This window comes from Pinus tabuliformis, chromosome 7, assembly GCF_031772625.1.
Source record: "Pinus tabuliformis cultivar Carrire ecotype Pingquan chromosome 7, CPIR1, whole genome shotgun sequence".
In the NCBI taxonomy this organism is placed as follows: Eukaryota; Viridiplantae; Streptophyta; class Pinopsida; order Pinales; family Pinaceae; genus Pinus; species Pinus tabuliformis.
Genome location: NC_142293.1, coordinates 1,671,759,226 through 1,671,903,404, shown reverse-complemented (window position 1 = coordinate 1,671,903,404; position 144,179 = coordinate 1,671,759,226).

Genomic DNA, 144,179 nt, shown 5'->3' with positions numbered 1-144,179 from the left:
CACCTGACTATCCATAGGAGGACTAGTCCTAGTGCTCCATGAAGTTGAAAGAGGGCACGAGACTATAAACCAGGTTGTTGTGAAGCTGCACGAGATGACCTCAACATACATACAAAAACTGCATTTGCGATCCTGGGGTTTCGTAGCCATGAAGGAAAGATGGAAAGCGACCATTGCAGGTATTGTTCATGACATGATGACCCATTTAAAGCACCATGGAGTGGGCGACGGGAAATTAAGGCCAAAGAATAACCATCAAAATCGAATTGATGAGCTGCCGCAAGGGAAAGTAGCCAATATTAAATTTCGAGTCATATAAAATCATAGTAAGGATCACACCACCATGTATTACCATCTCGCAAGAAAGCTACCATGGGTTAGGAGCAAGTGCAAGATGAGTGACGAGCAATTTGAAGAAAGTCTGTGGTTTAAGGCATTGCCGAAGCACTACCAGGAAGCAATCATCAAAGCACACAACCCTACCACCGATAACCCGCAACAAGCTTTGCCGCAAGCAGTCGAGCTCCCTAGATCACCACGGACCCCAAGGACTAGGAAGGAACCTCAGGTTCCAGAATCAGAAAGGAGGTTGCTGCGACACCTGTAGTTTGGCAAATTCATAATGGAGGAAAAGGGTAAAACTGTTACAATTGACAGCGACGAAGAAGCAGAAGAGTCTCCCACATATATCGAAGAAGTAAACCCTGAGGAAGATCCCATATAGCCAGTGTGACGACCCAAGTATGTGCCGCCAAGCAAGGGGAAGGCGAAGGTACCTGCAAACCTAGATGAAGTCGACACTGTAATCGTTACGCCGTCTCTACCAAAAGCTGTCCTAGTGGAAAAATCGATGGTTGGCCATGTTGCGACAATGAAGTTCAATGATTGGGACCTTGCAGATATAGTAAAATTTCCCCACTTTGCGACATAGGCACTAATGGAGCGGAATGTAGAAGGAATGGTGACAATGCTACAAACAAAGGAGTGGCTGCGAAAGGTGGACAAAGCCGGGTTCTCTGTCTCTTGTTGATTCCTCACTTTCTCCAGCCTCCTATCACCATGTCGATCATAAAGTAGTTGCTCTGTTTATAACATGAAGTGATATTATGGGTCGGAAAACCTGTCAGTATCACAACTGAACTTATTCATTGGGTCTTGCACCTTCCCTGCAACGGACGACACCCCCAGTAAATTACTGATAGAAGTAAAGATGTCGTGATGATAGAGTGATTGAAAAGGAAGTATCAACTCGCTAAGGGAAAACGAGGGTACATCATTGACAGTATCTCAAACAATGCAGTTCGTGTTGCCACTCAGTTGCTGGCAAGGAAAGTAATAAGGAAATGCTGTGGTATTGAGGTTCCCACCGTAGTTATCACACTTTCTGAGGAATGCATAGCCGACATACAGTTTAATTGGTCGCAATTCCTTTGTGAAGAGTTTTTGACCAATTGTTGCGAAGTGCAGGAGGAAGGCAAGACTTTCCATTATGCGTGGCTGCTCTACCATGTGAAAGTTTACAACAACTACACGATAGTGCCACAATAGAACTCCATGCTAGGGCTGGCCACGTCGACCAAGTACTCCAAGAGTAGAAAATTAATATTGAATAGCTACGGCTCCAACGCGATGGAGCAATCACACAAAAGTAGCAGATGGAGAAGGTAGTAGCGGAAGCCTGTTCGAGTGCCCAGGTGTTAGAAATTGCGGGGGACTTGCCCATTGAGAAACAGATCTGTAAACGGGCTACTAGGTTGCAAAAGACAAAGGAGGAGGCCGTGCGGATCCAACTATAGCTTAGCGCACAGATCATGGACTTAAGACTGCAGGTTCCACCATCGACGCTACTAGAGATCCTAGAGCAACGCATGAACATTATTACTATGGGGTGCATGATGCTCACACAGTCAATGGTGGAATGTATTGAGCTGCTAACTCAGTGGATTTTTACGCTCACCGCCGTTCAGGAGGATCCAACACTTCGTCGATTGGTATCCGAGGCCTAGGAGCTCCAGCAAGCTTATGATCAACTAAGAGGGACCGTGCAGACCGTTGCTATCACGCAGCACTTGGCTAAGATCTGGGAGGTGTAGGACATAAAAATCCAAGCCGATGTCACTAGAAAAAAGGAAGTAGTGGTTAAAGCCCGTCTCCAGCCATGGCTCGATGAGGCATTTACGGTTTGAACCACCATAGAGCACAAGGTAACTCATATGCAAGCTGAGTATGCCACTATGGAGATAGCTGAGACAGGGATTGAGGTGTCGACGACACATGTGGAACAGATGCAACACATGACAGAAGATTTTACTGCTAGCACAAGTGATGCACAGAAGCTACTGACCGATATCCATGCAAAGTTGGATGCACCAGCTGAGTGACTTGAGATAAGTCACGATGATTGTGTTGGGGGATTGTTGGGTAGCGGAAGCCCCACGCAACGGGTATGGGGTGTGAAGCCCATAATTTTGGGGTAGGAGCAGGGCAAAGACTCCGCGAGATGCACAAAACATGATTTGTAATAAGTCAAAGTCAAAAGGGTAGTCCACCCAAAAATAATGTAAAGAAATGTAAGTTGAGTCGGCCCGCCCATGGATCGCGGTCCATGGAAAGGTATAAATAGAGTGAGGCTCTATGGGTAGAGTAGCTAAGTTTGGGATGATTTTGGAGATCTGATAAGTCTGAGTCGAGGGTTGGAGTAGAGGATAGAGGCTTTGCAGCTGTGTTTGTAGAGGCCTCAAAGAGTCTGCAGCTGTGTGTGCTTACCCCTGTAGCTGAGCGCGCAGGGCAGATCTGGATGTAAAGGTGATAAGTGCAAATAAAGATAAGTTCCTTCTAAATTCTATGTTAAATCTGAATTATCGCAACTCTGCTCTTTCATGATTAATGAGACTATTTTTATCTGCATATGCTTATTGAATACTTGTGAATCGGGTTTAATATTAATACGTGAACTGAATGAAAACAATAAATGTTTGCATAAAGACCGCGCGGGGTAGTTAGGATTTGCATGAATTAACGCAGCGCGAAGCTGTAGAAAAGAGTACGAACCCTCCAAACTGCATCCACACACCCCAAGGGTGCAAAAACCTAGTTCCCACAACCTCCCCTACTACCTCGGGTGAGTCTCGCGGGCTGTTGCCGAAAGGGCCGGTAGCTGCGGGATTTGCTTGGCCAAGTAATTCTTCCAAACTTGGGTTAGGCCCATATAAGCCAACAAATGGTTCCGTTGTTGGGACCGGGATCTGCCTAAGGGGTGTCTGATGTGGGAAAAATGGAACCCTACAAAGAAGGAGATTGAAGAGTGGTAGGATCTGAAACTCCACAAGTTCGTAGTTCAAGAAAACAGAAACCCGCGAGTATCAGAAGAAGATTGGCTGGACCGATATATATTCACAGATATTCACGAGATCTTCTTCGTGTCATTCCTGATAGAACTATACGAGTGGATCACAAGACTAGCTTACAGCGTGGGAAGGTACAGATTGGAATAGCCTATTGTGTGGACCCCAGAATTGGTGCGCAGGCTAGAAGCCATCGAGGATAAAATCGTGTGCACAGTAGATCATTGGCTGGATCAAGTAATAGGAGGGTTTAACACTGAGTTCGCGATAGATACTACCATGACCTACAACGAAGTAGAAAGGTTGTTTCTTCAAGGAACTCATGATAGATATATCAAATCATTAAATACCTGCATTAAAAAGCTGTTTTGTGAAAAACAGATTATGCGTGTGTATTGATGTTTGGGGTAATGCGACGTGGAAGAGGTTATCACAGACCGGGAGGGGTAGAGAACAGTCCTTTGGCTACCATTTCTTGGGAAAGCGAAGAGGAGCTCACGAGGCTCTCACCAGGGAGTGCTTCCTGCTGATGCCACCTCCGTCCACACCACCACTCGCATCACCTACGTCAAACCCATCCACACCAACACCGACCCCACCATCAACCCCGCCACCACCAAAAGTTGGGATGGCGAGTGCAATCAAACTGCTAGTGTTTAAGGGTGTGGGGAATGAAGACCTAGGACGATTCTAGTTTGTGATACGATCTGTATGGGACACTCAAGGCATAATAGATGAGAACATCAAGAAGGCCACCTTAGTTAGTGCATTACAAGACCATGTGCTGACATGGTACATAAAATACTCGACCGATCATCCGAATGAGGGAATAATGGCAATCCAGGATGCGCTAAATAAAGAGTTTGGTCGACCAAAATCAGAAACCCAGTCGGTTATTGGGTTCAAGGAGATCACCATGTTGCCTGGCAAAACTCTGTGGGACCTGGACCAAAGGTTAAAGAGCACCATTCGTGAGGCAAACATGACACTAATAGATGAGAAGCACCATGCTTGGTTTATCGCATCATTAATGTCATATCTGAGATTGGCTTTTTCGTAGCAAAAGATCTCAACCCAAGCCGAAGCACTAGAAGTAGCGATGCGACTGCACGAAACCCGAATACAAGACCCAGGGTTGGGAGTACAACAAATCCAAGTGCAAATACAAAACTTATGTCTGGAGATGCGAAGCTTAAAACAGGGATAGGCGCCTAGGACCGAGATACCAGAAGAAGTATGGTGTATCAAATGCAAGGAACTGGGCCATGACAAAGACCACTGTCCAATCTTTGCAAATCCTATGGTAGGAGGAGGGCCCATAACATTGCGACCAAGAGGTATAGGTTGGGCCACACATAGCACCCACACTCTGGTGCACAATATGTGAAGTTGGAGGAAAGCATGCCACGGACAATTGTCACATATTGCCAAGTCTACGACAACCCCCTCCTCAATGCTTATTTTGTAACTTCTTCCGAATGGTGGGCCACAAGGAAAGAAATTGCCGCAGTTACCAAATGTTGATGGATCGAGCACTAGGGTATAGGATACAAACAGAGGCGCGTGCACAGGACTCCACTGCACCATTCATATGGGGAGGGTACCAAGGGTGCGAACGGGGCCGCGGAGGCATGGCACCTGGACGGGGGCGAGGGAAATTAATTTGTTACAACTGTGAAGGGTCGGGGCACTATGTGCGGGATCGCATGAACCCGACCAAAGCCTGTTGTCGTTACTGCTACCAATTTGACCATGAAGTAATTGATTGCCCCACGTTGATCGCTCAGATGCGCGAAAAGGTGGTTCTCTCGGCCAGCCCCACTTAGAACATCCAGATGATGAAGGTTGAACCTGTGCAGAGGAATCGACCATAAATATGATGCTCTGGAGTGGCGCGACCATTGGAGAAGATAAGGGGAACCATCCAGAGATGGATGCATGGGTCCGTAAGGTCCCCCCAAAATAGCTAGACTTTGATTTAGAACGTGCGAAGGAAACCTTTATGGAAGCCAAGAAGAGCTTAGCAGAGGCTTCTACATCGGGGAGTAAGGATCAATTTGGATTAGAGAAGGATACATCTGTGTTAACTACCTTCTTGGAAACATGCATGCACTTACTAAGGGATGCCAAAGTGGTAAGGGGGTTGCAGGAATTGATAAATCGGTGTGTGGGAGCGAATGAACCACGAATGATCCAAAAATTAGGAAAACATGCTTTTCACACTAGGCGGGAAATGCGACTAACAGTCCAGATTGGGGACTATGAGATGAATCAGGTCGTTTTAGATTTGGGGTCCAATGCAAGTGTCTTACCGAAGCAGACTTGGGAACACATGGGTAGGCCTCCACTGCAATGGTCGCTGATTCAACTAAGGATGGCTAACCAGCAAAATATTCTGCCTATGGGACGCCTGCACGGAGTTATAGTAGACATCGATGGAGCCAGCACCCAAACCGATTTTGAGGTTATCGAAATTGTGGATGATAGTAACCCATATCCTGCACTCTTAGGGATAGATTGGGCGACAGATATGAATGGAGTCATCAATCTCAAAAAACGCAAGATGATCTTCGAAAAGAAATCTCTCCACATGGTGGTCCCGTTGGACCCAGCAGAAGGGGTGTGATATACCGAGCCCGTGTGTGATGCAGAAAGCGACAACGAGCTGGACTATATATACCAAATTACTATGCAGGATCAGGACAGGGTCAATCTGATAGCGGATGGTCGACTCTCATGGGACGATAGTTCTTGCACATCAGACTCAGATGAAGAGGTTGAACGATGGCAGAACTAACTACATGAAGTAACCACGCTCAATTGTAATCGAATGGTGACAGTGGGGGTAGAGGAACTGCCGAAGAGATTTGCGAAAATGCTGCGGGCAACTTCTACTCCCGGCTAGAGGGTCACTCCAAAGATGCGAATGACAGGGCGTAGATGTCGAAGGAAGGCGTGCGCAAGGTCAGAAGCATGAAATAAAGTATGCATTCCTTGCCAACTGAGGCTACTAGTATCTGACCTGTGGACATCTACCCAGCTTGGAAGTAATAGCCTGAAACCCCCTCAATAGACCAACGCCAAGGTTAGTAGAGGTTCAAGGAAGTTGTGGCTACCACAGGTATGCTAGGCCTGTAATAGACGACAGAAGGAATCTCAGAAAAGACTGAGTGGCCGTGGAACCTTCAAAACCACCAAACAGGAGTTACGACTGAAGAAGCGAGGTACATCGCGAAATAGAGGGGCCCTGGAATGTACTGTAACATTGCTACTGTGGCTACGCCCGCACTCAAGAAAGAGAATAAACCCCAGACTGATTACCTAGATGCTTCAGAAGTGCTCATAGCCCGAGCTAGCAGGGATGAGCCGACCTCGCACCAAAGGTGCGAACACCTGACTAGCAGTAGAAACTACAGTCTCAGTACCTTAGGCAGTTGAAAGAAGGTGTGGGACTATAAACCAGCCTACGGAAAACCTGCGTGGAAAAAGGAATCGTCACCAAGCTAAGCAGTTCCCAAGTCCGCAGCTGCACCTCAAGGATAGTGCTACCATGGGGAAAAATCAAAAGATAACCGTTAGCCACATGGGCCTTGACAGGCTAGTCAAATCACATCAGACAGGAGCGGGCGACAGGACATTAAGGTGAATGTTCCGGATGAGATACGTAGAGATTTGATGACTTGAATTGCAAACGGATTGAAGAGATTTTTTCAAATTTCATAGCATGTGGTCGCTACTGAATTTTTGGTGCTTTGAACTAACAAAAATAGCAAGTACATGGCTACCAGGCACTCCATGAGCACTATGGAAAGAACCCGAGTGCGAGTTGTCGAAGAGATGCAGTTGAATCGGGAGGAGGCCTCTCAAGTTCCTAAAGTTCCTAAATCCCCATGCACCCCATGACCTAGGAAGAATAAGCAAAAGATGGGTCCAGTTCGGGCCTCCCCAAGATTCAACAAACATTCAGCAGGTGGCAAAGGAAAAATAGGGATCGATGAAATCACTGAGGAGGAGGACGACTTGCAAGACCTGATCGATCAAATTGACGCACAGGTGGAGGAAGAATAACTTGTGTTCTAGTTCCCATCGTTACCCCCGTATCTTTCTCCATGGACCGGGACGACCAAGCTAGCGAAGGACGTAGATGCTGCAAAAACTACGCTCCAGAGCCCGCTCCTTCCAGACGATATAAGGTTCGAAGGGTTACCCATGGGGCACGTTCCAAGCACCAAGTTCGAAGATTGGGACCTGACAGACAATGAAAAGTTCCTCAAACTAGTCAAAGGCACCCTATTGCCACAAAAATCGTTACTAGGCATTGAGAGGGTCAGAATGCTGAACCTCGGATGGATCCCCCACTATCACCGCACAACCATCACCATACTTGTCATTTGACAATTGCTAGGTCTCATTCATGATGGATATCTCTGGTTGGAAGAACCAATCCTGATCACAACTGACCTAATCCACCGGATTATGCACCTGCCATATAAAGGGAATAACCCCGCAGACATAGCTAGAACCAGTAGCGAGGGAGGCATTACCAAAACTGTCAAGGAAAGTTACCATCTGGAAAAAGAGAAGTGAGGGTATATCATCGCAAGCTTCAGCGACCGCATAGTACGAGTCACCACTTAGATCCTAGCTGGTAAACTTATGAGAAAATGTCGCGCCGATGAAGTGCTCGCCACTGTCATCGCATTGGTAGGACAGTATGTCGAACGTGTTCAGTTCAATTGGGCACAATTCTTATGTGACGAATTTCTGACCAATTGTAAAGAAGCATAAGACAAAGGTAAGACCTTTCATTATGCATGGTTGGTCTTATCAATCCTTCTGGTTATAGGTGACTTGTTACCGGAGAGCTAGTTTCCCAACATTAAGGATAGTCTACCTGAGGTAGTACGGTATATTTCACTTTGGGCTACAAAGGATGCAACAAGGGTTTCCGCGATCCGAGCATTTTGGACCTCCATGGAAGGAAAGATACGGATGGGGATTGCTCGAAGACCACACATGTCCCCCATAATCTACAACAACTTTCAAAGCACGGACGAGTTCAAGGTAGACATGCATCATGTGTATATCCGCACGCGAAAGGACCCAGAGCGATCTTGGGTTACATTACCATTCCTTGCAATGGATGATACCATTTACATAGTATTAACAGCATGGCCTTTGGAATGGTGCGCCCTTGATAAGACCATTCTCGACCGAGTGGTCGCACAACAACAGAAGAAGGAACGCCAGTAGAGACTCATCCAAATGGTAGAAAAATCATGACAAGACCACCAGGTCGCTTTGCAGTAGGGAGCTACCAAAAGCGCAAGAGCAATAGAGAACCAAATGGATCAAGGAACGGATTTGGAATAGGATCTACAACACGAAACAGAGACACAAGACCACCCAAGCGATCACGCACCAAGGAAACATTGGCTGCATGAAAAAAGTCCAAAACAGTGAAGGCGCTAGAAAAATACTTCATGGAGAGCAACCAACCCGTTAACAATGTTACTGCCAGTGCGTTGCCCGAGCTGATCATTGCACAGAAAACTGTGTTGGGGGAGATCAAAGTGTAGTTATAGGCCTTAAAAGCGCGACCCACAGGATGGGTCCCTCGTAAGCATGCAGACGATACAGATGCCGCTGCATAGGAGGTCAGCACGCACACACCACACATCATCTCATTGCCAGTGGAGGTTATCTGAGCCACAACCACAGGCAACAAAGGTAGTTGGGAATTAAATCTAGCCACTATGTCCAGAGACGTACTATACCTGCTGCAAGATGGAGTAACTCAGGAATTTCGTGCCAGGGAAGGCCGCGCGTTCCACATCTTGACAAAACAAAAGGCAAAGATAGAACAAATCACTCTCCAGCATGATGAATTGGCTGCACAACACCGGGAGGTAGAACAAGCTATGACAGAGGTGTGTGGTACGGTCCTTGAGCTAGCCATCCCCAAGGACCTCCCCCTAGCTACTAGGATTCAGCACATGGCAGCCGGATTTTGCACGGCCCAAGCAGAGGCCGCAAGACACTAGGAGGAGCTGACGTTACAAGTTGCATAGCTCTGTCTTATGGCTCGACTGTCAACACCTTCGACTGAATGGGAACGCCGATGCAACACAATTGTAGATGGGACTAGAAATAATGAGTATTGCTATTTGCGACTTCTCAGGACTACTCGGCTAGTTGCTCGGGACACTCGTCGCCCTCCAGGAAGATCCAACCATACAGTGAGTAGAAACTAAGGCACACAAGTTGCAACAGGCTTATGACACCGCCTGGGGCACTGCACAGACGGTCGCTATCACACAACGGTTGGCCAAAATGAAGGAGGTCCAGGCGTTCAAAGCCCAAGTTGACATGGTGCGACAATAGGAGGTTTCCCTTAAAGAGTGTATCTAGCCATGGCTTGATGAAGCGTTTAGCATATCTACAGCCATTGAAGGCAAGCTCACACAAATGAAGGCAGTCTGTGCGACGGAGCAAGTAGTTGCAAATGAGATGGATACCTCAGTGGCTCATGTGGAAAGGGTACAGAGATTCAGAACTGAGTTTGCTACAGACACAAGCGAGATGTAGAAGTTGGTGACTGACCTACGCGCAAAGATTCCTGGCGCAAACATGTGACTCGGGACGAGTGATGATGATTGTGTTGGGGGACTGTTGGGTAGCGCAAGCCCCGCGCAATAGGTATGGGGCGCAAAGCCCGCTATTTTGGGTAAGAGCAGGGTAAAGACTCCGCGAGATGCGTGGAGCATGATTTGTAATAAATCAAAGTCAAAAGGGTAGTTCGCCCAAAAATAATGTAAAGAAATGTAAGTTGAGTTGGCCCTCCCATGGATTGCGGTCCATGGAAAGGTATAACTAGAGCGAGGCTCTATGGGTAGAGTAGCTAAGTTTTGGGATAATTTTGGAGATCTGATATGTAATGGGTATCTGAGAAGAGCACTGCGAAAGCATCTATAAGTCCGAGTTGAGGGTTGGGGTAGAGGATAGAGGCTCTGTAACTATGTGCACAGAGGTATGGAAGAGTCCACAGCAGTGTGCGCAGACCCCTGCAGTTGAGTGCACATGGAAAATCTGGATGTAAAGGTGATAAGTGGAAATAAAGATAAGTTCCTTCTGAATTCTGTGTTAAATCTGAATTATCACAACTCTACTATTTCATGATTAATGAGACTGTTTTGATCTGAATATGCTTATTGAATACTTATGAATCAGTTTTAATCTTAATACCCGAACTGAATGAAAATAATAAATTTTTGCTTAAAGACCACATTACAAATAGATTTGCATCTAGTAGATTAGATCTGTAGACTGCGCGCGATAGTCAGGATTCGCGTGAATATAGCGCAACGCGAAGCTATAGAAAAGAGCGCGAACCCTCCAAACTACATCTAGACATCCTAAGGGTGCGGAAACCTGGTTCCAGCACCCTCCCCTGCTACCTCGGGTGAGACCTCATTTCGCGCTCATGTGTTGTTGCCAAAAGGGCCTGTAGCTGCGTGATTTTCTTGGCTAAATAATTCATCCGAACCTGGGTCAGGCCCATATAAGGCAACACCAGGTGTTGAGATGAAGCCAGCCAAGGAGGGAAGAACGAAAGGAGGTGGATGAGACAAATCCCTTGAAGGCGATGGCTCAAAAGGAGGGGAGGATGATGAGCAAGCAGTTAACAGGTGTATAGTTCTCGGTGAGAGTGGAGGACAGTCGAGATCCGGGGAATCAATTTAGAGGGCGACAAAGGGAGGATTGGAAGAAGATGGTTCAGGGAGAGTTACAATGGGGGGGAAATGGAAAGGAGCGGAGCAGATAGTTCCTGATGATCAGCATTCGAGAAAGTTGACATAGGGTTAGGGCTTCGCCATATAGAGACATAGAGGTTAGGGTCAGCCGAGTAATCCACTTCCTCTAGCTCCATGTCTGACATTCTGTAGTAGCCTCGGTGGAAAAATGAAAAGAAATGATGACAAATGGTGATCACAAAGAGCATCTAGCGATTGACAGAAAGTGACAACGCGAGTCTACGGAGGTCATGAGGTTACTGCATAATGAAGAAGCCCTATTTGTATTCTATGCTCGGAGTGACCCTAACTCTTTATTGTTATTTATTTATTTATTCAATGTCTATATATTTTAATATTTTTTCCTTCACTAAATTTATTTATATAAGTATATATAACTAAATAAATATTTAATATTAAATGCAACAGTAATAATTTAATTTTAATCTCATGTCTTAATTAGATATAAAATCCTAAAAGTTAAAAGTATTTTATCAAGTGCCTTAGTAAGTGGAAAATCTCAACTTTTCCACTTAATCTTTTAAAGATAAGTCAATTTTCTATCTTAATTAACTAATGTATTTATTTATTTATTTGAAGTTTTTATTTTTTACTTTTCCTTTAAATAAGGCAAAACCTTTGAGGAAAGGTTTGGATGGTCATAGTTTTAATAAATTAGATGTCCATATATTAACTTTAGGGCCTTATAAAATGTATATTAAATAAATGTTGTTTTTTTAAATTTCTTAAAAAACATCTATGCATGTTTATTTTGGAAGGATGTTTCATAATTTTAATTTAATTATTAATAACTAGTATGTGAATGATAGAGATTGAAACATTAAGAAATATTCATGAAATTGTTTAAAAGGTAGTTGCACACAAGGTTGAGATTTATTTAAAAGTAGTTATGTTTTCTTTATATATATATATATATATATATATATTCATATTCTTGGGCATGTGTTATTGATAAACCATAATATTGGACCACTATATTGTAATAAATCATATTCTTTTTCCCTTAAGGAAAAATCGTAATTTTATTCATGTTGATAAAATTCCATTTTGTAGATGCTTGAAGCATATGCATATGGCTGTTCCTGTAATAACAGGCAGCATAACAAAATTAAGAACACAGAGTAATAAAAGACTGTTCCCGTAATGATAGGAATATAACAGAATTAAAAAATTGTGTCTACAAGCCTATATTTTTCTTCCTTTTTTCTTCTCCACTTTACGCCAGACTCTAGTGTTGGCAGTGGGGTCAATAATGGCAAGTTGATTTTCCTCTATGTGCCCAAGTTGTTCCTTATCCGAGTCCGATCCTTCGGGGCTGTGTGATCGTTTGGCACCGCTGATTTCCAGCTGTAATTCTTGATGCCGTACCATGCTATTTGGCTCTATTTTGGGCTCTTCAGTGTCTTCTTCTTGCATTTTTTCCTATGTCCTGTATATGTCTGTGGGCTCCGTGTTTAGTGCCTCCTCCTCCAGTGGTTCGGTGTGCTGCCAACCTTTTGGTTTTTTCTGTTGTTTCTTATTACCTTTAGGCTCCTTAGAGGTCAGTGGGCATGCATATTGTAGGTGCCCTGTCTGTAAACAACTGCGACATCTGAATGCCGTGTTCTCATAGTCTGGTTGTTGCACCCACAGTGAATTATTGAAGTTCAAAGTGATGTGATCTGGAAGTCCTTGACTTAGATCCACCTCTACACATATTCTGGCATATGTGAAAATTCCCTGATTGGCTCTGTCTTCGTCTATTTTGAGATGTTTTCCTAAGGAATTCCCAATGGCTGTTAAAGCTTTCCGATGCCAAAAATGCAGTGGTAGGTTGTGCAGCCTAACCCAAACTGGCATTGTCGATACTACCATGGTATTGGCGTCGAAATCCGGGAACCAGGGTGTGAGGAAGAGACTAGCATTGCCCCAAAACCAAGGCCCCTGATTAATGATATTGTCTCTTTCTAGCTCTGTGTTAAATCTGACTATAAAAAAACCTTTAGGGTATAGATATATTTCACAATTGGATGTCCATGATGAATAAATCCATTGATGTAGTGCATCAGCTTTGGGCCAATAACCGTTAAATCTGCATATAACAGCGTTATGAGTTAAATCTGAGTATAGATCTGTTACCTCCGGCATTGATACCGTAAGCATGGGTGCTTCTGGCTTTTGTTCCACGATATAGGGTCCTGGAAGCTCTGGTGTGGAGGCTGGTTTGTGTTGCATTGGTTCCTTTCCTTTGACTGCATCGCAGAAGGAACCTGTATTTTTTGAGCTGGTTCCCTTGCATCTACCGCGGAGTCTCAGATTGAGGATGATGGTTGAATCTTTTTCAACTCCATATTGCTGGAGGGTATGTTGGTCCTGCATACAGAATCCTGAGAATAAGAGACTTTGGTATGCTGCCGGAATCCCCAGTTTGATCTGGATCTGCTTTTTTAAGTCCAGAACCTCCATCCCTTCCTTGATTTGTACACAACAGTGTCTTCCTTCTATCGATCTGATAAATATTTGTTTCAGATCTGATGATTCAGCCTTATTCAAGCCCTGGTTTTCATGATTGTTCTCCAGGTCTGGCGCGTCGGAGAAGGGCTTTCTTTCTCTTGTTTGCAGTATTCCAGATGCAGCTGATGCGGCTCCAGTGACCATGTCCATGCCCCTCTTTATTGTTTTGTTTTCCAGATCTGGCGTTTGGAAAGCAGCTTTGGGGGTTTTTTGTTGTTCCTCTGCAATGTGTGGCTTTCCATCTCCTATCGTCCATTTTTTTGATTCAAAAGCGTTTGATTCTGAGCGTGCCTTGTTTGATTCGTGACCAGAGGTTCGTGGTCGCTTCTTCCAAGGGCTCTCTGATGTCAGATTTGTGCTGCCCCTCCTTCTTCCATCTGGAAATGGGGGGGCAGTGTTCTCTCCTGTTCGCGCGGCCAACTCCAGCCCGTCCACTCCATGCTCACCCTTAAAAGCATTTAGATGTTATGGATCAGGGTAGATTTGCGCTTTCGATAGCGGATCTGGTCGTTGGCGGAATATGTTACCCTGGCTGTAACCTGTTACCGAAAGAGCGAAAGATTTATCTTGATAAAAACCCTTAAACAGATAGTAAGGAGTCATCCATGACCTGTATGCATACCAATCTTCATCCGGGGACCAATTTGTTGCAGAGAGATTGTGGTTTTGTCCGCTGCAGTACCAGATCCGTGACGGCGCATGCGGTTTGGCTGGTTCGGTGATCCTCCCGGGGTTCTCAGTAGTCTCTGCCTCTTCGCAACGCAGTATATCGGCGGCACAGAAGGTAACCCTAGCCATTCTCGCTTCAGAAGCTCCAGTGATTAATTCAGTTTTTCTGAGAAGGGTATAGATACTATCTAACTAAAGTTCAAAAATCATTGTAATAAATCATATTCATAAGTTAATAGTCTTAGAATAATACAACTAAATATCTTGTGACATATTTTTTAAATGTATATATGTTTAATGGATATTAATTATTTTAGTAATTATTATTAATAATAATTTAAAAGTTTAGTTGGTTTTTATGTATTGTTTTCTTTTTTTCTTTTTATTTTAATATAGGAAATATAAGATTTCTAACGATGTAGTATTTTAAATCCTAATATTGGTTGATATGTATCAATATTTACCTACGATTTAATTGATATGCTATATTAATATTGTTTCTTATTATATTGTTATTTTTATTAAAATAATTTTATTAGAAAATGTGATAAAACCTGTCCTTATACATATTTATCAATATAAAATAGAGTGGCCTTCCATAAATTTTATTTCATTAGATAAATGAAATATTTATGAAAAATATTTAGTTTATCTTCCTAATTATTGTGATATTTCATACAAATAAAGAGAGTGAATATTAATTTGAAAGGAGATTATTCTAGCAACAAGCACATGAGGAAATATAAGCTCTTAACCATCAGACTGGTTTGGGAGCAATTTTTAATGAAAAGTTACTAGTGTTTCATTAAATCAATAAAATATTTACATCATAAATTATTTTCTCATTATTTGTTTTATTTGGTGAATAGTGAAGTGATGTGAAGTGAACTTTGATCTGATAATGCAGATGTAATTATGTTTTATGTGATAATTATGTTTTATTTTGTAATATATATTTACTTTTTCATATTTATAAAAATATATTATGAAAATTTTTCTATTATATGCAAAATAATTTATTTATAGATAATGCTACCCAAACACTATCTTTTAAGTAGTATAGTATCTATAACAATTATTCTCCAAAACTAGATGCAAAAACAAATCTCTTATCAAAATATGTTAACATGATCTTGCACATCTTATGGTTTACTAGATGAATAGTGTAGGTCAAATCAATCCATTATTTTGTTGTTATTGTTAGTATTTTTTAAGAAAAAAGGTGACCCTTGTATTTACAATGTAAAATGATTGAAGGTAATATAATAATAAGGAGTTCTACAAGAATACTAGATTTAGTCAAATTTCTTTAATCCATGTGGCAAAATTATGTTATAAAATTTACACAACACTTTCACTCACTCTCTCTCTCTCTCTCTCAAACACACATAGACACACAGGTATATAGTGCTACAAATAATGCACACACACACGCGCACACGCGCGCACACACGCACACACACAAATAGATGTGTGTGTGGGGGTAGGGGGCAATAAAGGTTGTGGGGTGCAGAAAAAATCCATGAGGTGTACTCTAGTTGGTTTGTGTGGGGTTTAGTCACAATCATGTTAGTGGTTCAAATATCATGGTGTTAGATGATCCAAAGATAAATATTATCATAGGTTATTAAGTTAGAATAAAATAACTATTAGTTTAAGATATTAAATTAATAATTATTAATCTAAAATATTTAATTATTTAATGGAGACATTTAGAATTAGTATATTGTTGTAAAAGATATGACTCTACAAATGTGTTGTATCTTAGGCTCTATTTTAGGAGAATAGTTAGTAAGATTGTTTGAATAACTTTTATTGTAAGTGGACACTTGTTATTGCATAAGTGATCCATAATTAGAGGTAGTTAGGACATTGAGCTTATAAATAGCTCATTGCAAGAGCATTTGGTTGTTTGGGTGTAAACTCTTGCAAAATAAATATGTAATTATTATTATTATTATTATTATTATTTTTTTTTTTTTTTTTTTTTTTTTTTTCTGATTAATAAAATTACGTGTCTGAGGACACTTCTGCCATTATTGTGGTATCAAAGCTCGAGTAATGTTGCAGCTGATGTGAGGAGGAGATTCCAGCTTTGCAAGTTTTTGGAAAACTCCATTGAATTGATCAGCAAATTATGGGTATGAAAATTGTCCAGTTTATATTTTAGTTTAATTTCAGATTTTTATAAATGAATAATTAGATCATTTGAGGATTTCATCAAAATGAAGCATTTTCCACACCAATCTATCCTGTATTGATTTGGATAAATGGAATGTAGTATTGCTGACAATTCGCAAAATCACAACCGTTGAAATAACACATCATAAGGAGGAGTTTCCACAAGCCTTGCTGCAATAATAACAGGAAAGACAAATCAAACGAAGTCTGTTAAAGTTGCACTTGCCACTATTTGTTTTTGTTATTGTTTTGTGTGGTGTGTTGATTGGTTTCAGCAGTGAACACGAGACTCTGCTACTTTTCAGTGGGTTTCAGCCTGTAGATGTTCCTTGCTCACAACGCAATGGCTACAATCGCAGAAATTCCATCTGATGTCCCTCGGGGCTGAATACACTAAATTCACTTACGCTGGGAAGCCCCTGGACATAATCGGGAATCGAACACAGGACGGTTATTTCCCAAGAATCTGTATAACTCTGTCCACGGCTGAAACGTTGTGTTTTGTTACGCCAATAGCTCCTGCTTCGTAACTTTGTGTTGAATCTGCAATAGCATTACCAATCAAAGGACAATGATATATATAATCAAAAATAGTGTATACACTCTGCGTAGTTGTCTTATTGCCTTCAGGCTCTACGATTGAGCTTGTATTCAACCATTGAAATTTCTATGAGTAAGGTTCATGGTTCCCTTGCCCGAGCAGGGAAAGATAGAGGGTAGACACCCAAGGTGGCTAAACAAGACAAGAAGAACCAATCGAGAGGTTGCACTCACAAGCGAATCACAGTGGTTACTTTTGGAAAGAAATGAGGGCGCAAACCTGTTTGCAACATATTTTATTTTTGATTTTGAAGTCGTGAGTGAAAACAATAAAGGAGGGTTTAATATTAATTAAAAATTTGTATTTTGGCAATAGTATTTTTTTTTTTTTTGGTATTTGGGAGAAATAAGGTGTGAGGGGTTATTTGTGAATATTTCGGATAGTAAATTTTGTAAATTTTTGGAGTAATAAGGTTATTTTATTTGTAATTATTATTAATATTATTATTATTTTAATTTTTAATTAATTAATTAATTTAATTATTATTTATTTATTTTTTATTATTTTTTTTTAATTTTTATTTTATTTTATTTTTTAATTTTTATTTTTTATGGAGAGATAAGTGTGACATTGTAACTCAAATTAATTTTACTTTGAGGGGGGCAATATTTTTTTTTGCCAGGTTTTGCAAGAGCATCATTGTAAAAGTCAAATTTTGAAAGTTACCTTGTAAATATTTGAGAAATTGACTAGAGCCAAGTGCAAAGCTCAGTCATTTTTCTCCTGTTTCAATGACTATACGAGGGTCAAGGCCAAGCCCCGATAGATCGTTTTTTGCGTAGTGTGTTGCGTGTTGTGTTGCCCATCTTGATATTTTTTTCTGAGCCTGATTCTTGGTGCGAAGCTTCAACACTACAATGTCAAAGTTGATTAATTTGTTTTCTGATTCCGACAAACTTGAAGGTACAAAATCTTATAAAACATGGCAACGCCTCATTGAAAGCACTCTCATTTATAATGAATTGTGGCAGGGTATATGTGATGGTGATATTAAGCCAAATAAACCCACAAATGTAGCTGCACTAGAAAAATGGGAAGTTAAGAATGCCAAAGCATTAGCTCTCATTAAATCTTTTGTCAATGATGAAATGTATGTCCATATAGAAAATGCTACAGATGCATGGTCTGCTTTGAGAACTTTTAAAGAATTCTTCGATACTCAGCCTGAATCAAAGAAAGTTGATCTACAATTAAAATTATTGCAACAAAAATTGACTGAAGGAGGTGATGTTCTTGAATATATCTCAAGACTTAAGAATATTAGGCAGGAAATCATTAATGCTAATTTTCCAGCTGTAGATGATAGCTTTATGGTCATAATTTTAATTTCTGGACTTCCTTCTTCCTACACACATTTTTTGGAGACTCTACAATTAACTGGTAAGTTATAGAAACTAAAGTTTGATGAGCTCTGTGAAATGTTGACCCAACATGATAAAACCTTTGGGAAGAAAATAAAGTTGGTGAAGATGTCTTTTTCATAGAGGCCAACACTGGTAAGTCATCAACTGACAGTTCACGAAGCAGAGGCAGAGGGAATTTCAATCAAAATCACGCAGCACATAATGTACAAAGTTGACGTCGAAGCCAAAGCAGAGGAAACAACTTTAACAGTGGAAACAGTTCACGCAGGAGTAATTTTCAAGATTGTCGAACTTCTCTTAATAAAATTCCCAAGTTTCATCAGCACTCAGCACAATTTGCAAATGATCAAGATGATGATAACTCAGAATATGTTTTTACTTCTTCACCAACATTACAACTTTCATCCCATCTTAGAAGTGATTATGAAGATGCCTGAATCTTGGATTCAGGGGCAACTCAGACATGACTTGTCAACGTGATTTTTTTTGGAATTTTCAAGATTGGCAACTTAATTCCATTTTTCTTGCAGATAATACAAAACATACTCCTTATGGAAAAGGAAGAGTAAAGTTTTTCTCCCTGGCATTGGAGAAAACATGATTTAAAATGTATGGTATGCAACAACCTTTAAGTAAAATTTGCTATCTTTAGTCACGATTTGACAAGCAGGACATCAGGTAATTATGGAAGATGGCCTAGTTAAGATTAATTCAGTCAAACAGAGCTTGAAAATTGTGATGACAGGTTATGAAGATGGAAAATTGTTAAGGATGAAAGGGACAATTATTCCAAGGCATTCTGGTTTTGCAGGGGCAATGACTACAAGAATTTCACCTATAAGATTATGGCATGTAAGATATGGACATTTAAGTTTTGATAGTCTTTCTTAATTGTAGAAACAAGGGATAGTTAAATGAATTCCCACTTTCAAAAAGGAAAATTAAAAATGCGAAGCTTTCATTTATGGAAAACGAAGTCGAGAAAGCTTTCCAACAAGTTCATGGTACGCAAACAGGCTGCTGCAACTAGCTCACAGAGATGTGATGGTTGCAAATATTTCTTACTATTCATTGATGATTTCAGTAGAATGAATTGGTTTTATTTCTCAAAGCAAAAGTCATAAGCATTTGACAAGTTTAAAATTTTTCGCCAACTTGTTGAAAATGAAGTCAAAGAAAAGATAGGTATTGTCAAGACAAATAATGGGGGAGAATTCACTTCAAATGAATTCAAAACTTATTGCAGTGATAATGGCATAAAATGACATCTTACCAATGTTTACACTCCACAACAAAATGGAGTAGTATAAAGAATGAATCACACCTTGTTAGGAATGGCGAGATCTATGTTAACTTTCAAAAGGTTAAGTCCAACATATTAGGCAGAAACAATTCATACAGCTGTCTATTTAAGAAACAGATCTCCAATTGCTTCTTTAGATGGAATTACACCTTTTGAAGCTTGTTTTGGTTTCAAACCTCGAGTTAAACGTCTTAGCGTTTTTGGATCAGTATGTTATGCCTTAGTTCCAAAAGAAAAACAAACTAAGCTTGACTCAAGAAGTTTGAAATGCACAATGATTGGCTATTCTGATGAGATGAAAGGGTACCGTCTTTTGACCAATGGATAATTTATTATGAGCAGGGATGTAATTTTTGATGAAACACAAAGTAAGAGTGCTGAAGAAATCGAAAGTCTTCTTCAAAAGTTAGAAACTAAAGGCAGTCGAAGAAAAGGAAATACACAAAGTCAACCAAATTCCCAAAATTGGTATGAACTTGATTTTCCTTCATATGAAGATGATTCATCTAGCCCATCTACTTCAATAACACCATCTGGATCTTCTAACAGTTCATCCACATCTCCAAGCAGCAATAGTTCTTCAGATAGTGATTCTCCACCTCTAAAACCTCCAACTGATTGATGAACATCAGTTTATATTAACCCTCTTTACAATGATGGTGACATTTCAAAATCTCAAACAAGTGAGCATCAACTAAAAAAATGGGCAGTTCAACTTTTGAAAGTGTTGGATACCTATATCAATAGGTTTCATATTTCATGATTGGCAAATGCAAGTGCCAAATATGCTCTGCTTTGATGATGCAAAGATCCCATATTTCCAAGAGAAGACAATGTGTGTATATAGCTTGATGTGGACTCAATTTTGATGGATGGTCCAACAACCTAATCTGGATCATGCCATGTTTCAATTTTCTGTTGTAGAATAGAAAAAGAAGTCTGTCCAAACTGTTTAATCTTGGCAGACCAGTAGCTTAGGTAGAGAATTAAGGTTCCCAACTGCTTAATCTGGGACCTTGGAAGCAATAAGGGTAATTCTAGATAAAAAATCAAAAGAAAAAGCCAAGAGAAAAGAAAAGGCAAATAAGGGTCTACAAGTCTAAGTGCACCCTCCAAGAAGAAACAAAAAATGCTAGGCAAGTAGATGGGTAGGCAGATGGGGTTGCAAAAATGTCATTCCTTACAATTGAATGTGTGCTAACCTATTCACAAAGGAATATCAATGGATTGAGAAAGTCTTCTTCTCCATCATGTTGCAGCAAAGCAAAGGAGCATGTCTAACTTCACATTTTCCCCTTTCACATTCATTACTAACATCCCTTCATCAGTTGAGGTTCATAAAAGAATTTGAGGTTTTCTGCCGGTTCTTATTCCTTTAAAAGCCACATTTATTGTCTAAAAATCTTTTCATTTTGATCTACTCCCTAAGCTAAGTTAACTTCACATAAACTTAGTAATTGCACTCCTCATTCACCTCTTCCATCCATATTAACCCCTAACTTCTATTATCTAAATCCCCTATGTTACCCTTTCCCTACTATTATAACACTATGGTGTATAAACCCCCAAGCATTGTATAAATATCCCTCCCCTTGGCATTATAGCCCTCTGTTCACTATCAGGGATTAAATTGACACCTGGTCAGTTTAAGAGCCCTAAGCCTTACCCCTCTTCCCCCTCCAGAAGTCGTTTAACCCACTAAACCCTTTATTTGCTAAGAAACCTTGTGAAAAAACCCCCTTTTTACCCATAACCCGCTTCATTTGCAAAAAACATACAAAAACCCACTTTTTCCCGTTTACCCAAAGTCTTAGCGCTATGCGCATTTTTGTAAAAACATTGAAAAAACCATATGAATCGCCAAATTCCCAAAGGTCCCGCCGGGCGCAAATTTCAAAAGAAATATTATTTTAATCCCGCCCGCATCCGTATCGTCCGGCCAACTCAACGATCCGTCGACCGTCGGATTGGGCCCTTTTCATCCGACGGCCCTCGTGCATATCAAACTGGCCTCGACGTCCGAAGGATACCTTTCGATATCTGTCAGAGGGTGACGTCAGGCCTCTGCCACGCGTCACCCCCACATCGTATCGGAGGTACCTCTGACAATTCCGCTTCCGTAGGGAAGGCGGTGCGATATGAAACCGCTAACCACTTCTGATTTCGGTTAATCCGCCCTGCCTTCGTCACCGCCAGCATCACTGCTACGTCAGCGCCGCGTCGGTACGCCCCGTCCGCCATTGCTCCACCTGTCTGCCACCTCACCATCCCCGTGGACCTCTCTTATGCCACCACGTCACCCGATGATGTCATGCTGACGTCATCCGACCTTGACCCCACCTGATGACGTCATGCTGATGTCATCCAAAAAGGGCGCCAATGTTCCAAAAAATCCATATTTTGGCCAAAATTTCGCGTTTTTTGCACTTTTTGCCAAAAACGCTATTGTTTTCTATGCATGGTTTTTACGTCCAACCGCGCACCAACCTGCTGAACTCGACCTAGAGACCACTGGCACGCCATTTCCACCTGCATTCGTGTCCATTGTTCTCTGTATACCAGGTATTTATCCTTGTGAATCCCTCCTGCACCTGGTTTCGTCTGTAAATTGCCAAGAAAGCTTAAAACACTGAGAAACTTATAATTCACCGGCAAATCCCCTGTGCCTAGTCCCCATTTACACTCTAAGGTCGAAATTCACCGGTTGAGCCTTGTTTGCCCGAGTTTTTTACCAATAACTGCATTCTGTTCGCGCAATCGCGAAATGGTAGCCCAAACTGTACCAATTTGCTGAGAAAAAGAGTTTAAGGCCAGGCATTTATCTTATCCATACCTTAAGCAGTATTTCAATTGATGCAATTGACCATTTATCCTCTGTTCCTCAGTAATTTACCTTTCTGTTCAAAGGAAAACTCTTTGGTGTTGCTCTGCACAGTAACACCAGTTTATAAACAACAGAAATCCTTAAAGTAACCATGGATCCACCAGTAGCTCCTGTAGCATTGAACATTGCTCCTTTAAATGCCCCTCAGAGACAATTGGATTGACAGCCTCTAGTAGACCTGGATTATCAGATAGCAGAAGAAATGCTAATGCACAGCAAGTACCACATTCATTTGCTGAATGAGTTGAGGATTAAACATGAGGCTGGAACAGATGTATTGGGCATTTGGGATTCTTTCCTCCCTCTATTCAAACTCCCTCAGGTCAACCAGTTTCCTGACCTAATCCACCTATGTGCTGAATCCTACGACGCCACTCAGAGGGCTGTGATTGACCCTTCAGGCTCAGTTGTTTTCTATGTCACCCCTGAAGCCATCAGAGAGATGCTCCATTTCAAAACTGAGAAGAAATTAGTCCCTTTATCACTGGCTGATCTGATAAAGCAAGGAGCTAAATTGACAGAGGCCCAGATCACCAAACTAAATTAGTTGTACATAGGGTCTGACACCGTGAAGTACCCTCCCATCTCTCATGTTTACCTCAACCAATTGGGCAGGGACCTTGTAGATATGATCAGTCCCATTCTGGGCTATAATTCTATTGAGTTTGTTGATGAGACTGTGCTGGTGATGATGCTTATGTTTGCCCCTGGCAAGTCTCCAATCTGCTATGACTATGCCACTTACATATCTGACAAAATACATGAGCAATTGATGAACTTACCAAGAGAAAGGGTGTTCAGATACACCTCCTACATCTACCACTTGATTTTGTATTATCAACATGAGAAGTTCCACTTTTCTATCAAGAGAGTGGATGCACAAGGAAATCCAAGGTCAGTGGTGTATTGGTCCTCTGCTTTCCACTGCAGATCTGTTTCTCCGTACACTTATTGTGAATTTATAGACCTCTTCATCCACCCAGCCATGTCTCTGCTCATGAGCTCACCTCCTCCTAGGCTAACTGATGAGATGCAGAGGATTCTTCAGCTGTCCAAGGTATACAGCATCGGGGATTGGTATTATTACCAACACCACACAGTCATCAGAATATATGGGTGTGAGCTGCCCCCATACAGATTTCCCAGATATGTGCCCATGAGATTGTTTGCCCTGGAATACTTCAGGAAATTTGGGAATGCTGATGTGCTGCACTTTTCAGGCAGAGGCAAGAAAGCACAACTCAAGGTCAGAAACCAATTAGGCCACTTCATCTACAACAAAAGGGAGGAAGGTTGGCAAGAAGCCGACAGCATGTTAGGATCCCTTGGCCTACAGACCAGTTTCCTTTGGAAACCTTATGACCCCAATCACTTCATAACTTTAAGAAGGGTCAAGTATAGGCTGTCTGGTTATGACCATGTAAGGTTGCCTCACATAGAAAAATATGCAAACCAAGTAAAATGGAGGAGGGGAACCTTAGAGGAGGCTGCTACACAAGAAGAATTAAATCAAAGAGCAGTTAGAAATATCCAAAAGATGGCTGACTTGGAGCTTTGAGCACAGGTGTTTACTCTTCCAAGCACTCAAGTGGGAGCAGCTGCATCTTCCTCCACAGAAAATCAGCAAGCGGTTAAAGCTATTGAGCAAACCTCAAACAAAGGCAAAGAAAAGGAGATGGAACCAGAACAGCCACCTCATGAGGAGGTACAACAACAAAAACAACAGGTACAACAGCAACAAGAGGGGCAGCAAGAGAAAGAGCAGCCATTACAGCAAGAAAAGGTAGCTGAAGCCCCAATTTCCACTGAGCAGCAGGCTCAGGACATGGTGCCTCCTAGGCCAGAAACGACAGTGGAGGCCTCAGTCCTCCAAACCCCACAAAAAGAAGACATAAGCAGAAAGAGGGAGAGAGAGAATCCCCTCACAACAACAACGACTCAAGGGGAGAAAATACACAGAATGAATCCCCTTTCAGAAGAGGAAATACCTATGGGGCAATCTTTGGGCATGGGCCCACCAAGTCTGGAGGCCTCAGCAAGTTCCTTCCAGTAGGAACAAGAGAGGACAATGGGAGGAGAATTCAGCTCCTCAAGCCAGCAGAGAGAAGGTGAACTGAGCATCAAACAGCAGTTCATTGACATAAAGAGGAGGAATGAGCCAATAAAGATACAACTATATAATCATTTGTTGAAAATGGCTCCCACTAACCAGCAAAGACTGATGTCTGCATATGATGTTAGTGAAGGCAAAATGATCATGAGTCACTTCATGCCAACTGCATTACAACCACAGTCCCCTTCAGACTACTTGAGGACCAATCTTGAGGTCCTTGCCAAGGACATCCACCCAATGGACAAAATCGAATTGCATAAGCAAACGGGTGAGATGGTGTATGCCTCCTTGGCAGACAAGACATTGGATAATTATAGGCTAGAAAATAGCCTAAATAATACAGCTGCCCAACTTGAGTTGGAGAGAGCATCCTCTCAAGCAAAGGACAATAGGATCAGGTCCTTAGAAGATATAATCATAGAGATTGGGCATGATCCCAAGGACATCAAGGGCATACAAGAAATATTGAAATTGAGGGATGCAGACATGGCAGCTTTGAGGAGAAAGATCAAAATCCCAGCAACAATTCACCCTCAAACAGATGAAGTTGCCCAGCTGAGACATGATCAAGATGCCACAGCATTGCTGGTGTCTTTATATAAACAGCTAATCTAGACTCAAGAAAAGCTGGGAGAATCAGAGGCTGCACAGGCAGCATTCCAAGCATCATTACAGCAAAAGGAAGGAGGTCAAACATCTCAGCCTCCTCCTGAAATAATTAACCTTGAGGAAGCTCCTCCAACTACTGCTCCCCTCACTCAACAAACAGAACAGGTAGCACCTTCTACCTCAGCACCACCACCAACAACAGAGCAGGCCCCAAGCCTGGACATGCAAAAGCTGAGAAATGAGATTCAGGCCCTGGAAGCTCAAATGACAGAATTAAATGAGGCCAGGGAGAATTTAGCCAAAGTGAATGAAAGATATGACAAATCCAAGCAGACTGTGGCAGAAAAGGGCAGGGAAATAAAAGCCCTCAAAGACAGGATAAAGGAGCTGGAGAAGGAGCTCAAACTGGATAAAGTAGTGGCTAAGCTCAAGATAGTGCTATGGGCCAATATTGTCCAATCCATCACTGATCAATGGTAGTATATTGAGACAATTCATGAGCAGTTGGAGCTCATTGCAAAATCACAGAAGGAAATTCAGAGATCAAGTGCCTCTCTAGGCAATATGCCTGAAGTTGCCAACAGGATGATCAATGTGCTTAATAATAGAACAAGTGCTCAGTTAGCAGCTATGGGAATTTCCAACAGGACTGAGACTATTTTGTTAGTAAAGAGGGTCCTGACACTAAGAAACCTGGTGCAGACGTTAGAAAGAAGGACCCAGGACATGCAGACAGAGGTCAACAGATTCATGGACAAATTTGTGGCATTGCAAAACAGAGGTCTCCCTGGCTTACTGAACAGCGCAGGAAGACTACTTACACATGAGCAGTATGCCAAGAGGGTCAACACATTCGCCACAAATCAGATCACTGAAAGGCCCAGCACCTCAGAGGAAACAGGGCCAGCTACAGGACAAAGTCTCTACAACAGGGTAGAGAATTTATTCTTTATAATGAATGAAATTAAACACATGTTTGAAGTGCCTCCCAATTTCTATAAATACACAGAGGCAGATGAGACTTTGGATGCGATTCTTAGACATCAACTGCCCACACAGGAATGGTGGACTAAGGCAATACAGATGATCTTATAGACCAGGAAGCCATTCACTAAGCTTTTTCATCAAAAAATACAAGTTGGCATGCACAGGAAGACTTAGTAAAATCAGCATGCATGAAAAGGGAAGGGCTGAGCCAACTCAGCAGATCATATTCGGCCAGCAAAAGCAAGATTGACAGCTAACAGGTAACAGGGCCGAAAAGCTACAGCACAACAGCCATAAAGGCACAGTTCCAGCATTAAAGCAGAACGTTCAGACCGACTAAGTGGCCTCCAAAGGTCAAAGTATCTCCTGACAGATATAAAGAGCATTTATTGTGTGTTCAATAATGTAATAACTTCTTATCTGCTTTCTGTACAAGTTGGTGAATGTATTCATTTCTCAGATGACTCAACGCCTCAGATATTTTTGTATCACCGTTTGTATATATTCCCCCCTCGCATAAGCTTGCAGGGGGTTGTTGTTGATTTCTCTTCAAGAGTTCTTTTGCTGTAAATTTTCAGAGTTTAATACAAAGGCCGATGGAATTTCCAAAGTCTGTGTTGTCTGAGGGGTTGTAATGCGATTGCTGAGTGCTACAGGATTCCTACGTGTTTTCATGGCTCAATAAGTTTCCTTAAACTTTCGTTATGTTGTTTCTGTTATTTTCTCATAACTCATCCATGTTCTAGATTTCACAATTAATGGCAGAGAAAAAGACTAATTCTAGGATTTCTTCATAGAATACCCTGAATTCAATCCATGCTATTATAAATGTTTTTCTCAGTTATGGTTATAAAGGTGTAATTCTTAATTGCTGCACCTCTACACTGTATCTTTCACAGTGATTATTGTTTTAGGAATTCAAATCTGCTCCTTTACAATACATCTCTTTCTCACAACCAAGCTTAGTGGAAAATTCTTAATTGCTTTTCACTGGTTAAACACACTTCATCATTATAATATCAAATTTGTTTCATGAGATATTCAAAAGGCCCTGCAGTTTCAGCAATCCCAATCTACCTCTCAAACAACCAGTAACCAAAGACTCCATTGCCCAATGGACTAGAACTATCTGAAGGTCTCCACCTTAGGTACAGAAGACATCCCTCAACCAAAACATAAAACCAAAACCTGAACATCACAGCTAGCCTAAAATACTATCAGAACAGAGACAAATCATAAAGAGAGAGCCCTCTCTGATTACAGTTTGGCTAGGAGCTGTAATCCAAAGATTGGTTAGTGGTTACCCCGGCCGTATTCCCTTGGGAGTCAAAGGGAACAACCTGGGTGTTAACATAATTGGCGACTCCACTGGGGACCAACTTATTTCTCAACTATTGTCTGTCTATAGACAGTGGTTCTAAAAATTTGAGCAGTCCCTTGAAAACAATTCTAAAAATATCCTAAAATATCAAAAAACAAGTTCAGAAGCTGGCTCCTAAAAGGGAAACTAGACATACTAGGTCAAACTTGGACCCCAATCCACCAGCTATTTTTGAAAATCCTAATACAATCCCCAAGATCATTAGGAAGCAGCAGGAACAGGAGACCCTTGCTGACTCAAGTCCTGAGACAGCTCATCCAAACCCTATTCCAACTCCAATCAAGGTTCTATTTCGGTCTACCCTTGGTTCCCCCAGTTCACCATCCACATCTCAAAGCCCTCCTTTCACACCCCCATCCACTGCACATATTCCCTTGACCAACACTCTAGTTTCCACCTTTCCCACTACCCCTGTTATACCAGTCATTCATGCTATCCCTGTTAACCCTCTAAATCCTGCAAATATGGCTAATAGATATGCACCCCTGCAGTTACCTGCCAATGCTCCAGCTCTACCTCAGGACTATCAATCCAAGATCTCATATTTTGACTCCACTGGCCCTTTCATAGCAATTCAGCATGCCAGAAGGATGCAAGACCACTTTGAGAACTATGAAATAGATGATGACAGTGTGAGAATGAGAATCTTTGTTCAGAGCCTCACAGGGGATGTAAGAACTTGGTTTAGATCACTAGCTGCAAATACCATCACAACTCCTGATGACCTTTATCAAGCCTTTACTAATAGGTGGGAGAAGAAGAAAGATCCCCTGCACATACTTGGTGAATATGACACAATCAAACGAGGTCCTCAAGAGACCGTTTTGGAGTATTGTGCAAGATTCAATAATGTATATAACGAAATACCACAAAATTTAAGACCTCCCCCTGATTTAGCCTTGTACAAATTTCCTGATGGTTTTGACCCTGATATGGCATATCAATTGAAAGAAAGGGCACCTGAAACCCTTGAAGAAGCCCAAAAGGTTGCTGTCACAGTAGAGGCTAACCTGATTGCCAAAAGAAACAGGGCAAGATTAGAAAAGAGAACCACCTTCAAAGAAGAACCCTCAGCCTTTGATCAAAAACTGGATGCAATACTCACTGGCATGAAGAGATTGGGGGACAGAGTGGAATCAGTTGAGAGAAAGTCATCATGGGATGCACCACAAAATAACCCTAACAGGAATCCAAACTTTAGGAGAAATCAAAACCCAAACGTTGGCAAGACCGGTTCTGACCCAGACATAAGACCTCCTTTCCAGGAAAACTATACTGAGGCATCCACTTCGGATGAACAAACAGATGACACCCACAGTAACCTGATGGGCCTGAATGATGAGCAACAAGTTTTTCTAAGTCAAGAGGATCATAAAGATGATGACATTCAGTAATTCCAAACCAGGTCAGGTGAGTCATTTGACTTTAAACAAGGATATGACACAGCTGTTTATGAAGTTCATAAACAATATAAGCTAAGAAGCAGAACTATAAATGTGACACAGCCTGACAGGACAAAGGACACTCCGCAGCCTAAGAAAGCCACTGTCATAGAACCAAGTGACAAAACTGGCCCAATCACAGATGAGGTAATAGTTGAGGAAGTAACTGAAAAACAGCCTATGGCTACATCACCCTTGTAGCCCAACCCAAGTAACACTTCTCAAGAGGTCAGTAACAAGGACAAGCTTCAAGATCAAGATAAGAATCAAGAAGAAAACCTAGTGAACAAGGAAAAGGCTGCCACCCACAACACCAAGATCCAATCTGAAAGGCCCTTTGACCTAGAAGCTGAAGTTGGCAAATTGAAGGTAGTTGTTCCTCTTTCAGAACTAGCCAAGCATGACATTTATAGACAACAAATCAAGAAGTCCCTTCAGCTAACTCGTAATAAAGATAATGTAAATGTGTTAGATGACACCCCAGAATTGCTTTTCGGTCCAGAATTTGATGGAAAAACAGCCGTTGCAGGTATCTTACCTTTTTATGTCAGTTTACATGTTCATGATAAGATACTACACAATGCAATGTTTGATTCAGGTGCCTCTCACAACTTGATGCCCAAATCAATCATGGAAAGATTGAATCTAGATATTACAAGACCATATAAGGACCTATTCTCATTTGACTCCAGCCAAGTAAAGTGTCTAGGCTTGATAAAAGACTTATGTGTGTCCCTTGTTCAGTACCCAAATAAAACAATTCTCATGGATGTTGTGGTTGCTGATATCCCACCTAAATATGGGATGCTGTTATCAAGATCATGGGGGGCTAAACTCCAAGGTTCCCTACAACTAGACATGTCATATGCAACCATATATGTCTTTGGGCAACCAAAAAGACTATACCGAGAAACACTTATGAAATACATGGTCAGCAGTGAAAAAAAACCTCAAAATTTTCCCATATATGATGTTCATTCTGATATAGCCTCATATATTCTTTTCAATGACAATACAGGTCTTACAAATAATGATGTTGAAACCAAAACACTTGAGCAAGACCAGGATATTAATGAACAAGCTGCTGCTCTAGAAATCAAGCTAATTCAATCAAGTGATCAGACTATCCTAGAAGACAAACCAGGTGAAAAAACAGAACTTCAACTTATGATTCCCGATCACAGACAAGTTATTAAATCTCCCCTAGAAAAAGAGAACCTATGGTTCCTTGAATTTGATGGGTCAGTCAACAAGTTAGGGGCAGGAGCAGGGGTTTGGATACATAATAAACAAAAAAGTCATATAGAGGGCCGAGCCTATAGGTTAAACTTCAGATGCACCAACAATATGGCAGAATATGAAGCTCTCTTGTTAGGCCTTAAGCTAGTAAAATCCTTACAAGCCATAAAAGTTTCAATTATGGGAGATTCAGACTTAATTATCCAACAGGTAAAGGGAAATTTTGTTACTAATGATAAAAGACTGAGATCTTATAGATCTGCTGCTGCTGAACTACTGTAGTCCTTCACTGAATTTCAAATTACCAAGATTCCCAGGACCCATAACCTGCATGCTCATAGCTTGGCCACATTTGCAAGCACCTGCAAGTTACCTTTTGAGCCCTATCATTGTTTTACAGCTGAGGTAAAACACAGACCTTCTGTCCCAAACAATGTCAAAGACTGGCAAGTATTTGAAGATGATGCACAAATAAATAATTTCTTGACCTTGCAACAAGAATTTGCAGGACTAAATATCGACACTGAAAGAGCAAGTCAATCACAAATACTTGAAAGAGCAAGTCAATCACAAATACAGAGTAAACTGAAAAACAAGCCAGTATCACCTAAGACAGCTCACCAAATCCTACATCCAACAATTTTTAACAAAGACAATATACAAAAAATTCAACAAATCAATAGTGAAGAAGTGGCGGATGCTGAGGCTGAAGCAATACAATTGAAAGACAATTTTCTTCCAACAGGCCTAACTCCACTAGAGGATATCTTTGATTCAAATGATGTCCCAAGAAAACCAAAAATGCAGCCCCTTAACTCTGCCATTGAAGAATGCAACATTGGAACCATTGAAAAGCCCAAGATAATAAAATTATCTGCTTCCCTACCCCCTGATCAAAAGCCCAAATACATTGACCTTTTCAAAGAGTTTCAAGATGTCTTTGCATGGAGTTATGAGGACTTAAAATCCTATGACACCTCTGTTATCCAACACACAATCCCTCTCAAGCCAAATCAAAAGCCATTCAAGAAAAAATTGAGAAGGATAAACCCCATGCTTCTCCCTGCAATTGAGAAAGAGGTAATTTTTTTTTTAAAGCTGGTATCATAGCACCAATCAGGTTTTCTGATTGGATTTCTAATTTAGTACCTACAAGAAAGAAAACTGGTGAAATAAGACTTTGTGTTGATCTTAGAAACTTAAACCAAGTATCCCTCAAAGACAACTATCCCCTACCTAAGATGGATCACATTCTCCAAAGAGTGGTAGGAGCATCAAGGATCTCATTACTGGATGGATTCTCAGGTTTTAATCAAATCCTAGTGCACCCTGATGATCAAGACAAAATTGCATTCACAACCCCATGGGGAACTTTCAAATATGTAAAAATGCCTTTTGGATTGAAAAATGCAGGGGCAACATTTCAAAGAGAAATGGACATTGCTTTTGCCAAGGAGATTCATGACTTTCTTGTCATTTACTTAGATGACCTTACACCTTTCTCAAAATCAGACCAAGAACACTTGAAGCACTTAAGGCAGATTTTCTTAACATGTAGGAAATATGGAATTTCCTTGAATCCCAAGAAATCTCTATTTGGTTTGGAAGAAGGTAAGCTGTTAGGGCATATTATTTCAAAGGATGGCATAAGAATTGACCCGGACAGAATACAAGCTATCTTACAAATGCCCCACCCAAGAAACATCAAAGAATTGCAAGCCTTCTTGGGTAAGATCAACTTCTTGAGAAGGTTTATCCCAAACCTAGCAGAATTGATCAGATTACTAAATAACATGCTAAAGAAGGACTCAAAAGTGAAATGGACAGTTGAAGCAAATCAAGCCTTTGAAGGCATAAAATTGGCCCTTACCCAAACTCCAGTCTTAACAAATCCTCAATTTGACAGGGAATTTATCATTTTCTCTTTTGCCTCCCAGCATACTATTGCTGCAGTTTTATTACAGAAAGATAACCAAGGAAATGAGAAACCCATTGCTTTCTTTAGCAGAGCTCTTAGAGATGCACCTCTGAAATATCAAATCATGGAGAAACAAGCTTATGCTTTGGTCAAGGCCATTAAAGACTTTAGGATTTACATCCTTTATTCCCATGTTATAGCTTATGTGCCAAGTCCCATCGTAAAAGACATTCTCACTCAAGAAAACTTAGAGGGTAGAAGAGGAAAGTGGATTGCCAACATTTTGGAATTTGATATTGAGATAAAACCTACAAAGCTAATAAAAGGGCAAGGTTTGGCCAAATTAATGACCGAAGCAAACTTCCAAGCCTTAGACATAAACCAGCTGGACAATGAACCTGAGCTGGCGACTCCAAAGATCAATGTAGCCTTTGAACAATCCCCTTGGTATTATGATATATGTTATGTACTACAAAACCTGTGTGCTCCCCCAGGATTGTCCAGAACTAAATGTAGGTTCCTAAATATGAAAGCTTCAAAATTTTGTGTAATAGATGGAAATTTGCTTTGGAAAAACCATGAGGGTATACTGTTAAGCTGCTTGATTGAGAATGAGACTAACAATGTCACCAAAGAATTTCATGCAGGTGACTGTGGTGGACACTTGTATTGGAAGTCCACTGTGGATAAAATACTAAGGGCTGGTTACTATTGGCCCACTGTTTTCTCTGATGTCAAGAAATTCACCACCTCATGTCATAAATGTCAAGTGTTTGAGGGAAAGAGAAAGTTACTACCACTTCCTTTGAGGCCTATTGCAACAGAGAGACCTTTTCAACAATGGGGCTTGGATTTCATTGGGGAAATTCACCCTTCATCTTCAGGCCAACATAGATGGATTCTAACAGCTACAAACTACTTTACTAAATGGATTGAAGCTATTCCATGCAGACAAGCAAATGATTCCACTATCGTTCAGTTCCTTGAGACCAATAATCTTTCTAGATTTGGTTGTCCTGATAAAATAATAACAGACAATGCTGCTGCTTTCAGATCTAAGAAGATGGTGAATTTCTGTCACAAATTTCACATTACCTTGGGCCATTCTACTGCATATTATCCCCAAGGAAATGGCCTAGCTGAATCATCAAATAAAAGCCTTGTAAACATCATAAAGAAGGTATTGGAAGAAAATAAGAAGAATTGGCATAAGAAGCTTGTGAATGCCTTATGGGCAGATAGACTAACAACCAAGAGATCAATTGGGGTCAGCCCATATGAGCTAGTCTATGGATTAGAGGCCAAATTCCCTTCATCACTAGGGATCCCTGTTATGAAACTACTTCAAGAGACTCAAGCTGAGCCCAATGATATGCAAAGGAGGGTAAATCAAATTATATGTTTACAACAAACTAGAGACCAAGTTTATAACAGAGTTCAAATCCTACAAGAGAAGCTGAAGAAAGCCTTTGACAGGAGGACTAAGGCTGAAGATTTCAACATGGGTGACAAAGTCCTCAAGTGGGATTCAAGAAGGGAAGATAAAGGAAAACATGGAAAATTTGATTCCCTTTGGAGAGGACCATTTGTCATCCAAGTAGTACAAGGAAACAACACTTCCTCAAGAATCTTGATGAAACTGATTTGGATGAAGGTCCTGTGAATGGCAGGATGTTGAAGCACTATTTTGACTGCCCCCCATGTATATAGCATGGTTGTTCCCTTGTACATAATTTGTTGTGTTTAGTGTTTTCTTTCAGCATGTCAATAGCTTAGTTTGAAGGATCTTGCAGAAGCAGGAAAAGGCTGTAATTCAGCAAGTTCTATAAATATGACAGTTTACAATTTTGAGGTTTCAACGAAGAAAAACTCCAAGTTTTGGTAAAGAGTAGTCAAAGGGCCAAGGCATTCTGACCTACTATTCTTGGTCTTTCAAGAAGAAAAACCATCCCCATGTGGAGCCACTGTTGGATACCTATATCAATAGGTTTCATATTTCATGATTGGCAAATGCAAGTGCCAAATATGCTCTGCTTTGATGATGCAAAGATCCCATATTTCCAAGAGAAGACAATGTGTGTATATAGCTTGATGTGGACTCAATTTTGATGGATGGTCCAACAGCCTAATTTGGATCATGCCATGTTTCAATTTTCTGTTGTAGAATATAGAAAGAAGTTTGTCCAAACTGTTTAATCTTGGCAGACCAGTAGCTTAGGTAGAGAATTAAGGTTCCCAACTGCTTAATCTGGGACCTTGGAAGCAATAAGGGTAATTCTAGATAAAAAATCAAAAGAAAAAGCCAAGAGAAAAGAAAAGGCAAATAAGGGTCTGCAAGTCTAAGTGCACCCTCCAAGAAGAAACAAAAAATGCTAGGCAAGTAGATGGGTAGGCAGATGGGGTTGCAGAAATGTCATTCCTTACAATTGAATGTGTGCTAACCTATTCACAAAGGAATATCAATGGATTGAGAAAGTCTTCTTCTCCATCATGTTGCAGCAAAGAAAAGGAGCATGTCTAACTTCACATTTTCCCCTTTCACATTCATTACTAACATCCCTTCATCAGTTGAGGTTGATAAAAGAATTTGAGGTTTTCTGCTGGTTCTTATTCCTTTAAAAGCCACATTTCTTGTCTAAAAATCTTTTCATTTTGATCTACTCCCTAAGCTAAGTTAACTTCACATAAACTTAGTAATTGCACTCCTCATTCACCTCTTCCATCCATATTAACCCCTAACTTCTATTATCTAAATCCCCTATGTTACCCTTTCCCTACTATTATAACACTATGGTGTATAACCCCCAAGCATTGTATAAATATCCCTCCCCTTGGCATTATAGCCCTATGTTCACTATCAGGGATTAAATTGACACCTGGTCAGTTTAAGAGCCCTAAGCCTTACCCCTCTTCCCCCTCCAGAAGTCGTTTAACCCACTAAACCATTTATTTGCTAAGAAACCTTGTGAAAAAACCCCTTTTTACCCATAACCCGCTTCATTTGCAAAAAACATACAAAAACCCACTTTTTCCCGTTTACCCAAAGTCTTAGCGCTATGCGCATTTTTGTAAAAACATTGAAAAAACCATATGAATCGCCAAATTCCCAAAGGTCCCGCCGGGCGCAAATTTCAAAAGAAATATTATTTTAATCCCGCCCGCATCCGTATCGTCCGGCCAGCTCAATGATTCGTCGATCGTCGGATCGGGCCCTTTTCATCCGACGGCCCTCGTGCATATCGGACCGACCCCGACGTCCGAAGGATACCTTCCGATATCTGTCAGAGGGTGACGTCAGGCCTCTGCCACGCGTCACCCCCACATCGTATCAGAGGTACCTCTGACAATTCCGCTTCCGTAGGGAAGGCGGTGCGATATGAAACCGCTAACCACTTCCGGTTTCGGTTAATCCGCCCTGCCTTCGTCACCGCCAGCATCACTGCTACGTCAGCGCCGCGTCGGTACGCCCCGCCCACCATTGCTCCACCTGTCTGCCACCTCACCATCCCCGTGGACCTCTCTTATGCCGCCACGTCACCCGATGATGTCATGCTGACGTCATCCGACCTTGACCCCACCTGATGACGTCATGCTGACGTCATCCAAAAAAGGCGCCAATGTTCCAAAAAATCCATATTTTGGCCAAAATTTCGCGTTTTTTGCACTTTTTGCCAAAAACGCTATTGTTTTCTCTGCATGGTTTTTACGTCCAACCGCGCACCAACCTGCTGAACTCAACCTGGAGACCACTGGCGCGCCATTTCCACCTGCATTCGTGTCCATTGTTCTCTGTATACCAGGTATTTATCCTTGTGAATCCCTCCTGCACCTGGTTTCGTCTGTAAATTGCCAAGAAAGCTTAAAACACTGAGAAACTTATAATTCACCGGCAAATCCCCTGTGCCTAGTCCCCATTTACACTCTAAGGTCGAAATTCACCGGTTGAGCCTTGTTTGCCCGAGTTTTTTACCAATAACTGGATTCTGTTCGTGCAATCGCGAAATGGTAGCCCAAACTGTACCAATTTGCTGAGAAAAAGAGTTTAAGGCCAGGCATTTATCTTATCCATACCTTAAGCAGTATTTCAATTGCTGCAATTGACCATTTATCCTCTGTTCCTTAGTAATTTACCTTTCTGTTCAAAGGAAAACTCTTTGGTGTTCCTCTGCACAGTAACACCAGTTTATAAACAACAGAAATCCTAAAAGTAACCATGGATCCACCAGTAGCTCCTGTAGCATTGAACATTGCTCCTTTAAATGCCCCTCAGAGACAATTGGATTGGCAGCCTCTAGCAGACCTGGATTATCAGATAGCAGAAGAAATGCTAATGCACAGCAAGTACCACATTCATTTGCTGAATGAGTTGAGGATTAAACATGAGGCTGGAACAAATGTATTGGGCATTTGGGATTCTTTCCTCCCTCTATTCAAACTCCCTCAGGTCAACCAGTTTCCTGACCTAATCCACCTATGTGCTGAATCCTATGACGCCACTCAGAGGGCTGTGATTGACCCTTCAGGCTCAGTTGTTTTCTATGTCACCCCTGAAGCCATCAGAGAGATGCTCCATTTCAAAACTGAGAAGAAATTAGTCCCTTTATCACTGGCTGATCTGATAAAGCAAGGAGCTAAATTGACAGAGGCCCAGATCACCAAACTAAATCAGTTGTACATAGGGTCTGACATCGTGAAGTACTCTCCCATCTCTCATGTTTACCTCAACCAATTGGGCAGGGACCTTGTAGATATGATCAGTCCCATTCTGGGCTATAATTCTATTGAGTTTGTTGATGAGACTGTGCTGGTGATGATGCTCATGTTTGCCCCTGGCAAGTCTCCAATCTGATATGACTATGCCACTTACATATCTGACAAAATACATGAGCAATTGATGAACTTACCAAGAGAAAGGGTGTTCAGATACACCTCCTACATCTACCACTTGATTTTGTATTATCAACATGAGAAGTTCCACTTTTCTATCAAGAGAGTGGATGCACAAGGAAATCCAAGGTCAGTGGTGTATTGGTCCTCTGCTTTCCACTGCAGATCTGTTTCTCCATACACTTATTGTGAATTTATAGACCTCTTCATCCACCCAGCCATGTCTCTGCTCATGAGCTCACCTCCTCCTAGGCTAACTGATGAGATGCAGAGGATTCTTCAGCTGTCCAAGGCATACATCATCGGGGATTGGTATTATTACCAACACCACACAGTCATCAGAATATATGGGTGTGAGCTGCCCCCATACAGATTGCCCAGATATGTGCCCATGAGATTGTTTGCCCTGGAATACTTCAGGCAATTTGGGAATGCTGATGTGTTGTACTTTTCAGGCAGAGGCAAGAAAGCACAACTCAAGGTCAGAAACCAATTAGGCCACTTCATCTACAACAAAAGGGAGGAAGGTTGGCAAGAAGACGACAACATGTTAGGATCCCTTGGCCTACAGACTAGTTTCCTTTGGAAACCTTATGACCCCAATCACTTCATAACTTTAAGAAGGGTCAAGTATAGGCTGTCTGGTTATGACCATGTAAGGTTGCCTCACATAGAAAAATATGCAAACCAAGTAAAATGGAGGAGGGGAACCTTAGAGGAGGCTACTACACAAGAAGAATTAAATCAAAGAGCAGTTAGAAATATCCAAAAGATGGCTGACTTGGAGCTTTGTGCACAGGTGTTTACTCTTCCAAGCACTCAAGTGGGAGCAGCTGCATCTTCCTCCATAGCAAATCAGCAAGCAGTTAAATCTACTGAGAAAACCTCAAACAAAGGAAAAGAAAAGGAGATGGAACCAGAAAAGCCACCTCATGAGGAGGTACAACAACAACAACAACAGGTACAACAGCAACAAGAAGGGCAGCAAGAGAAAGAGCAGCCATTACAACAAGAAAAGGCAGCTGAAGCCCCAATTTCCACTGAGCAGCAGGCTCAGGACACGGTGCCTCCTAGGCCAGAAACGACAGTGGAGGCCTCAGTCCTCCAAACCCCACAAAAAGAAGACATAAGCAGAAAGACGGACAGAGAGACTCCCCTCACAACAACAACGACTCAAGGGGAGAAAAGACACATAATGAATCCCCTTTCAGAAGAGGAAATGCCTATGGGGCAATCTTTGGGCATGGGCCCACCATGTCTGGAGGCCTCAGCAAGTTCCTTCCAGCAGGAACAAGAGAGGATAATTGGAGGAGAAGTCAGCTCCTCAAGCCAGCAGGGAGAAGGTGAACTGAGCATCAAATAACAGTTCATTGACATAAAGAGAAGGAATGAGCCAATAAAGATACAACTATATAATCATTTGTTGAAAATGGCTCCCACTAACCAGCAAAGACTGATGTTTGCATATGATGTTAGTGAAGGCAAAATGATCATGAGTCACTTCATGCCAACTGCATTACAACCACAGTCCCCTTCAGACTACTTGAGGACCAATCTTGAGGTCCTTGCCAAGGACATCCACCCAATGGACAAAATCGAATTGCATAAGCAAACGGGTGAGATGGTGTATGCCTTCTTGGCAGACAAGACATTGGATAATTATAGGCTAGAAAATAGCCTAAATAATACAGCTACCCAACTTGAGTTGGAGAGGGCATCCTCTCAAGCACAGGACAATAGGATCAGGTCCTTAGAAGATATAATCATAGAGATTGGGCATGATCCCAAGGACATCAAGGGCATACAAGAAATATTGAAATTGAGGGATGCAGACATGGCAGCTTTGAGGAGAAAGATCAAAATCCCAGCAACAATCCACCCTCAAACAGATGAAGTTGCCCAGCTGAGACATGATCAAGATGCCACAGCTTTGCTGGTGTCTTTATATAAACAACTAATCCAGACTCAAGAAAATCTGGGAGAATCAGAGGCTGCACAGGCAGCATTGCAAACATCATTACAGCAAAAGGAAGGAGGTCAAACATCTTAGCCTCCTCCTGAAATAATTAACCTTGAGGAAGCTCCTCCAACTACTGCTCCCCTCACTCAACAAACAGAACAGGCAGCACCTTCTACATCAGCACCACCGCCAACAACAGAGCAGTCCCCAAGCCTGGACATGCAAAAGCTGAGAAATGAGATTCAGGCCCTAGAAGCTCAAATGACAGAATTAAATGAGGCCAGGGAGAATTTAGCCAAAGTCAATGAAAGATATGACAAATCCAAGCAGACTGTGGCAGAAAAGGGCAGGGAAATAAAAGCCCTCAAAGACAGGATAAAGGAGCTGGAGAAGGAGCTCAAACTGGATAAAGTAGTGGCTGAGCTCAAGACAGTGCTATGGGCCAATATTGGGCAATCCATCACTGATCAATGGCAGTATATTGAGACAATTCATGAGCAGTTGGAGCTCATTGCAAAAGCACAGAAGGAAATTCAGAGATCAAGGGCCTCTCTAGGCAATATTCCTGAAGTTGCCAACAGGATGATCAATGTGCTTAATAATAGAACAAGTGCCCAGTTAGAAACTATGGGAATTTCCAACAGGACTGAGACTATTTTGTTAGTAAAGAGGGTCCTGACACTAAGAAACCTGGTGCAGACATTAGAAAGAAGGACCCAGGACATGCAGACAGAGGTCAACAGATTCATGGACAAATTTGTGGCATTGCAAAACAGAGGTCTCCCTGGCTTACTGAACAGCGCAGGAAGACTACTTACACATGAGCAGTATGCCCAGAGGGTCAACACATTCGCCACAAATCAGATCACTGAAAGGCCCAACACCTCAGAGGAAACAGGGCCAGCTACAGGACAAAGTCTCTACAACAGGGTAGAGAATTTATTCTTTATAATGAATGAAATTAAACACCTGTTTGAAGTGCCTCCCAATTTCTATAAATATATAGAGGAAGATGAGACTTTGGATGCAATTCTTAGACATCAACTACCCACACAGGAATGGTGGACTAAGGCAATACAAATGATCTTATAGACCAGGAAGCCATTCACTAAGCTTTTTCATCAAAAAATACAAGTTGGCATGCACAGGAAGACTTAGTAAAATCAGCATGCATGAAAAGGGAAGGGCTGAGCCAACTCAACAGATCATATTCGGCCAGCAAAAGCAAGATTGACAGCTAACTGGTAACAGGGCCGAAAAGCTACAGCACAACAGCCATAAAGGCACAGTTCCAACATTAAAGCAGAACGTTCAGACCGACTAAGTGGCCTCCAAAGGTCAAAGTATCTCCTGACAGATATAAAGAGCATTTATTGTGTGTTCAATAATGTAATAACTTCTTATCTGCTTTCTGTACAAGTTGGTGAATGTATTCATTTCTCAGATGACTCAACGCCTCAGATATTTTTGTATCACCATTTGTATATATTCCCCCCTCGCATAAGCTTGCAGGGGGTTGTTGTTGATTTCTCTTCAAGAGTTCTTTTGCTGTAAATTTTCAGAGTTTAATACAAAGGCCGATGGAATTTCCAAAGTCTGTGTTGTCTGAGGGGTTGTAATGCGATTGCTGAGTGCTACAGGATTCCTACGTGTTTTCATGGCTCAATAAGTTTGCTTAAACTTTCGTTATGTTGTTTCTGTTATTTTCTCATAACTCATCCATGTTCTAGATTTCACAATTAATGGCAGAGAAAAAGACTAATTCCAGGATTTATTCATAGAATACCCTGAATTCAATCTATGCTATTATAAATGTTTTTCTCAGTTATGGTTATAAAGGTGTAATTCTTAATTGCTGCACCTCTACACTGTATCTTTCACAGTGATTATTGTTTTAGGAATTCAAATCTGCTCCTTTACAATACATCTCTTTCTCACAACCAAGCTTAGTGGAAAATTCTTAATTGCTTTTCACTGGTTAAACACACTTCATCATTATAATATCAAATTTGTTTCATGAGATATTCAAAAGGCCCTGCAGTTTCAGCAATCCCAATCTACCTCTCAAACAACCAGTAACCAAAGACTCCATTTCCCAATGGACTAGAACTATCTGAAGGTCTCCACCTTAGGTACAGAAGACATCCCTCAACCAAAACATAAAACCAAAACCTGAACATCACAGCTAGCCTAAAATACTATCAGAACAGAGACAAATCATAAAGAGAGAGCCCTCTCTGATTACAGTTTGGCTAGGAGCTGTAATCCAAAGATTGGTTAGTGGTTACCCCGGCCGTATTCCCTTGGGAGTCAAAGGGAACAACCTGGGTGTTAACAGAAAGATGTAAAGTTTGATGAGCAGAATAAAACAGGCACAAGAATGTCACGTAGAAGTGAAGGAAATTTTTCCTTGATAGAAAATGATTTTACTGAACCTTCCACATACAAAGAAGTAGTAAAACATAAAGAATGAAAACAGGCTATGATTGAAGAATATCGAGCAGTAATTGATAACAACACTTGGAAACTTGTTGATTGTCCTCAAAATGTTAAATCCATAGGATGAAAATGGGTTTACAGAATTAAGTACAACCAAAAGGACGGACTTGAAAAGTAGAAAGCGAGACTTGTCACTAAAGGTTTTGTGCAGCAAGAAGGCATTGATTATGAGGAAACTTTTTCTCCTACAACTAAATGGAACACCATCCGATTAAGACTTGCATTGGCCGCTCAGAAAGGATGGAAAGTTCGTCAAATGGATGTGAAAAGTGCTTTTCTCAACGGGGATTTACAGGAAGAAGTGTATATGACACAACCACTAGGTTTTGAAATTGAAGGGCAAGAACATAAAGTCTGAAAATTGATCAAGGATTTACATGGGTTAAAACAAGCTCCTCGAGCTTGGTATGAAAAAATGGATGAATACCTTAGGAAAGTTGGTTTTCACCGAAGTGAATCTGATGATGCTTTGTATGTGCAACAACAGGGCAAATATTTGGTGATTCTTATTATGTATGTAGATGATTTGATTATTACTGGAAACAATGATGATCATATTTCCCAGGTGAAAAATGAATTACATGTAGGTTTTAAGATGACAGATTTGGGGTTACTTCACTACTATCTTAGAATTGAAGTCTTCCAACATCCACATCATATTTTCATTTCTCAGAGTAAGTATGCCATAGAGGTTCTTTACCGATTTGGAATGCAAGATTGCAAGCCCGTTCTTACCCCCATGGAGTAAAACTTGAAACTTTCAAAATTTGAAGGGGGGAAAGGTGGATAGCACTACTTACAGACAGTTGATTGGTAGCTTGATTTATTTAACAAACATTTGTCCTGATCTATCTTATGTAGTCAATATTCTTTCGTGTTTTATGGAGGAACCACGAGATAGCCACTGGAATGAAACCAAAAGAGTTCTTCGATATATCCAAGGAACAAAATATTTTTGTCTTCTTTACACAAAGACTAAAAACTTTGTACTTGGTGGATATTTAGATGTCGACTTTGCTAGAAGTATTGATGATCGAGCATCAACATTAGGTTATTTAATGAATATGGGGTCAGTAGTAGTATCTTGGAGTTGTAAGAAACAAGCTACAGTGGCCACTTCTTTAGCAGAAGCAGAGTACATTTCAGCATGGGAAGCAACATGTGAAATTGTTTGGTTGCATAGAATTTTGCAGGACTTGGGAATTTCTCAGGGAAAAGCTACATCATTATTCATTGGCAGCCAGTCAGCCATCGAACTTGCCAAGAACCCAATTTTTCATTCAAAGACAAAGCATGTGGACGCCAAGTATCATCATATCAGATTTCTCATTGCCAAAGAGGTACTCAAGCCAATTTATTGTCCTTCAGAAGATCAGATCTCAGACATTTTCATGAAACCTATTGACAGAATAAAATTTACTAAGTTAAGGGATGAGCTTGGTATCTGTTGTAATGTATCTTTGGATCATAGGGGGAATGTTAGATGATCCAAAATAAATATTATCATAGGTTATTAAGTTAGAATAAATAATTATTAATTTAAGATATTAAATTAATAATTATTAATCTATAATATTTAATTATTTAATGGAGACATTTAGAATTAGTATATTGTTTTAAAAGATATGACTCTACAAATGTGTCTTATCTTAGGCTCTATTTTAGGAGAATAGTTAGTAAGATTGTTTGAATAGCTTTTATTGTAAGTGGGCACTTTTTATTGCATAAGTGATCCATAATTAGAGGTAGTTAGGACATTGAGCTTATAAATAGCTCATTGCAAGAGTGTTTGGTTGTTCGGGTGTAAACTCTTGCAAAATCAATATGTAATTGTTTTTTTATGATTAATAAAATTACGTGTCTGAGGACACTTCTTCCATTACATGGGGAGGGACTAAGAGTGGAAACTACTTGTGGGGGACAAAAACTACTCTATGGGACACCCATGCTCTATTGATTTTTACACAAATCTTATGAAAACATGCCACCATTAGAAAGATCATTCTTGCATACAACATTCTTGTTAAACTGAACCAAGGATCATATTACTTTGAAGACACACACACACACACACACACACACACACACACACACACACATGGAAGAAATATGGTGCATGTGTGCGCGCGCATAAACACACACACATGGGAAAAGGAAAAACACAAAGAATTTAACAATAACTTTTCATATAGATTGATTAAAGGATAAGGTCCAACACATATGTATACTTACCTTATACTCAATTAACCATTATTATAGTAAGAGTTACCATTACTTTGTGACTTTCCTAATTGACATGAACGACATGTTATTCTTAGAACTATGTGCATTGGCAAACCAATTTATAGGAAGATATTTTACAATCATAGAAGTTAATTGAAGATGCCAAACATGGCATATGTGATTGTTTGTTTTTGCATAAAATAATACATGCAACATATGTGGCCATAGAAATCAAACATAATCATGTTACAACAAGTATATGACATTTTATACAAAACTAATAAGAGAAGAAATAACATGTTTAAAAAAACTCTAGAAGATCCCTCGAGAAAGATACCATAAAATAAAATTGCCCAAAATCATACAAAATTACATTTGAATATTACACACCATACATAAATCCCAATATTTGTCGAAATAAACTTTTTCCTTGAAATATATTTATGCATGGCATCCCCACAATCATATCTTGTTACTCATGAAGCCTACAAACATTCTTGTTCATGAAATACGATTAGGGGTGAAAGATTGAATGGTAGGGATGTATCCAATATTTCTATGTTCTTTAATCCACTATCCAATATTTTTTTTTTAGATGATATATTTGTAATTGGTAAATGAGAGGCATCTTGATGGTAATCCATACTTACAAGTGTTCACCATCGGTTATTGATGTGGAAGTGCTAGTTAATGTTTTATGAAAGAAACAAAGGACTATAAGTTATGCATTTCATATAATAATTGATATTTCTAAAATAAAACATAATAAATACTAGATATCCCCTTATGGCTCATATTTCACTATGCTTACAAAAAAAGAAAATAAATGCAGACACTGTATAGTCTACAAATGTACTTAATAAAGTATTTATATGATCTCTATGATCTCTCTAATAATAGTGAACGAAAAGACCATCTTAATAAATCCAAATACTTCACTCATATATTTTATTAGACTTTAATTATCATGAAATTCATGTATATCGCTAGACTATTTGGAAAAAAACATTTAGATGAAGTCTCTAGAAGTGGTTTGTCATGGAATTTGGTCTCAATAGTGTATTTGTGATTTTCATATGGATATAAATATATTTTCTAAGCCACATCTTGGTATCTTTGCATGGTATAAATAAATGAAATTTACCTAACTTAGAAGAGGAAATCACATGATGAGGTGAGGTATATTTGATTAGTATTATATTTGTTTTAAGAACAAAAACTCTAAACAAAGCTAAAGATGACATTTTTCTTGATCATGAGATACCTTGGATTCTGTTAAACACACATGGGAGCAAGAACAATATGAAAGATAAATCATGAGAGTACAATTTTTATTAACAAGAGATATACATTTATAGTACAATATGTGACCGTTGGGTTCCACATCCCAAGGTCTCTTGGACTACTTTAGTCTATTCAGCTTCCACACTAACCAATTGAGGATTAGGTGTCCAACATTCCCCCCCTAATCCGAAGGGTTATGTATGAGTCCAAGAAGAGAGCTGTAATACAAAATGTGAAAAAATGCATGGCAACACTAGGCTGAATGTGCTCTCTGAAATGTTGGTATAAAGAGCGGTGGTTTAAGGATGACCACCGACACTGGAACGCTTAGTGCAGTTCCCGGAACTCTTCCAAAACTGGCAAGAAGCTGAAGTCTTCTGCTAGGTGAAGTGCTCCTATTGTTTTGAAGAGGGAAACCTTCAACCAATAAAGGGAGGTCTCACCCGGCATAAAAGGGAGAAATTCAACCTAAAAAGGGAAGTCTCAACCTGTGATGTTTAAGGATGACCAACAAATCTGGAATGCTTAATGCAATTCCTGGAACTCTTCCAAATCTGGCAAGAAGCTGGTGTCTTCTGCTAGAGGAAGTGTTCTCAATTTTGTTCCCAGAATTCTTCCAAAACTGGAAAGAAGCTGAAGTCTTCTACTAGAGGAAGTGTCCCAGATTACCCACTGAGGGCATGTTCACGAGCATCTTTGTCTCTAGCTACAACTCTGAAACTGGTGTGGTAGGTTGTGGCTCAGGCTCGCTTGATGTGGCTTTGAAGCTTGTAGATGACCATCATTTCCCCCCCTATCAGATACAAGGTGAGAAGATGGAGAAAAGTCAACTGCAAGACTGTTCAATATTCTGGAACAAGTTCTGACATGTGTTTGGAATATCTTCTTGGCTGTTGATGCCCATTGCCAAGAAGCGATCCATCCAAGATGAATCTTTGTTCTTGCAGGACGTTTGTTTTTGAAGCATCTGTGTGAAGAATGGCTAGTTTTATGACAGTGCTTACATGGATGAAGATCAAAACAATGATCTTTCATATGGCCAACTTGGTCACAGTGTTGGCATTTCATGATCTATTGTTTTTGTTGTTGTTGTTGTTGCTGTGGAAGAGGGGTAGAATCTGGAATAGATGGAGGTGAACTGTCATGAGGAGTAGGTGAACTGTCATGAATAAATCCAGCACTCTGAAACAGAATGGGCTTTGAGTAGTCTGGAATATGAAAGGACAAGTCCTTGTCATATCCAAGACCAGTTCTGTGCTTGTTGTGGACAAGCTGTTCCCAAGGTCTGATGATGGGCTTGGGAAGTGTAGACTGAGTTTCTGCATCTGCATTTACAACTGCTGCTTTATTTGAATGAACTGTAACATTATTGACTTGCTGCTGATGGGTGGTTGTCTCAATGTTCTGAACAAAAACAGGTTCAGAATGATGTCTATTTTGATGTAGCTCTTCTTGCTGTAGCTGTGATTCAAGCTGCAAAAAATCGATCTTTTCTTGTGCATTTTGCAAATAAGTTTGAATGTCAAAAAGAGTTTCTTTGTTGACTTTTACCATCCCATCAACAGTGGAATGAATTAGGATATTCAATAACTTTAATGCATCTTCAAGTCTGGCCATTATCTCAATAGATAAACCCTGATATGCAAATGATTTTTGCCACAATGTTCTCCACGGTGGGTGATTTTCGTAAGTTTATTCACTGTACATTGTCTTTTAATGCTTCCACATGTAGTAACAGTCTCCAAATAAACTTATATTATCCAATAGAAAATTCAGAAATTAAATGCAACGGCCATTAAGTGATAGCTACTACATAATGGACTTTTCTCATTCAAAAACTTAACTAAACAACGAACAGATTGGAAGATAGAACCTGATAATTAAATGTCAGCGAACACAAATTAGTAGATATGCAATTATCAGTCCCCAAAATGGCACCTCAACATTTGTTTATGATGTACGCTGCCCAGGAAATGGAAGAATAGATTCCCTCTTCACCACAGTCCTTGTATCATCATCAAACCACACTCATTCAACTTCTGAGATAGCATACAGTCCCTTCAATGCAGCTACAACAATAACAGAAGGTGGAATGACGACTTTAGGCCCCGCAGAAAGAACTCCAGAATTCAATAATACATGCAAAGAATACTTTAATCCATGAAGAGGGATGAACCTTCAAGGTTTCAAACCATATAACAGTCCACCACAGAGAGCGTATGTAGAAGAAAATAGTCCACCACAGAGAGCGTATGTAGAAGAACTAAAGAATATAAGAGCCAACAATATTTTTCATTTATTAGATATGCAATACAACCATATTGCATTCATCAACCTCTTTCACTCATCTTTGAATTCAATCAATGCCTACTCGCTCCATGTAGAATCATTCAATATTGAATGCAGAATTCTGGATCACTATGCAACCATTTATCTTGGTTTTCTTCTCACATCAACACCATCCCTTTAACCATTTCATCTTGAATTCATTATTATCTACTAATGATACTGAATACAGACACCACTTCAAACAAATCGAATTCTTAAACTTCTCAATTTGAACCCGAAACCTCGTCGATTCTTAGCCCAATAAAATTCTCATCCACACCATTCTGAGAAACCGAATTCTTTTCCATAACACCATTCGCAGAAGTCGAACCGTCTTGCACAAAACCATTCACGGAAGACGAATTCTCCTTCAGAACGTCATTCCCACTTCTTGAAACTCCCCCAAACAACTGCGTTCTGAGTATGTCGTGTAGCCACCCAACCAGCTGCTTCTAACCTTTCGAGCTGTTCATCGAATTCACATTATACATGAAGAGCCCGCAATAAAGATCGAAACTATCCTCGGCAGTATTCCAAGCCACTTCCAGTAATTTTTCATAACCCTTGGTAGAAATATGAGTTTGCTGTTAAATACAAAGGAAACTATACATTTACTCCTGCAAGAATATTCAGGTGATCCAAATCGATGAGGAAGCCCTAAGAGAAGGACTACCTTTGCGTAAGGCAGAACATGCTCATTACCATTGAGAATTCCGGCTCCGATGAGAAATTATTGAGAGTTTTCCAGGAGGGCGTGAAATATGGGGCTGGAATTAGTACTGGGATTTATGTGATATATGGTGGATTGGTGGTGAGATTAGATTCAACACTTACTTTTCAATGGCACGCAGAAATGCTAAGTGAGCTTGGACCAGAAATTAAATTCAAGTACTCTTCCCACAAAGCTGTGTAGGAATACAAAGAGGCTAAAGAGATTGGTATTGAGACTATACCTGCCATCACAGGTTGAGGAATCATGCCATGATGAGGATCGTGGCATCAGCCCATGCCAAGATGAGGATTCCGGGATCGAACCAGGCCAGTATGAGGATTCTTACATCAACAACGTGAAGCAAATCAATCCAACAGCATGAAGCAAATCAATCCAACAACGTGAAAGCAAATCAATCTGTGGTACGGGATGCCCAATCCTTTCACGTCAAGCGTGAAATATCAAGCTGTGGATGCACTATATATTTCACACATACAAGTAAATCAGGCTCAAAAGCAGCGGAGACGAACTTATCGTGCCCATGGAAGAAACTGCCTGCTGCTGCTCAACGTTCCACCAAATACATCCGGCCTCATCTCGACAGAGGACTCCACCAGGTTGCTGCAGATGAAGGCAGCAATAAACACCATATCCTCAAGGGAGCCGTAGAGAAGGGAGCGTTAAAAGATCAGGAGCAGTTATGAACCAGATATGTGTCAGTCTCCATCAGATTTCAGTTGTCAAATCTCACGCTGCACAGAAACGCTGGCAACACTGTAGGAATGCTGGTAATGGAGCACTCACAGCACTGTAGGGCTAGGTATTCGATGGGAATACCAAGCGTTACTCATTATCATTTCAGAGAGCAGATTATTATGACTGAGAAGATTCAGAATGGCAGAGAGAGGCCAAAAATGGCGCTGGAGAAATGACAGGTTAGCTGAGAAAATATTCATGAAATGATCTACACATAAACATAAGGGCCATAAAACAAATGGCTCAAAATAATTATGCAGGGCAGGAATACGCCTGCTCTAATACCATGTTAAAGACACATGGGAGCAAGAAAAAATATGAAAGATAAATCATGAGAGTACAATTTTTGTTAACAAGATATATACATTTATAGTACAATATGTGACCGTTGGGTTCCACATCCCAAGGTCTCTTGGACTACTTTAGTCTATTCAGCTTCCACACTAACCCATTGAGGATTAGGTGTCCAACAGATTCCAGTTGTCTATGATTTGATATAGTCCATCCTATAAAGACCTACCAATAATAATTTTCTATCTTGCTTCATATTATCAATGATCACTAAACTTTTGGACCCAACTCAAACTTAGAGTTATGAATCACTCTCAATTGTTTGACAATATTCCTATAATTCCTTATGGCATTCCTTCTTATTTTATAATGAAATAGTGTTTGTAATTATATGTGCTAAAGGTTTAGGTATATTCAATATTAAATTCATAACATATAAAAAAATTCCATCATATAATTACACGTGGTTCTTTTATTAAATAGGAAAAAACTATTTTAAAAAAAAGACCTATAATAACAATAACAATAACAACAAAAACAACAATAATTGGTCGAAATTGGCTAACCTTCTAGTCATTACTTTAACATGGGAATAAATTAGTACAATACATGTGCATGAACCATAGGCTATTCCTTTAGACTTCCTTGTATTTTAAGGACCATTTGTCTTATTTAAATAGAGATTAAATGTTTTATCTTCCTCCTATGTTATTCATTATTAGTATGATCAAAGTATCAACTTGGTGTTCTCTTTTATATGTCAAACATATTTTTTAAATGAAATGAATAGTGTGTTGTAAGGTTTCTAAAAATTTTGAAATATAGGGTTTTTTTTTATAAAAAATCAATAGTGTTTATGCACTAGTACAATCATTCATCTTAACAAACATTTATGTCAAATTGAACCATGCTAACATGAAGATAGTTACATAATGTTGTAATGGCTATTTAACATGGATATTATTCTTCAAATTAAAACTACTAGTTTGAAGATAATATTTCATGTTGAATTTTTATAGACATAAATTGCTGATTCTCTTCTTCTCTCAATCCATTTGGGTATTCAAATTATTGTGGTACTAGGTGGAGGGAATAATCTATATCTTTTACCAATGACCTCGGGTGATAAGAAGAAATAGTTGTAATTGTTATAGGATTTTAATGTTGTTTACGAATCACATGGTTCTTATCTTGCTATGTTAAAAATTAAAGGCACACAAATGGCATTTGAATTGAACTAAACACTCATTATTTTTAAAAGTCACATCCCCTTCTTCTACCCATGCTTACTGTAGTAGGATTATAATGCCAGTGTGCAACACACATGAATGTATGGCCTTTTATTAAACAAAAATATTTATTATTAACTAATTAACAGAACTGAAGGTTGGAAAGCATTATGGATCCTCGGCTTGACAGGAAACTTGATTGTTCGCTTATATTTACTAAAATATGCTTTAATGGGTGAAGCTTGCTTGTCTTCTTTTCATGCTTGAAAGGCATTGTAACACCCTCATCCAAAATCTACCCAAGTAATCGAAAAACTGAGGTAAATATGTGACACAAGGCCACTATAATGGGATTCAACCTCCTAGGTGACATTAAGGAAGTGGAATCAACGAAAACACACCATGCATTCCTTCCACATTAGCAACACAACTTCTAAGATCCATCCCAACCACTGAGGTAACAATCCCCTAATACCAACTCAAGTTTTAGTGCATCAAACCCCTGTACGTTCACTTGATATGGACCAACATACATCTTGGAGGCTCGAGAGGCTTCCACAACAAGGGCAAGCGAGCATCCATGGACTTTTATCCTCAGTCCTATACTTGCTACTCCAGGATTTATGCCACGTTTTCAAGCCCAAAGCCTAGGTCACCACCCAAAACTCAATGATAGGTTAAGAAATGAATTTACACAACAGAAAAATGGTACATTTCTAAAAATATTGACAAGGTCTAGACTAGACCCCTACTAGCCATGATAGGCATTTCGTTAAACATGTCACAAATATCTAATCTACAAGTTTAACCAAAATATCTAAGCATAAGGGTATCATACTTATCTGAGAGTCGCTAAGAATAATTGTTCCTATATATCATTATTTGCATTATCATCTATTAGGTCATAGATACATTATTAATTCATTTACAAGTCATAACATGAGGAGACCCATACATCATCACTATCATAATACATGCTTACAACCAACATAATAACAACATAAATATCAAGGATACATCATCCATAGAATCCACATATAAACTAGGATATTTACACATAAAATACCAACGAAATAACCTCTTATTAATGAATGCAAATCCAACTCGATATGGGACTAACACATTCTATGCGACCATAAATTTCCTAAGCCAAGCCTCTCTTCATCCAATCACCCTCGTGCCATATTCCAAGCATGAATGTGGGACTCAAACCAAAAGAACCAACTAGGGCATCCTGAGGCTAAACCACCTCACCCTCATCAACAGAAACTAGGCTTTACCATAATCCGCACCAGATCACTAGGCTAAAATAATGAACATTTAATAACAGGCTTTACCATGATCTCCACCATATCACTAGGAAAAAACTAGAATGGATGCCACTTGATTTCTCCACCCAACCAGTGAGGAATTTTCTAGTCTCCTAGTCTCTTAAGGTTTACTGCAATTCACACTGGATCGCTAGGACCTAAATTGAGACACCACACTCTAGGATTTACCACATATCCCATCCCAGGATTATTAGGCATGATGGATAGAACCCACCTCTAGGATCTATCTTATATCCTGCCATTTGTCGGTCGAGGATTTCTAGACCCACCGAGGCAACAAAAAATTCAGCTTTACCACAACTGACAGTCTAGTTCAGGGTTTACTAAGCCATGTGTTCTTCTATTCAGATATCCACCTCACTTAGCTTTGAATCCATTTGAAAATCCATCTCAATCAAAACATGAGAACCCAATCACACCATGGCTACCCAAAAATGGAAAGGTTAGGATCAAAACACTATCACACCTGGCAAGCTCCATGTCATGACAACAAAGAACCACATGTAATATCGTACATGTTGAATCTAGCAAGGAAATCACACATGCAAATTGATACCTATAAAGAATCACTCTATAGCTGCTTGATCTTGCTATTCCTTGCTTTCTCCTTCCTTCCTCTTTCCTTCTTTGCCTTTCTTAATCCAATTCCAAAGTTCTCCAAGAAAACTCTAAGTGTTTAAGAGTGAGAGAGAATAATGAGAGAGCTCTAAAACTGAAGTGACAAAAGGTACCAACTGATCCTCAGAAGCTTTTTTATTAGTTAGGCCTATAATTTCTTATTTTTACATTATTTTCCTTCATTTTCCTCCTCACATGCAACCTGTGACCATTCACCTTCTCTTTCTCCTAATTTCCATTATTTTCATAATTAAATGTGCCAAAAATGTCATTTTCCTTTCCAAATCCTTTTTCCATTGCCTTTGCCAATTTCTTTAGCCATAATAAACTAATTACCACCCACACTAGGATGTCTTGTCCAACATTCAGCTTGGAATAAGTGTCCCATAATCCATGGTTATTATTTTTCCTTTATTAGCTTTCATTACATGGAATTTTCACAAGGGTTGTTACAAAAACTTTCCAATTGAGGGACATCGTCCTCAGTGTTCAACCATAGTTATACCTCAACAAAACCTCTAAAAAGAAAACATACTTCCTGTACAACTTTATAACTTATCTCGATGAAGTATTTACAATGATCACCCTGTTGAGAAGCAAACCAACATGACAACATAACAACATGACAACTATAATGACATGACACCGTACTGTTGATTGTAGCTTTATAACTTATCTCATGGTGGTATTTACATCCATATACATATGTACATATATCAAAACATCACCCAAACATATGCCAAAACATATACCAAACATCATACCAAAATTGCTTTGCCTCAATCAGAAACAATGAAGGATACATAGCCTGCATTTGATTCGCCATCTCCCATGTAGCTTCCTCGGACCCAAATTTCTTCTGCTACACTTTAACCTATCAGATTGCTCGGTTCCAGAGAATGAGAACCTTTCTATGTAATATACACTAAGCTTTCATCTAGAATTTTCCATCTTGATCCACCTGCAATACATACTAGTGAATCACATGATCAACATCTTTAACATATCTCTTAAGCAATGACACATGGAGAAAATAATGTTCTTTCACTTTCTAAGGCAATGAAATTTGATAGGCTACTGGTCCGATCCTCTTAAGAATATTAAAAGGTCCACAAAACCATCGTGCCATCTTGTCACATGATCCAATTCACAAGGAGCTCTTCTTCGGTTTGATGTAGAAGTACACTTGTTCCCCGACGTGGAACTCCCTGAAAAACCTATTCTGATATACATATCTCTTCTTCCTATGTAGTGCTACTTTCAAATTCTTCTTGATTACCTTTATTTCCTATTCCATTTCTGACAACATTTCCAGTCTAATCAACACCATGTTAACTAGATCACTCCAACTAATGGGAGTATTGCAACTCTACTCATACATTTCCTCAAATAGAATCCTCTTCAAAGATTTATGATACCCATTGTTGTAAGTGAAATCTACCAGTGGAATATAATCTTCACACTTTCACTACTAATGCATAACGTACATCCTCAACATTTCCTCCAATATCCTATTGACCCTCTTAGTATGTCCAGTTTTCTGTAGATGATAAGTTGTATTGAAGGCCAACTTTATCCCTAATCCTACAAACAACTCCTTCCAAAATTTGGAAGTGAAACTAGCATCCTTGTCTGATACAATCCTCTTTAGAACACTGTGAAACCTAACCACATCTCTAATGAATACATGTGCTACATCACTAGCCGGGAATGTATACTTCACTGGAATGAAGTGTGCAACCTTCATCAAACTGTCCACCACAACCATGATGGAATCATGCTATCTCACTATCCTCGGAAAACCTGTGATAAAGTCCATGGAAATGACCTCCCATATCAATTCTTGAATTGCAATTGGTTGTAGCATTCCACCTGGATACTTAGACTCTACCTTTACCTTCTGACAATCTAAACATCTAGTGACAAATTCTCCCACATCCTTCTTCTTATTTGGCCAATAATAAAACTTCTTCACTATAGTTAATGTCTTTTGATAGCCTGGATGACTAGAATATGGTTTTGCATGAAACGACCTCAAGATTAGCTTCTTCATCTCACTGCTATCTGACACATATATCGCGTCTCTAAATATGATCATTCATCTGTCATGAGATGATATTCCACCTCCTATGAACCTGCATCTATACATGTACCTATACTCTATTGCAACCTATACACATTTTCCATATACTTGTAATATTAAAAACTTGCCTGCAAGATGCTCTCCCATAAGTTTGTCATATAGAAGCTCATAGCTACTATATGATTCACCTGTACTTGTCTGCTAAGAGAATTTGCAACACTGTTCTATTTTCCCTTGATAAACTTGATCTCGAAGTCAAACTCATTGGTCGTGGCCAAATATCTAGATTTCCTGGTGTTTAGATTCGGTTGGTCAAACAAGTGTCTCAACCCACTGTAATCACTCATCAGTACAAACCTCATGCCAAGAAGATAGTGCCTCCACATCTTCAATGCATGTATGATCACTTCTAGCTCAAGATCATGCATTATATATTTATTCTCGTGCTCATTTAGTTTCTGTGACTCATAGCACACTACCTGTCCTTCCTACATAAGGACTCGACCAAGTCCTCTCTTGCAAGCATCTGTACATACTATGAATTCTTTGTCTATATCTGTGATCTTTAACATTAGATCATGTTCCAACAATTGCTTAAGTTGCTCAAAACTAGCTGCACATTCCTCTTTCCATTTGAACTTCTTACCTTTCCTTTGCAAACACGTAATAGGATAAACAATTTGTGAGAAGTCCCTGATGAACCTCCTATAATAACCTTCCAATACCATGAAGGATCTCACCTCATCTACATTTTTTGGAGATGCTCACTCCATGATAGCTCTTACCTTTTCTAGATCCACTGTTATTTCCTCCTTCGAGACGACATGTCCCAAGTAATGTACTTGAGTTTGAAATAAATTGCACTTGCTGAGCTAAGCATACAATTAGTGCTCTCTAAAAAATGTCAACATTAATGCTAAATGCTCGACATGATCTTCCTCATTTTTAAAATATACCAATATGTCATCAATGAACACAATAAAAAACTTGTCCAAATAGGGATGAAACAAACTATTCTTCAAACACATAAAGGTAGATGGAGCACTAGTCGTGCCGAATGGAACTACATCAAACTCATAATGCCCATACCTAGTCCGAAAAGCTATCTTGTAAATTTCCTCCTCTTTAATGCCTACTTGATGATATCTGGATCTCAGATAAATCTTCAAGAACATTTTTGCTTCCTTCAGTTGATCAAACAAGTCATCAATCCTCGGCAACATATACCTATTCTTGATAGTCACTTTGTTCAACTGCATGTAGCCAATGCATAATATGATATTACCATCCTTCTTATTCATAAACAATACCACTCCAAGGTGATACACTTGGCCTAATGTATCCCTTGTCAAGAATTTAGCTCTACCAGATCTGGAGTGCTCATCCTACATGGTTCTTTTGATGTTGGTGTTTCCCTTGGTACCAAATAAATAGAAAAGTATACCTCCCTGTAAGGTGGAAACTCTAAAATATATGCGGGAAACACATCCTCAAACTATTTCAGAACTAGGTACTTGCTCAAAACATCTGTATTCTCAACTTACTTACCTTTTTCGCTAGAAATGTGTATTGCAAATAGCACAAACCCTTTCCTGTGACTACACTTGTCTTGTATAGTTCTCACCATTCTAGCTTATGTGGATTTCTTCTTTCCCTATAAGAATCTTGGTTGCCCATTGCCATCCGAGCAATCAATGGTTGTGTCATATAAATCCACCTTGGTCCTATGAAGGTATAGCCAATCCATACCCAATAGCATACTATATGATCCCAACGACAATACATTCAAGAGAATTGATGTAGACATGCCATTCAACTCAAATTCATAAGCTCTTACCCAATGATGACTCTTTTCTTTATACCTGTATCCAACTACACTAACCAAGATTCTGCATGCACTTATTTATTCAAACCACACTTATATGCCAATTCAGGACTAGCATAATTATAATTATATCCAGGGTCAATCAAAAGATAAACAACTTGATCATAGATATTAATGTCCATTTCAATGATAAATTCTTGATGGCTTGCCTGCCTATTATCCAGTGCTGCATAGATATGAGGAATGATCTGACCAAAATCCCCGATAGTATGTGCCTCCTATGCACTATATATATGAGCCCTGCCACCAGGTTTCTATGGGCAATCTCCCTTGAGATTCTTCTTACCACATTTCAAACACTCCAACCATCCAGTACCATCACTTCTATGATGTTGATGTGACCCATGTCCCCGTCTAACTGCATTGAACTTCTTTTGTGGTGTCACATTTTCTCCCTTATCCATTCTGAGACCTTTCTATTTTCAGTTGCCATTTACCTTTACCTTTATCTTTCCCTTTCCATCCTTGCTGAGATTCATTCTTATGCTTCAACTACTCATAGAAATGCTTCAATTTCCTAATAACTTCCTCAAGTGACTGAGGCTCATCATACTCAATTTGATCTCTAAATGCTAATGGAAAACCACTAACAAATTATTGAGCTTTAGCCTTCTCATCTTTAAGATATCGTACATACCACAATAGCTTGATGAACTTGGTCGTATACTCTGCATCTATCATTGATCCCATTTTTAGCTCATAAAATTCTTTGGCCTTACCTCGTAGTACCTTTCCGACAAGTACTTCTTCCTGAAAAGCCTCTTGAACGCATTCCAAATCAAGTCCTATGTCCTGACGTATTTGACCCTCTTCACATATTCGCATGAGATATCTGCTTTACCTCTTAGGCTAAGGATAGATACTCTGGCCTTCATATCTCTGTGTAATTATGTAGCTCAAATAAATTCTTCATCCCAAGTATCAAAGCCTCTACTTCTTCCAACTTCTTCAAATCTCCATCAAAATTAGGTGGCTATTCTTTCTTAAATTCATCTAGCAAGTATCCCCTATCACTACTCTTGTAAGGATAATAACAATGATGATCATAATTCCTATCATAACCATACCTAGAGTAGTACCTGTGTCCATCACCTCTCCTATCTAGAGTATCAAACAACCTTCCATCTCTCACTGTGTCATATCTATCTGACATGTGGCCACCATGAGACCTAGTGCCATATGCCCCATTAGTTTTGTCCTCCTTCTCATGGCCGATCTGAAGTGGCCCCTGTTATAGCTCCAAATCTCACTCTTATGGTTTGTGATGCTGCACTCATGGCCTAGGGCAACCCCTCCTTCCAGACCTGGTCCAAAAATTTAAAAAATAGTGTTTTATTCCCTATACGCGACATTGCCCTGAGTTAAACGCGTGTACACGCAGGTCTGTGTATACCCAACCCGCATGTATGTATTAAAACACTTAAAAAAATATATAATTCCTTATTTTCGGGCGGAGATCGCGGGTTTTACCTGCTGATCACCTGTTAGTGCCCGTGGCCCAACTGTTCCCAACCAACTCCTAACTAAAAAACTACTTTGGAGATGGTATAAAAAGACATCAAAGGGAAGGCCTAAGGGAGAGAAAAGAAGAGCAAGATTATTATGCTGAGATTTTCCCCATAGACCAGGTCTGAAGTCCTTGGTGCTTTCTGCACTTCCCCCATTTTGCATAGGAAACCCTTGTTTCCATGTGTATTGGTGATCATTCATCCTTGATATCATCATTGAGTAAGACTTGGAAGGAGCTCTCGTTGGAGGCTTGAGGCTGGAACGAATCCGGGAGGAAGCTTTGCTTGGAGCCTGCTGAAGGTGTTCAGGTGATATCTTTCCGTTATATGTACTTTATTTGCCTTTATATATAAAGAAACACGTCTTTGTTCCCGAAACAATCTTTCTTTATGCTTATGAGATTCTTGTTTTGAATTCTTATGCAAGTGGTTACTTAAAGATTTTTATAACTAACTTTATAGCATAAAGATGGTTTATACATAAGTATTCACACATGTACTGTTGTGTTCTTTGATTTGTTTGTCTTACAGGTCAAAGGAAGAAGAAGGGAACTCCAAGAAGGGTTTGGACCCTAAAGGCCTTCTCGAACGTAGAACCTTAGGTACGTACCCTTAACATTAGAATTTGCTTAAAAGTAAAGATGATGGCTGTGTGTGTGTTTCTTTGAATAAGAAATTTTCAGTCTGGTAGAGTCTTAGCCCAAAGGACCCTAGGGGTACTTTCCCTTCAACCAGCCCCTATTGCTACAATTTTGACAAACTCTGAAGGAGTATTGCATTAACCTTTTCTTGTTTTTCTTGTGCCTCCATGATTTTTTCATTGTCTGCGTTACAACTCCTTATTTCTTCCTTCAAGCTTCTCAATGTGTCTTCCAAATCAGAAGAATGCCCAACACCAGACTTCTCATTTGATTCATAGGGAGAATATTTGTAGTCTACTATCTTGCTAGTAATTTTTTATCTCTTTCTTGCAAGGCATGTTGGAAATAATACTGAGAGGGGGGTTGAATCAATATTTAAAATTCAACTATTTTTCATTTCCCAATCAAATTTTATATATGCTACTTCAGTGAATCGAACTTGCATGTGCACACAACTGTGATTAAAGAAACCAACGTATACCTAGAGAACTTATGGTTTAGTTAATTCATCATGTGTTGATATTTAATCAGTGCATCCATACCTTATTATATAGTAAGTAAGTGTAATAATAACATAATAAACCATCGCACATAAGCAACACACATAAATACCAAGATTTAAGGTGAAAACCCAATGCGGGAGAAAAACCACCTACTACTGTCAACTTTGTCTTCTTTTTAATATAAAGAAAATATGTTTACAATATTTTACTGGTGTAGACTCATACCAATATGAAAGCACCCACCTATAGAAGGCTACAACCTTCTCTCATTCTCCAACTTCTACTGGAAGGGAGCTACAATCACCTAGCTCTTGTACTAGCTGATATGTTTACTAGTACGTAGGCGTCATCCTACAAAAGGCTACAACCTTCTCTCTTCCTCCAAGATGCTTCTGGTACACAAAAACACAATATGAAGGCCTCGTTTCCTCAAATTTTCACATTGGTACCATCCTAAACTTTGAAACTCAAACTTCATCAACCAACAATCGATTAATTTGAACAATCAGATCATTGTCACCAGAACATTGTGTTGAACGCAGAAACCTACATCATCATTCAGAACCAGCTGTAACCTCAAAAATCATACATCAAAATGCATATGCTACTTTACTGAACCCAACCTGCATGTATATGATACTTCCTTTAACAAAACCTGCATATACCTTCAAAGCTACTGAAACATAAAACTTCTAAATCAAATATGTACCAACCAGTGATATTCTGAACATCTACTATCAAATTACAGAGATCTAGACAGTTAGTAGTAGAGATGACCCTTCTCACTTAATCAATCAATCAATCAGACTTAATCTCCTTATGTATTTAGTTCTACTTTCAAATCTAAGAAGACTTTGTTGACAGATAATAGTAAACCAGCATCAATGATTAGATAGATCAGTCATTTCTGAATAATAGGATTTTCTTTCGTATACGCTACTTGGAAACATCGAACCAGCGTGTAAATGCGCCTTCACCAAGGCAAACCAACATATATATATGCAAATATTAACTGCCAACTTCACTGTTATTCCATATTTCAGACATACCCAAATTATGAAATTTAAAGAATAAAACATGTGTAAGCAATCAAATCTAGCCCAACCAATATAAGGTCATTTAATGATAAGTCATTTTAGGTCTGATGATCCTGATCCAACATTGAATTCAATGTGCATACAATATTTCAGATTATATCATAATCATAGTCCCTACAACATAAAATGTACTTCAGATAGAAGTATTCCTAAGAAACCCTTTTACTTGCACACTTGGCCCTTTGATCTTCTCCTCCCTATATAGTTTTTGGCCTTTCTCAATACCTCAGACCAAAAAAACACTTAGAACGTGTGGTAATCTTGGACGGGATCAATTAGTTGTTACTCGCTCAATATTGTGGTCTAATACCATGGTATTCTTTAATCTTAAAATTACTTGATTTTCCAACCCATGTGCACTTTTCCTCTTGTGAAAGTGTGTGCATACATATACGCTCAGACTGAGCACCCATGACATAGTCTGACCCACTGTTTTTCTATCAAAAAAATGTATGCACTCCTGCAGCCACAAAAACTCACGTATATACGTGACTATGCTTCATGAAACCTGTGTACAGGAACCTTCCTCTGAAAAGTGTTTTAACAACAGGATGATGCAGAAACTACTCCCAACTTTTGTCTGAGATATTCAAATCTTTCTCAGGGAAGCGGTTTAGTAAATATACCAGCAACCTATTCTTTGGAGGGAACATACTCCAATTTAACCTTTTTTTCAAGCACTTGTTCTCGTAGAAAATGGTATTTAATGGGTATGTGCTTGGTATTTGAGTGCATGAATGGATTTTTTGAAATGATAATAGCACTTGTATTATCACATAGAATGGAGATGGGTGGAGTACATGTGATTTAAATACATTTCAATGTTTGCGTCATCTAAAGTATTTGTGTGTAGAAAGATGCAACAGACACATATTCTCCTTCAACTGTATAAAAGGCAATCGAAATTTGTTTCTTGGTGAACCAAGACACTAACTGTGATCCCATATCAAATGCAACTCCACTAGTGCTTTTTTGATCATCAACATTTCTTGCCCAATCTGCATCTGTATATGCATGAAGAGTAAGATCTATATCTTTAGGATACCATAAACTGATGTCTTGAGTTCCTTGAAGATATTTGAATATTCTTTTCACAACTTGAAGATGTGATTCCTTTGGATTTTCTTGGAACCTTCCAACAATTCCTCTTGCATGCATGATATTAGGTCTGGTACATGTTAGATAAAGCAAACTTCCAATCATATATTTGTATGCCAGTTGATTCACTGTAGGTGATTTATTGTTAGATTTGAGACTGCATCATGTTACCATTGGAGTACATACTAGTTTAGAATCTTCCATTCCATACTTCTTCAGAATCTGCTTGAGATATTTAGTTTGTGAAAGAAAAATACCATCTTTTGTTTGTTATACTTGTAGACCAAGAAAATAAGTAAGCTCACCAAGCAATGACATTTCAAATCTTGCTGCATAACCGAAGCAAAGTTCTAACTCATAGATTCTTCATTGCTTCCAAAGATGATATCGTCAACATAAACAACAATAATTAGTAGTTTATCATTCTCAATCTTGGTGTATAAGTTTTTGTCTGCAGATCCTTTTGTGAACCCTTGTTGTTTTTTATATTTGTCAAGGTGAAAATACCAAGCCCTTGGGGCTTGTTTCAGTCCATAAAGAGAATTTTTGAGTTTGCATACAAGCTTTGCATAATTTCCTTAGATGAATCCTTCTAGTTGTTCAATATAAACTTCTTCTTCTAATTATCCATTAAGAAATGCAGATTTTATATCCATTTGATATACTTTGAATTTTCGAAAACTTGAAAGAACAAGAAACTTTCTTATGGCTTCAAGTCTGGAAACACATGCAATTTTTTCTTCAAAGTCTATACCTTCTTGTTGAGCATACCCTTTATAGACAAGTCTTTCTTTGTTTCTAATAACCTCTCCATTTTCATTCAATTTATTCTTGAATATCCATTTTGTTCCCATAACATTTTTATCAAGAGGACTAGGAACTAGTTCCCAAGTATCATTCTTTTCAATTTGGTCAAGTTCTTCATTCATTTTCTTAACCCAACATTCATATTTAATATCTTCATTAACATTTTGTGGTTCTATGGAGGATAGTAATGCTAGATAACTGGAAGTTCTGGCCAGAGTTCTTATTGTTTGTACTCTAGGTACTTTTTCTCTTAGAATTTGAGATTCTGGATGATTCTTTTGAACATATCTGGATGGATTCTTTTCCCTATCATTTGTATCTTCTTCTGATGCTTCATTGGCTTCTTCCTCTATATCATTTTGATTTGATACAGGAAAGCATTCACCATCTTCCTCATTGTCATCATCCATTGTCTGTTCCCAATTTTTGTATGCTTCATCGATTACTATGTTATCACTTAGATTTTCGTTAGAAATTATTTAAAAGAAGGTAAGTGTCCAAGGTAACTACAAACCAATCTTTTAAGTACAGATCCTAGCTGATCTACACTCATAGAGGGCTCTCTCTTTATAATTTAGCGTTGTTTTGATATGATATTAGGCTAATTAGTAATGCTTAAGGAATTTGTTTTGATTTGTTTGGTGGAATTAATGAAACAGATGGGCAGAGCAGGTATTTAGGCCATTGGGATATGGAGTAAAGTAGGAAAGGTTTATTAGGATTTGATTAATCACCGAGGTAAGAGTTCACAAGGCAAGCTAGAACAGCAAGGACAAATCTGAAGGTCTCAATGGATGAAAATCTTAACCAAGGCTAAGGGCAATGAAGAATCCTTAACAGGGATTAAGATGAAGAAGGGAGGTTTGGCAAAGAGCAAGGGAAATTAAGAATCCAGTACTAGGGGCCAATAAAGGGAATGAATTACAGAAGTAAGGGAGAAACTAAGAATTACCAAACTTAAGCAATTTAGTAGAAAACATTAAATAAGAAAATAGTTAAAATAGAGAGCACTTAAGCTAATTCTGATGATATTACTCCTTGTTTGCTTTTAAGAATTATAAGAAACACATATGATATTTCATAACATAAAGGAAAACAATAATCAAACTCAGAGAAGTGATACTTATTTGTTTCCCACAGTGCACATGAATCGAGTGAAATGTCCTCAGCTTTATTTAATCCAGTAAACCAGTCCAACCTTGATTACAATAGCTCCTTTAGCTCAAAACAAAAATTCTACAGAAATGCTTTTTAATCCACCCTAATTACTTCAATTTGTGAAGTATTTATACAAAAATTAATACAAAATATCTCATAACTATATGAGATTTATTCTAGGAAACAAAAGTTATCTTCCACACAAAGATAGAGACAGATGGAAAATAGATTGTTTGTTGTCCCTTTATTTGTGAATGTGCTGGATACTGGAACTCGGATTTGGCTCTTGCAGTTGCCTTGGTATTTATGTGCTGGACTTCACTCTTATCTTCACCTACTGATACTCTTTACCTACTGATACTCTTTACCTGTGTTGTTTCATCCTTTCATCTTGTATTACCAGAATTTACCATGGTAAACATCTTTTACTCCACAAATTTACTATAGTAACCTTATAGAAAATTAGTCAAACTAGTCCACCATTCGTTATATAGTAATTTCATCCTAATCATCTTCCTGTAAACTTCATCATCTTCTGTGTACTTAGCAAAATTGGGTTTGCTGGTGAATAGATGTTTTACTTCATGTTCTATGTAAAATAGATTCTCCAAGCCATCATAAAGTACCGTTCCTGTAGGTGATGATTTTACTCCTGAAGAACTTGCTTGGCTCCTGGCTTGTTTCTTTAATCTCTCGATATAGTATTCTTGTCTCATTAACTTGTCATGTATAACCAGTGGGCTAGGAAGGCCTTTCTCCCTCAAAATTCCATATTTCAGCATGAAGCTATCTATGTCTGCTTGAATACTCTGACACATTTTCTCTAAATTAAGCATTAAGTTCCTTTTAGTAAGAAATTTCTTTGTTTCAATAATAGTAGCTATTCTATCCTCAATCTCTAACTCCTCTAGCTGGTGCCTATTCCTACTATTCAAAAAATCAATCAAATGATTTGCCTCTTCATGTTTATGTCCAAGTTCTTCTTTAGTCTTCTGTATAGCTTCCATAGCTAGTTTAACTAATTCAGTCTGTTCAAAAATTACCTGGATAGAAGGCCAAATATCATTGATGGAATCAATGATATTGGACCACAATATATCTTTTATGTCTCCCAATGGTTTTTCTAATGTAAAGTACTTCTCCAAGACTTTGATTCTTTCCTCCATCCTTCGATTTTTTCGTTCTTCTTCTTTATTCTGAATTTGTGCAAGCTTGTATTTTGTTTCCAAAATTGTCATTTTTTCTCTGAGATTTTTCAATTTTGTGGCCTGGATACTCATTTGTTCCATGGCTTTAATCAATTCATCTGTTTTTTTCTGCTGATGTCCCTACACTGGTTGATGTACCTATGGTTGAAATAGTCCCTGCTACTGGCAATGCTGTCACTGGTGGAAGTGTTGGCGCCAAGGAAGTTGCCAGAGTGGAGGGTACTGCTGTAGAAACTATAGGTATGATAGTCTGAGGAGCGGTGGCCAGCTCACTCTGCTTAGACTGTATTGCTTTCTCCAATTCTTTCTTAGTTTCTTTTAACTGATCATTTAACTTAAGGACTAAGTCCATAAGTTCTTCCTCCTTTTGCCTCTCTATAACTTTTGCAGTTTGAGGATGGTGGAGAGGAGGGATCTTGAGCTTCTTCTTCAGTGCAACTATATCATCATTTTTCTTTTTAATCAACTGCTTCGCTGCTTTGAAATCCTTGGGATCATGTCCCAACTCTATCACCAAGTCTTCTAAAGCTTTTTATTTCGGTGTCTTCAGCCTGAGAGGAGGCCTTTTCTAGTTGAAGCTGTGTAGAGTTATTGTTCAATGAGTTCTGCAATTGATGTGCTGTGTTGGCCTTATTAGTCAATGTAGAATAATAATACCATCTCACCAATTTGTTTTTGCAGTTCTATTTGGTCAATAGGATGAATATCCTTTGCCAAAACTTCAAAATCAATCTTTAAATAATCAGCCATGGATCTTGGCTGTTGCATAGTTAGCTTGAGGAAGCTGTTGGCATTATGTTATCTGGTATGACTGTATGTTACAGATGTTGTACTTGATGGCAACTCCAGTGGTAAGGCTCTCAGTTTGTTGAAAAATTAAGAAGGACGTAGGCAATCGGTTCAGAAAGTGCGTCCCCGCAGGTATACCATGCAGAACCCGCATCCAGGGACGCCGGCCAGCCGTTCAGGGGGTGCGTCTACCCAGTGCACACATTTCAAGGCAGAGAAAAGCACGTGGGGGTTTCTTGTGTGGTATCTAGCCGACGGTTTTATGTTTCTATGGTGTTGGCTCGTGGTATTGTTCCATGTTTTGGGGAGGAGCTTGCCTATATAAAGCAAAGGAGTTCATTTGGATTGGGCAATTGTCTTGGGTTGAATATCTTATTTGGTGAGATCTAGTCCAGATCTAAGAGGGCGAATCTTCTAATGGACTGTGATCTCTATGGCGCATGATCAGATCTGTAGATCTGACTGTTTGGGTTTGTCCTGAAGCCTTCATATCATTTATATCTAAAGGGTCGCAGGTTCAGTGAAGGGAAAGTGCGCCGGGACGCAGGTACTGTAAAGGGCAAGTGCGCCGAGACGCAGCACAGTAGAGAGAGACCTGCGTGGGGACGTAGGGCGATCAAGGTTCAGGTGCGTCTCTGGAGCAGAAGGACGCGGCGCGATAGTGTTTTCAGGTGCGTCTCTGTAGCGAAGGACGCGGCGCGATAGTATCTTTGGGTGCGTCCCTGAAGCAACAGAACGCAGAGCAGTCAAAGGAACAGTGCGTGGGCACGCAGCGGAGCAGAAGGATATCTGCGTGTGGACACAGAGTAGCAGAAGGTTAACGACGTCTGGTCGCAGGCCACAGAAAGAAACACTGCGTCTCTGTTTTAAGATGTTCTGTTGATTGAATTTCTCTATTGATAAGGTGTTCTGGGTTAGTTCTGTTGTTGCTGATCTGATATCTGTAGTGATCTATATCTGTTATGTACTTGTTGATCATCTGATGCTTTATGAAAAGAAGTAGGGGGTTGTAGCTCCCTTCCAGGAGTAAACTGGAAAATGAGAGAGAGAGAGAGTTGTAGCTCTCTGCAGGTTGCAGCCTGCGTACTGGTAAAGGACTGCACCAGTACAAAATCATTGTAAAAGAAGTTTCTAAATTGAAAGAAGATAGAGACATATTGCAGCAGGTGGTTTTCACCCACATTGGGTTTCCACCTTACATCTTGTGTTCTTTGGTGTGACTATCTGTTTTTCATGCTCATTATTTTATGGTACTGACATGCTAAAATAATTCAAAGATCAAATAAGGAAGATTTATTAAATTGCTAGATAATACTGATTCACCCCCCTCTCAGTATTATTTCCAACAATTGGTATCGGAGCAGGTCCTTCAGAGAAGCTTGATCGCTTGAAGGTAGAGCGTTCATCATGAGCAACTACGAGAGAGAAGCATCAATCAGGCCACCGATTTTTGATGGGACAAACTTCAATTATTGGAAGGTAAGAGTTACTGCATATCTTCAATCTCTTGGTACAGAAGTTTGGGACATTGTAGAAACAGGCTATGCTTTTCCTTCAGCTACTCCTACAGATCCAGCTGAGAAAAAGAAGTATGAAACAAATGCAAAAGCAGTCAGTACTCTATTAGGAAGTATATCCCAAACAGAATTCATGAAGGTAATGCACTTCAAATAAGCAAAAGAGATATGGGACAAAATGGTCACGAGCTATGAAGGAGATGAACAGGTAAAACAAGCTAAACTTCAAACTCTCAGGATTCAATATGAGACTCTCAAGATGTATAATGATGAAAGTGTGGCTAATTATTTTCTTCGGGTAGATGAGATTGTTAATTGTATGAAAAATTTGGGTGAAGAAATAAAAGAGGCTATAGTAGTTCAAAATATTCTAAGATCATTATCCCCCAAGTTTGAATCTAAAGTATCTGCAATAGAAGAAAAGGAAAATCTCCGTGTTCTCACTATGTCTCAGCTACATGGAATTCTAACTGCTTATGAAATGAGAAAGGGAGGTCCATCAGACAGAAGGGAAGCTGCTTTTAAGGCATCAGGCAAAGAAGATTACTATGAAGCAAGCCATGTTCCAGAAGAAGAGGAAGAAGAATCAAATTTTGTTAAAAATCTTCAAAGGGGTTCTGGAAGGTTCAGAGGTAAGCTACCTTTCAAATGCTTTGCTTGTGGAAGAGTAGGTCATTATGCTGCAAAATGTCCTTATAAGGATAAAGGAAAGGAACCTGCTAGATGGAACAAGAAACAAAGTGCAAATAAGAAAAGCTACTACACCCATGAAGATAGTGATGGTTTATCAAACAGTGATGAAGATGAACAAGGTAATAAATATAAGTTGTTAATGGCATTTGAAGATGATGATTATGAGGATGCTGTAGATGTGAATAACCTCTATGATGAAATTACTAGACTCAAGAGATGTATAGAAGAAAAGAATGTGATCATTGATACTCTACAATTTCAAATTGATGAAAAAGAAAAACATCTTGAAAAACTAGAAGGTGAAATTGTTGGTCTCAGAAAAGAAATTGAGAAAACAAAAGCTATTAATCTTAAGTTTGTCAAAGGATCTGAAACTTTGGATGAGATTATCAATGTGCAGCGGTCTCCTCTAAACAAGACAGGTTTGGGTTACAATGGAGAAACCTCTCAAGCATCCACCTCAAAAAGTTATCTTGATGCGGCAAGAAGAAATGAGCAGAAGAACAATGAAGATAATCAGGTAAAGCAGGGACAAAATACAAACAGAAACTATCAGGGGCAATCCATCTTAAGGGTGAACAAAAGCTACAACCAGCCACAGGTAAAATCTTCTCAGTTTGGTTCAAGAATAGATGAAAATAGAAATTACAATCAGTTGGCAGGTAGATTCAATAACCGCAGAAGCTTCTTCAATGGACAATGCTTTTCTTGCCATAATTTTGGTCACAAAGCAGCTCAATGTGTTGCATATAAAACAATCATGACTAGGGAAGCTCCAAAACAAAGAAGTATGACAGGGATGACAAAAAGGACCTATAACAACTTTTCGGTTCTTGAAAATGAAGTCGAATGTTCTATTTGCAATAACTTTGGTCATGAAGAATCTGAATGCAGGAGCAGGTTTCAGCAGAAAAAGGAGCAAGCCTCAAGCACCAAAACATGGAGAATAAAGGAACCTCAAACAGAAAGATGTGGAATAGCATTTTATGCAGAGGGACAGGAAAATCTATGGTACATTGACAGTGGATGTTCGAAGCATATGACAGGTGATAAAGAAAAACTTGAATCTTATTCTGTTATAGAAAAAGGAAAGAAAGTCTCTTTTGGAAACGATACTCCTGCAACTATAAAAGGAAAAGGCATTGCTCAGTTAAAAGGAAAGGTCAAAGCTGGAAATGTTTTGTATGTTGATGGATTGAAGCATAATCTTCTAAGTGTCAGCCAGATGTGTGATCAAAGAACCGAGGTTATTTTCAGATCGAATGGATGTCTTGTTCGTGATCTTGATACAGGTAAAACAGTACTCAAAGGCAAAAGAACTCCAAATAATCTGTACATATTTGAAGAAGGACAACAACAATGCTATCTAAGCAAGGATGAAGAGCACTGGTTATGGCATCGAAGGTTGGGACATCTAAGCTTCTCACAAATAAGGAAAGCATGCAAATATCAGGCAGTTCGCGATCTTCCAGATATCAAAATTCCTGACAACACCATATGCAGATCATGTCAGTTTGGAAAACAAACCAGGACTAACTTTCCAGAGAAAGAAGGATCAGCTAGCATGCCTCTTGAGCTAGTACATACAGATACATGTGGTCCATTCAGGAAAAGAACACCTAGAGGAGAGGAATACTTGATATTATTTATTGACGATTTCTCCAGGTTTGTCTGGTTAGGACTTATGAAGCACAAAGATGAAGCATTCGAAAAATTCAAATCCTTCAAAGCCTTGGTTGAAAATGAATCAGGTCACAAAATTAAGTGCCTCAGATCCGACAGAGGTGGGGAATTTACTTCAAATGAATTTTTCGATTTCTGTGATGAACATGGGATAAGGAGAGAATTCTCTACAGCTAGAACTCCTCAGCAAAATGGAGTTGTTGAAAGAATGAACAGAACAATCCAACAAATGGCTCGTGCTATGCTTGATGAATCAGGAACTCCCGCAACTTTCTGGGGTGAAGCTGCACATGCTGCGGTTGTTATTCTCAACAAAACAAATGTCCGGGTGAACAGCACTCAAACTCCTCATGAGCTTTGGAGTGGCAGGACTCCTTCGGTAAAGCACTTCAAAATCTTTGGGAGCAAATGCTATATCAAGAATACTGATGAGCAGCTTGGCAAACTTGAACCTAGAGCAGATGAAGGCATTCTTCTTGGCTATTCTCCACATAGCAAAGCATACAAATGCTACAATAAAAGACTTGGCAGAATTGTTGACAGCATTGATGTAGTGGTTGATGAGAAGGGATATATTCCTAGGCAAGTACATCATGAAGATATAGAAGAAGATGAAGGCTACCCTCAAAGACAGAATAATGAAGAAGAAGAACCCCAAGGAGAACCTCAAGAAGAACCAGAGGAGCAGACAAGAATAGAAGAGAAAACTCCATCCAGATATGTTCAGAAGAATCATCCAGAATCTCAGATTGTGGGGCAGAAAGAAGCAGGTGTACAAACAAGAAGAACAGTTGCAGAAGCCTCAAGCTATTTGGCATTACTCTCCTCTACTGAACCACAAAATGTGAAAGAAGCATGCAAAGATGAATGTTGGGTGAAAGCAATGGATGAAGAACTTGAGCAAATCGAAAAGAACAACACTTGGGAGCTGGTTCCTAGACCAAAGGATAAGAATGTTATCGGAACAAAATGGGTCTTCAAAAATAAATTGAATGAAAATGGAGAAGTAATTAGAAACAAAGCCAGACTTGTTTGTAAAGGGTATGCGCAGCAAGAAGGAATAGACTTTGAAGAAACTTTTGCTCCTGTTGCAAGACTTGAGGCCATCCGAATGTTCCTTGCTCTCTCAAGTTTTCAAAACTTCAAAGTATTTCAAATGGACGTGAAATCAGCCTTTCTGAATGGAGACTTGGAAGAAGAAGTGTACATTGAACAGCCAGATGGGTTCATTCTTGGAAATGATCCAAATCTTGTATGCCGATTGAAAAAGGCTCTCTATGGTCTCAAACAAGCTCCAAGGGCTTGGTACTACCGGTTGGACAAATATCTTCATCAACAAGGTTTCTCAAAAGGTTCAGCAGATAGCAATCTGTATATAAAAGTTGAAAATGACAAATTGCTAATACTTGTTGTGTATGTAGATGACATTATTTTTGGCAGCAATGAAGAAGCTATGAGTCAAAGCTTTGCCTCGGTCATGCAGAAAGAATTTGAAATGTCCTTGCTAGGAGAACTGACATATTTCCTTGGTTTGCAAATCCAACAAAAGGAAGGAGGAATCTTTTTATCTCAAACCAAGTATCTCAAGCAGATTTTGAAGAAATATGGCATGGAAGATGCAAAACCAGTATGTACACCCATGGTCACAGGATGTAGTCTCAGTGCAAATGATGAATCTGCAGCAGTACATCAACCAACCTACAGATCTATGATTGGAAGTTTACTATATTTGACAGGTACCCGACCAGACATCATGCATGCAGTTGGAATAGTTGGAAGATTTCAGGCAAATCCGAAGGAGACTCATCTTCAGGCAGTAAAGAGAATTTTCAAATATCTTCAAGGGACTCAAAATTATGGCTTATGGTATCCTAGAGATACAGATCTTACTCTTCATGCTTATACAGATGCAGATTGGGCCGGAAGCGTGGATGACAGGAAAAGCACAAGTGGTGGTGCGTTCTTTATGGGTTCCAGACTGGTATCTTGGTTCAGCAAGAAACAGAGTTCCATTGCCTTATCTACAGCTGAAGCAGAATATGTTGCTGCTGCATCTTGTTGCACCCAACTCCTTTGGATGATGCAGACTTTGCAGGATTTTCAAATCACTTGTACTCCACCAATCCCCATCTTATGTGATAATACAAGTGCAATCAGCATCTCAAAGAACCCTGTTATGCATTCAAAAACCAAGCACATACCAATCAAGTACCATTTTCTCCGGGAACAAGTACTTGAACAGAAAGTCAAGTTGGAGTATGTTCCTTCCAAGGAACAAGTTGCTGATATTCTCACCAAACCATTGCCCAGGGACACATTTGAATACCTCAGGCAAAAGCTGGGGGTTGTTGATGCATCATCTTATTGTTGAACATCTTCTTATTGGTGGTACAAGGCTCAGGGGGAGCACATAATGCATTGTTGGCATTATGGAGAAGGAGATCTTGGAAATAGCTGCAATATGTCTCTATCTCTTTCATGGTGGATTTCTGGTTATTTGTTGCAGATCTGGAGGAGCATGAGCTAAGGGGGAGCATACCCTTTGCCCTTGATGTCAAAGGGGGAGAATGAAGCTGAAGCTTGTAAGGTTGAGGTTGCCATCAAGTCCAAAGGGGGAGATTGTTGGCATTATGTTATCTGGTATGACTGTATGTTACAGATGTTGTACTTGATGGCAACTCCAGTGGTAAGGCTCTCAGTTTGTTGAAAAATTAAGAAGGACGCAGGCAATCGGTTCAGAAAGTGCGTCCCCGCAGGTATACCATGCAGAACCCGCGTCCAGGGACGCCGGCCAGCCGTTCAGGGGGTGCGTCTACCCAGTGCACACATTTCAAGGCAGAGAAAAGCACGTGGGGGTTTCTTGTGTGGTATCTAGCCGACGGTTTTATGTTTCTATGGTGTTGGCTCGTGGTATTGTTCCATGTTTTGGGGAGGAGCTTGCCTATATAAAGCAAAGGAGTTCATTTGGATTGGGCAATTGTCTTGGGTTGAATATCTTATTTGGTGAGATCTAGTCCAGATCTAAGAGGGCGAATCTTCTAATGGACTGTGATCTCTATGGCGCATGATCAGATCTGTAGATCTGACTGTTTGGGTTTGTCCTGAAGCCTTCATATCATTTATATCTAAAGGGTCGCAGGTTCAGTGAAGGGAAAGTGCGCCGGGACGCAGGTACTGTAAAGGGCAAGTGCGCCGAGACGCAGCACAGTAGAGAGAGACCTGCGTGGGGACGCAGGGCGATCAAGGTTCAGGTGCGTCTCTGAAGCAGAAGGATGCGGCGCGATAGTGTTTTCAGGTGCGTCTCTGTAGCGAAGGACGTGGTGCGATAGTATCTTTGGGTGCGTCCCTGAAGCAACAGAACGCAGAGCAGTCAAAGGAACAGTGCGTGGGCACGCAGCGGAGCAGAAGGATATCTGCGTGTGGACGCAGAGTAGCAGAAGGTTAACGGCGTCTGGTCGCAGGCCACAGAAAGAAACACTGCGTCTCTGTTTTAAGATGTTCTGTTGATTGAATTTCTCTATTGATAAGGTGTTCTGGGTTAGTTCTGTTGTTGCTGATCTGATATCTGTAGTGATCTATATCTGTTATGTACTTGTTGATCATCTGATGCTTTATGAAAAGAAGTAGGGGGTTGTAGCTCCCTTCCAGGAGTAAACTGGAAAACGAGAGAGAGAGAGAGTTGTAGCTCTCTGCAGGTTGCAGCCTGCGTACTGGTAAAGGACTGCACCAGTACAAAATCATTGTAAAAGAAGTTTCTAAATTGAAAGAAGATAGAGACATATTGCAGCAGGTGGTTTTCACCCACATTGGGTTTCCACCTTACATCTTGTGTTCTTTGGTGTGACTATCTGTTTTTCATGCTCATTATTTTATGGTACTGACATGCTAAAATAATTCAAAGATCAAATAAGGAAGATTTATTAAATTGCTAGATAATACTGATTCACCCCCCCTCTCAGTATTATTTCCAACAGAAGCTCATCTGCATCTTTCATTCCATTATATCAAAGACTGACATCAGCTTTGTATGGTTGGTTGGAGCCATTATGAGATAGTGAGCATAGGTCTAAGCTTTCAGTTTCCCATTCCTTGCTTTAATTTCTTTATATTTTCCTTTTATATCCCGGCTTTGTCCTCAAGGGGCTTTGAATGAAGACACCTCTGTGCTCTGTCGTCTTTCCAATGCTTGTATCTGTGAAGTAGATGGTGTCCCTCCTATTGGAATGGTTTTCATGCTATCACTCCTTTCGACTACTGTGTCACTTTCTGTTTGTTCAAGAAATTCCTGTTCAGACAGGGGATTCAACCTTTGCCTTTTTGCATAGGTCTGGTCAATGGGCACAGTAGGAGTGGCCTCCTCTTGGCTTCTCTTTGGATTTTTCTCATCATTTAGAGGAGTTTGCAAAATGGGAGGATTTCTCATGTTTGGTTCTATTTGATCTAGCTCCTCCGAAATTTCTGGTTGCTCTGAATCTTCTGCCTGTTCTAATGAATTTTGTTGCTCTGATGGCTGTGTGCTGTGTTCATGTGACTTCTTTTGTGATGAAGCTTCTCCAGACACCTGTAAAAATGAATCTTCATCGAGCCTTCTTTCTAAATCCACCAATACATTGTAAACTTCAACTTGTGTGCTATCTTGATCTACCAGATTACCTTCCACCCATTCAGATTGATTGGCATATTGTTCAATTTCTGGGATCCTATGGTGGATATAAGGAGATAGCTTATTTTTCTGCCTTCTGTTACAAATGAAGTTGTGGGGGTCATAGGTCCAGATGAAACTTTGTTTTAATCTCAATCTTTGGAGGATTTCATCTGCCTCCTTTCCTACTTCTCTATTATTGCAAATAAATGGGCCTAGATGATATTTTATTCTTAGCTAGGCCTTCTTCTTGGTTTTGACAAAGTGAATCTCATCAGAATTGATCAATTTCCTATAGTACTCTAGAGCAAATGATCGCATGGGGAGATATCTAGGTAATTTGTAAGGAGGTAGCTCACACCCACAAATTCTGATTTCAGTTATGGTTTTGGTACAAGTACCAATCCCCTACTTTGTATTGTTTGGCCAACTGGAGAACCCTCTTAATGTCTGCACCGATTTTGGGAGGGGGACTTCCTAATAACATTGTAGTCACTGGATATACAAATAGGTCAATAAAATATGTGTATGGATTGTGAGAAGAACTAGACCTGTGGAATAGAGAGGTCCAGAAGATGACAGATCTAGGATTCCCTCTAGTATCTTGTGTTTAGATAGAGAAGGGAAACTTATCAGTTTGGTAGTAGAGAAACAAATGATATAGGACTGATGAATATTTGAACACTCGTTCATTTTCTAATCTCATAAACTAATCATGCATTTTATCTGCGATGAATTTTGCATAATCAAACTTGACTACAAGAGGTTGACCAGGGGTAAAAATAGACATGTAGGCAAAAATAATCTCATCTACATATTCATTAGTGGTAAAAACTAAAATGCATGATATCATTGTTGTGATATCTTTTCCCATATTAGAAAATATGATTGACATGTAAGGAGGAGGGTCTTTTGGCATGGTATCTCTTTAGCAATGAAAGTCTAGAGGATTTGGGTACTTCTAGAACTAGATAGTTTAGAGAATCTTTCAAGCAAATCAACAATGGTAAGGGGGCGAGGTATTGACCAGGTTGTAACTGTAACATTTCATTTATGGATTCAGTAGTGATAGTAAACAAGACTTTCTTGTCTAGGGACATTACAACTCTCATGATAGGGTCATAGTTTGTATGACAATAGTGAATAATCTCCGGGAAGACATGAACACTGGGGAATTGATACTTGGGCAGGTTTGATTCCTAGAGGCCTATCTTATCTGCATGGTTCAAGTAGTTATCTCGGTGTCTGCAATGCAATTTCAAAGGGGTTTCGTCGAAGGTGAGGTCTTTTATCTAAAAATCTTTGTCAGCCAGGGGAAGGTGGTCTAAATCTCTATGGGGAATGGTAGCCGACATGACATTTAAGACAACTTGGGCATCCATCCTTGGTTCTTGAGGATTCAAGGACAATAGCAGGGGGTTTCAGGGAACTATGGAAAACTGGGTCATCTCAAAGAGTCTCAAGACTGTCAAACAGCTTAATTGCACTAAATTACTTGATTTTTAAAGCAATTTAGCTCAGGTTTAGTATGAAAATAGGGTTTCTCAGTTGAAAACGAGGTAAATACTTGGTGTTGGTTGTAAGAATGGATTAATGGCACTAGTGCAATGTTCGCAGGGAGAGCATAGTTTCACAATGGTAATCTAGAGTTCAGCGGCTTCTGGAGGTTGATGGTTGGAAGCAGGTTGACAGTTTGAACGTACTCTGCATGTGCATGGAGAACAGAAGGCTCTTTTCTTGGTAAAACAAAGATAATGAGTATTTTTGGTTTTATTTGCAAAGTTAATGATTTTGGCGGGTATAATGGAAAAGCGATAGTTGGTGCCAACTAACGGAGGTGACGTTTTGTCGTTTAGCGAGGGTGGTAAGTAGAGGTGGTAAGCGGAATCTATCGCACCACTTTTGAGGGCTTGGTGGTATTGGGAGAGGTTTGCCCAATGCCATTCATTGGGCAACATGTAGTGGCAGGGTGAATAGTAAAACCACTCACATCAGGTGGGTAAAGGTCGGCATCAGAGGCCGGCCGATATGAGCATCAACCATTAGATCTGAAGGGATCATATCGTACGGTGATCAGGGCAATAATTTAATCAGGAGTTAAAATAGGGGCCTGACAAGATAATAATTATGGATTAGGGAGATTTAATGACGTCAGGGATGATTTGATTGGAGGACAGTTATTAATTAATCACAATTTGATTAATTAATCCCTTTTAACACGACGGAGGGTTATGGTTCTTAATTAATCACAAATCGATTAATTAATCCATCTAATTATTTTATTATGGTTTATATTTCAAACCATCGGGGCAGGATATTAACATATGGAATTTTAATAATATATATGGGAAAGGGGTGTATTTTCGGGATTTAAATACATAAATAAAATTAGACGTTAATATGAAAATGGAAATGGAAACGCGCTAAGTAAAATGATTTTGAAATATATTGACATTTCTGCATTTGAACATCATAACTTAGGCTTAAGTGCATTTGTGGGTTTTTATATGGGGGTAATTACTTTTCCTAGGCAAATAGTGATTTTACCTTAGGAAAAGGGGGTTTTTAGGGAAAATGAATGAATGATGGAGGGGGTGAATGTTGATAAGGGGGTTTTAGTACTTAGACCTTATAAGTTATTGGGCCGAGGGTCTGGTCCCTCCAGAAGTCAGAGAAATTCTCTGAGCCCCTTTAACTTAAGGCTTTAGGTACTTTGATTGTTATTTGTGGGAAATTAGTGAAATAAGGGGTAAAATGAATGAGGAAATTAAACACTTGAATTCGTAACTACTCCATTATCAATCATATTTTAGCAACTTGATGGTGAAAGTAAATGATATGATCTTAGCTAATCATTCATCAGAATTCTGTAACCATGCAACTACTTACCCACCTGCTCACCCTACCATTTTTTCTACTCTTTGTTAGGGTGCACTTAAACTGGCAAACCCTTATCAAACTTTTCTTTTCTTTTACAATAAAAAATCTATCTAAGTCTATCCTTATTACATCCAAGGGCTCAGATTAAACTGTTGAGCTCCTTTTATTCACTCTACCTATCTACTTATCTGCCAAGATTAAACAATTTGGTCAGATTTTATTCTCTATCTATGGACATAGAAATTGAAAACATGAAATAGCCAAGTTTACTCTATTTTACCATTCATGGATTGTGGCATAAGTGACATGCTGCACACAACCTTTTATTTTTCATCAAAGTAAATGGTAGTGGAATTTAGACTTGCACACTTTCATGGTGTTTTTCTTTTTTCTTGGGGTTCATTTTCTTTCATTTCTTTTTTGACCTTTTCTTTATTCTTCTTGTCCTTTGATTTTTCTTTTAGGATAGACCCTATTTACATTTTTTAATTTTTTTGAATTTTTGAATATGGAAAACATTTGAAAAAGCAAAGGTATGTAAATATTACAGAGATAAACTAAGTCAATCATAAATTATGACACCTATTGGTATAGGAACATAACAGTGGTTCCACTTGGGGATGGATTTCCTTGGTGGAAAGTCAAGAACTGTAGATCACTAGCCTTTTGAAAGACTGTGATTTTATTATGCAATTTTCCCTTTATTTTGTTGCTTTATTGATATTTATGACAGTGACACTTTTAAAGCTTAGGGCCTTCTCTTCGGGCTTCAACGCCAAAACCTTACCATCCAATCAGCACTGAACTTTAAGAAGGATATAATATGTACAACTGAAACTGGTAAAATTAGTAACTTGGATCAATATAGTGTTTCAACATTCGACCATTTACTGGTCCTCCTTCTACCTCTACACCATCCAATTCTTTGAGAAAGTAAGCATTATTACCTCTGAAGGCATATATAATGTATGGACCTCTCCACATGAAATCAGAATTCCCATGTTTCCCTTTGTCTTCCCTCCTGTAGTCCAACTTCAAAACTTTATCACCAAGATAGAAGTCTTCTGCCTTGGTTCTTTTATCAAAAAATTTCTTGAGTTTTTCTTGCAGTACTTCGGCTCTGATGTATACTTCCTCCCTAGTTTGCTACAAATGAATGGTCTGATTTTTTCTCCTTTGAATATCATTTGGCTCAACTTGGGATTCCTGGAATAATTTCATTACTAGAATTCCCAATGATGAAGGGAAAATTGCTTCCATCCCATAGAGAGTTGATAGGGACTAGTTCCAATAGATTTCTTAGTGGTCAGCCTGTCTTCCCACAAAGCATTTATTAATTTCTTGTTCCATGTTTTCTTATTATCTTCCAACAATTTTTTAATAATGTTCATCAAGCTTTTGTTGGAGGATTCTGCAAGTCAATTTCCTTGCGGATAGTAGGCTGTAGAGTGACCAAGGGTTATATGTTATTTATGGTAGAAATCAATCATCCTCTTTGATTTAAAGGCTGCGGCATTGTCTGTGATAATTTTGTTGGGACAACCAAATTTGGACAGAATATTGGCCTCTAGAAAACCTATTATGAAAATATCGGTGGCTTGTCTAGAGGGAATGGCTTCTATCCACTTCGTAAAGTAATCTATGGTAGTGAAGATCCACCTATGTTGAGCGGAAGAAGGGGGGGTGAATTTCACCAATGAAGTCTAGACCCCACTGTTGAAAAGGTTTTCAGTACAAATGGGTTTGAAAGCTAAAGGCAGAAGTTTTCTTTTTCCTTCAAATATCTAACACTTGTGGCGGGAGGTTACAAATTTTTTACTTTAGAAAACAAAGTTGGCTAGTAAAATCTAGCTCTTAAGATTTTATCAGCCGTTGTCTTCCAGTAGATATGTCCTCCACAATCACTTGCATGAAATTCTTGGAATACTTTGTCAGATTCTTCCTTTAACGGACAATTTAACAGAATACTTTCATGATTTTTCCAAAATAAAGTATTATCAATTATGCAGAATTTCAAAGATTTCATTTTCAAAAACCTACTTTTAGTTCTGGACAACCCTGGAGGAGCTTGTAAATTTTGTAGAACGTATATTATGTCAGTATACCAGGGTGAATCTAAGAAGGCCTGGCTGATCTGTGGAGTCACCATCTCCTCTTTGTTATCTAGTTCTGCGATAAAATTTATACCCAGGGCTTGCCAATTTGTTTCAGCTGTAAGTTTGGCCAACCCTTGACCTTTGATTAATTTTGTAGGTTTAATCTCTATGTCTTACTCTAATATGGTAGCTATCCACTTTCCCCTTTTACCATCAACTCCATTCTGTGTTAGAATACCTTTGACTACGACATTGGGAACATAAGCTACTATGTGAGAGTACAAGATATAGACTCTGAAATCTTTGATAGCTTTTAGCAAAGAAAAAGCCTATTTTTCCATTATGTTATACTTTAAAGGTGCATCCCTTAGATATTTACTAAAGAAGGCTATTGGTTTTTCAAATCCACGATCATTCTTCAAACATTGGACTTATGAGGACTGGTGTTTGAGTCAAGACTAGTTTTATATCTTCGAATGATTTTTTAGCATCTATGGTCCATTTAATAGCTGAACCTTTTTTCAACATGTTATTTAGCTAGGTTAGAGATAAATCTTCTTAAAAAGTTTATTTTTCGTAAAAATGCCTGAAGTTCTTTGATGTTTCTGGGGTGAGGTATTTGAAAAATAGCTTCAATCCTGATTGGGTCAATCCGATTCCATATTTAGAGATAATGTGGCCTAATAATTTGCCTTCTTCCAAACCAAATAAAGACTTTTTTGGATTCAGAGAGATGCCATATTTCCTGCATTTAATAAAGACCTGCCTAAGATGATCCAGGTGTTGTTGATCTAATCTGGAAAACGCTGTGATATCATCAAGGTATATAACCAGGAAATCATGGATTTCCTTAGCAAAGGCAATATCATTTTCTCTCTGAAAGGTGGCCCCTGCATTTTTCAATCCAAAAGGAATTTTAACATACATGAAGGTACCCCATGGGGTAGTGAATGCAGTTTTTGCTTGATCATCTAGATGGACTAGGATTTGGTTGTAACCAGAGAACCCATCTAATAGTGGGATCCTTGTGGAACCTATTACCCCTTGCAATATGTGATCCATTTTAGGTAGGGGATAGTTATCTTTGAGTGAAACTTTGTTTAAATTCCTAAGGTCAACACACAGTCTTATTTCTCTTGTTTTATTTCTTGTAGGGACAAGATTAGATACCTAATCTGAAAACCTAATGGGTGCAATGATCCTAGATTCATATATTCGTTTGATTTCCTTTTCGATAGAATGTAGTAGAACATGGTTAATTCTTCTAAGCTTCTCTCGAAAGGGTTTCTGATCTTCTTTTAAAGGGATAGTGTGTTGTATAATGCTAGTATCATAGGATTTTAGGTCCTTATAACTCCAAGCAAAAACATCCTGGAATTCCTTCATAACTTCCATATATTTCAGTTTATTGGGAGGTAATGATTTAGACAATTTTATTAGTTTTGGATTCTCTTAAGATCCTATATTACTTTCCTCAATGTATGATTTCAAAGGTTCCATTTTATGCTTTTTAGGAATATCATTTGAGTCGAATAAGTCCTCCAAAGGAGTTAATCCCTTGGGTAAGAAATTATCTTTGAGATTTATGACTTCAGTTTCATCATCAATTACTTCATCAATTTCCATTTGTTTTAAATCTTGAATATCTGATTTTGTGAATTCTGTAGGATGAAGTCTGTCTATTTGATCTTCTTCTAGTTTGTTAATTTCTATTTCATTAGCGTGATCAAAATCTGAAGCTTTGTCTGTATCTATGTTAATATTATCAAATTCTTCATCTAATGTTAAAAAATTGTTAATCTTCTTATCATTTTCAAATACTTGCCAGTTCTTTAAGTTGTCAGGAATAGCTAGTCTGTGCCTAACCTCAGCAGTGTACCGATGGTTGGGTTGGAAGGGAAACTTACAGGTACTAGCAAACATGGCCAAACTGTGAGCTTGCATGTTATGTTTTTTGGGGATAACAAAAAGCTTGGTTTCTAAAAAAGTGTTAAGGATTTATACAACTGTACCTCTATAAAATCCTAGTCTAGGGTCTCTAGTCAGGTAAACACGATTAATTTGTTTAACTATCAATTCAGAATCTCGCATAATTGATACCCTTATAGATCCTAACCCTTTAACCAGTTTAAGACCTAATAGGAGTGCTTCGTATTCTACCATATTGTTTGTACATTTGAAGTTTAACCTATAGGAATGACCTTCTGCATGATCATTCTCTAAGTTATAAATAATACACCTGATCCTGCACCTAGCTTATTTACTGAACCATCAAATTCCAGATGCCATAAGATTTCATGTTCATAATTTGTATCTGGAGTGGTGGTTTCTTTCTTGACTAGGGAATCTAGGTTTTCTTTGTCATATGATATCTCATGAATTTGAACATTTGACTTTTCTTTTAGTACAACAATTTCTTTTGGTTCTGTTATAATGTTATTTGAATCAGCTTCATGTCTTGTTTTAGCATTGTAAAGAATAAAAGAATCCATGTCAGAATGTACTGGATATATAGGAAAGTTCTGAGGCCTCTCCTGACTACTCACTACATACTTCATTAAAGTTTCTCTATACAGTTTCTTGGGATGTCCAAAGATTGAAATGGTAGCATAAGACATATCAAGTTGTAGGGATCCCTGGAGTTTGGTACCCCAAGATCTAGACAATAACATTCCATACTTGGGAGGTATATCAACAACAACAATGTCCATTAGTATAGTTTTGGCAGGGTACTGAACCAGAGAAACACACAAATATTTTATAAGCCCTAAGCACCTAACCTGACTTGAAGGAAAACAAATCCCTATAAGGCCTAGTGATGTCTAAGTTAAGTTTCTTCATAACAGACTTGGGCATGAGATTATGTGAAGCACCAGAGTTAAGCATGGCATTATGTAAGATTTTGTCAGGAAAGTTGAGGCTCATATAGAAGGGTGGTACCCCTCCTTCCATTGGTTTCCCATTTACATCAAGGCCAAAAATTAACTCAGGTTGATCATCAAAAAGGTTTACAGAATCTTCATTTTCAATGAAATTTAATGATTTGCTTATCTGAGACTTTTAAGTATCATGTTTAACCAGTTCTGTTAAAGGAATTGAAATTTTGAGTTTGGATCATAATACATACTTACAGCCAGCATAATAAAAATAGAAATATAGAGGATACATCAGCCATAGAATCCACATATAAATCAGTACATTTACACATAAAATACCAAGGAAAGAACCTCTTATTAGTGAATGAAAAATCCAACCCAATATGGGACTACCACATTCGAACCTACCATATATTGTTGAGCCAAACCTATCTTCAACCAATCACCATCGTGCCATATTCCAAGAATGAATGTGGGACTCAAACCAAAAGAACCAACCAAGTCATCCCGAGGCTAAACCACCTTTCCCTCATCAATAGAAACAAGGCTTTACCACAATCTACACCAGATCACTAGGCCAAAATAATGAACATGTAATAACAAGCTTTACCATGATCTCCACCAGATCACCAGGCCAAAATAAGCATGGATGCCACAAAATTTCTCCACCTACACAGTGAGGAATTTTTTGGCCTCCTAGTCTCTCACTCTTTGTTGCAATCCACACCTGATCACTAGGCCCTAAACTGAGACTCCACTCTCCAGGATTTATCGAATATCCCATCCTAGTATTACAAGGTCCAATGGGGAGCACCCACCTCTATGATTTATTGTATATCCTGCCATTCAACGGTTGAGTATTCTTAGGCCCAAGGAAACAAAAAATTTGGATTTACCACAACCCATAGTTTGGTTTAGGTGTTACTAGGCCATGTGTTATTTTATTCAGAGATCCACCTGTTAGCCTCCTGTTGCAATAGGGTTTCATCTTTCATGATTGACATTTTTACATGCCAAATATGTCATACTTTGCAAGCTGCAGTGTTCCATATTTCCACACGATGCCATGAAGTGTGCTAGTCCAAATGGCACTGCCGTATTCCAATTTTGATGAGTTGTCCCAATTTTGAAGAGTTTTCATTTAAGGGAGGTCCAAACAGTCTAATCTTGGTCTCCCTAGGTTTCAATTTCCTGTTTTAGAATATATAGAATGCATCTGACCAAACAGTTTAATCTTGGCAGATTTGTAGATAGGTAGAGAATCAAAGGGACCCAACTGCTTAATCTGGGCCCTGGCAGAAATAAGTGTAGATTTAGATAGGAAATCATTCAAAAGAAAAATTGTAAATCAGGGTCTGCAAGTCTAAGTGCACCCAAACCAAAAAGAAGAAAAAATGTTAGGAAAGTAGGCTGGGTAGGTAGTTGTGAGGTTGCAGAATGATGATTTATGATCAATTTTGTGTTACAAAGTGCTTCATCTTTACAAATCACAGTGCAGGCAGTTTTCATTCAAAGGAGCTCAAAGGTGGACATCAATAACTCCCCCATCTTCTAATTCCCTAATGTCACTTACTAACTTCCCAAAGAGGTCAAGATCTGCTTGATTCCTCTTAGTTTCATCATCATCCAAATTAGTTGCCTTGGTGAAGATCTGCTTCACTCAAGGATTTTATTTCTTTTCAAATTCTTTTCACCGAAATTAGCCTAAGGTCCCTGACCTTAGCGCCTGCTTATCATCTCCATATTAACTACTAACTCTAGTATATAACTCCCTATTAGTTTTCCCCTTCCCCTACTAAAACTATGTATATAAAATTCCCCTATGTAAATATCCCCTCCCTGGCAATATAGCCATATTTTTTCCAAGTCCGGGAAAAAATGGTCCACTTGGGGCTGTTTCTAGCCCATCCGAGTCATAGCAGGAGTTATATGACAGCTGGTCATGCTAACAACCTCTCCCCTAGCCCTAAAAACCCTCTTTTCCGCCCCCTAACCTTAAGTTTTGGGCAGAAATTGTTAAACCCGCGCGCGTTAAACCCATGTTTTACCCCTTATCCCTAAGCCCCAACTGTAAATACATTAACCCGCCCATTTTAAACCCCATAACCCACTTTCCCTAAGTCTACAACCCCCGCTACGCATTATTAAAATCGGAATATCCCTTGTATATTCCCCTCCCTAACTTCCCGCCGCCTCACCCTTCCCGCCAACCATCTGATCGTCCTACGCCCAGATCAACGGTTGACGGGCCGTCCCATCTCCGAACCACCCGAAGGTTAGTGTCCGGGAGATGGGCGGTATTCCCGCCGTACCTCCCGCCACGCGTCACCTCCTGGGCTGTGGCGGAGCCTCCTCTGACAAAACCACTCATGCCCAAAGGCGGTGCGCCCCAAAACTGGAAATCGCCCCTGTCCGGTGACGTCACTTGCTTGCATCACCCCCTGCCCAGTCACCATGACACGTCATCCGCCTGCGTGGCCCTCCTGCCACTGTACCGCCAAGTCACCTGCCACGTGTCCTGCCATACCATCAGACCCGCTATACTGCCACGTCACCTCCGTACGTGATGACGTCATCATGTTGACGTCATCCCACCACATCATCATGCTGACATCATTTTGCTGACGTCATCCGCCGTATAAAGTCACGTCATGCTGACGTCATCAACATTTTTAGCACGAAGGGCGAAAATCGCACTTCGGAGCCCCGAAATTAGTTTCTGAGGCAGTTTTTGATGAGTGATTTGTGCCTGCGCAAATCGCTCATCGCTGGATAAATTAGGCCTGAATGGGGAATCTTTAGGGAATCTTTTCATTATGCAGCCCCCAGCAAGCCCAAAAGGCGCCGAATGACCCATTTTTCTTCGCGAAGCTTGCCGTAAGGAGCAGAAGACAGTTATAGAGGAAACAAAGGTCGAACAGCAGCCATTAATTTGTGATTAGACCCACAACAAAGGAAAACATCAGCCCAGTTTATTGTCAAATAGTATCAGAGGAAGAAGAAGAGCCAAAGAGTATCAGTCAAGATTTTTTAGGGGCTCGAAGCACCTGAACATTGATGAGCCCCCCAGAAAGTCAAATCAAGAGGCGTGAGCCCATCCTTGCCCTCAAATCACAGTTAAAGCTTTAAATACAGGCAGACAAAAAAGAAGCAGAAACCCATACACATTTATTTCAGAAAACACTGCACCAAGCCATCGAGGACAACATCATTTACTCAATTTTGATACGACGGCCCTCAGCGCAGCCAAAGATATTTTCATGCATTTATTTCAGATAGGATTAGGTCAAATTAATCGTTCTTTAGGACCTGTTTAGGTCAAGATGTAATAAAAGCAGTTGTAGAGAGTTTTTCCTATATATACCGCCCTCTACATTGTTACAAGGGTTGGTTAATTGAGAATTTTCACTAGAGACTCGCATTGTATACCTGAGTTTTTTCTATAATCAAAGATTGCTGAAAGCTTGGAGAGCAAACTGTCTGTTGTAAATGAATGTTTTGAAGATCTGAAGATGGAATCCTTGTGCTGCAGTCTGAAGCAATAAGTGCATCTTACCTCTGTTTATTGTTTACCACTATCTAAATAGCAGAAAGAAAGAATAGCTTAGAATTTGTTTAAGTACACTCTATGCTCAATTTTTTTTGTTTCTTTATGTTTTCCTCTAAATGAATAGGTTATGAATATGAATTCCTCCTGGCTCATATTTACCCCGATTCACCTGTGTTGGCAAATTATCTAGGGATTCTTCGCTGCCCCTAGGTAGAGCTCTGTTACCCCCATCTGTTAAGCTGATTGAGAGATTCTTAACTGCCTCTCATTACTTAGCATTCTTTCCATCATTTAAACCTGAAATATTGTTTCATGCGCAACTATCTTGCTCCATTTTCCTCTCTTGTGACCGAAGAAATGCACTAGCAGTTCTCCTCCTCGACTCCATGCCCAATGGTTTGAATCTTCCAGACTATGCCTTGCCTCTCTGTCTAAAAACATCAATTTTCCCACCAAAAACAAAACAAAAACCCTCTGAACTCAAAACCTAGCCTAAAATCCTTTTCAACAAAGCTAAATCTGAGAGAGAGAGCCCTCTCTGATTGCAGGATGGCCTGTGGTTACCTCGGTCGTATCCTTTTCCGGAGCTCAAGGACAACCTGAGTGATAACATAATGGCGACTCCACTGGGGAACTTCCTCAGATAGTTTCACGAAGAAGGTAAGAAAGCTCCGCTGAGACCATAAATCAAACTTTCCAATTGCTGTTTATCTCTTAAAACTACAGATGAAGCCTGAATGTCAGCCAGGAAGCCTTTGAAACTGTTCTTTGCTTTGCATTAACAGGAGCAAATAAATGCTGCTTCAGTCAATCTTCATGCTAGTTTTAAGTTACAAATAAGTTGTCCCAAATTTTAATTAGTCCCTTGTTGATTACAAAAACATTCCCAGGAAAAATACCCAAAAAACAATTCGGAAGCTGGCTCCCAAGAAAAATCCACGATATACAAGGTCAAATCCAGATCCCAACCCTCCAGCTGTTTTTGAAAACCCTAACATAATCTAGAAAATCCTTAGGAAGCAAATAAGACAGGAAAATTTTGCTGATTTGAGCCCTGAAACAGCTTACCCTAGCTGTATTCCGACTCCTGTCAAGGTTTTGTTCCGTTCAACCCCTATTTCCCCTAGTTCATCATCTACATCTCGAACTCCTCCTTCCACACCTTCATTTGCTGCATATACTACCACTACTGTTGTTTCCAGCGTTCTAGTTACTCCTGTGATCCCCGTTACTCCAGTTGTTCCATTTATCCCCGTTGTTCCACTTATACCTGCCAATATGGCTAATAGATATGCACCCCTGCAATTACCTGCTAATGCTGGGGCTTTACCTCAAGAGTACCAATCTAAAATTACTTATTTTGACAGCACTGGTCCTTTCACAGCCCTTCAGCACACCAAAACGATGCAAGACTATTTTGAAAACTACGAGATAGATGATGATAGCGTAAGAATGAGAATTTTTATTCAGAGTTTAACAGGTGATGTAAGAACTTGGTTCAGATCACTTGCTGCAAATTCCATAACCACCCCAGATGAGCTTTACCAATCCTTTACCAACAGATGGGAGAAAAAGAAAGACCCCTTGCACATACTAGCTGAATATGATACGATTAAACGAGGACCTCAAGAGACTGTTTTGGAGTACTGTGAAAGATTCAATAATGTATATAACGCAATAACACATAACTTAAGGCCTCCACCCAAGGAAAATTTTAAGGATGGAAAATTTTCTTGAAGTTTAAAACATTGGCGAATCTCACTAATCCCTAATATGCAAATTATAACTGTTTATTGATATATTTGTAAAATTAATCAAATTTATAATTATTTTATATATAGTCTCTCTATAATGTTGGCTATTTTTAAGGTAAAATAATTTTATATTCTAAAATTTGGGCGAATCGTCTTTTATAAAATTGGAAATTGGCGAATCTTTTTTGTGAAAAAATCATGGAAAATTAGCCCACTGGACGAACATTAGCCCCTAAAATTTTCCATGCCTCCACCTGACCTTGCCTTGTAAAAATTTCCCGACAGATTCGACCCGGATATGGCATACCAGTTAAAAGAAAGAGCTCCTCAGACCCTTGCGGACATGCAAAATGTTGCTGTTGGCGTAGAAGCCAATTTAATTACCAAAAGAAACAGATCTAGAATGGAAAGAAGAACCACCTTTAAGGAAGAACCCTCAGATTTTGATCAAAATCTTGATGCTATCATCAATGGTCTGCAAAGGCTGGGAGAAAGAGTAGAAAATGTTGAGAGAAAAGCATCATGGGAAGGACAACAGTCTAATACCATAAGGAACCCAAATTTTAGGAAAACGCAGAACACAAATGCTGGTAGGACTAACCAAGACCATGATATAAGACCCCCTTTCCAAGATAATTATGTTGAAGGATCTACTTCTAGTGAACCCATAGAGGACACTCACATGAACTTAATGGATCTAAAGGGCGAGCACCAAACTGTCCTGTCCCAAGAAGACCAAAATGAACCCGATTACAATCAGTTTCAGACTAGGTCTGGCGAGTCTTTTGATTTTAAACAAGGTTATGATACTGCTGTGTATGAAGTACACAAACAATATAAGCTGAGAACTAGGACCATTGACATTTCCAAACCTAGCAAAACAAAGGATGGCAAACAGCCCAACAAGATTAAAGGCAAGGCTGTCATAATAGAACCAGCTGATATACCTGTTCCAAACCCGCATCAAGTGACTGTAGAAGACATAACAGACCTGCAGCCTTCCAAAGATCAGCCTTTGCCACCTCCTTCCTCGAAAGAAAGCTCGAACAATGTTCCAAAAAACTTTCCTGAAACTGTAAAACCGCAAGCAAAAACTTCCCATAACGCTGATAAACAAGAGCGAAACACAGACAATTCAAATGAAACAGAAAAAACTGCCATTATCAATACCAAGACTCCATTGGAAAAACCATTTAATTTAGAGGCAGAAATAGAAAAGTTGAAAATATCCATTCCCCTCTCAGAACTTGCCAAACACGATGTATATAGGCAGCAAATTCAAAGATCACTTCAAATGCCAGAGGTCAAGGATGATGTAAATGTTTTAGATGACACCCCAGAGCTGTTGTTTGGCCCAGAAGTTAATGGAAAATCAACACATGGACCTGTCCCACCCTTTTATGTCAGTTTTCATATACATGACAAAGTTTTTCACAACGCTATGTTTGACTCAGGGGCATCGCACAATCTTATGCCCAAAGCAGTTATGGAAAAACTGAATCTTGATGTTACAAGACCTTACAAAGATTTATACTCATTTGACTCAAGTCAAGTGAAATGTCTAGGCCTCATCAAAGACTTGTGTGTCTCCTTAGTCCAATATCCCAACAAGACCATCCTCATGGATGTAGTGGTTGCTGACATTCCACCAAAGTACGGTATGCTCCTGTCAAGATCATGGGGAGCAAAGCTTCAAGGATCCCTTCAATTAGACCTTTCCTATGCCACCATTTCAGTCTTTGGGCAACCAAAGAGACTGTATAGAGAAACGCTCATGAAATATGTGGTAAGTAGTGAGAGCAAGCCTGAAAATTTTCCCATTTACTCAATCCACTCTGATATGGATTCCTTTATTTTGTTTAATGATGATACAAATTCTCCAATTGATAATGAGCCCTTTACTCTAGAGCAACAAGCCCACATCAACGAAAAATCAGTTTCACACACTGATGAAACTGTCACAACAGCTAATGCAACCAGCATACCAAAAGAACTTTCCCAAACAGAAGTTTCGAATCTGCCCAATCCTAAGCTGACTGACACTTTAGGCATCAACCACAAGCAGGAAATCACATGGTATTTAGAATTTGATGGCTCTGTTAACAAGTTAGGAGCAGGGGCAGGTGTCTGGATTCACAATACATATAACAACCATGCAGAAGGTCATGCCTACAGACTGAATTTTAAATGCACAAATAACATGGCAGAATATGAGGCTCTGTTGCTAGGCCTTAAACTCCTCAAAGCTCTAGGAGCTGCAAAAGTGTCTATTTTAGGAGACTCTGATTTAATCATACAGCAGATGAAAGGAAATTTTGTAACCAATGACAACAGAATGAGAGCCTATAGGACCGCTGCTACTAATATACTCCAGGCATTCACTGAATTCAAGCTTGACAAGATTTCCAGAAATCACAACATTCATGCACACAGCCTAGCCACCTTTGCTAGTACATGCAAGCTTCCTTTTGACCCAAACCATCACTTCACAGCTGAAATAAAACATAGGCCCGTTGTCCCAAATAACGTTAAAGATTGGCAAGTGTTCGAAAATGATGCCCAGATTAATAATTTCCTCACCCTTGAGCATGAGTTTGCGAATATTAACATCGACATGGATGCTATGAACGGCTCCCAACACCAAACAAATGAAAATCAGCAAGATGTAACAGCTGCAACAGCCAAGCAAATCCTGAAACCAACTATTTTTGACAAAGAAAACATAGAACAGCTGAAACAAATACACTTGGAAGAAGTAGCCAAAACAGAGGCAGAGATCATTGACTTAAAGGATAATTTTCTGCCTGCTGGCCTAACCCCATTAGAAGACATGTTTGATGCTAATGACGTGCCCAGAAAGCCAAAATTGCAGCCCATAAACACTGATATAGAGGAACACAACATTGGGACAGCAGAGAAGCCAAAAATGATCAAACTGTCCAAAAATTTACCACCTGATCAAAAGCCCAAGTACATTGATTTGTTCAAAGAGTTCCAGGATGTATTTGCTTGGAGCTATGAGGATTTGAAATCCTATGACACTTCAGTGATCCAACACACAATCCCCTTAAAACCAAACCAGAAACCCTTCAAGCAGAAACTTAGAAGAATTAACCCTATGCTTCTTCCCCCGATTGAGAAGGAAGTAAAGAGGATGTTTGAAGCAGGCATCATAGCACCTATCAGATTTTCTGAATGGGTGTCCAATCTTGTTCCTACGAGAAAAAAGACAGGTGAAATCAGACTTTGTGTAGATCTCAGAAATTTAAACCAAGTCTCCTTAAAAGACCATTACCCTTTGCCCAAAATGGACCACATCCTACAAAGAGTAGTGGGATCATCTAGAATCTCTTTGCTAGATGGTTTTTCAGGTTTCAACCAAATACTTGTTCACCCGGACGACCAAGACAAAACAACTTTTACTACACCCTGGGGAACATTTAAGTATGTAAAGATGCCATTTGGTCTTAAAAACGCTGGTGCTACCTTTCAACGAGCAATGGATATTGCATTCGCTAAAGAAATACATGATTTCCTAGTTGTCTACCTTGATGACTTAACCCCATTTTCCAAATCTGATGAAGAACACCTCAAGCATCTCAGGCAAATTTTCATGACATGTAGGAAATATGGCATTTCCTTGAACCCCAAGAAGTCTCTGTTTGGCCTCAAAGAAGGCAAATTACTTGGCCACATCATATCAAAGGATGGGATTAGAATTGATCCCGAAAGAATACAAGCCATCCTCCAAATCCCATTTCCAAGAAACATTAAAGAGCTACAAGCATTCCTTGGGAAAATCAACTTCTTGAGAAGATTTATTCCAAATCTAGTTGAGCTGATAAGATTGTTAAGAAACATGTTAAAGAAGGATGCCAAGGTAAAATGGTCTCTTGAAACCAAGCAAGCATTTGAGAGTATCAAATCGGCCTTAACACAAACCCCTGTCCTAACTAGCCCACAGTTTGACAAGGATTTTATCATATTTTCGTTTGCATCTGATCACACTATAGCCGCTGTCCTTTTGCAAAAGGATGAATAGGGAGCTGAAAAACCAATCACTTTTTTCAGCAGAGCCTTAAGAGACGCCCCTTTGAAGTACCCAATAATGGAAAAGCAGGCCTACGCACTTGTTAAGGCCATCAAGGATTTCAGAGTGTACATCTTATATTCACATGTGATTGCCTATGTCCCACATGCTGCTGTAAAGGACATATTGACTCAAGAGGGATTAGAAGGCAAAAGAGGCAAGTGGATTGCAAATATCCTTGAATATGACATAGAAATAAAACCAACCAAGTTGATAAAGGGACAAGGTTTAGATAAACTGATGTCCGAAAAAAAATTTCAAGCCTTAGAGATTAACCAACTGGACGATGAACCGGAGCTGGCGACTCCGCAGATCAGTGAAATATTTTTACAATCCCCATGGTACGCTGATATATGCTTTGTATTGTTAAACCTGTGTGCTCCCCCAGGATTGTCCAGAACCAAGAATTTTTTTTTGAAAATGAAGGCTTTAAAGTTTTGTGTTATAGATGGTGCATTATTTTGGAGAAATCATGAAGGTATATTGCTTAATTGTTTAACAATGAATGAAACTAACAATGTCATGAAAGAATTCCATGCAGGTGACTATGGAGGACATCTATATTGGAAGTCCACTGCTGATAAAATTTTAAGGGCTGGTTTTTATTGGCCCTCTCTTTTTGCAGATGTAAAGAAGTTTGCCATGTCATGTCACAAATGCCAAATTTTTGAGGGCAAAAGAAAGCTGTTACCCCTGCCCCTTAAACCCATCTCAACTGAACAACCTTTTCAACAATGGGGTCTTGACTTCATTGGAGAAATCCATCCCTCTTCCTCAGGCCAGCACAAATGGATCCTAACAGCCACCGACTATTTCACTAAGTGGGTTGAAGCCATTCCCTGTAGACAAGCCAATGACACCATCATTATCCAATTCCTTGAGTGCAATATCCTTTTCAGATTTAGCTACCCTGATAAAATCATCACTGACAATTCCGCTGCCTTTAAGTCCAAAAAAATGATCAATTTCTGCCACAGATTTCATATTACCTTGGGCCACTCCACGGCCTATTACCCTCAAGGTAATGGCTTGGCTGAATCATCTAACAAAAGCCTCATCAACATCATAAAGAAAGTGCTGGAAGAAAACAAGAAGAACTGGCACAAAAAACTGGTAAATGCCCTATGGGCAGACAGACTTTCAAGCAAAAGATCAATTGGGATGAGCCCTTATGAGCTGGTATACGGCATGGAGGCTAGATTTCCTTCATCCCTGGGCATTCCTACTATCAAACTGTTACAAGAGATTCAGGCTGAACCAAATGACATCCAAAGAAGAATCAATCAGACCATCCATCTGCAGCAAACCAGAGAACAAGTTTATGACAGAGCTCAAATTGTGCAAGAAAAGCTCAAAAAGATGTTTGATAAGAGAGCTAAGGCTGAGGATTTCAATGTTGGTGACAAAGTTCTAAGATGGGACTCAAGAAGGGAAGACAAGGGCAAACATGCAAAGTTTGATTTTTTATGGAGAGGTCCATTGGTTATTTCTGCTGTTCAGGGAAATAACACTTATTTTCTCAGATCTGTAGAGGACGGCACTGCCGAAGAAGGCCCTGTCAATGGCCGTATGCTGAAACATTACCATGACCCCTTTTAAGGGACACAATGCAGTTTTGTATATATCTTTGTACAAGTCTTATTTGTATATATCAGCACTCTGTTTTTATTTTGTATAAGCAGGCCGATTGTTTAAGAAGCAGCAGTAAATTTGTGAAGGCACAACCAAAACAAGTGTTCCAGTTTTAAAGGCTCTGTCTCTGCACCAATTTCAGCAAAACAACAAAAGGAAAACTGTCACATTACAAGCAATTCATGGTAGAAAAGAACTATTTGCAGTCATTGTGCATAATTATCAAGCACGCAGAAGAAAGTAGGCGATGTTGCACAGTTCACAGTAATTCAATTGAGGAGGAGGTTGTTCATAGTTCAAAGTTTATATTTTTAGCAGCCAGAACAAATGTTTCCAGTCTACAGCAACCACAGAAGATCAAGGCAGTCTGACCTGCTGTTCTTGGCTTTTCACAAGGAAAAGCCATCCCCAAGTGGAGCCACTGTTAGCCTCCTGTTGCAACAGGGTTTCATCTTTCATGATTGACATTTTTACATGCCAAATATGTCATACTTTGCAAGCTGCAGTGTTCCATATTTCCACAAGATGCCATGAAGTGTGCTAGTCCAAATGGCACTTCTGTATTCCAATTTTGATGAGTTGTTCCAGTTTTGAAGAGTTTTCATTTAAGGGAGGTCCAAACAGTCTAATCTTGGTCTCCCTAGGTTTCAATTTCCTGTTTTGGAATATAGAGAATGCACCTGACCAAACAGTTTAATCTTGGCAGATCTGTAGATAGGTAGAGAATCAAAGGGACCCAACTGCTTAATCTGGGCCCTGGCAGAAATAAGTGTAGATTTAGATAGGAAATCATTCAAAAGAAAAATTGTAAATCAGGGTCTGCAAGTCTAAGTGCACCCAAACCAAAAAGAAGAAAAAATGTTAGGAAAGTAGGCCGGGTAGGTAGCTGTGAGGTTGCAGAATGATGATTTATGATCAATTTTGTGTTACAAAGTGCTTCATCTTTACAGATCACAGTGCAGGCAGTTTTCATTCAAAGGAGCTCAAAGGTGGACATCACTAACTCCCCCTTCTTCTAATTCCCTAAAGTCACTTACTAACTTCCCAAAGAGGTCAAGATCTGCTTGATTCCTCTTAGTTTCATCATCATCCATATCAGTTGCCTTGGTGAAGATCTGCTTCACTCAAGGATTTTATTTCTTTTCAAATTCTTTTCCCCAAAATTAGCCTAAGGTCCCTGACCTTAGCGCCTGCTTATCATCTCCATATTAACTACTAACTCTAGTATATAACTCCCTATTAGTTTTCCCCTTCCCCTACTAAAACTATGTATATAAAATTCCCCTATGTAAATATCCCCTCCCTGGCAATATAGCCATATTTTTTCCAAGTCCGGGAAAAAATGGTCCACCTGGGGCTGTTTTTAGCCCATCCGAGTCATAGCAGGAGTTAGATGACACCTGGTCATGCTAACAACCTCTCCCCTAGCCCTAAAAACCCTCAAAAACCCTCTTTTCCGCCCCCTTACCTTAAGTTTTGGGCAGAAATTGTTAAACCCGCGCGCGTTAAACCCATGTTTTACCCCTTATCCCTAAGCCCCAACTGTAAATACATTAACCCGCCCATTTTAAACCCCATAACCCACTTTCCCTAAGTCTACAACCCCCGCCGCGCATTATTAAAATCGGAATATCCCTTGTATATTCCCCTCCCTAACTTCCCGCCGCCTCACCCTTCCTGCCAACCGTCCGATCGTCCTGCGCCCAGATCAACGGTTGACGGGTTGTCCCATCTCCAAACCGCCCGAAGGTTAGCGTCCGGGAGATGGGTGGTATTCCCGCCGTACCTCCCACCACACGTCACCTCCTGGGCTGTGGCGGAGCCTCCTCTGAAAAAACCGCTCATGCCCAAAGGCGGTGTGCCCCAAAACCGGAAGCCGCTTGTTATGAAACCAGCTCAAGAAAAGATAGAAAAGAAAGATCAACGCCTTAGAATTCAACCTCTTCGAGGGGGCAACCTCCTTTACATTACATAAATGAACAATTCTTGGATGATACAAATGACAAAACCTCCTTTCTATATATAGGAGTCTAAGGAGTCACAATATAATCTAGCCGACCTAACAATAATAATATAAAGCCACAAAAATAACAATAGAGGGATTCTATGGGGCACAAAAGTAACAATATGGGGGTAATAGGGGCACAACAATATAAATAAGGGGTATAACTACAATAGTAATGGGGTAATCACTAGTAGTATAGGGGCCTAACTTGCCCCTCTCCTTCAAAAAGCATTGTCCTCAACGCTTGAGTAGTTCTTGATGCTTCTGTATAAAATTATTGTCCTCCCATGTGGAATCTTCAACGGGTAAGTTCTTCCACTTGATGAGATACTCTGAAATTGATCGATTTCGTAGCTGTCGGGTTCTTGTTTCTGTGACTGCTTCAGGTTCCAATATGATTTTTCCTTCCTTTTCAATATCTGGCAATATTGTTTGAATTGGGATCTTTTGCAAGTTTCGAATAAGTGGCCATACTTCTTTGTCCTTCTTCCATTCATCCCTTGCTTCTTTTATCCAATCTGGTTGGATAATAGAAATAGCACAAAACAATGCTTCCACATCCTCATCCTTGAAGAGTCTTCCCATTCGGTAAGGTCACCATTTTTTAAGTGCATGTAGTATTGCCAATGTTTCCTTCTCATAAATTGCTTGCTTTAGATGTAGCAGTAAAAATACCCACTCGCTTACATCAAAACATTTTTCACTATGATGTTGATCTACCTGTTGTTTCATTTGATTTTGCATTGAAGTGGCGCTATCCTTTAAAAGTTGGAGAACTTGTTGTTGATGCTCGATGTGATCTTTCACTGCTTGAACCTTTTTCTTCTTGATATGTCCTTCTATCTTTAGATTTTTAGGAGTGGTAATTTCTTCCAATCCTTTACAAGATATGGTCGGATTCATTTCTTAATGCTCGATGTGATATTTCACTTCTTGAACATTTTTCTTCTTGATATGTCCTTCTGTCTCGCTAGTTTGAGGAGTGGTAATTCTAACCAATGAATTACAAGATATGGTTGGATTCATTTCTTCTTTCTTGATGTGATCTTTCACTTATTGCACCTTTTTCTTCTTGATATTTCCTTCTATCTTGAGAGTTTGAGGAGTGGTCATTCTTGCCAATAGTTTACAAGATATGTTCTGATTCATTTCTTCTTTCTCTGGGGTCGGGTCTTGGCATATATCCTCTTCGTTTGATGTTTCTTGATCCTTTTATTCCTCTTCTTCATACTCTATGTAAAATAATTTCTTCTCAGCACACTTATGACCTTTAGTGCATTTTCTATCACAATTGTAACAAAGCCCTTTTTCTCTTTTTTCTTCCAATTGTTGTGGTGTAACCCTTGTAGGTTGTGGAAGGCTAGGAGGAACAACACGTCCATCTTTATAGTTGTGAGGGGTAGACTTCCTTGTTGCCATAATTTTACTTTCAAATATGTCACAAAGCCCTTTTACTCTTTCCAATTGTTGTGGTGTTGCTCTAAAGAAGGTGTTGCTCTTTGTATCCTCATAATGTGATATCATTTCCTCCATGAGAATTGACCACGTAACAAGTTTTTTACGAGAAAAAAGCCCTTTATACCATAAAAATTGATCCGGTTCTAAATATGAAGATGCAATACATACCTTTTGTAACATTGGTACACCATGTAGATCAAAATATTGCTCCATCTGAAGTATCCAATTTACCGGATCCTTGCCATCAAACTTCCTCATCTTGCTTTTTCTTGATTTTAGGACCTCGAACTTGAAACGACTGTAACTCTGTACCTGTGGATATTTAAGTTCTGAAATTTCTACTTGTAGTAGCCCTCTATGTCCTCTTTCCAATGCCACCAGTCTGATCCAAATTGGATTCTCCAAGAAAGAGTTATGCACAATCTCCCGCAGTGACCTGATTATAGACTAGTTCCGTAGGGCGAACTTGTATGAAGCGCCACGTGTCACTGTTTCAACCTTTGACTCTGAAAAATATATAAAAGAAAACTAAAGTCCGTCCTATTTCTACACCTTCTTACGAAATTTCAATCTGATGCTCAGAAAGAAAGTTATGACGATTTTCCCCAGGTCACCTGTTTTGAGTGTAATTTAGGAGTCTGCAAAAATACCAACTTCCTCAGATCATATCTCCGAAAATATCGCGCGAAAGACTCTGAAATTCACACCCAAGGTTTTGCACAATTTATTCTCAAATGGGTTTTTTTTGCGACTTCTGAAACATCACAGAAAAAACATTATAGCGAAAATGCCACGATGACCTATTTGGAGCAGCGAAACCCTAGAATCAAAAGCTCTGATACCAAATGTTATGAAACCAGCTCAAGAAAAGATAGAAAAGAAAGATCAACGCCTTAGAATTCAGCCTCTTCGAGGGGGCAACCTCCTTCACATTACATAAATGAACAATTCTTGGATGATACAAATGAAAAAACCTTCTTTCTATATATAGGAGTCTAAGGAGTCACAATATAATCTAGCCGACCTAACAATAATAATATAAAGCCACAAAAATAACAATAGAGGGATTCTATGGGGCACAAAAGTAACAATATGGGGGTAATAGGGGCACAACAATATAAATAAGGGGTATAAATACAATAGTGATGGGGTAATCACTAGTAGTATAGGGGCCTAACACCGCCCCTGCCTGGTGACGTCACCTGCTTGCGTCACCCCCTGCCTAGTCACCATGACACGTCATCCGCCTGCGTGGCCCTCCTGCCACTATGCCGTCGAGTCACCTGCCACATGTCCTGCCATACCATCAGACCTGCCATGCTGCCACGTCACCTCCGTACGTGATGACGTCATCATGCTGATGTCATCCCGCCACATCATCATGCTGACGTCATTCTGCTGATGTCATCCGCCGTACAAAGTCACGTCATGTTGACGTCATCAACATTTTTAGCGCGAAGGGCGAAAATCGCACTTCGGAGCCCCGGAATCAGTTTCTGAGGCAGTTTTTGATGAGCGATTTCGCTGGATAAATTAGGCTTGAATGGGGAATCTTTAGGGAATCTTTTCATTATGCAGCCCCCAGCAAGCCCGAAAGGCGCCGAATGACCCATTTTTCTTCGCAAAGCTTGTCGTAAGGAGCAGAAGATAGTTCTAGAGGAAACATAGGCTAAACAACGGCCATTAATTTGTGATTAGACCCACAACAAAGGAAAACAACGGCCCAGTTTATTGTCAAAGAGTATCAGAGGAAGAAGAAGAGCCAAAGAGTATCAGTCAAGATTTTTTAGGGGCTCGAAGCACCTGAACATTGATGAGCCCCCCAGAAAGTCAAATCAAGAGGCGTAAGCCCGTCCTTGCCCTCAAATCACAGTTAAAGCTTTAAATACAGGCAGACAACAAAGAAGCAGAAACCCATACACATTTATTTCAGAAAACACTGCACCAAGCCACCGAGGACAACATCATTTACTCAGTTTTGATACGACGGCCCTCAGTGCAGCCAAAGATATTTTCATGCATTTATTTCAGATAGGATTAGGTCAAATTAATCATTCTTTAGGACCTGTTTAGGTCAAGATGTAATAAAAGCAGTTGTAGAGAGTTTTTCCTATATATACCGCCCTCTACATTGTTACAAGGGTTGGTTAATTGAGAATTTTCACTAGAGACTCGCATTGTATACCTGAGTTTTTTCTATAATCAAAGATTGCTGAAAGCTTGGAGAGCAAACTGTCTGTTGTAAATGAATGTTTTGAAGATCTGAAGATGGAATCCTTGTGCTGCAGTCTGAAGCAATAAGTGCATCTTACCTCTGTTTATTGTTTACCACTATCTAAATAGCAGAAAGAAAGAATAGCTTAGAATTTGTTTAAGTACACTCTATGCTCAATTTCTGCTGTTTCTTTATGTTTTCCTCTAAATGAATAGGTTATGAATATGAATTCCTCCTGGCTCATATTTACCCCGATTCACTTGTGTTGGCCAATTATCTAGGGATTCTTCGCTGCCCCTAGGTAGAGCTCTATTACCCCCATCTGTTAAGCTGATTGAGAGATTCTTAACTGCCTCTCATTATTTAGCATTCTTTCCATCATTTAAACCTGAAATATTGTTTCATGCGCAACTATCTTGCTCCATTTTCCTCTCTTGTGACCGAAGAAATGCACCAGCAGTTCTCCTCCTCGACTCCACGCCAAATGGTTTGAAACTTCCAGACTATGCCTTGCCTCTCTGTCTGAAAACATCAATTTTCCCACCAAAAACAAAACAAAAACCCTCTGAACTCAAAACCTAGCCTAAAATCCTTTTCAACAAAGCTAAATCTGAAAGAGAGAGCCCTCTATGATTGTAGGTTGGCTAGAACCTGCAGTCCAAAGTTGGTCTGTGGTTACCTCGGCCGTATCCTTTTTCGGATCTCAAGGACAACCTGAGTGATAACACCACCTCACTCAACTTTTAATCCATCCAAAAATCTAGCTCAACCAAAACATGAGAACCCCATCACACCATGACTATCCAGAAATGGCAAGGCAAGGTGAAAAACATGATCACACCTAGAAAAATCCATGCCATGAAAACAAAGAACCACATGCCATGCCACACATGCCAGATATAGCAAGGAAATCACACGTGAAAATTGATACATGCAAAGAATCCTCCTGTAGTTGCTTGATATTTCTCTTCCTTGCTTGCTCCTTCCTTCCTCTTGCCTTCTTTTCCTTTCTTGATCCAATGCTAAAGTGATTCAAGAAAACTCTAAGTCCAAGAGTGAGAGGGAGAGAGAGAGAATAATGAGAGAGCTCCAAAAATGAACTGAAAAAAGGTATCAACTGATCCTCGGAAGCCTTTTTATTAATGATGCCTCTAATTTCTTCAATTTTCCATTATTTTCCTTCATTTTCCTCCTCACATGCAACTCGCGACTTTTCACCTTCTTTTTCTCATAATTTCCATTATTTTCATAAACAAATGTGCCAAAAATGCCATTTTGTCTTTCCAAAGCCTTTGCCAATTTCCTTAGCCATAATAAACCAATGAAAACCCACACTAGGATACCTTGCCCAACATTCATCTTCGAATAAGTGTCCCATAATCCATGGTTATTATTTCACCTTTATTAACTTTCATTACATGGAATTTTCACAAGGGTTATTACAAGCATGACCCATAACAACTAGTTAAATGTCAAGTTTTCTTGAATACTCAGTGGATCAGTTATTTGAAAAGTATTATATAATGTGGCTTGGTCACAATTGAAGATGGAAAATATCGTTAATGAACATTACAAAAGTGAAGGAGTGGAAAAGTACCATCACCTAAAGATGGAGAAGGTGGTGTAACAAGTAGAACCACTTCCTAATAGATTAAGAGATGTGATTGGATAGGAAGTTACAAAAAGGGATAGGAAGTTCCCATCTAGTTCTCTCTCTCTTCTTTGTAAAATCAAGAGAATAGAACAAACCAATGAGACAATTCAGGCTCTAATAGTCAGGAGATCATAATAGAAATGAGATGAAGGGGTGTGAGATGTTATGAAATTGGGAGAAATCAGCCTAGTTTGGGTCATATTTCCCAATATTTTTATACTTGATGGCCCACTCTTTACAACTCCTCTGATTATTGATGTATTTTTATTTATATCCATTGATTTGTTTATCTAAGCCTATGTGGCCGGTTTGAAATTTAGTGAATGAATGGGCCACAAATTGCTAGCAATTGAGTTGCAGAATAACTAAAATAAGTGACTCCATTTCTCAAGATCATGTTCAACCCTTTGGTGTTAAACCTTTCACTATGCAAGCATTTTCTTCAAATCCTAGATCTAGATATAGGGTGGCTTGCTACAAGAAAGGTTACATTGTTGATGGCCTATAGTTGAGTAGAGAGTGGATGATGACCATAACCCGTCAAAGCCCAGAATCTACAACACTACCATGCTTATAAGAAATGCATCTCAAATCTCTGTCCAATTAAAGTTCAATTCTAGGCAATTTCAACAAACAGCGTTGTAAGTTTTTAATGTCGCTCGTTTAAAGATATATACTCCCTGTCATGGACAAGGTAACCGACGAATTAGATTCTGCCATAATTTGACTTCTCTGACCAAGATGCCACTTGATGACACGCTGCCCGTAGCCTGCAAATCAGGATCTTCCGATGCTCTCAACAAATACTGTTCCCTGATTTATCAATTTAAATCAAACAAATAAGGTTCGTTGTCCATACAACAATTCACACTTTCAATTGGATCTGCGCACTTTCTACAATAGATCTACGCACTTTCAGATCTATTAACTCGGCATCACTTCCAATAAACTCAAAACCACGTTTAATGGTAGGTGCGCCCTCCACAGACCACGCTGAAAATTACACAGTCGATCAGATTAATAAGGAGTCTTCCGCGACATTGTATCTAGATAGCAAAACAGAGGAATTTTACAAACAGTTCTCTGCTCGCGGATTTATATGGTCTCACAGAAAGTCAAAACAAATACTCCAGGATTCCAGAGGAAACAAAAGTTGCTTCCTTCTCAAGCCTGGCAACCAATGCTAACAACTTGATATGGACATACGCAGACATTTTCCCTCGCCATGATGCAGACAATTCACCACAATCTGTTCCACTTCAGCATTTGAAAGGTCTCAGAGTTTCACCAAATTCCGAATACATTCATTGGCACGCTTCCCCTCTCTCAGGTCGTGCTCCTTCTGTAGCCTGGCCAGTTCACAGATTTAATTATAGAATACGCACCACTCCATAAACTCATACACTCAGTCCTTAACTTCACAATATATATATATATATATATATATATATATATATATATATATATATATATATATATATATATATATATATATATATATATATAGATATATATATATATATATATATATATATATATATATATATATATATATGTGCCACTCAGCAAACTGAACATGCAAGATAGTCCTCAATGAACCAGAGCGCATGCAAGACTTATGGACAGGTTTATTAAGCCACGGTTAACGAATCCATAGTAATTCAATTCAAACCCGCTGAGACAATTCCACTGTTCATACAATAAGGAAAAGGAAAGCGCGATTCTACCGTTCCTTCAACTCGATGCAGAGTTACAACCCAATTACAGTATCGATTGTTTAAATCGATTTCTCATTTTGTTTCATTTAATAGCATTAACAATGATCTCACTACCAGTTTTTATAAGACGGCATTCTTCATTTACACCCAATTTCAGAGGATATATTCCACTATAGAAACCAAATTACACAATTCTGCAATCACTTTTTATATTAACAATGAAGCACTTATAGACTTGTCTTTGCCGGATGTGCGACAATGATGGCCGGACAATTGCCGAAGGCTTACAAACCTTTTCTCGGCAGCTAAATCAAGCCATAGCCGCAGCATACACGCCGTCGTAGATACTTATTTTTGTTAAATATCCTCAAACATCTGCATCTTGATTCACTCCACCATATTTCCGAGCAAATAAACTGAATGTTCTTAAAGCATTCCGCCTTCAATTCCGCAACTGATCTCCAGAGGCATTGGCACAGAACCTCTCAGATTTAAACAATTGATGTGAATAAACTCCGACAACAGGACCGAATAAACTCATGCGAAGAAAGATCAGTAACACTTCCTTTTAATTCCCGTTTCACTATTCTTCACCCTCAAACTGCAATTATACAGTCGTGAGTTAACTTCCACAAAATTCAAACGAAGCCTCAACAAAAAGATTTTCTTGCCTAATATTCGAGATGGCCACAAAACTGGCGGTACATAGCAAATTAATTTCTGCTCTCATTCCACATTCCCCAGAGCATTTCACATGCTCCAATACCACTGTAATACACATTAATTGCGCAATGGAAAATAAACAATCAACCCGTAACTATACACAAGGCGCATTGAAACCCAGAACCATTATCGATTCATGCAAATTCATATTTATATTCACATAAAACAATCATTCACACAACAGTTATATTCATGGCCAGATATGCAAATCCATGGCCCTTTTACAATTTCTGAAGGCTTACAGCCTTGCTGCACAAATCTACTCTCAATCTCTCATTTCTATTCCCTCTTATTTTCTCTCCAAATCCCTTCCTATTTAAAAATCATTAAATTAAATGCTCAATCCCTTAAAATCCTCAACAACCCCTAAATCTCTCAACATCCCTAAAGGATAGGTTTTTATCCCTAAAATCCTTCAATTCATTAAATTTCCTCATATCCTTTTATTAATAAAAGGATATTTACATAAATCCTCACCTTCTCCTATTTAATTCAAATTATTTAATAAAATATTAAAAATCATCACATCCCATATTTACAAATTAACATTATCACACCCCATATTTACAAATGGAGAAAAAGGTCTTGATGCTCCTGCATCAGACTCCCCATGTAGAAAATTCATGACCACCTGGTCATAAGTCTGGATATCTCCTCCTGGATCCCAAATTTTATTTTGTAATCCTTCCGTGCTTGTCGATTGCTTCACTGCTGTTGTCATCTGCTGTTGTCTTCCAGGTTTCCATATTTTGTGTTGTAGTGCTCCACCTGCTCTGCTCTTGCAATCCTTCATTGTCATTCTCGTGTTGTCATTCCTTTTCTTTCTTCCTGCTGCTGGTCTCTTCCGGGATTCTTTAGTCATCAGTCTTCTGATACTTTCAATCTCTTGGTCCAAATAATCTCTCGGCTGCTGATTTCCAGCTGTCTGCTAAGCTAAGACGGCTTGCTCAGTTTGTACTGTCACTATGAATGTTGCGGCCTCCCAATCTTCCTTTCCCTCTGCAACATTCCTTTGCCCATCATCTGAAACTTCTTTTATGACAACTGCTTTGTCATCCTTCATCAGCAATCTATCCTGGACATTCATCCTCTGTTCTTCCAATTTCCTCCTTTGAAAATCCATTTCTCTATATAATTCAATGATTTTACTTGGAGTGGATTTCAGAAACTTTACACGATCTTCCATTTCCTCACATGGTCTTTCTTCTGCTAAATCTTCCTTAACATCCTTCAGTAGATGTTCTTCCAAACCTGCAATCATACACAAATCATTAGTTTTAAAATCACAAGACCTTACGGTCTTGTTTGATGCTTCAGCCGTCAAATCTTTGGGCTGCCTTGAATCATTCATATGATTCAACTCCTCTAGCTCTTCATCACTTTCAAAAAGTAATGGTCCACTCTCTGGGTAACATATCGAAACTTCAACATCTTCTTCAGCATCTTCCTTTTGCTGTAGCTCAACTGTTTCGAGCTTCTCTTTCTTCTGTCTGGCATCAAGAACTTGTTCAAGTTCCCTTATTTCCTTTATCAACTGCAAATTTACCTGATGATTCCACTTCTCTTGTAGTCTCTGCCACCTCAACTTCTTTCTCATGACATAACCATGCTTCTGGTTTTCCTCATTTCTTTGCAACATCTCCATTAACACCTCAAGCTGAACTGCTATCTCAGCCTTCTCCCTTTCATATTCCTCTTTGCTTAACTGTCTCTGTATGCCAACTGCTTTGGCATCCTTCTCCTTTTGTCCTCTGCTGTGGTTTATTTCAGAACCTTTGTGACGACTGTCACTAGTCATCATCCTTTCCATCTCTATGAGTTCCTCACTCACTTGCTATGAGTTGTACTAAAGCCTCTCCAGCAGCAAGTCCTATCTTGCTGCCACTTACCTCACCAAGCCCTCCTCACTTGGTCTTTTGGCAAGCAATTGGTTCTCTATCTCCAGAACCTCCTTTGAGCACTTTTCTTTGCTCTTCCTGGCTTCAACTCATCTGCCTGTTCACAATTGTCTTCCTTATCCAATCTCTATTGGATTTCCTCAAGGTTCTGCCACACCTATGCTTTCACCAGTTTTCTGTTAGCAATTTTAAACATGTCTTCTATGGATTTTCCTTTTGGGAGTTGCAAAAATACTTCTGCTTTAATGCAAAGACTACAATCTTCAAATTCAAATAAACCCAGATCACCTTACCTTCAAGATCTCAGTCTGATCTTGTCTTTTCGTTTGCCTGTACTTTTAAATGGACCGTTCTTCCCACTAGCTGTCAGCATGTGTCTTCAAACTCTTCAACTACCTTCAGAATCTCACACTCCTGCAACTTTTGTTTCAGCAAATCTGCTACTTACACATTCAAAAATATATTCCAATTCAACAAAAACCTTCTTGACATCATTCAGACAATAAACATTTCAACAGAGCATTCTGGCTCTGATACCAAAATGATGACCATAACCCGTCAAAGCCCAGAATCTACAACACTTCCATGCTTATAAGAAATGCATCTCAAATCTCTGTCCAATTAAAGTTCAATTCTAGGCAATTTCAACAAACAGCATTGTAAGTTTTTAATGTCGCTCGTTTAAAGATATATACTCCCTGTCATGGACAAGGTAATCGACGAATTAGATTCTGCCATAATTTGACTTCTCTGACCAAGATGCCACTTGATGACACGCTGCCCGTAGCCTGCAAACCAGGATCTTCCGATGCTCTCAACAAATACTGTTCCCTGATTTATCAATTTAAATCAAACAAATAAGGTTTGCTGTCCATACAACAATTCACACTTTCAATTGGATCTGCGCACTTTCTACAATAGATCTACGCACTTTCGGATCTATTAACTCGGCATCACTTCCAATAAACTCAAAACCACGTTTAATGGTAGGTGTGCCCTCCACAGACCACGCTGAAAATTACACAGTCGATCAGATTAATAAGGAGTCTTCCGCGGCATTTTATCTGGATAGCAAAACAGAGGAATTTTACAAACAGTTCTCTGCTCGCGGATTTATATGGTCTCACAGAAAGTCAAAACAAATACTCCCGGATTCCAGAGGAAACAAAAGTTGCTTCCTTCTCAAGCCTGGCAACAAATGCTAACAACTTGATATGGACATACGCAGACATTTTCCCTCGCCATGATGCAGACAATTCACCACAATCTGTTCCACTTCAGCATTTGAAAGGTCTCGGAGTTTCACCAAATTCCGAATACATTCATTGGCACGCTTCCCCTCTCTCAGGTCGTGCTCCTTCTGTAGCCTGGCCGGTTCACAGATTTAATTATAGAATACGCACCACTCCATAAACTCATACACTCAGTCCTGAACTTCACAATATATATATATATATATATATATATATATATATATATATATATATATATATATATATATATATATATATATATGTGCCACTCAGCAAACTGAACATGCAAGATAGTCCTCAATGAACCAGAGCGCATGCAAGACTTATGGACAGGTTTATTAAGCCACGGTTAACGAATCCATAGTAATTCAATTCAAACCCGCTGAGACAATTCCACTGTTCATACAATAAGGAAAAGGAAAGCGCGATTCTACCGTTCCTTCAACTCGATGCAGAGTTACAACCCAATTACAGTATCGATTGTTTAAATCGATTTCTCATTTTGTTTCATTTAATAGCATTAACAATGATCTCACTACCAGTTTTTATAAGACGGCATTCTTCATTTACACCCAATTTCAGAGGATATATTCCACTATAGAAACCAAATTACACAATTCTGCAATCACTTTTTATATTAACAATGAAGCACTTACAGACTTGTCTTTGCCGGATGTGCGACAATGATGGCCGGACAATTGCCGAAGGCTTACAAACCTTTTCTCGGCAGCTAAATCGAGCCATAGCCGCAGCATACGCGCCGTCGTAGATACTTATTTTTGTTAAATATCCTCAAACATCTGCAGCTTGATTCACTCCACCATATTTCCGAGCAAATAAACTGAATGTTCTTAAAGCATTCCGCCTTCAATTCCGCAACTGATCTCCAGAGGCATTGGCGCAGAACCTCTCAGATTTAAACAATTGATGTGAATAAACTCCGACAACAGGACCGAATAAACTCATGCGAAGAAAGATCAGGAACACTTCCTTTTAATTCCCGTTTCACTATTCTTCACCCTCAAACTGCAATTAGACAGTCGTGAGTTATCTTCCACAAAATTCAAACGAAGCCTCAACAAAAAGATTTTCTTGCCTAATATTCGAGATGGCCACAAAACTGGCGGTACATAGCAAATTAATTTCCGCTCTCATTCCACAGAGCATTTCACATGCTCCAATACCACTGTAATACACATTAATTGCGCAATGGAAAATAAACAATCAACCCGTAACTTGAAACATACACAAGGCGCATTGAAACCCAGAACCATTATCGATTCATGCAAATTCATATTTATATTCACATAAAACAATCATTCACACAACAGTTATATTCATGGCCAGATATGCAAATCCATGGCCCTTTTACAATTTATGAAGGCTTACAGCCTTGCTGCACAAATCTACTCTCAATCTCTCATTTCTATTCCCTCTTCTTTTCTCTCCAAATCCCTTCCTATTTAAAAATCATTAAATTAAATGCTCAATCCCTTAAAATCCTCAACAACCCCTAAATCTCTCAACATCCCTAAAGGATAGGTTTTTATCCCTAAAATCCTTCAATTCATTAAATTTCCTCGTATCCTTTTATTAATAAAAGGATATTTACATAAATCCTCACCTTCTCCTATTTAATTCAAATTATTTAATAAAATATTAAAAATCATCACATCCCATATTTACAAATTAACATTATCACACCCCATATTTACAAATGGAGAAAAAGGTCTTGATGCTCCTGCATCAGTGGAAATCCTTAATTTAGTTTCCAACCATTTCAGTCTATTAAAATAAACATTCTTGGGTTATGCATACTGGTCTATAGGCTACGATATGCCTCATCATGTTTATGACTCATGATTCACCCCGTTTAATATATGTGTGAACACCTTATTTTTTATTATAAATAAGATTGATAGACTAACTTGTATGTCTATGGTAATTATGAGAATTTTTTGTTATGTGGTTACAACTTTATTAGTTAAGTGCAAGATGTGTGGCATGTTCCTAATTAGTGATATGACAATCACATAGGTCTAACTATGGTTTCACCTATTTCATTCCTTCTTGCATTCTTATAAGCTTGGGAATCTCAATGCCATAATTGTGATGGTGGGTAATCTTATCAATAGTTCAATGCATGTATTGTGTATACAAAATAACTCTACCTATAGAAGTATTCTTGAGATTTATGTTTGAATGTAGTGAGTTGTACACTTTATATGTCTTCTTGGTCATGATAAAGTTATGGATCTAAGTGGTTGCTAATTTCCTCATGATTTATAGAGTTACATGAATATGCAAGGTCACTTAATATACTTCAAATAACCTATTTTGATATGTGATTTCTATAGCCCAACCCATTTCAAATATCATGGTTCATTTCCTTATTAGAGGCTATAAGCCCCCTCTTGACAGGAGGAAGTAGTCCAATGCATATATTTTTGATGTTCTTTAGTTGATTGGATTTCAATTTTTTCATATGTTTAGGAATTTGATGATTCTTTGGCTTGTGTAAGATTGTATGTTAATTAACAAGTTGTGAAGGTTGTCCATGTATTTAATGATAATTAGGGGTCAGTAGATCTTTTTTTTTTTTTTTTTATGTATCATCAATAAAACCATCTTGTAGATGTATGCATTTATATAGTGTTGTATTCCCATGAGCCTCCTAAAGGAAGCATGTTATGGGACACCCCTAATGAAATGTTGTATGTGAGTGTTTTCATGTTTATGAAGCACTTAGAGGGCTTTGTGTCTATTGATATGATCATGGCATGTAGATCTATACTCATATCCATGAATGGTTTCTTGATATATTTATCTAGACTATTGTAGATTGTGTGTTCCATTGTCTAATATACTATGAATATTATGGTTGTCTGTTTGTTTAAGGATTGTGACTGTCTTCTTAACAAAGGTTTATGATTGGTGTAGTGTGTAATAAATTAGAAAATTTGATAGTAATTGTTTTGGAAAATCCGCATGATCTTGAATGATACAATTGTAATAGAAAATTGCAAACATGTATAGATTTATGGAATGTATAATGATCAAATATAATGATTAGAATTTTAAAGGTTTCAACTATGTAAATGGGCATTCTAGCTAATTCCCACTATTAAGGTGAAACTTCGTAAAATCCCTTGAATCTTAGAACCATTATAAGTTTAAGTATTTCTTAAATTTGATGTTATATCCCAGGGTGGAGGAGCTACATACCTATTTGACTAGTACATTTATCCAAGCCCATATACATTTGCAACTGGAAGTTGTATCTAGTTGTGGAGGAGTCAAATACCCATTCGACTAGTGGATGTATTCAAATATTTGGGCATCCGACCAACCAGTATTGGCATATTATTTGAAAAGGATCAAATTTATAATGGGTTAAATTTCTATTGAAGGAATAGTTTATTATTGAAAAATTGTAGTGGAGTATGTTTGGAGAATTATAGGCATGAGGCCAGATTACCTCCTAGGTGAAGTTTGTATTTGGGATGGGGAATTCTTAGGCTATTATTGGTGTATGGTTGGATACAAAATATTTAGAGTGGGGTCGAGCATAGTGGAATAATTAAATAGAGATGGATGTTATTTTATTTTGTGAGTGAATTTGGCATCACGATAATATGATAGGTTGTGCACATCGAAAAGTGTTTGCAAGACATTTTAGGATATGGCTTCAGATCACCCACCTAATAAGGGTTTCTCAATTAACTTCATTAGTGTTTCCTCTTATTTTCCCTCAAAGTTATATATATGGTATTTTTGTTCTGTATTCGAGTGTGTTTAAGTATATTTTTATTTTTAAAAAGTTATTTTTATTCACTAGTTTTCCCTCTTGCATCAATAAGGTCTAAGTTGGGTATTTTCATTCACTTCTTCTGGAAGCCGAGGTTTTCATTTGTTTTAGCTGTGAAGTAGAATATCTCTTTGTAATTTAAACCCTCCCTTTTCTTCTTGGTCATTAGACCTGGTAGTGTGTAATATAGTTAATATACCTTCAACCCTTCTCACCAACAAAAATGGTTTTTTGACAACGCTAGAAATCCTGGCCAATGGATAATTTATTCTTACGTAAAATTTGTATAACCAAAACCCTTTCATTCTCTCTCAGAATTTGTTTGAATTTTCTCCTTTTATATTCAATTATTCTCCTAATGTGGTTGTTTTTCCTATTATAGGTTAGTCCACACCTTACGATACAGGGGTTATTGGAAGAAAAAGGGTTAGGATTTCACATACCGATTCTCTTCAGGTACCCATGGGCTAGCCATGTGGCTTAATTACACTTTCCACTTTCCACTATTAGCCAGATGGCCAAGTCTAAGGCTATTTTATTTTAACTATAAAATTTTAATTTCTTACGTACATTAGAACATGTCCCCTTATACTTTTTCTTTTAAAAATTACCATACTTATGTTTCCTTCAATGCCATTTTTTTCCTAAGTTGAGGCCTACTAAAGTTTAGTATTTAAATTTATCTAAAAGTACATTCAATGTTCAAAAACAATTTCCATGTTTCTGTTGATCGACAAAAATGTCCTCCATCAACATTAGGGGAGACCACTCGGTCGAGAACTTAAAACAACTCCTTTTCCGTTGAAGATGGTGTTTCTGACTGGTTATGGATCTAGTTACCCTTAAACATAAATCTATTCTAATCTAAAACTAATATAACCTAAAATAATAATTAATCTATTTACACCTATATTACATCATGTTACATTTCCCTTGCATCGATCTTTAAAGATGTAAATTAAAGGAATAGATCAACACAAAGGTGTGATCGAATTAAAGGCTAATCAAACTGCAATTAAATGATTTATTTGCCTCTTTAAGAGAGGAATTAATGCAAACTAATATTTTAAAGGAGAACTAATCTAAAACATAAAATCCTATCTCAAACTAGAATGGTATAGCCCTCTCCTAATCTATGAGAAGGTTACCGAAAAGAGGGGGAAAGAACTGATATAATTCATCATATGATTTTGTATTAGTTAAATGAAGTAGGTCACATTAACTAATACAATTGAAAACAAAATAAGCCTGCAAATGAATAATAAATAGTTATCAGTCACCACACGAATACTTCAATGAATTAACATTGAGTTAGATGCCATTTTACCATGCAAAGATATCTTTAACAAGGTTTTACAAAGAAATGTCAATGGCACAACAATAGTGCATAATATCAAAGAAACATAATATTGTTTAGAATAAATATCAAAACCAAAAATGAAACTTTAATAATGAGACAATAATCCTGTATTCATGTAGTAGTACACAAGAATAAGAATTAATTAAAATCGTGTCAAAATTTTGTTACTAAAATTCTGAGAGTAGCTCTGACCCTTAATAACTTCCCTACAATCTCTACAATAACTTCTCTATAATCTCTACAACAAATCTCTCTATGCTCTACAATAGTGTGAAATCACAAATCGAATTATTACAGAGCCCCCTATGTATGATCACGACCTCTCCAATCTTATGGAAGAGACAAGTATTTATAAAAAGTTTCAAAGTTAACATATCCCTTCAGTTTCTCAACAAACGAGAAATAAAAAGTAAATGAATCTGCAGGTTTTGTATTTGTTGAATCACAACTTGAACTTAGAAGGTATTAGAATCTTCATTTGGATCGAATTTGTTTCATCTTATTTTGTGACTTTCCTAATTGACATGAACGATGTGTTATGTGTAGAATTATATTCATTGGCAAACCAATTTACAAGAAGATGTTTTATAATCATAGATATGGACTAACGCTCCCTTTATATGGACTAACTTGTGTCCAAGAGGGTTCAGACGCTCCCACAAGAAGGGTAAGTGAGTTTTCGTGGAATTTTCTCTTTAGTGATGTGCTTATGACTCCGGGATTTGTGCCACTTTTTCAAGCCCAGAGCCCAAGTCACTACCTAAAACTCAATGACAGGTTCATAAATGAAGTTACACAATAGAACAATGGTACATTTCCAAAAATATTGACAAGTTCTAGACTGGATCCCTACTAGCCATAACATACATTTCGTCAAACTTGTCAGAAATATCTAATCTACAAGTTTAAACAACATATATGAGGATATGGGTTTCATACTTATCTGAGAGTCACTAAGAAGAATTGTTTCCATATATCATTTGCTGCATTATCATCTATTAGGTCATAGATACATTATTCATTCACTTACAAATCAAAACACAAGGAGAGCCATACATCATCATTAACATAATACATGCTTACAACCAACATAATAAAAACAAAAATATCATGGATACATCAGCCATAGAATCCAATTTACACATAAATTACCAACGAAAGAACTTATTATTAATCAATGGAAAATCCAACATGTTATGGGACTACTACATTCCACCTGACCATAGATTGGCTAAGCCAAACCTCTCTTCAACCAATCACCCCCATGCCATATTCGAAGCATGAATGTGAGACTCAAACTAAAAGTAATTATGGTTATGACCGGTTGTTATATAAATAGAATTTTTAATATTTTATTAACTTTTTAATATATTTTATTTTTTATTATTATCATATTTTATAGTTTTAAAGGTTATGTACTAAATCTTAAAGACACTGATTATGCCAAAAGGTTTATTATTATTTTTTTATATAGGTTGTGATATTGGTTTGGTATAAAAAATGGTATAGTCATTTGATTTTGACTATTTTTTAATATGGTTGTTTTGCTAGCATGGAGGTAAGTAATTTATTTAACTATTTGGCTGATTAGATTCTTCACAACCACAATTCAAAACTACAACTAATAAAATATGTTAATTTACCAATCAGTGAAATTTAAATTGATTGAATTAACACAAACTTGAATTCAACATTTTTACTTTAATTTAGCTATATTTAAACTAAGTGGAAGTTATTAGCTACTATGTAGTATTTGTTTGTATTTTCATTGTATATAGTAATACATGTTTGTTTATACATCACAATTTCTTACTTTTTATACCATTTTCTGTTAGAAAAAATCCTATCTTTAGAAGATTTCATGACCTTTACCAAAATAAGATACCTAAGAATGATGCTCTTGCATCAGCATTAAACTAATATTTTAATTATAACTTTGAACTAAACTCATAATTTGATCATTTAATAAAAAAATCAGTAATTTAGAAAATAACCTTATATTACTAATATACTATAAAGAGTCCTATCACATAAACATTGAATTCATATATTGGTTGTTAGGCTTTGAAGCAACCATACCTTATTAGCATCACCTATCAGTCTTGCAAGTTAGGAGGAGGATGCACATCTAAAAAATTCCAATAGCCATCATTGTCTTCAACTTCTTCGACATTTTCATTATGGATTTGTACATTTAACTTGTCTACCTCCTTCTTAGTTCTTTTAAAATCTTCAACCATTTTTCCCTCGCTGTAATAATCGCTTTCCATATGTTTGATACTATTTTCATTACTTTCTATTTCTATCATTGTTGCTCCTAAATGTGGACAAAGAATTAGAATGCATCTTATACAAACATGGCACCAAAACATTAGCCATATTTACACACAATAGATTCTAATCCCATGAACGTGGCGTGGATAAGGCTCGCCTGCAATATAGATTATACCATATAAATAACATACAACCCCTCAGACCTAACCAAAAGAAAACCACGTATTGAGAACATTCACAAAAGCAAATCATGGAAATGCAAAGTACTATAAATATCACATAAGGTACTATAAGATTATAGTACTATTAAGAAAATGATAATTTTTATTTACTAAAATATATCAAAGAATATAATTTCTATGTAGTCAAACTTTTATATAATCTCTTGCTTCTTTTTTCTTTCCTCTACAAATTGCAGAATGCCACACAATCTCTTTCGAGCCTTCTTAAGAGAAACATTCTTCCCTTAAACCAATAAAGATACATCTTGAATCAGAATGCGCAAGAAAGATCATGTATGGAGTTAAGATTAAGATGGATCTAACCTTGTACTCTTGCTTTACATATTGGATTTCTCAAGCCTTTTTATATGATTCATCATCCAAAATACCATGAACAAGTACTACACACTATGCAATACTATGAGCTTGTAAACCACGGTAATTTTACAATCTAATATAACTTTATTGTTTTATAGTTAAAATTATAACTAGTCTACATCCATAACTCTAGACCTACTAGCCTAAATCCATATTAATTCTAGATCTACCAAGAATCGAGAGGGATCAAAACTCTTTTTCACTCTAAAAAATATTTGCATGTCAAGAGATTTGATCCCTTTCGAGGCATGGTAGATCTGAAGTTAAGATGGATCTATGCTGGTTTAATTTTTCCTTAAATAGGCCATATTCCACATGCACACCATGAGTCAATACCATGGGTTTTTAGTACGAGGGGTCAATACCTGGGGGCCTTTTTTTATTATTATTTGATTTTTATAGGGTATTTTTATTTATTTATTTATTTTGTATTTATTGATGAGTTAAAATATTCACATTGCATTACATTAATAATTTAATTTAATTTATCTATTTTTATCTAATTTGAATTAGTCAAAATTTTAAACATTACAGTAAAATATCTCTACCATAATGAGTTGGAGAGTGCCTCTCGGCACAACCAAGGGCCAAGAGGGTTCAAATCTCTTTTCACTCTAAAAGATGTATGCACCTCAAGAGATTTGATCCCTCTCGGGCTTGGTGGATCCAAAGTTAAAATGAATCTAAGATGGTTTAATTTCCCCCTTTAGAAAGGATATATTCCACATGAATACTATAGGTCAATACCATCTATCATTATTATTATTTTTATTTATATATATATATATATATATATATATATATATATATATATATATATATATATATATATATATATATATATATATATATATAGATATATATATATATATATATATATAGATATATATATATATATAGACACACACACACACACACACAGTGAGTTACAATGTTTAGTTCATATAACATTAATATTTTTATTGAATTTAATTTTTATTTATAGGATATTACATTATGTTACAACATCTCTACCATACAGGTTGCAAAAAACCTCTAGGCATAATTATTATTTTTATTTTATTTTTATAATTTTAATTGTTGATATATGTGCACCTCTTTTTAATTTATTTTATCTTATTTTATTTTTGACCAAGTCAAAATATTTATGTTGATTGTACAACATAGTTGTCATAATAGGCTCAAGAGAACCCATGAGTTGAATAAATACATTCATGTCTTGACAAATGAGAGAAAACCCAACAATTTAGAGTCTCTTTAGAGTGTTTCCACTTGTTTATCTAATAATTTTCCCAGTGGTCTCCTTTTCCTTTTTCCCTTGCCATTTTAATTTTCCCCTTATAAAGAACACCTCATCACCTCATAAAAAACCCAAATTTCCTTTTTTATTTCTTAAATTCACCATTTTTCCATATAGTCACATTATAACTCTTTATTATTATTGTTACTATTATTATAATTATTATAATTATTATTTATTTATTTTATTTTATTTATTTCCAAGGAAAAATAGCAACTTTCCATTAATTTGAAAAATTACATGTAGTAGATGCCAGTGGCATGTGCAGTCTGGTGGTCGTAGCCTTCCAATAGTAATAAAAAATCATATGACTGAAGCCATTTCAAAATAGGCATAGTTCTGATCATATATTACCATGAAGGGTATAGTGATAAGTATTTAAACAAAAAAATATATATATACATAACATTGTCAAGTAGCTGTGCTATAAACTATTGAAAAAAAAAAAAGAAAGAAAAAACTTAGGGCCTGTCAGCCCTTGGATATTCCCTATCAATTTAGGGTTAGTGATAGTATTGATATTGTTCATCTCCAATCTCTTCCAGTATCAACCACAGGCCTCTAGGATGTGCTATAACCTCCTTGGATAATTTGTCAGTAGTCAGGTTATGTTCCCTGTAAATATGTTGACATGTAACAAAATTAAAATGTGCTTTTAAAATCTGAATTTCATCCAATATGTTCCTGAGAAAATGCACATGGCACACATTTGTGTTATTGAACGAATTGATAATGATTTTAGAATTACCAAATATATGTAAATGATTGCATGAATGAGCCAGTGCAAAATGCAAATGATGCTTAGGGAGATCAGTTCAGCAAAGTTGTCGGTTCCCACTCCTAACCCAATTTGTATTTTGAAATGGTGGAATTCAAATAGGTGGAGTAAAATTTCCCCTCCACATCCTTGTGCTGCGCCATCAAAATAATCCCATGGTATAGAAAAATCAATATGTTCAAGAGATACCGCATGGTTTGCTTGGGTGTGATCCTCGTCTAGTAATTCATGATAAGCAGTGATGATTTTAGCTGTGATGTGTGGCCATCTAGCCTCTTTTCCCCTGAAAATAATCTCATTCCTTGACAGCCATATTGACCAGCAAATGAGGAGAGGTAGACAATGTGCTTTTCTGTCATTGCTTGCAGCTCTCTAGAGATCCCAAGCTTCAGATACAGATTTACCATGGCATCTGATAGTTTTGGAAAGAATATCAAGGACTTGAATCTAAATCTATGCAGTGATCAGGCAAGATAGGAACAGATGGTCATTGGGTTCCTCTGCAGGTTTACAAAGCATGCACCAGTTCGGGCCGCGAAAAGATCAGCGCATAAGGTTGTTTCCAGTTGGTCTCTTGTTCCAGATGACATTCCACATGACTAGCTTCATTCTCGGTGGCACTTTGAGCTTCCAAATCTTTCCCCAGCAGTTCAAAAGTACTAGTGGTCTATGCGCGTAGTGGATGATAGGATAACTGACTTTCGGGGAGTATATGTTGTGGTTAGCTGGTGTCTAGACGAGCTCGTCTATACCTTATTTTATACGAACATGGGATTCAATCAGGGCATTGACCTAACTTTCCCATTCTAGCTACCATTGTTTAGGGATACCTAATTGCACCGTTGATGACCAAGCTTGCTCGAAAATGGAGCTGTTCTCCAGATCAACCACATGTGCAATTACTTTGATATTCTTATGATTGAGAAATAGAATAAGGTCAAGATGTAATCGAAACATATTCCCCCTCTCGTCTAGGGGTCCAAATCTATGCGTACCACTATACCATCATTGATTCGCCATGCTAACCCATTTATGATAGTAGACAAGGTGTGTATAATTGCTTGCCAAACCATGGATATCCCAATCTGCAACCAGGAGGGTAAACAGATCCAATCCATAAGTTGATGAGGCCATATATATTTATGATAAGTGACTTCAGAACAAAGATTTTTCGATGTGAACATGATCCATCCCATCTTGGTAGCAAGTGCATGTGTAAAGGCAGATAAGTCCTTCAGTCCCCATCCGCCCCATTTCTTGGGTAGTGCAATATGCTTCCAACCCACCCAGACAAATGGTTTGCCCTCCTTATAACCATTCCAAAAGAATATGCAATAGATCTTTTGAATTTTGGATAAGATTCCTTTAGGAATCCAAGCCAGCGACATCCAGTAAACTGGTGTAGCCTCCAAGACGGATTTAATGAGGACTAACCATCTAGCTCTGGAGAGGAATCTATGGTTCCAATTGATTAAATGTTTTTCGATCTTAACTATGAGCCAGATCCATTCGGTAATCCTATAGCAAAGAGGATTGATCTAGAAACCTAGATATTTGAGTCCATCCTCCAGATGATGGCTCTGATAAGGAAATTTTTGTTGTGCAAACCTTACTTCATGAGGAGAAGCATTAGAGAGAGTAATGGTAGATTTTGAGTGGTTTGCTTCCATACCTGTAGCCCTCGTGAAAAGGGTGAGTAAATCATAGAAGGTATACGTGTCCCTTATACTTCCATTAAGGAAAATGAGCACATCATCTACCAAGAGAAGATGAGTGAGGAAGCACTAATCATATATTTTGACTCCCTGAAGTCGCCCATCCTACTTGGCAGATGCAATGAGTCTGTTGAGACCTTCCATGACGATCAAAAAGAGGAGGGGTGAGAGTGGGCATCCTTGCCGAAGACCACGCTTAGGATGAAAGAAATGAGATGTTGAGCCATTAATGAGTACATTGAAGAATACTGAGGTGATGCAACACATGATCCAATCAATGAAGGGAAGGGGAAAGCCCAAGTGTGTAAGAATCAATTTAATGTAGAGCCAACTGACTCGGATGAAAGCATTAGCAAGATCAATATTGAGAATAACGCCTTTTAGATTTTTAGTTTTCAAAGAATGAAGGGCTTCCTGCGCAGAGCCAATAACCTCATGGATTTGTCTGTTATGGAGGAAAGCAAATTGCTTTGGTATATTTTATAGGATAGGATGGGCTTGAGGCAGTTAGCTATGATCTTATAGAGGCAGTTACAGAGAGATATAGGCCGCAAGTCATTGAAAGAAGAGGGGGAGTCAAATTTGGCAATAAATGAAATGAACATTGAGTTGATGTCCTCATACATATGCCTAGATCACCCGCATTCTTCTACCACCTTGAGTAAGTCCTGTCTAATGGTCTCATGAAAGGCGAGATAGAACTTGATCATCTAGCCATTAGGCCCTGGACTCTTATCATTTTAAAACCATTTTAAAGTGATTTCCATTTACCCCATAGAGACAGGGGAGATGAGTTCCTCAACCTCATCCAAGTCGAAAAACCTAAGGAAGTGTCCTGCATTTTGAACAATTTCAGCAAGAGAGGCTCCAGGAGGGGCCTTGAATACTTTTCGAAAGTGAGAGTTTCCAAGGTGAGACAACTGATTATAGGAGGTTGTCAATCCCCCATCCTCCATGGGCATGTTCCAAATAGTGTTGCTGGGTTTTATTCCCTTAGCAAATTTTTGGAAGAACTTTGTATTCTCATCACCTACTTGTAACCATACAACCTAAATATGGAGGCGCCAAGTTTCTTTCCTCTCCCTCAGGATCTTTGATTGATGCTCTTCCAACTCAATGAAGTGGAACCTTTCCTCCACCTATGTGAATCCCTGGCCCTATTCATCCAACAAATTAGCGAAATACTGTTCGATAGTGTTGAGGCTTTGTTCGTCCCAGTTTCTTTTTTCCTTGGCCCATAAAATGGATAGTCTCTTAATCTCTATGAGATTGGCACAGAATCCTTTCGTCATGGTTCTACCTAAGGTTGGTGGGTGATATAACCAGAATCCAGTGACCAACTGAATATATGAGGGGTTTGATAGCCAAGTAGAGTTGAATTTAAAAGGTGCCGTTTGCTTCGAAGTAGGGCTAGAGATCTCCATGAATATAGGGGAGTGGTTTGAAATTCCTCTAGAGCCAACCCATTTTCTGTAAAGAGATAGTCTGTGCAGTAGGGTATCCTTGATGAGGAAGCGATCCAAGCACCTGGCCAAGGAAACCTCCCCAATTCTGCAATTACACTAGGTGGGTTGTCGCTTAACCATCAGAATGTCCGTCAAATGATGTTGTTCTAGGAGCTGCTCCATTATATCCGATAAAGGATCCACCTGAGCATTGTTCCCCCAAGATTCCCCAAATCCAATGGAGAAGTTCAGGTCACCACCCAATATGATATTATCAGAGTTGATAATGGAGAGATTTAGAAAATGGTTCCATAAAAACTCTCTTTTGTGAGAGGGACCATATATATTGACAATCCTGAGATCCATGCCCAAGTCTGAGGAAAAAATATCCATGTTGATGAATCCTGCACCACACCATGAGGCCTTGAGGTGAATATTGTGAGGGTTAAACCCCAGGGCCAACCCACTCGATCAACCCATGGCATCAAGTGACAGGAAGGTCCATCCTGCTTTCAGTGATTGAAGCACACGATAAATATGGTCAGCCAACGCTAGGGTTTCTTGCAGAAAGATAATGTCTACAGGCTCAGATTCAAATATTTTTCTGAGGGCTAGCTTTTTGGGAGAGATAGCGAAACCCCAACAGTTAAAAGAGAGGCACTTCATGGGGGAGACTTTGGGAGTGTAGTGTGAGCTCTAATTACCCGATCAAGAGATGATTTTTTTCCTAATGCTACTTTTGCCCCGGCTAGTAGGATGGCCTTCAATAAATGGGATTTGTGCCCTCCAGCGGATTTTGTAGTGCAGGAGGGGGCTAACAAGCCCAGCCTGTAGGTATCAGTGCAAATAGGAGGGTGTGGGAAGTGAGAATGAAATTTGTATGGGTGCGGAGGTCCATGGATGGATGAAGATGCAACAGAAGAGGATTGTTCTGAGGGAGGGAAGGAGGGAAGGGTAGTCGAGTGAACTAGAAGGTGTGAGACAAGGGGGCAAGGGATGGAGAGAGGAGTGAAATCTAAAAAATATGCAGATGCAGAATGAATATGAAGTGTAGAGCATGTAAGAGTAGATTCAAAAACAGAGATAGGAAGAAGAGGAGTACCTGAGGTTCGAGCAGCCTTGACAACAGCCCTTGATCTAGTCATTGGCGTGGAGGGAGGGCGGGGAGTGCTCGAATTAGGCAGATGAGTAACAACTCCATTCTTTGGCAGTGGTGTGTTAATAGGAGGAGTGTGCCCAGGTATAGATGCTAATTCCCTAGCTGTAGCAACCTCTGCTTCCTTTGTAGGGTTTGTGTCGTTATGAACTAGGGGGTATTCCTTATAGAACTGCCCAACCTTGTGGCATTTATGGCATCTGAATGGGACTCCTTCGTAGTCTAGGATTTGAATCCTAGTGAAATTTTTCCATTGTAGTGTGATTTTTTCCTCTAATCCTTCTCTGGCGTCCAGATGGACTGGAATGCGCACTGGAGACCAGTTTCCAGATTTGATATATTATTTATCATAGTCCAGGTAGGTGCCAAGTGCATTGCCTATGCGAATGAAAATGTCTTCAAACCAGTATTGTAAAGGGAGACTGCGCAGCTTAAACCATAATGGTCCTGCAACTATCTATTCACTCTTTGGATTAAAAAGCGGGCTCTAATGCTTTAGCATGATTGGTGCCATTTCAATGTGCCAATATCTAGAAAGAGCCCAGTTGGTATAATCCTCCTGCAAAAAGTGGAGTGCAAACCATCCTCGAATCAATGTTTGCACCTCAGGGAGATCCTTGAAGATATTTCCCCATATCTCCTTGACCCAAAGTCTGAGCCTCTCAGTAGAATAGGCATGACCCCGAACCCTACCAACGAGTATCTTTCCAACCATGTCAACAAATTCCCCCATGTTTAACCCTTCCCCAAATTTGAGGGTCAGGTCCTTGCTAATGGCCTTCACACACTTGATTTTCCTCTTACCTGATCGTCGTGCAATTGAATGATCCTACAAGGTGTCTGTAGAGCCCTAGTGCTCCTATTGGGAGTGCTGAGTTGAGTGCCTAACTTTTATGACTGGGGCTTTGAAGCAGCCAGAGGGGATGGAAGGGGTTTATCACTGCTGCAGAGGTGGAAGGAGCAGATGGCTCAGGTAGGTTGTGTCCAGGCATTGAGACGAAGCTAGCCAAGGAGGGAAGCACGAAAGGAGGCGGATGAGACAAATCCCTTGAATGTGATGGCTCAAAAGGAGGGGAGGATGACGAGCAAGCAATTAACAAGTGTAGAGTTCCTGGTGAGAGCAAAGGATAGTCAAGATCCAGGGAATCAATGTAGAGGGCGGCGAAGGGGAGACTAGAAGAAGATGGTCTGGGGAGAGTTACGGTGGGGGGGAATGGAAAGGAGTAGAGCAGATAGTTCCTGATGATAACCATTCGAGAAAGTCAGTGTAGGGTTAGGGCTTCGCCAGATAGAGACATAGGGGTTAGGGCCAACAGAGTAATCCACTTCCTCTAGCTCCATGTCTGACATTCTGTAGTAGCCTCGGTGGAAAAATGAAAAGCAACAATGACAAACGGTGATCACGAAGAGCATCCAACCATTGACAGAAAGTGACAATGTGAGTCTACGGAGGTCATGAGGTTACTACATAATGAAGAAGCCCTATTTGTATTCTGTGCTCAAAGCAACCCTAACTCTTTATTGTTATTTATTTATTTATTCAATGTCTATATATTTTAATGTTTTTTCCTTCACTAAATTTATTTATATAAGTATACACAACTGAATAAATATTTAATATTAAATGCAATAATAATAATTTAATTTTAATCTCATGGATTAATTAGATATAAAATCCTAAAAGTTAAAAGTATTTTATCAAGTGCCTTAATAAGTGGAAAATCTCAACTTTTCCACTTAATCTTTTAAGGATAAGTCAATTTTCTATCTTAATTAACTAATGTATTTATTTATTTCTGTGAAGTTTTTATTTTTTACTTTGTCTTTAAATAAGCCAAAACCTTTGGAGGAATGGTTTGGATGGTCATAGTTTTAATAAATGAAATGTCCATATATTAAATTTAGGACCTTATAAAATGTATATTAAATAAATGTTGTTTTTTTAAATTTCTTAAAAAACATCTATGCATGTTTATTTTGGAATGATGTTTCATAATTTTAATTTAATTATTAATAACTAGTATGTGAATGATAGAGATTGAAACATTAAGAAATATTCATGAAATTGTTTAAAAGGTAGTGGCACACAAGGTTGAGAGTTATTTAAAAGTAGTTATGTTTTCATATTCATATATATATCTATATATATATATATATATATATATATATATATATATATATATATATATATATATATATTCTTGGGCATGTGTTATTGATAAACCATGGTATTGGCCCATTATATTGTAATAAATCATATTCATAAGTTAATAATCTTAGATTAATACAACTAAATATCTTGTGACATATTTTTTAAATGTATATATGTGTAATTGATATTAATTATTTTAGTAATTATTATTAATAATAATATAAAAGTTTAGTTGGTTTTTATGTATTGTTTTTTTTCCTTTTTGTTTTTGTTTTAATATAGGAAATATAAGATTTCTAATGATGTAGTATTTTAACTCCTATCAATGGTTGATATGTATCAATATTTACGTATGATTTAATTGATATGCTATATTAATATTTGTTTCTTATTATATTGTTATTTTTATTAAAATAATTTTATTAGAAAAATGATAAAACCTGATCTTATACATATTTATCAATATAAAATAGAGTGGCCTTCCATAAATTTTATTTCATTAGATAAATGAAATATTTATGAAAAATATTTAGTTTATATTCCTAATTACTGTGATATTTCATACAAATAAAGAGAGTGAATATTAATTTGAAAGAAGATTATTCTAGCAACAAGCACATGAAGAAATATATGCTCTTAACCATTGGACCGGTTTGGGAGCTATTTTTAATGAAAAGTTACTAGTGTTTCATTAAATCAATAAAATATTTACATCATAAATTATTTTCTCATTATTTGTTTTATTTGGGTGAACAATGAAGTGATGTGAAGTGATCTTTGATCTGATAACTTGATATATATTGCAGATATAATTATGTTTTATTTGATTTATATGTTTTATTTTGTAATTTATATTTACTTTTTCATATTTATAGAAATATATTATGAAAACGTCTCTATTATATGTAAAATAATTTATTTATAAATAATGCTACCCAAACATTATCTTTTAAGTAGTATAATATTTATAACAATTATTCTCCAAAACTAGATGCAAAAATAAATCTCTTATTAAAATATGTTAACATGATCTTGCACATCTTATGGTTTACTAGATGAATAGTGTAGGTCAAATCAATACATTATTTTGTTGTTATTGTTAGTATTTTTTAAGAAAAATGGCGACCCTTGTATTTACAATGTCAAACGATTGAAGGTAATCTAATAATAAGGAGTTCTACAAGGATAGTAGATTTAGTCAAATTTCTTTAATCCATGTGGCAATATTCTGATAAAAATTTTACACAACACTTTCATTATAACTCTCTCTCTCTCTCAAACACACACACACACATAGGTATATAGTGCTACAAATAATGCACACACGCACACACACACACACACACACACACACACACACACATAGATGTGTGTGTGGGGGTAGGGGGCAATAAAGGTGGTGGGGTGGAGAAAAATGCATGAGGTGTACTCTAGTTGTTTTGTGTGGGGTTTAGTCACAATCATGTTAATGGTTCAAATATCATGGTGTTAGATGATCCAAAAATAAATATTATCACAAGTTATTAAGTTAGAATAAAATAATTATTAATTTAAGATATTAAATTAATAATGATTAATCTAGAATAGTTAGTAAGATTGTTTGAATAGCTTTTATTGTAAGTGGACACTTGTTATTGCATAAGTGATCCATAATTAGAGGTAGTTAGGACATTGAGCTTATAAATAGCTCATTGAAAGAGTGTTTGGTTGTTCGAGTGTAAGGCCTTGCAAAATCAATATGTAATTGGTTTTTTCCGATTAATAAAATTACGTGTCTAAGGACACTTCTGCCATTATTGTGGTATCATAGCTCCAGTAATGTTGCAGCTGATGTGAGGAGGAGATTCCAACTTTACAAGTTTTTGGAAAACTCCATTGAATTGATTAGCAAATGATAGGTATGAAAATCGTCCAGTTCATATTTTAGTTTAATTTCAGATTTTTATAAATATAAAATTTGATCATTTGAGGTTTCCATCAAAATGAAGCGTTTGGCACACTAATCTATCCTGTATCAATTTGGATAAATGGAATGTAGTACTGTTGACAATTTGCAAAATTGCAATTATTGAAATAACGCATCATAAGGAGGAGTTTCATAAGCCTTGCTGCAATAATAACAGGAAAGATGAATCAAATGAAGTTTGTTAAAGTTGCACTTGCCACTATTTATTTTTGTTATTGTTTTGTGTGGTGTGTTGATTGGTTTCAACAGTGAACACGAGACTCTGCTACTTTTCAGTGGGTTTTGGCTTGTAGATGTTCCTTGCTCACAACGCAACGCCTGCAATCTTAGAAATTCCGTCTGATGTCCCTCGGTGATGAATACACAAAATTCACTTACGCTGGGAAGTGCCTGGACATAATCAGGAATCGAACACAGGCCGGTTATTTCCCAAGAATCTGTATAACTCTATCCGTGGCTGAAACATTGTGTTTTGTTGTGCCAGTAGCTCCTGCATCGTAACTTTTTGTTGAATCTACAATAGCATTACCAATCAAAGCATAGTGATATATATAATCAGAAACAGGGTATACACTATGTGTAGCTATCTTGTTGCCTTCAGGCTCTACGGTTGAGCTTGTATTCAACCATTGAAATTGCTACAAGTAAGGTTCATGGTTCCCTTGCCCGAGCAAGGAAAGATAGAGGGTAGACACCCAAGGTGGCTAAACAGGACAAGAAGAAACAGTCGAGAGGCCGCACTCACAAGCAAATTGCAATGGTTACTTTTGGAAAGAAGTGAGGGCGCAAACCTGTTTGCAACATATTTTATTTTTGATTTTGAAGTTGTGAATGAAAACAATAAAGGAGGGTTTAATATTAATTAAAAATTTGTATTTTGGCAATAAGATTTTTTTTTTTGTTTTGTTTGTATTTGGGAGAAATAAGGTGTGAGGGGTTATTTGTGAATATTTGGGATAATAAATTTTGTAAATCTGTGGAGTAATAAGGTGATTTTATTTGTAATTTTTTTTATATATGGAGAGATAAGTGTGATATTGTAACTCAAAGTAATTTTACTTTGAGGGGGGGCAGCAATTTTTTTTTTTTTTTGCCAGGTTTTGCAAGAGCATCATTGCAAAATTCAAATTTTGAAAGTTACCTTGTAAATATTTGAGAAATTGACTAGAGCCAAGTGCAAAGCTCAATCATTTTTCTCCTGCTTTAATGACTATACGAGGGTCAAGGCCAAGCCCCGATAGATCATTTTTTGCATAGTGTGTTGCATGTTGTGTTGCCCATCTTGATATTTTTTTCTGGGCCTGATTCTTAGTGCAAAGCTCCAACACTATAATGTCAAAGTTGATTAATTTGTTTTCTGATTCCGACAAACTTGAAGTTACAAAATCTTATGAAACATGGCAACGCCTCATCGAAAGCACTCTCATTTATAATGAATTGTGGCTGGGTATATGTGATGGTGATATTAAGCCAAATAAACCCATATATGCAGTTGCACTAGCAAAATGGGAAGTTAAGAATGCCAAAGCATTATCTCTCATTAAATATTCTGTCAATGATGAAATGTATGTCCATATAGAAAATGCTACAGATGTGTGGTCTGCTTTGAGAACTTTTAAATAATTATTCGATACTCAGCCTGAATCAAAGAAATTTGATCTATAATTAAAATTATTGCAACAAAAATTGACTGAAGGAGGTGATGTTCTTGAATATATCTCAAGACTTGAGAATATTAGGCAAGAAATCATTAATGCTGGTTTTCCAGCTGTAGATGAAAACTTTATGGTCACAATTTTAATTGCTGGACTTCCTTCTTCCTACACACATTTTTTGGAGACTCTACAATTAACTAGTAAGTTAGAGAAACTAAAGTTTGATGAGCTCTGTGAAATGTTGACCCAACATGATAAAACCTTTGGGAAGAAAAATAAAGTTGGTGAAGATGTCTTTTTCAGAGAGGCCAGCACCAGTAAGTCATCAACTGACAGTTCCCGAAGCAAAGCCAGAGGGAATTTCAATCAGAATCAAGCAGCACATAATGTACAAAGTTGACGTTGAAGCCAAAGCAAAGGAAACAACTTTAACAGTGGAAACAATTCAGGCAGGAGTAATTTTCAAGGCAGAGGAAACAATCAAGGGAGAGGCTATTTTCAAGGAAGAGGAAATAATAATGAAGGTAGAGGAAAACATCAAAACAGAAGTCAAAGTAGAGGTAAAGGACAATCTCCAGGAAGAGGAAGAGACTTAAGTCAAATTGTGTGTCAAAGATGTAACAAAGTTGGACATTATGCTGAAGATTGTCGAACTTCTCTTAATAAAATTCCCAAGTTTCATCAGCACTCAACACAATTTGCAAATGATCAAGATGATGATAACTCAGAATATGTTTTTACTTCTTCACCAACATTACAACTTTCATCCCATTTTAGAAGCGATTATGAAGATGCCTGGATCTTGGATTCAGGGGAAACTCAGCACATGACTTGTTGACGTGATTCTTTTTGGAATTTTCAAGATTGGCAACTTAATTCCACTTTTCTTGCAAATAATACAAAACACACTCCTTATGGAAAAGGAACAGTAAAGTTCTTCTCCCTGGCATTGGAGAAAAAATGATTTCAAATGTAAGGTATGTACCAACCTTTAAGAAAAATTTGCTATCTTTAGTCACGATTCAACAAGCAAGACATCAGGTAATTATGGAAGATGTCCTAGTTAAGATTAATTCAGTCAAATAGAGATTGAAAATTGTGATGACAGGTTATGAAGATGGAAAATTGTTAAGGATGAAAGGGACAGTTATTCCAAAGCATTCTGGTTTTGCAGGGGTAGTGACTACAGGAATTTCACCTATAAGATTATGGCATGTAAGATATGGACATTTAAATTTTGATAGTCTTTCTCAATTGTAGAAACAAGGGATGGTTAAAGGACTTCCCACTTTCAAAAAGGAAAATGAAAAATGTGAAGCTTGCATTTATGGAAACAAAGTCGAGAAATATTTCCAAGAAGTTCATGGCGCGCAAACAGGCTGCTGCAACTAGTTCACAGTGATGTGTGTGGACCACTACAAACTTCATTTGGTGGTTGAAAATATTTCTTACTATTCATTGATGATTTCAGTAGAATGACTTGGGTTTATTTCTTAAAGCAAAAGTCAAAAGCATTTGACAAGTTTAAAATTTTTCGCCAACTTGTTGAAAATGAAGTAAAAGAAAAGATAGGTACTCTCAGGACAGATAATGGGGGAGAATTCACTTCAAATGAATTCAAAACTTATTGCAGTGATAATGGCATAAAACGACATCTTATCAATGTTTACACTCCACAACAAAATGGAGTAGTAGAAAGAATGAATCACACCTTGTTGTGAGATCTATGTTAACTTTCAAAAGGTTAAGTCCAACATATTGGGTAGAAGAAATTCGTACAACTGTCTATTTAAGAAACAGATCACCAACTGCTTCTTTAGACGGAATCACACCTTATGAAGCTTGGTTTGGTTTCAAACCTCGAGTTAAACATCTTAGATTTTTTGGATCAGTATGTTATGCCTTAGTTCCAAATGAAAAATGAACTAAGCTTCACTCAAGAAGTTTGAAATGCACAATTATTGGCTATTCTGATGAGAAGAAAGGGTACTGTCTTTTAACCAATGGAAAATTTATTATGAGAAGGGATTTAATTTTTGATGAAACAGAGAGCAAGAGTGCTGAAGAAATCGAAAGTTTTCTTAAAAAATTAGAAACTAAAGGCAGTTGAAGAAAAGGAAATACACAAAGTCAACCAAATTCACCAAATTGGTATGAACTTGATTTTCCATCATCTGAAGATGATTCATCCAGTTCATTTACTTCAACAACACCATCTGGATCTTCTAGCATTTCATCCACATCTCCAAGCAACAACAGTTCTTCAGACAGTGATTCTCCACCTCCAGAATCGCCAACTGATTGACGTACATCAGTTTATATTAATCCTCTTTACAATGATGGTGACTTTTCAGAATCTCAAACAAGTGAGCATCAACTACCAAAATGGGCAGTTCAACTTTTGAAAGATGTAAAGCTTGATGAGCAGAATAAAACAGGAACAAGAAAGTCACATAGAAGTGAAGGAAATTTTGCCTTGATAGCAAATGATTTTACTGAACCTTCCACATACAAAGAAGCGGTAAAACATAAAGAATGACAATAGGCTATGATTGAATAATATCGAGCAGTGTTTGATAACAACACTTGGAAACTTGTTGTTTGTCCTTAAAATGTTAAACCCATAGGATGCAAATGGGTTTACAGAATTAAGTACAACCAAAAGGGTGAACCTGAAAAGTATAAAGCAAGACTTGTCACTAAAGGTTTTGTGCAGCAGGAAGGCATTGATTATGAGGAAACTTTTGCTCCTATAGCTAAATGGAACACCATCTGATTAAGACTTGCATTTTTCGCTCAGAAAGGATGGAAAGTTCATCAAATGGATGTGAAAAGTGCTTTTCTCAATGGGGATTTACAGGAAGAAGTGTATATGACACAACCACCACGTTTTGAAATTCAAGGGCAAGAACATAAAGTCTGCAAATTGATCAAGGCTTTATATGGGTTAAAACAAGCTCCCCGAGCTTGGTATGCAAAAATGGATGAATACCTTAAGAAAGTTGGTTTTCACTGAAGTGAATCTGATGATACTTTGTATGTGCGACAACAGGGAAAATATCTAGTGATTCTTGTTATGTATGTAGATGATTTGATCATTACTGGAAACAATGATGATCATATTGCCCAAGTGAAAAAGTAGTTACATGCAGGTTTTAAGATGACATATTTGGGGCTACTTCACTACTATCTTAGAGTTGAAGTCTTCCAACGTCCACATCATATTTTCATTTCTCAGAGTAAGTATGCCACAAAGGTTCTTCAGTGATTTGGAATGCAGGATTGCAAGCGCGTTCTTACCCCCATGGAGCAAAACTTGAAACTTTCAAAATTTGAATGGGGGGGGGGAGGGGGGGGAAGGTGGACATCACTACTTACAGACAATTGATTGGCAACTTGATTTATTTAACAAACACTTATCCTGATCTATCTTATGCAGTCAATATTCTTTCTCGTTTTATGCAGGAACCATGAGACAACCATTGGAATGCAACCAAAAGAGTTCTTGAATATATCCAAGGAACAAAATATTTTGGTCTTCTTTACACAAAGACTAAAAAATTTGTACTTGGTGGATATTCAGATGTCGACTTTGCTGGAAGTATTGATGATCCAGCATCAATATTAGGTTATTTAATGAATATGGGGTCAGAAGTAGTATCTTCAAGTTGTAAGAAACAAGCTACAGTGGCCACTTCTTCAGCAGAAGCAAAGTACATTTTAGCATGGGAAGTGGCATGTGAAATTGTTTGGTTGTGTAGAATTTTATAGGACTTGGGTATTTCTCAGGCAGAAGCTAGATCGTTATTCATTAACAGCCAGTCAGCCATCAAACTTGCCAAGAACCTAGTTTTTCATTCAAAGACAAAGCATGTGGACACCAAGTATCATCATATCAGATCTCTCATTGCCAAAGAGGTCCTCAAGCCAATTTATTCTCCTTCAGAAGATCAGATCTTCGACATTTTCACGAAACTTCTTGGAAGAATAAGATTTACTAAGTTCAGGGATGAACTTGGTATTTGATGTAATGTATCTTTGGATCATGGGGGGAATGTTAGATGATCCAAAAATAAATATTATCATAGGTTATTAAGTTAGAATAAAATAATTATTATTTTAATATTTTAAATTAATAATTGTTAATCTAGAATATTTAATTATTTAATGGAGACATTTAGAATTAGTATATTGTTGTAAAAGATATGACTCTAAAAATGTGTTGTATCTTAGGTTCTATTTTAGGAGAATAGTTAGTAAGATTGTTTGAATAGCTTTTATTGTAAGTGGACACTTGTTATTGCATAAGTGATCCATAATTAGAGGTAGTTAGGACATTGAGCTTATAAACAACTCATTGCAAGAGTTTTTGGTTGTTCGGGTGTAAACTCTTGCAAAATCAATATGTAATTGTTTTTTTATTATTAATAAAATTACGTGTCTGAGGACACTTCTGCCATTACATGGGGAGGGACTAAGAGTGGAAACTACTTGTGGGGGACATAAACTACTCTATGGGCCACCGATTGCATACAACATTCTTGTTAAACCTAGCTAATGAGCATATTACTTTGAAGACACACACACACACACATGGAAGAAATATGATGCATGTGTGTGCGCATACACACACACATGGGAAAAGGAAAAACACAAAGAATTTGAAAATAACTTTACATATAGATTGATTAAAGGATAAGGTCCAACACATATGTATACTTACCTTATACTCAATTAACCATTATTATAGTAAGAGTTACCATTACTTTGTGACTTTCCTAATTGACATGAACGACATGTTATTCTTAGAATTATGTGCATTGGCAAACCAGTTTACAGGAAGATATTTTACAATCATAGATGTTAATTGAAGATGCCAAACATGGCATATGTGATTGTTTGTTTTTGAATAAAATAATGCATGCAACATATGTGGCCATAGAAAGCAAACATAATCATGTTACAACAAGTATATGACATTTTATACAAAACTAATAAGAGAAGAAATAACATGTTTAAACAAACCCTAGAAGATCCCTCCTTAAGAAAAATACCATAAAATAAAACTACCCAAAATCATACAAAATAACATTTGAATATTACACACCATACATAAATCCCAATATTTGGCGAAATAAACTTTTTCCTTGAAATATATTTATGCATGGGGTCCCCACAATCATATATTTTTACTCATGATGCTTGCAAACATTCTTGTTCATGAAATACGATTATGGGTGAAAGATTGAATGGTAGGGATGTATCCAATATTTCTGTGTTTTTTAATCCACTATCCAATATATTTTTTTTAGATGATATATTTGTAATTGGTAAATGAGAGGCATCTTGATGGTTATCCATACTTATGAGTGTTCACCATTGGTTATTGATGTGGATGTGCTAGTTAATGTTTTATGAAAGAAACAAAAGATTATAAGCTATGCATTTCATATAATAATTGATATTTCTAAAATAAAACATAATACTAGTTATCCCATTATGGCTCATATTTCACTATGTTTACAAAGAAAGAAAATAAATGCAGACTTTGCATAGTCTACAAATGTACTTAATAAAGTATTTGTATGATCTCTCTAATAATAGTGAATGAAAATACCATCTTAATAAATCCAAATACTTCACTTAGATATTTTCTTAGCCTTTAATTATCATGAAATTTATGTATATCGCTAGACTATTTGGAAAAAAGCATTTAGATGAAGTCTCTAGAAGTGGTTTGTCATGGAATTTGGTCTCAATAGTGTATTTGTGATTTTCATATGGATATAAAATATTTTCTAAGCCACGTCTTGGTATCTTCGCATGGTATAAATAAACGAAATTTACCTAACTTAGAATAGGAATCACATGATGAGGTGAGGTATATTTGATTAGTATTATATTTGTTTCAAGAACAAAAACTCTAAAAAAAGCTAAAGATGACATTTTTCTTGATCATGAGATACCTTGGATTCTAATTGTATATGATTTGATATAATCCATCCTATAAATAGACCTACCAATAATAATTTTCTATCTTGCTTCATATTATCAATGATCACTAAACTTTTGGACCCAACTCAAACTTAGAGTTATGCATCACTCTCAATTGTTTGACAAGATTCCTATAATTTGTTATGGCATTCCTTCTTATTTTATAATGAAATAGTGTTTGTAATTATATGTGCTAAAGAGTTAGGTATGTTCAATATTAAATTCATAACATATAAAAAAAATCCATCATATAATCACATGTGGTTCTTTTATTATATAGAAAAAAACACTTTAAAAAAAAAGACCTATAATAACATTAACAACAAAAACAACAATAATTGGTCGAAATTGGCTAACCTTCTAGTCATTACTTTAATATGGGAATAAATTGGTACAATGCATGTGTATGAACCATAGGCTATTCCTTTAGACGTCCTTGTATATTAAGGACCATCTGTCTTATTTAAATAGAGATTAATTGTTTTATCTTCTTCCTATGTTATTCATTATTAGTATGATCAAAGTATCAACTTGGTGTTCTCTTTTATATGTCAAACATATTTTTCAAATGAAATGAATAGTGTGTTGTCAGGTTTCTAAAAATTTTGAAATATAGGGTTGCTTAAAAAATCAATAGTGTTTATGCACTAGTACAATCATTCATCTTGACAAACATTTATGTCAAATTGAACCATGCTAATGTGAAGATAGTTACATAATGTTGTAATGGCTATTTAACATGGATATTATTCTTCACATTAAAACTACTAGTTTGAAGATAATATTTCATGTTGAATTTTTATAGACATAAATTGTTGATTCTCTTCTTCTATCAATCCATTTGGGTATTCAAATTATTGTGGTACTTGGTGGAGGGAATAATCTATATCTTTTACCAATGACCTCGGGTGATAAGAAGAAATGGTTGTAATTGTTATAGGATTTTAATTTTTTTTACGAATCACATGGTTATTATCTTGCTATGTTAAACATTAAAGGCACACAAATGGCATTTGAATTGAACTAAACACTCATTATTTTTAAAAGTCACATCCCCTTGTTCTACCCATGCTTACTAAATTAGGATTATAATGCCAGTGTGCAAGACACATGAATGTATGACCTTTTATTAAACAATAATATTCATTATTAACTAATTAACAGAACTAAAGGTTGGAAAGAATTATGGATCTCGGCTTGACATGAAACTTGCTTGTTCGCTTATATTTACTGAAATATGCTTTAATGGGTGAAGCTTGCTTGTCTTCTTTTCATGCTTGAAAGGCATTGTAACACCCTCATCCAAAATCTACCCAAGTAATAAAAAAACTGAGGTAAATATGCGACGCAAGGCCATTATAATGGGATTCAACCTCCTAGGTGACGTTAAGGAAGTGGAATGAACGAAAACACACCACACATACCTTCCACATTAGCAACAAAAATTCTAAGATCCATCCCAACTAGTCAAGTAACCATCCCCTAAGACCAACTCAAGTTTTAGTGCATCAAAACCCTATACGTTCACTTGATATGGACCAACATGCATCTAGGAGGCTCGAGATGCTTCCATAACAAGGGCAAGCGAGCATCCATGGAATTTTCTCTGCAGTCATATGCTTGCTACTCTAGGATTTGTGCCATGTTTTCAGGCCCAAAGCCTAGGTCACTACCCAAAACTCAATTATAGGTTAAGAAATGAATTTACACAACATAAAAATGGTACATTCCTAAAAATATTGACAAGGTCTAGACTAGACCCCTACTAGCCATGACAAGCATTTCGTCAAACATGTCACAAATATGTAATCTACAGGTTTACACAACATATCTAAGCATAGGGGTATCATACTTATTTAAGAGTCACTAAGAATAATTGTTCCTGTATATCATTATTTGCATTATCATCTATTAGGTCATAGATACATTATTAATTCATTTACGAGTCATAACATGAGGAGACCCATACATCATCACTGTCATAATACACGCTTACAACCAACATAATAACAACAGAAATATCAAGGATACATCATCCATAGAATCCACATATAAACCAGTATATTTACACATAAAAAACCAATGAAAGAACCTCTTATTAATGAATGCAAAATCCAACTCGATATGGGACTACCACGTTCTATGCGACCATAGATTTCCTGAGCCAAGCCTCTCTTCATTCAATGACCCTCGTGCCATATTCCAAGCATGAACGTGGGACTCAAACCAAAAGAACCAACGAGGGCATCCTGAGGCTAAACCACCTCACCCTCATCAATAGAAATTAGGCTTTACCACAATCCACACTAGATCACTAGGCTAAAACAATGAACATTTAATAACAAGCTAAATCATGATCTCCACCATATCACTAGGCAAAAACTAGAATGGATGCCACTTGATTTCTCCACCTATCCAGTGAGGAATTTTCTAGTCTCTAGTCTCATAAGGTTTACCGCAATCCACACCGAATTGCTAGGACCTAAATCGAGACACCACTCTCCAGGATTTACCACATATCCCATCCCAGGATTATTAGGCATGATGGATAGAACCCACCTCTAGGATTTATCGTATATCTTGCCATTCGTCGGTCGAGGATTTCTAGGCCCACCGAGGCAACAAAAAATTCAGCTTTACCGCAACCCATAGTCTATTTTAGGGGTTACTAGACCATGTGTTCTTCTATTCAGATATCCACATCACTTAGCTTCGAATCCATTCGAAAATCCATCTTAACCAAAACATGAGAACCCCATCACACCATGGCTACTCGAAAATGGAATGGTTAGGATCAAAACACTATCACACCTAGCAAATCCCATGCCATGACAACAAAGAACCACATGTAATATCGTACATGTCGAATCTAGCAAGGAAATCACACATGCAAATTGATACTTGTAAAGAATCACTCTATAGCTACTTGATCTTGCTATTCCATGCTTTCTCCTTCCTTCCTCTTTCCTTCTTTGCCTTTCTTGATCCAATTCCAAATTTCTTGAAGAAAACTCTATTTAAGAGTGAGAGAGAATAATGAGAGAGCTCTAAAACTGAAGTGACAAAAGGTACCAACTAATCCTCAGAAGCATTTTTACTAGTCAGCGCTATAGTTTCTTCATTTTTACATTATTTTCCTTCATTTTCCTCCTCACATGCAACCTATGACCTTCACCTTCCTTTTCTCCTAATTTCCATTATTTTCATAATTAAATGTGTCAAAAATGTCATTTTCCTTTCCAAATTCTTTTTCCCTTGCCTTTGCCAATTTCTTTAGCCATAATAAACCAATTACCACCCACACTAGGATGTCTTGCCCAACATTCAACTTGGAATAAGTGTCCTATAATTCGTGGTTATTATTTTTCCTTTATTAACTTTCATTACATGGAATTTTCACCAGGGTTGTTACAGAAACTTTCCAATTGAGGGACATCATCCTCAGTGTTTAACAACAGTTATACCTTAACAAAACCTCTGAAAAGGAAACATACTTCCTGTACAACTTTATAACTTACCTCAATGAAGTATTTACAATGATCACCCTGTTGAAAAGAAAACCAACATGACAACATAACAACATGACAACTATAATGACATGACACCCGTACTATTGATTGTATCTTTATAACTTATCTCATGGTGGTATTTACATCCATATACATATGTACATATATCAAAACATCACCAAAACATATGTCAAAACATATACCAAACATCATACCAAAATTTCTTTGCCTCAATCAGAAACAATGAAGGATACATAGCTTGCATCTGATCCGCCATCTCCCATGTAGCTTCATTGGACCCAAATTTCTTCTGCTGCACTTTAACTTGTTGGATTGATCGATTCCAGAGCATGAGCACCTTTCTATGCAATATACACTAAGCTTTCATCTAGAATTCTCCATCTTGAGCCACCTGCAATACAGACTGGTCAATCACATGATCAACATATTTAACACACTTCTTAAGTAATGAAGCATGGAGAAAATAATGTACTTTCACTTTCAAAGGGAGTGCAATTCGATAGGATATTGGCTCGATCCTCTCAAGAATATTAAAAGGTCCACAAAACCATTGTGCCATCTTGTCACATGATCCAATTCACAAGGAGCTCTTCTTTGGTTTGATGCAGAAGTACACCTGTTCCCCAAGCTGGAACTCCTTGAAAAACTTGTTCTGATATACATATCTCTTCTTCGTATCTAGTGCTGCTTTCAAATTCTTCTTGATTACCTTCATTTCCTATTCCATTTCTGCCAACATGTCCAGTCTAATCAACACCATGTTAATTAGATCACTCCAACTAACGGGAGTATTGCAACTTCGCTCATACAATTCCTCAAACAGACTCGTCTTCAAAGATTTATGATACCCATTGTTGTAAGCGAACTCTACCAGTGGAATATACTCTTCACACTTTCACTATTAATGCGTAACGTACATCCTCAACATTCCCTCCAATATTCTGTTGACCCTCTCAGTATGTCCAGCTGTCTACGGATGATAAGTTGTATTGAAGGCCAACTTTGTCCCTAATTCTACAAACAACTCCTTCAAGAATTTGGAAGTGAACCTATCATCCTTGTCTGATACAATCTTCTTTAGAACACTGTGAAACCTAACCACATCTCTAATGAATACATGTGCTACATCGCTAGCTGAGAATGTAGACTTCATTGGAATGAAGTGTGCAACCTTCATCAAACTATCCACCACAACCATGATGGAATCATGTTGTCTCACTGTCCTCAGAAAACCTGTGATAAATTCCATGTAAATGACCTCCCATTTCCATTTTGGAATTGCAATTGGTTGTAGCATTCCACCTGGATACTTAGACTCTACCTTTACCTTCTGATAATTTAAACATCTAGCGACAAAATCTCCCACATCCTTCTTCTTATTTGGCCAATAATAAAACTCTTAACTACAATTAATGTCTTTTGATAGCCTGGATGACCAGAATATGGTTTTGCATGAAACGACCTCAAGATTACCTTCTTCATCTCACTGCTATCTGGCACATAGATCTTGTCCCTAAATATGATCATTTCATCTGTCATGAGATGATATTCCACCTCCTATGAACCTACATCTATACATGTACCTATACTTTGTTGCAACCTATACGCATTTTCCATATATTTGTAATATTGATAACCTATCTGCAAGATCCTATCCCGTAAGTTTGTCATATAGAAGCTCATAGCCACTATATGATTCACTTGTATCCGCCTGCTACGAGAATTTTCAAGACTGTTCTCTTTTCCCTTGATAAACTTGATCTCAAAGTCAAAACTCATTGATTGTGGCCAAACATCTAGATTTCCTGGCGTTTAGATTCAATTGGTCAAACAAGTGTCTCAACTCACTGTGATCACTCATCAATACAAACCTCCTACCAAGAAGATAGTGCCTCCACATCTTCAATGCATGTATGATCACTTGTAGCTCAAGATCATGCATTAGATATTTATTCTCGTGCTCATTTAGTTTCTATGACTCATAACACACTACCTGTCCTTCCTACATAAGGACTCGACCAAGTCCTCTCTTGAAAGCATCTGTACATACTATGAATTCTTTGTCTAGATCTGTGATCTTTAACATTAGATAATGTTTCAAAAATTGCTTAAGCTGCTCAAAACTAGGCGCATATTCCTCTATCCATTGAAACTTCTTACCTTTCCTTTGCAAACATGTAATAGGATAAACAATTTGTGAGAGGTCCATGATGAACCTCCTGTAATAACCTTCCAATCCCATGAAGGATCTCACCTCATCTGCATTTTTTGGAGATGCTCACTCCATGATAGCTCTTACCTTTTCTAGATCCACTATTATTTCCTCCTTCAAGATGACATGTCCCAAGTAATGTACCTGAGTTTGAAATAAATTGCACTTGTTTAGCTGAGCATACAACTGGTGCTCTCTAAAAAATGTTAACATTAATGCTAAATGCTCGACATGATCTTCCTAATTTTTAAAATATACCAACATGTCATCAATGAACACAATAACAAACTTGTCCAAATAGGGACGAAACAAAATATTAATCAAACACATAAGGGTAAATGGAGCACTAGTCGTACCGAATGGAACTACATCAAACTCATAGTGCCCATACCTAGTCCGAAAAGATGTCTTGTAAATGTCCTCCTCTTTAATGCCTGCCTGATGATATTTGGATCTCAGATCAATCTTCAAGAACATTGTTGCACCCTTCAGTTGATAAAACAAGTCATCAATCATCGGCAACATATACCTATTCTTGATAGTCACTTTGTTCAACTGCATGTAGCCAATGCATAATTTGATATTACCATCCTTCTTATTCATAAACAATACCACCCCAAGGTGATACACTTGGCCTAATGTATCCCTTGTCAAGAATTTAGCTCTACCAAATTTGGAGTGCTCATCCTGCATGGTTCTTTTGATGTCGGTGTTTCCCTTGGTACCAACTCAATAGAAAAGTATACCTCCCTATAAGGTGGAAACTCTAAAATATATGCAAGAAACACATCCTCGAACTATTTTAGAATTGGGTACTTGCTCAAAACATCTGCATTCTCAACTTCCTTACCTTTTTCGATAGAAATGTGTACTGCAAATAACACAAACCCTTTCTTGTGGCTACGCTTGTCCTGTATAGTTGTCACCATTCTAGCTTATGTGGATTTCTTCTTTCCCTATAAGAATCTTGGTTCCCCATTGCCATCCAAGCAATCAATGGTTGTGTAATATAAATCCACCTTGGTCCTATGAAGGTATAGCTAGTCCATACCCAATAGCATACTATATGATCCCAACGACAATACATTCAATAGCACTGATGTAGACATGCCATTCAACTCAAATTCATAAGCTCTTATCCAATGATGACTCTTTTCTTTATACTTGTAGCCAACTGCACGAACCAAAATTCTGCATGCACTTATTTATTCAAACCACACTTATCTGCCAAGTCAGGACTAACATAATTATAATTAGATCCACGGTCAATCAAAATATAAACAACTTGATCATAGAGATTACTTTCCATCTCAATGATAAATTCCTGATGGTCTACCTGCCTATTATCCAGTGTTGCATAGATATGAGGAATGCTCTGACCAACATCCCCAATAGTATGTGCCTCCTATGCACTATATATATGAGGCCTACCACCTAGTTTCTTTGGAAAATCTCCCTTGAGATTCTTCTTACCACATTTCAAACACTCCAACCATCCAGTACCATCACTTCTATGATGTTGATGTGACCCATGTCCCCGTCTAACTGCATTGAAATTATTTTGTGGTGTCACATTTCCTCTCTTATGCATTCTGAGGCCTTTCTCTTTTTAGTTGCCATTTGCATTTACCTTTATCTTTCCCTTTCCATCCTTGCTGAGATTCTTTCTTATGCTTCAATTGCTCATAGAAATGATTCAATTTCCTAATAACTTCCTCAAGTGACTGAGGCACATCATACTTAATCTGATCTTTGGCCTTCTCATATTTAAGATATGGTACATACCTCAATAGCTCGAGGAACTTGGTTATATACTTTGCATCTGCCATTGATCCCATTTTTAGCTCATAAAATTCTTTGGCCTCACCTCGTAGTACCTTTCTGACAAGTACTTCTTCCTGAAAATCCTCTTGAATGCATGCCAAATCAAGTTCTATGTCCTGACGTCTTTTACCCTCTTCACATATTTACATGAGATATCTGCTTTACCTCTTAGGATAAGGATAGATACTTTGGCCTTCATGTTATCTCTGTGTAATTATGTAGCTCAAATAAATTCTTCATCCCAAGTATCAAAGCCTCTACTTCTTCCCACTTCTTCAAATCTCCATCAAAATTAGGTGGCTTTTCTTTCTTAAATTCATCTAGCAAGTATCCCCTATCACTACTCTTGTAAGGATGATAACAATGACGATCATAATGCCTATCATAACCATAACTAGAGTAGTACCTGTGTCCATCACCTCTCCTATCTAGAGTATCCAACAACCTTCCATCTCTCACTGTGTCATATCTATCCGACATGTGGCCACCATGAGACCTAGTGCCATATGCCCCATTAGTTTTGTCCTCCTTCTCATGGCTGATCTGAAGTGGCCCCTATTGCTACAATTTTGACAAACTCTGAAGGAGTATTGCATTAACCTTTGCTTGTTTTTCTTATGCCTGCATGATTTTGTCATTGTCTACCTTACAACTCCTTATTTCTTCCTTTAAGCTTCTCAATGTGTCTGCCAAATTAGAAGAATGCCCAACACCAGAATTCTCATATGATTCATAGGGAGAATATTTGTAGTCTACTATCTTGCTAGTCATTTTTTATCTCTTTCCTGCAAGGCATGCTGTAAATAATACTGAGAGGGGGGGTGAATCAGTATTTAAAATTCAACTACTTTTCATTTCCCAATCAAATTTATATACGCTACTTCAGTGAAGTGAACTTGCATGTGCACGCAACTGTGATTAAAGAAACCAGCGTATACCCAGAGAACTTATGATTTAGTTAATTCATCATGTGTTGATATTTAATCAGTGCATCCGTACCTTATTATATAGTAAATAAGTGTAGTAATAACATAATAAACCATCACACATAAGCAACGCACATGAACACTAAGATTTAAGGTGGAGACCCAATACGGGAGAAAAACCACCTGTTGCTATCGACTTTGTCTTCTTTTTAATATAAAGAAAATATGTTTACATCTTTTTTACTAGTGTAGACTCATACCAATATTCAGGCACCCACCTGTAGAAGGCTACAACCTTCTCTCATTCTTCGACTTCTACTGGAACGGATCTATAACCCCCTAGCTCTTGTACTAGCCATATGTTTACTAGTACGTAGGCGTCGGCCTATAGAAGGCTACGACCTTCTCTCTTCCTCCAGGGACCACGTTTCATAAATTTTCAGACTGGATGCTCCTGGTACACAACAACACAATATGAAGGCCTCATTTCCTCAAATTTTCACATTGGTCCCATCAGAAACTTTGAAACTCAAACTTCATCAACCAACAATCAGTTAATCTGAACAGTCAGATCATTGTCACCATAACACTGTGTTGAACCCAGAAACCTACATCATCATTCAGAACCAACTGTAACCTCAAAAATCATACATCAAAATGAATATGCTACTTTACTGAACCCAACCTGTGTGTATATGCTACTTCCTTTAACAAAACCCGCGTATACCTTCAAAACTACTAAAACATAAAACTTTTGAATCAAATATGTACCAATGGGTGATATTTTGAACATCTACTGTCAAATTATAGAGATCTAGATAGTCAGTAGTAGAGATCACCCTTCTCACTTAATCAATTAATCAATTAGACTCAATCTCCTTATGCATTTAGTTCTACTTTCAGATCTAAGAATACTTCGTCGACAAACAACAATAAACCAACATCAATGATTATATAGATTAGTGATTTCTAAATAATAGGCTTTTCTTTTGTATACGCTATTTGGAAACTTCGAACCAGTTTGTAAACGCGCCTTCACCAAGGTGAACCACCGTATATATCTACAAATATTAACTTACAACTTCACTTTTATTCCATATTTCAGACATACCCAAATTATGACATTTAAAGAATAAAACATGTGTAAGAAATCAAATCTAGCCCAACCAATATAAGGTCATTTAATGATAAGTCATTTTAGGTCTCATGATCCTGATCCAAAATTGAATTCAATGTGCATACGATATTTCAGATTATACCATAATCATAGTCCCTGCAACATAAAATGTACTTCAGATAGAAGTATTCCTGAGAAACCCTTTTACTTGCACACTTGGCCCTTTGATCTTCTCCTCCCTATATAGTTTTTGGCCTTTCTCAATACCTCATACTAAAACAACACTTAGAACGTGTGGTATTCTTGGACGGGATCAATTAGTTGTTACTCACTCAATATTGTGGGCTAATACCATGGTATTGACCCTTGGTATTCTTTAATCTTAAAATTACTTGATTTTCCAACCCATGCGCACTTTTCCTCTTGTGAAAGTGTGTGCATACATATACACTCTTTTTGTTCCGTTAACCCGTATGCATGCGCTGCTTTGACAAACTGAACTTCCGTATACAACTTAAACTACCTTACAACATCCTTTTCCTTCATCTTCTTGATTCTGATCAACAAACCTTTGTTCCAACTTCCTGTTCTTCTTTACTAATGCCCTGTTACCTCTGAATTGACCTGTTTGTTAGGTCCCTATAATACTAGTGATTACCCCATTACTATTGTAGTTGTATCCCTTATTAATATCATTGTGCCCCTATTGTCTCCATATTGTTATTACTGTGCCCCATAGAATTCATCTATTGTTATTTTTGTGCGTTTATATTATTATTGTTAGGTCGGCTGGGTTATATTGTGACTCCTTAGACTCCTATATATAGAAAGGAGGTTTTTTCATTTGAATCATCAAGGAATCATTCATTTGTGTAATGTAAAGGAGGTTGCCCCCTAGAAGAGGCTGAATTCTAAGGTGTTGATATATCTTTTCTATCTTTTTGTGAGCTAGTTTCATAACATTTGGTATTAGAGCTTTTGGATTCTAGGGTTTCGCTGCTCCAAATAGGTCATCGTGGCATTTTCGCTATAACTTTTTTTCTATGACATTTCAGAAGAGAAAAAAAACCCATTTCAGATGAAATCGCACTAAACACCGGATCCAAATTTCAGAGCTTTTCTTGCTATATTTATGGAGATATGATTTGAGGAGGTTGGTCTTTTTGCAGACTCCTGAATTGCATTCCAAATAGGTTACCTGGGGAAAATCGTCATAACTTTCTCTCTGAGCATCAGACTGAAATTTCGTAAGAAGGTATAGAAAGAGGACAGACTATAGTTTCTTGTCTATATTTTTTAGAGCCAAAGGTCAAAACAGGGACACTTGGCACATTGTACAAGTTCGCTCTACTGAACTAGTCTATATCAGGTTACTGTGGGAGATTTGGCATAACTCTTGGAGAATCGAATTTGGATTAGACCAGTGGCATTGGAAAGAGGACATAGGGGGCTACTACAAGTCACAATTTCAAAATTGGATGATCTGAAATTACAGAGATACATCAGAGGAAATATCGAGCTCCTACAAAGTGAAAAAAGGAGTGTAGATTTTTTTAAATTCTTTCTTAAGCTTGGTTTGAAAAATTATTTTGAAGGAATTCAAAGGGCATAGTAGAGCATTATTATCGGTAACTAATTCCCTGAGGAAAGAAAATGCAAACACCTAGTAAGCAACCTAAAAGCTCTAGCATGACTCATGAAGAAGAGGAAGAAATGCATGATATATCAAAATTACAAGACCAAGTGCAACAAATGTCACTCTCACAAAAGCTAACAGAAGCTAAGATAAATGGCGTGGAAGCTAAGATGAAGGGTGTGGAAGCTAGGATGGACAATTTGAAGATAGATTTGAACACAAATGTGAAGACAGGAATGGCAGATTTGACAAATTTTCTACAAGAAATACTTACTAATGGTGAAAGGGTAGTAAAGGAAACTCATGATGCGAACAAAAGAATGTTAATCATGATTTCATAGACTCTAATGTTGGATTGAAGACCCACCATATTCCAAAAATCGATATGAGGAAGTTTGATGGAAAGGATCCCGCAACATGGATATTACAGATGGAGCAATTTTTCGATCTCAATAATGTGCAAAACACACAAAAGGTACGTATTGCAACATTATATTTGGAACCAAATCAGTTTGTATGGTATCAATGGCTTTGCTCTCATAAACAAATTATCACTTGGGAAATGTTTATGGAAGAATTGACAGCACATTATGAGGATACTAAAATCCACACTTTTTTTTATCCAATTGATAAGTCTCAAACAAAAGGGTTCAATAATGGAGCACAATGAGGAGTTCCAAAAACTGAACATAAGGGTAAAAATATTCCAGAGGAGCATAGTATTGATGCGTTCATAGGGACTTTAAAGGGTAATATCCAACATGATGTTCGCCTTTGGGAACCTGATTCATTAGAGAAGGCATTCAGGTTAGCAAGAAAAATGGAAAGCAAAATTATGGCAACCAGGAAGCATAACACTCACAACTATGAAGATGGAAGTGTTGTTGCCCCTGGTCTTCCGCAACCTATAAGGTTTACACCACAACAATTGGAAGAAAAAAGAGCAAAAGGGCTTTGTTACATTTGTGATAGCAAATACACTAAAGGTCATAAGTGTGCTGAGAAGAAATTATTCTACATAGATCGTGAAGAGCAAGAAGAAATGGAGCAAGAAAGGTCAAAAGAAGAGGATATACTCCAGGATCAAAGCCTAGATAAAGAAGAAATGAATATGACCATATCTTGTAATGCAATGGCTAGAATTACCACTCCTCAAAC